Consider the following 112,836-nt stretch of genomic DNA (forward strand, 5'->3'; position numbering starts at 1 on the left):
TTCCTATCTCTAATTCCAAGCCTTTACACAAAAACAAATGGAAAGAAGTACAGAAAGAAGTGCCCTGGAATCTTTTAGTTTTAACTTTATTTTATTTTATTATTTTATTTTATTTTTTCATGGCAAGAAGCTGGAGGTCCCATTGTGTCTTGCACATAGTACATCTTCAATAAATCAGTAGATGCCTATTAATTATACCAGGAACTCAGAATCAGTACAAGTGGGGAGGGTAGTTCCATATGCTTTTCCCCTGGCATCCTCTCCAGATCACTAAGGGGCCATTCAAAGCTTCACATTAATTCATCCACCTACACTTACAAATTGGATGTTTTCAAAATCTATTCTGTTAGATACTTGTTTAGGCTAGAATTTCAGAGGATGAAGATTATCTCATCTTTGCAGAATTTACAGTTCAATTAGGGCAGTGGTCGGCAAACCGTGGCTCATGAGCCACATGCGGCTTGTGAGCCACGGTTTGCCGCTCTGTTGACTAATGAGTTTGCCGACCACTGAATTAGGGTGATAAGATTTGTAACTAAATATCCATAACAGGAGCCCATAGAAGAGGCCCAGAGGAAGTGCTACCACATCATAGGAAAGGGGAAATGCTTTAAGCTGGAAAGGGAAGAAGGCAGGAGAAGAGGGAAATGGGTAGGGGCTGCCTCTTCTGGTCAATTTATTCAACTTTAGCAAACTCAGGTAAGCACTTGCTAGAAGTTTATGTAATGCAAGAAAAATGTTATTTAAAAACCAACTATGGCCACTTCAAGGGCAGGGATGGTTGTGATATCATAATATCATCAGGGAAATAAATCCGGACAAGATTCCCTTCTACTTACAGAGGCTGATGTGGGATAAAGAGCAAGAAAGACCTATTTCTAAGGAAACCAAGATGGCGGCATAGGTAAGCACCTAAACTGCTGTCTCGCACAACAATTTCAAAACTACAACTAAAAGACAGAACGGACACCATCCAGAACCACAGGAAAGCTGGCTGAGTGAAAATTCTATAACTAGAAGGAAAGAGAAAAGCTCACAGAGAATTGGAGGTACGGCAAAGGGTCTTTGTGCGCACAGAGAGGAAGGGCAGCTGAGAGCCTGGCTGACTTTCTCTGGTGGAAGGGGGAAGGAAGCCCCCGACCGCACTGAACCCCAGTTCTGACTGCACTGAACCCCAGTTCTGAGCGAGCCCCTGGGGACCCACGCTCTTACGGGGGGAGCCTGGACTCTCGGGCAGAGACTCGGGAGCCGGGGAAGGCAGAAGTCTGAAGGTGCGCGCGTGCCAGTGTGCACAAAGGCTGCGGAGGTTGCCACAGGCTTTCCCTAGTGTAAGGGAGTTGGAGGCTCCTGACTGCACTGAGCCCCAGTTCTGACTGCACTGGACCCCAGTTCCAGGCAAGCCCCTGGGGACCCACGCTCTTGTGGGGGGAGTCTGGACTCTCGGGCGGAGACTCGGGAGCCGGGGAAGGCAGAGGTCTGAAGGCGCGCATGTGCGTGCAAGGGCAAGGCTGACGGGAAGCCAAGACTGAGACTCCACCCCATCCACGCTGAGCACAGAGGCTATTGCAATTTGGCAAGTCTAATCCTATAAGGCTGTCTCCAGCACCGAACTTCTCCCAGCATAGACACAGCTGATCCTTACAGCCAACTGGCCTGGAGGTCAATTCTTCCCAGTGATACCAACAACAATCAAGACTTAATTACAACAAGGCTGTACACACAGTCCACAAAGGGGTGCACCAAGAGTGTCCACCTCAGGTTAACTGGGGAGGCAGACCCACTGGGCCATATTGGAAACCTAGCACACAAATATACCGTACCAACTCAGGGAAGCAGTGAACATGCGGCATCAAAGAATCAGATCACAAACGAAAGAAATGGAGGAAAAAAAATGACTGGATATAGAATTCAAAACCACGGTTATAAGGCTTTTCAAGAATATCCTAGAAAAGGCTGATAAATATAACGAGACCCTCGAAGATATGAAAAAGGACCAACTAGAAATTAAACATACACTGACTGAAATAAAAAATATTATACAGAAACCCAACAGCAGACTAGAGGAACACAAAAATCAAGTCAAAGAATTGAAATACAAAGAAGCAAAAAACACTCAACTGGAAAAGCAAAAAGCAAAAAAAAAAAAAAAAAATCCAAAAAGTTGAAGATGGTGTAAGAAGACTCTGGGACAACTTCAAGCGTACCAACATCAGAATTATGGGGGTGCCAGAACAAGAGAGAGAGCAAGATACTGAAAACCTATTTGAAGAAATAATGACCAAAAACTTCCCCCACCTGGTGAAAGAAATAGACTTACAAGTCCAGGAAGCACACAGAACCCCAAACAAAAGGAATCCAAAGAGGACCACACCAAGACACATCATAATTAAAATGCCAAGAGCAAAAGACAAAGAGAGAATATTAAAAGCAGCAAGAGAAAAACAGTTAGTTACCTACAAGGGAGCACCCATACGACTGTCAGCTGATTTCTCAACAGAAACTATGCAGGCCAGACGGGAGTGGCAAGAAATATTCAAAGTGATGAATAGCAAGAACCTACAACCAAGATTACTCTACCCAGCAAAGCTATCATTCAGAATTGAAGGGCAGATAAAAAGCTTCACAGATAAGAAAAAGCTAAAGGAGTTCATCACCACCAAACCAGTATTATATGAAATGCTGAAAGGTATTCTTTAAGAAGAGGAAGAAGAAAAAAGTAAAGATAAAAATTATGAACAACAAATACATATCTATCAACAAGTGAACCTAAAAATCAAGTGAATTAAAAACCTGAGGAACAGAATAATCTGGTGAATATAATAGAATCAGGGGCATAGAAAGGGAGTGGACTGATAATTCTCAGGGGGAAAGGGGTATGGGGGGTTCATGAAGAGACTGGACAAAAATCATACACCTATGGATGAGGACAGTGGGGGGGAGGTAAAGGCAGAAGATGGGGTGGGAACTGGGTGGAGGGGAGCTATGGGGGGAAAAAGGAGAAACAATTGTAATAATCTGAATAAAGATTTATTAAAATAAAAATAAAAAAATAAAAAATAAAATGCATGAAAAAAAAAAGAGCAAGAAAGACCAACATTTCCAAACCTTTGCCAAGTCTTCTGCTCTGAAAAGAATATTTCAGGCAGTGGCAAGTGTTTGAAAAGGCATGGAGGTAAGAAGTTGTACAGTGAATGATCCAAGTGAGAGCACAGATGGATACTTTGTTTGAAAAGACCATTAAACATTGTTTAAGAGGCAAAATTGGCCAGCTGTTGGATAGGATTCAGAGAACAAAATTAGTCTATGTAATACAGGGAAGGAAACTGAATGTTTGCAGGGAGACTGAGGGAGAAGAAGTCAAACTGCATGCTAATGTAAAGTCCATATCTTCAGTCAACTGTGCTACCTACACAGACAACTCATATGAGCAATGATGTTTGGGGGAAAATCAAAAAGTGTCTGCAGTGCTATGGTAGAGAATGTGGGCAGCACTTCTGAGATGTCAAAGCAATTCACAAACCCTCATAATTCTATGAAGGTAGGCACTCAGTCCACCAGAAGGATTAAAAATAAAACCTAAACCACCCATAACCCTCAGAGATATTGGAAGAGACAAGTGGGATGAGGTTAAAGGCAATTTCACTGAATCTCAAAATATATCTCAACTGAAATCACTTTACACGACTCCTCTAATTCCTCTTCATCTGCCAGGTTTGGCTCCCTACCTAGTGTCCATTCAGCCCTCCATTTACTCACATTTCTCTGCTGCAAACAATTATGTAACCATGATAAGCCAGGTTTCTATGATGGGTGGGGTCTAAGGGATATAGTGATAAATAGGAGTAATGAGTCCCTTCCCACGTGGAGTTCACCATTTGAAATGACTCCACAGCACTACTTCTGTATGTCTCCTCTGACCCCATGCATTCTAACCAAGGTGTAGGGGCTTGTTCCCTGCTCCCTTGCTTCAGGCCCCATGGGACCTCCAGTGTGGCTTGCTCCTCATCCAGCTTCCAGCATCAGGAGTAGGAGTAGGGGTTAGATGGAGTTCTTGGAGAAGGTGGCACTAATCCTTGATGTACTGGGAAGAATTAGGAAATTGTCAAACTAGAGGGACCAACAAAGGGATATTACAGCAAAGGAAGGAACTTGAGAGTAGATCCAGAGGAAGGAACAAATAGGGTGTGTGGAGTAGCAACAAATGATTCACAATTGTAAGTATAGATTAATCCCATCATTGACCATTTAAATGAAGCCATGCCACCACCAAGCAAATTATTTAAAAAAAACACACACCAGAAAACCATGAGTGTCTATGTCTTATTCATATACCCTTTGCATTGTCTTCCCCTACATAATTTCCACTTCTTATGCAAGCAACCACAGCTGTCTACCTTAGGATAAACTCCCCATACTCCTCACCCTTGTGTGGGCAACCATAAGGCATGTTTTACTCACTCTCCCAGTGGAACTGGGCCTCAATTGCCCACAGTAGAAACCTGCTCATCAATGTGCCCTGTATTGCCCTAGCTGGCTTGGCTCAGTGGATAGAGCATCAGCCTGTGGACTGAAAGGTCCCAGGTTCAATTCCCGGTCAAGGGCACATGCCTGGGTTGCGGGCTTGATCCCCAGTGTGGGGCATGCAGAAGGCAGACAATCAGTGATACTTTCTCATCATTGATGTTTCTATCTATCTCCCTTCCTCTTTGAAATCAATAAAAGCATATTTTTTAAAATGTGCCCTGTATTAGCTGTCTTCCCTTCATAGTGTCACTACCTCACTCCCCTACCAGTGCTTCTTTGGATTATCTTCCCAATAAACCACTTGAACTCAAATCCCTTTATCAATGTCTGCTTCTGTGGGAACTCAATCTTTGCCCAGGTCTACCTTCTCAACATTTTTTTCTATGCTCCCTTGCTTCTCTTCTTGTTCTCTTCTCTTAGGCCCTCTTATCTCTGATTTGGTACCTGGGATTTCAGTGTCAACATCTTTGTCCCCTTATCATAAGGAACCCTCACTGTCAGATTTAGTCCTGGTTACTGTGCAACTGGTGGTGTGCTGATAAATGTTTAATAACCAGCTCTTCAAAAAGGAAAAAGGCTTTGATTTGCAGCATTGACTGATTTGTCTTGCGTAAAAGTTCCTACCATGCCATGGTCAGCTTTAAGCTACCATAGTGACATCACTGAACACAGAGTTGAGAAGAGAGGTATAAGACTGGCTCTTGCAAGCCATTGTGAGCTGGCTCTAGTACATCACTGACTACAACCTCCATCCAGAAAGGAGGATTTTCTCAAAATTCAAAAAGGAATATTGTAGTCAGATTGTTGAGGGCCTTAGAAAACCATATTATGGAGTTACAAATTTAATCTATAGTCAAAGAAATATTAATAAAGTTTTAGGGGCAGACAAGGATATGTCATTATCTGGATCGTGTTTTCAAAACACTAATAGAGCACCATTGTGTAAGAAGTACAGTGTGGAGAAAATGGAGACAAAGAGACGGAAGATACTATGTTATAAGGGCCTGAGCATATATTGGTGCTGTGGAAATAGAAAGCAGGGGATGGATGCAAGAGAGATTTAGGGATTAGAATTCACCTATCGGAACAGTTGATTGGATGTTGAAGGAAGGGAGATGGAAAAGTTAATGAGACTCCAGGATTTTAAGTTTGTGCTATCACATTTGAGTCTAAAATTCCAAATAGCCAAATTGGGTGATAAAAACAATGTAAGTGTCCTGACATATAAAGCTTGTGATCATCATTATGGACTTGCAATATTTCTTTGAAATTGCTACTGTGTCTCCCTAGTGAAATCTAAGCACTGAAGAGGGAATCAATGTGATGTAAAGGAAAGAATTATGAGAAGGATGTTTGAAGATCAAATGTGACCTCTGGCTAGGTCACTAACTGATGGTCAATTTGTCTAAGTCACTTGACTCCTCTAAGATCCTCAGAGTCCTCATCTCTTCAACTAAAGATTTTATAAATGAGCTATTACACTGCTTGGGAAACTTTAACATGCTCACCAAATATGAAGTACAGTGTCTAAGAGCCTCAACATGGCTATTGTCAAAGATCTATTGCCAATCTGAGCTCTGTACCAATAAGACATACTAGTATGGCTGTTATTGAAGTGGGAAGCTCTGTTTAGCTCAGAATGTTGCTAATTACATAAGTACTTTTTATAGCTGCCTGTCTGAAGTCTTTAAGACCCTGCAAAACCAAAGCATTTACACTTTAGTTACAAGCTCTGTGAGATTGTTGCTGGTGATCTATCTTTCACTGGATATGAACAGGGAAGCACATATTGCTGTCTGAGACCAGTAGCCATACTGTAATCATGAAGAGAAACAGCCTTAGAATGAAACTATGGTTTGACAGAGTAGAAGAAGGAAGAAACCTTGGTCATTTATTACATCATTTAGTTGCAAAATCAACCAACCTCATGACTGTTCTAACCACTGGACACTTTGTTATGTAAAATAATAAATGTCCTTTTCCTTTAAGTCACTCTGAATTGTGGTTTTTGTTATTTGCAACCAAATGCATGCTGATACATAATTTAGCTTAGGTTTGGGGAGGTTTATTCTCATGTAACAACAGATAGAGAATAATGTCCTTCAAAGATGTGGTTCTAGTTCAAAACCTATCATTTATTCATTGAATGTCCTTGGGCAAGTCTTATCTGTAAATGGAAACAATATTCTCATGATCTCCTTTTAAAATATATTTTGGTTAAATTAATATACTTAATATGTTTTGTTGTTTTTAATTTTAGGCTGGATTATATGGTAAGTATATGTATACCTTTAGAAGAAACAGCCAGAATATTTTCCCAAGTGGCTATATTATTTTATAGTTCTCCTAGGAATGCATGAGGGCTCTAGTTGCTCTGAATCCTTGTCAGCACTTGGAATTATTAATGTTTTTCATAGTTGCCATTCATATAGGTATGTAGTAGTTTATAGTTGTGGTTTTAGTTTGTATTTTCTTAAAGGCTAACAATTTTAAGCATCTTTCTTTTTTTTTTTTAAATATATTTTATTGATATTTTACAGAGAGGAAGGGAGAGGGATAGAAAGCTAGAAACATCGATGAGAGAGAAACATCGATCAGCTGCCTCCTGCACACCTCCCACTGGGGATGTGCCCGCAACCAAGGTACATGCCCTTGACCGGAATCGAACCCGGGACCCTTCAGTCCGCAGGCCGACGCTCTATCCACTGAGCCAAACCGGTTTCGGCAAGCATCTTTCTTTTTGTTTATATGCCATCCATATATCTTCTTTGGTGAAGTGTCTGTTAAATCATTGGCCAAATTTTTTATTTTTTAGGACTAATCAAATTCTTTTTTATTTTAAATCTTTATTGTTGAGAGTATTACAGATGTCCCTCTTTTTTCTCCACTGCCCCCCTCTACCCAGTTCCTGCCCCGCCCCGAGCCTTCGCCACCCTATTGTCTGTGTCCATGCACAATGCATATATGCATATATGTTCTTTGATAATTTCTTTCCATCCCCCCAACTCCCTCCTTCCTCTGAGATTTGTCGGTCTGTTCCATGTTTCCATGCCTCTGGTTCTATTTTATTCATTGGTTTACTTTTTCATTAGATTTCTTGCTCATTTATTTTCATTTTTTGATTCAATTGTTGATAGATATGTATTTATTGCCACTTTATTGTTCATAATTTTTTTCTATTTCTTCTTCCTCCTCTTCTTAAAGAATACCCTTCAACATTTCATGTAATACTGGTTTGGTGGTGATGAACTCCTTTAGCTTTTTCTTATCTGCGAAGCTCTTTATCTGACCTTCAATTCTAAATGATAGCTTTGCTGGGTAATCAGTAATCTTGATTATAGGTCCTTGCTATTCATCACTTTGAATATTTCTTGCCACTTCCTTCTGGCCTGCAAAGTTTCTCTTGAGAAATCAGCTGTGCTCCATTGTAAGTAACTAACTACTTTTCTCTTGTTGCTTTTAATATTCTCTCTTTGTCCTTAGCCCTTGGCATTTTAATTATGATGTGTCTTGATGTGGTCCACTTTGGGTTCCTCTTAATTGGGACTGTCTGTGATTCCTGGACTTGTAAGTCTATTTCTTTCCCCAGGTTGGGGAAATTTTCTGTCATTATTTCTTCAAATAGGTTTTCAATATCTTGCTCTCTCTCTTCTTCTGCCCCCCACCCCCATAATGCAAATGTTGGTACTCTTGAAGTTGTCCCAGATGCTCGTTACATGATCTTCATATTTTTGGATTCTTTTTTCTTTTTGCTCTTCTGGTTGGTTGTTTTTTTCTTCCTCACATTCCAAATCACTTATCTGATTCTTGGAATCCTCTACTCTACTGTTGAATCCCTGTAAATTATTCTTTATTTCAGTTAGTGTATGCTTAATTTCTGACTGGTCCTTTTTCATGTCTTTGACATTCTCACTAAGATTCTTCAAAGTCTCACTAAGTCCCTTGACGCTCTCATTAATTCTCTTGAAGCTCTCATTAAGTCCCTTGAAGCTCTCATTAAGATCCTTGAGTAACCTTATAACCATTGTTTTGAACTCTGTATCCAGTAGTTTGCTTGCTTCCATATCTTTCATTTGTGACATGTTTCTTTGTCTCCACATTTTGTCTGCTTCCCTGTGTTTATTTCTATGTATTGGGTAGAGCTGCTATGTCTCCTGTAACTGGTAGAGTGGCCTTGTGTAATAGGTGTCCTGTAAGGCCCAGTGGCTGTCTCCCCTGTCACCTGAGCTGGGCACTCTAGGTGTAGCCCTGTGTAGGCTGTGTGCACAGTCTTGTTGTAGTTGAGCCTTGATTGCTATTAGTGTCACTGGGAGGAATTGACCTCCAGGCCAACTGGCTGTGAGGACCAGCTGTGACTACAGTGAGAGAGCTGCTGTGCGGGAGATACCCATACAGAAGAGGACTTGCTTCAATGAGGCTTTGGTGCTCACTGAGTCTGTCCCTTGAGTGTGTCACTTATGGATGTGTAGAGTTGTAATCTGGTGTGGTCTGAAGCTGTCCACTGGGTGCACTGGCTCTGGGGCCTCCTGGGAGGTGCAAAGTCACCCACTGCCTGGGACCACTGGGCAGGAGCTACAGAATGATCTGCAGATGGCTGCTACTTGTACAGGGCTTAGAAGTACCCAGGTGAGGACAAGCTTTGAAGCAAGGCAGGCTGGTGCTAGTGCTGGGTCTTGGGCCTCTTACTGATAGGTATGAGGCACACTGGTGCTGGCTGCTGCTTGTTTGAGAGATTTCATGAAAGTCTGAAGCCTGAGCCAGGACAGGACATACATATGGAAAAACAGCTGCAAACAGCTTGGGCAGGGCTGAAAATTGGATGGGGTGGGGTCTCAGGGAATCATCAGGCTGGAGCAAACAGTGTAGGCCACACTGATGGAAACTCAGATATGGCTGCAAGACAGCTCTGCAAGAACAGCTCTGCATTGTTCCCAGCACAGAAACAATGATCCCTGTGAGTATCCCTGTCTGCGAGAAAGCTGCCCCCAAGTTCCTGCCCTGATACCAGACAGTTCACTTCCTCCCCATATGTCCCTGGATTCCCCCAAAGCCACTGCCTGGTGCTGGAGCTCAGAGGAAGCAATACCATGTAAGTTCATGTGCTGGCCCTTTAAGAGGAACACGTGGGACTCCACCAGCCTCCGTGTCACTCAGCCATAATCCCCACTAGTTTTTACAGCCTGAAGTCACAGGGACTTCTCTTCCCAGCTCTGAAACCCTGGGCTGGGGGTGTGGTGTATTGCTGGGATCCCTTGCTTCTCATGAGAGGCCTTGGAGATATCCCCCCTGATTAAAAAACGCCACATGTGGGTGTCAGACCAGGCTGTTCAGCATCTTCCGTCTCCTACCAGTCTTGGTGTGCTTTCTTCTTCTTTAGTTGTAGGACTTCCATTCAGGTGGTTCTAAATGATGGTTGTTCTGTATTTTAGTTGTAATTTTGATGTGGTTGTGGGAGGTGGCTCATACTGGCATTTACCTATGCTGCCATCTTGGTTCTCCTAAATTTACTTTTTAATTGAGCTTTTTATTTCTTATTGTTTAATTTTGAGAGTTCTTTATATATTCTAGACAAAAGACCATTATTATATGTGTAATTTCCAAATATTTTCTCCCAGTCTGTAGTTTGCCTTTTCATTTACTTGGTAGTGTATTTTGCAGAGCAAAACATTCAATTTACCACTCTTTCTTTTTATGAATTAAAATGCTGATGCTATATCTATGAACTCTTTGCCTAACCAAGATCACAAAGATTTTCTGCTATGTCTTCTGAAAGTTTTATAGCCTTACAGTTCCATCTAGATCTATGATTCATATTGAGTTAAATTTGTTCAAAGTATAGTTTCAGGTTGAGATTTTTTTTTTTATCTGGTGGCATATGATGTCCAATTTCTCTTTGCTTAAGAGCCCTTTATATCCTAGGTCATATACAACTTGTTGAAGAATCCACAAAAATCCTTCTGTGTTAATGTCTCTGGACCTCTTCAGAAACTGTAATCCTGTGTCCAATTGTAAGAATGTATTATTATATGGCATGGCTCTTCATAGAAACTGGCAAAAGGAAATAAACTAGAATTATGAGAGTAAAGTAAATCCCCACTTGTATATATGTTACCCACAGAGCTCCAGCTTTACAGGCAATCTGAAATTTATTTTTTAATTAACAGATGATAATGGGGCTTTGTCGAAATATTGATTTAGGGTGTTTTCTTGCTACACCACTGCTAAGTATTTGTTTAAACATGCCAGCCTTAAGGGATATTGTGAAATCAGTGAAGATTATCTCTGATCCCCTCTGATCCCCTTTTCCTACCATACCCTTTCATATGAGACATGTAAAGAAGGTAAACAAGGTCCTACATGAAGAGCAAAATTATGAATTAGAGCATGAAATGCTGATCATCAAATTCAAGTGCAATTTCTCTTCTCTCTTGTCATATAAACCACATTTTGTTGGAGTAACTCTTCTGTTAATCATTTACTCTGGCAGTTATGTTAAGCAGAGTCTAGAATTTTTCAGAGGGACAAAAATCACGAGTTTTCATACATGGTGCCTTTACTTTGTGATCTGGTAAATTTTGGCATTAGAAGACAAGACTAGGAAAGTGTAAATAAATATGGTTAATGATCTAACCTTTGTGTCAGAGGCAGATGAGGTACAAAAACTGAGGTTATCGTTCATGTGTGCCCTTTTATTTACGCAAGCTCCAGCCTAGAATCCTAGAGACATCTCTTCCCCCATAGGCTGATTCCAATTCCTCCCCTGGGAAGCACAGAGATCAAGCTGTGCATAAAGGTTATCAGGCATTAAGCAAACAGGGAACTCACAGAGGTTCAAAGTTCACTAGTGTCTCAATAATCATCCCTGAAGCTTCTTAGGATTGCCAGATAACTAGAATCTGAATGATGTGGGGAACCTGTGAGACTATTGGCATTGCTTCCTACTGCCCAGGGCTTGTCTAGAAGCACTGTTCCAATGATCATTTTCATGACAATATTATACCCTTGAGCACAGTACACATATCCTAGATGTCCTTAAAATCACTACGTGGTGAATGCTTCCCCTGCCCATTTCTAATTCTTAAAGAAACCTACAATCATCTTTGTGATTGGTGCCTCTATCCAGATAATACAGTATTTGCTAAGTCCTCTTGATCTCATCATGACTGCTTTATTAGGCAACATCTACTAAAGCAAGGATTCTGCCTTCATCTTAAACTACTAGCTAAATACAGCCTTCTTCTCTTAAGGCTTTCCACTGATAGCAAACAATTCTGTGGCCTGTGAGATGGGGCATACCCAGGGCCCAGAAGATAAACTGAGAATTGTGTCCCAAAAACAAGAGAGAAACAAGCTCATTTTCCTAGAGCTTTGTTGACTATTTGGACCCTGTGTCATGGAGATTGGAACTCATAACATAGTGATTTTATCCTCCAGAATTCTTCAACTGAGTTCAGCATCTTTTCTTCCAGAAAAACAAGGAGTTAATGAATTTCCAGATCATCCTCAGTTGTTACCCAGTGTATTACCATTAAGGAATAAGCAAATCACCTAGAAGCCCTATAAGAAAAATTAATACAACGATTTAGGGAGTCAGTTAATTAAGGTTGAAGGCCTATTTATTTTAAGCAAATTCCTCAGCTTCTCTAAGCCTCAGTTTCCTCTTATGGCTTTTCTTATCTCATGGCTTTGTTGTGAACATGAAATGTAATAATGAATACAGTATCTGGATCAGTGTTCAATAAATGTTAGCTTTTCTTAGTTACTAGCATCAGTACATATAGTGAGAGTCCCCATCTCCATTGCAGTTTGTTGTCGGCTTATTATAGTCACTTTCCCAGAAATAAAAGTGTTGAGGTGCCCTGCTTTTTTTTTTTTTTTACCATTGTCCTCTAAGCCAGCAATTTCCAACCTTTTTCATCTGATGGCACACATTAACTAACTACTGGCCCTGTGCACGAAATCCGTGCACATTAAAAGGGGATTAATTAGAGGAAATATTTTAATATTGCTATTTACTCTTTCTCTATAATAGAAGTGTCAGAGATGAAAGAAAATTAGTAAAATGTATATGAAAATCTTCCTCCTGTCAGAGTCTGGGGCACGCCACGGGAACCGGAGTCAAGTCCCCCCCCCACCACCACCCACGCCTTGAAATCGGGCGAGACCCAGACCTGGCCAACCCCACCCCCATTGGGTGAGATCCAGACCTGGCCGGCCCCACCCCTGTCAAGCCCCACCAGGCAGGCGGTGCAGCCTCAGATTCCCCGTCAAGCCCTGCTGGTGGGGGGTGCAGCTTCAGGTCCCCTGGTGCATTCCAGGTTGGGGGCACAGCCTCAGGTCTCCCGGCCTGGGATGAGCGGTGTGGCCTCAGGTCCCCCAGCCCTGCACTTGGGCAGGGGGTGTGGCCTGAGGTCCCCCATCAAGCCCCGCTGGGTGGGGGGCATGGCCTGAGGTCCTCAGTCAAGCCCCGCTGGGCGGGGGGGCACAGCCTCAGGACCCCTGCCCTGGCCTGGTGCCACACAGCCTCAGGTCCCTGCTGATCGCTCGTTACGGGAACCCCACCTCCACTGTGGGCACAGCCATTTTGTGATGGCATGAGGTTAATTTGCATATTACCTCTTTATTATATAGGAGGATTACTAAAATTCTGCAGCACACCAAAAAATATACTTTTTGCCTATCTGACCAAAAAAAATAGGTATTTTGATTCATTCACACTGGATGGCTATTGTTGTGTTGACTGTTGTCATTTTTTGTTTCTTGGGGTTTTTTTGTGTTTTTTCTTTTATAATCTAAGTGAAAAGAGGTCAGTGCCCCTGACTAAATAGTCAGGTATTGCATGTTTTAAAAATTCTTGCGGGGCATCATTGTGCCTCTTGAGGCACACCAATTGGAAATTGCTGCTCTAAACTAATCAAAAATAAGAGATAAAACAAAAAACAATGTTTCTCAGTGAGGACCTATGATGTTTTCTTCTCTCTTTTCTTTCCCCCCTAAATGATGGGAAAACCAGGGACTTTGTTTTCCCACGGTACTTTAACTGCCTAACTATTATTGTCTGCTACTATTTTCCTTCTATAACCCTGCCATGCTAAGCAACCTATCCCATTTGAGATGGTAATGAGATAAAATAATTAATGATTGCTAAGTGCTTTGAAAATACAAAGGACTCTATAAATGCCATGGGTCATTATTGCCTTCCAGTATATGAAACAGTGTAATAAAAATGGATCATAAAATCTCTTTGCTACCATGGCTACTACTCTTTTTACCAGTTAAAATTTATAGTTGCAGCCTGTTGGTTCAAAGCAATGAGGGACATGAAAACAATTCAGTCATTTTCTAAAGTAGGTGTCCCTGATCAATTGAATACAAAATGACTCTGGAGACATCAGCAATACATTTTGCAAAGTACATATGAGAATAATGCATCATGATCACCTTCGTTTCTAATAACATCACTGACTCTTCCCCCACCCATAAGTGCTTTTTCTGCAATGAATGTGCTATTCATATCTCTTCTGCACATATTAGTTAGTTTATATCACTATCAGGTGTTTGTTTTCATGCACCATGCATCATAGCAGCAGGACAATGGATAGAGAGGATAAATAATACAGGTAATTTTGGTTAGATAGGGGGCAAAGTGTAAATGATAATATTATGTAGTTTAGAAAAAAAACCTGATCAACTTAAAGTAAAAGCTTTTGCTATACTTTCTATTATAATTGCAAATGGGACAGTATTTTAAACTTTCCAAGTATAGCTGCCATATCTAGAAGCCCACCTATTTCTTTGTGTTTGGGGAAGCCTGAGGGTGTTGGTAAGATTCTAAAAATGATAAAGATATATGAAGGGATGCAAAGAATTAGTTTTCCATTAGAGGCTCTGAATATATTTACAACCCAGAATTTTTTGTTGCTTTGAAACCAAACTCATATAAAAGTGTTTAAAATTTTTGAAATTGACCACAATTTTCAGAACATTCTGTGATATTTTTTTCATTCTAACACTGCCCTCTGATTTGAGAAACTAATGTTTGCACCTGACAATATTCCTTAACTTTATTGAGTATAATTAAGAGTTATTTGCATTCAATTATTTGCTTATCTGCTTCTTTGATTGTGCTTTCTCTTTTCATCAATGCCAGTTTTAGCTTCATTTAATCAAAGTGGTGAAATAATTAGATAGATAAGAGAGTTAAAGTAAAACTGATGCACCAACTTTGATAAGACCCTAAGGCCGCCTGAAATGTTAACTTCCTTTATCACTGTTCTTCCTAAAGTTCACCTTGCATTTTAAAATTGGGGGGTGATTACTGAGAAAGTTATTAAAATCCACATGTGCTGGGGCTGACTGGCAGACCCTGAATGATGGGTGAATGATTACTCTGACACATGTTTCTGTGAAAGAGAGGTTAAGGGGCTGTTTTGCTTTAGAAGCAAACAGCCCTGTTCGCCTGCCTCCCTAGGTTTTTATTGTCACAACCGCTTGAACTAAAATTAACCTCTAGATACAATTAGCAGGGCAAGTATCCTTGAGAAAGCACATGCTTCTACAAGGTTGGGTCTAAAGACTAAACAGAGAGATTCTAGCAAAACACCTGAGTGTTTGGACTAGTTTGGAAAAGTCAAGGCAGGGGCTGCCGCCTTCGACAAGGTCCCCCTAGAGGCCCCCGACCTTACAGACTTTCCAACCAAGTCCCATACTTCCCCACTAACATGCACTGTCAAAAGGCAAATAAGGTTAAAATGCTTCAATATCTAGTATTATAGGAGGAACTCCACAACTATGACTTACTGACATATGTAGAAGTTTTATATACAATGAGAAACTGGGTCAAAATAATCATTTAAAACTGTTCACTAGATAAAAGGAAAGACCTTACACTATGCATTTATTAAAATTATAATAGATTTTTAAATAGATTTTTGAGAGGTTTTAGATCATATAGTGTTAGACATAGATTGACCCTGAGTATCTTAGTCCAACCCTCTCCTCCAGAGGACCAGGGAAATGCAGTGACTTTCTCAAAATCAGGTGTGGAGGGAGAAAGAGAGAGAAAGCAAGTGAGAGGGTGAGAAATAGAAAAAGCTTTCTGGACTCCTAGTGAAAACTCTTTCCATTACTTATTGACAGAAAATGAGGGATTTTCATTGCCCAGCATCCAAAACCCGCTCCAGTTCTCATTATGTGAGTCTTGGTGTAGCATCTTATTATAACAGTCTTCCCTCCCACTGTTCACCCCCTGCAAAGCCAGGTCATGGCCACATGATCCAGCACATGCTGTCACCTGGGGCTTTGAATCTTGAAGGACTAAAGAAAAAAAGCCATGGACACAGACAACAGGGGGTTGGGCGCATGAATGGGAGGTGGCGGGTAATGGGGGAATACGGACACATATGTAATACCTTAATCAATAAAGAAATTTAGAAAAAAAAGAAAGAAAGCCAGTGAGATGATATTCACAAGGCTGTGATATCCCAGCATTTCTGGCTGGGTTGAGTTGCTAGAACACTCTTGTCAATTTAAGTTCCTTGAGGATTTGCCACTAAATCCATTTTTCCCTGAAGAACTCTGACTGATTCACCACAAAGTGAGCTGCAGGCAACTGACCTTCAAGGAAAAGTGATAAAACCAGGGTTGGTTGACATTAAAACTCCCCCTTAGAAATACAGTGGCAAAATAGCTGATTAAACAATTGCTTGTAGTCACCTGGAATGCTGATTAAGTATATGATTTAAGGAGAATCATGAAAGGCATAAGAGTTCAAGGACAGCCAATGAGGTGGCTGCTTCTTGTAATGAACAGCTTAATGGTGAAAAAAATCATCTACCTCAGCAGATCTGAGATTGTCAAAAATAAACTCAAACTTGAGTTTCATCCTGTGTGCTGATCTATCCTATCTAATAAAGAGGGAATGTGCAAATAACAAGATGGCTGCACCCAGAACAGAGGTGGGGATCCCATAACACAAGATGGCTGTGCCCACAGCAGAGGCTGAGTTCCTGTAAAGAGCCTTAACGAGCCCTGGCCAGTTTAGTTCAGTGTATAGAGCATCAGCCTGTGGACTGGGGGGTCCCAGGTTCGATTCTGGCCAAGGGTACATGCCCGGGTTGTGGGCTCGATCCCCAGTGAAGTGGGTGCAGGAGGCAGCTGATCAATGACTCTCTCTCATCATTGATGTTTCTGTCTCTCTCCACCTCTTCCTTCCTCTCTGAAATCAATAAAGAAATATATATTTTTATAAAAAGAGCCTTAACAAGCAATCAGCAGGGACCTGAGGCTACATCCCCAGCCTGGTGGGGCTTGACAGGGGACCTCAGGCCACACCCCACGCCCCGGCACCAGGCTGTGGGACCTGAGGCTGCACCTCCCGCCCAGCGGGGCTTGACGGGGGACCTCAGGCCTTGCCCCCTGCCCCAGTGCTGGGCCGGGGGAACCTCAGGACGCACCCCCCGCCCCGGTGCCAGGCTGGAGGACCTGAGGCCGCACCCCCCACCCACGGAGCTTGACAGGGGACCTTAAGATGTGCCCCCCACCCCAGCCTGGGCTGGGGGACCTCAGGCCACGCACCCTGCCCCAGAGCTGGGCCGGGGGACCTGAGGCTGTGCCCCCCGCCTGGTAGGGCTTGATGGGGGACCTCAGGCCGTGCCCCCTGCTCTGGTGCCTGGCCAGGGGACCTGAGGCCACACCTGCCACCTGGAAGGGCTTGACAGGGGTGGGGCCAGCTGGGTCTGGATCTAGCCCAATGTGGGTGGGGCTGGCCAGGCAGGGTCTCATGTGATTTTGAGCCACACATGGGTGGGCAGGGACTTGACTCTGGTTCCCATGGCGCGCCCCAGACTCTGACAGGAGGAAGATTTTCATATACATTTTACTAATTTTCTTTCATCTCTGACACTTCTATTATAAAGAAAGAGCAAATAGCAATATTAAAATATTCCCTCTAATTAATTCCCTTTTAATGTGCACGAATTTTGTGCACTGGGCCACTAGTAATAATAATAAAAGCATAATATGCTAGTTAGACCAGATGTCCTTCCAGATGAAGCTGGGACTGTGAGGGAAGCCCGGGTCCTGGGTGCCAGAGGGAAGCCAGTGCCAGCAGCCAGGGGAAGGAAGGCCTACTCTTGCATGAATTTCATGCATTGGGCCTCTAGTGAATTATAGTATCAGTGGTATTCACATCCCTGACAGGTTTCTTATGTGCATATTGTAGCATTATATGAGTTAGACTGAAAGCTGGAAATTTGACTTGGCAATATATGAGAGGATTCAGAGGATCCTAAGAATTCTGAACCCTTAACTTTCATTGAATATCTCTTGACAGCTCAAGAAATCTCTCCTAGCTTGTCTGATGAAAGTATTCTTCCCTTGGTTAAAGATACTCTTTTACCTGAGGGAGTTACCTTGAAAGATGAAGCCAGTTCCCTTCATGATACTCTCTCCCCCACCAATTCCCAAGATTGTCAAATTTCCACATAACCCTATAAGGGGGTAAACAATGACAAAGTCAAAACTCAGAGAAGGCCAAAGTACCCCTGGATTTCTAGTTTATATTGGCAAAAGCTCTGAGATATGTGTATGAGAATAGAGTATAAGGATGCTTGATCAAGGATGAGAAATATAATTTTGGATTGGTCTGTATCCAACAATTCATGATTCACTGCAGATTGAGCAGCTATAATGAATCTGATACGTGAAGAAGGGAAATGCTACAAGTACACTTTACTGGCATTTTACCAGGAGAGAGAGAAGCCTTGAAGTATGGATCTATATCAAGGCATGAGCAATGGTTAGTGGTTTAGCCAGGTGATTAGAGATATAGAATGTACAAGATTAAAGACTGGGGATAAGAAGTTTTCAAAAAAAAATATGAGTGAACCCAGAGAGTGAGAATATGGATCTCCCTTGTGAATGCACATGAAACAACACACCATGTGCAAGAATCTCTTATATCTGTCTCGTTTATTACTCTATTATAAAAATGTTACACTACCTTTTAGGAACATAAATATAGATGCTTCCTATATAAAGAGCAACTTAAAAAAACCAACACTGTACTGATAGAAATACATGTTCAATGATGTTTAGGTATTAGCCTAGTAGGTCGGTATTCTGTCAGGAAAACAAAGTTTAGGTATTAGCCTAGTAGGTAGGTGTTCTGTTGGGCATATACACTGAGTGGCCAGATTATTATGACCACCTGACGTTTGTAGGCAAATTAGCTATAATTTCGCAGTTACTAAGATAAAATGTCTCCAATTCGCACAGGAACACAAGGATTGGACAGTCAAGCATTGGAAAAAAGTCATGTGGTCTGATGATTCACATTTCCAGTTGCATCATGCAGATGGCAGAGTGAGAATTTGGCAGAAACAGCATGAAAGCATGCACACCACATGCCTGAGTACAACCCTTCAAGTTGGTGGGGGCAGTGTTATGGTTTGGGGCATGTTTTCCTGGCATGATTTGGGCCCTTTAGTTCATGTGGAACAACGTCTGAATAGCACAACATACCTAAGTATCGTTGCTGATCAAGTTCATCCTATCATGTTGATGGCGTATCCCAATGGAGATGGCTTCTTCCAACAAGACAATGCGCCATGCCATGGTGCTCGTATTGTGCAGGAGTGGTTTCAAGAACATGAGGGAGACTTGACCTTGCTTAGGTGGCCCCCACAATCACCAGATATCAATCCAATTGAGCATTTGTGGGACGAAGTTAAAAGAGCCATCAGGCAGCTGGTTCCACAACCATCAAATCTCACAGAACTGGACAGTGCTATTCCTCAGGCATGGTGTCAGATTCCTCGCATCACCTCTCAACATCTCGTGGAGTCAATGCCAAGAAGAATCACCGCAGTACTGAAGGCAAAAGGTGGCCCAACGAAGTACTGATGGGTTGGTCATAATAATCTGGCCACTCAATATATATATATACTGCTCAGCATTTGAATTCCCAATTAGATTTGAGGGTCTAAGTCTGATCTTTTGTATGAAAATCTAGAGAGATAAAGGGACCTTCCTAAGATCAGGAAATGGGGGAAGGAAAGAAATGAGTGAGGGAAGATAGAGAACTGGAAATAAAAAATAAATCTCTGTACTCTTGTCTCATTTCAGGTTAATGGAAATTTAATAAGTCATCTGTTAATGAAGATTTGTCTTTTTTAGTAGAGACAGACAACTGCCTTGTTTTTTAAACTGTTTTTGTTGATGTAACAGTGGTTAATAACGTAATAGAATTTTCAGGTATACAACGTTATAATTTGACATCTCTATGCTCTACTATGTGCTCACCACCAAAATATAGTTTCCATTTATTACCATATATTTGACCTACCTTGTTTTTTAGCTCTTTCTTAATATTTACAGATCCTCAAATGTGTAAGTCTTAAAAGCAGACAGCAGCCCAATTCCCACCAGGGAAGCCAAAGGAGACAATACTCTCTGTCTCCACCTCTTGGAAAAGAATGTGAACTAGTAGGTGAACTAGCGTCAGCCAACTGGATATTCCCCCTACCTAAGGACTTTGCTCTCAAGAACGTTACCAAAAGATGATGACACAATGATATTAGAAGCATGGTGAAATTAGTGGCTGCATCCAGCAGTGGTGTCCTAGCTAGAATGTTCCCGCTGGGTAGCCTTCCTTGAACTTGAACTTTTTTATGAGCCAGTATTTCCACTGGTTCTGTACACTGCTGATAGTCTCAAGTGCTAGAAATCTACCTAGGGAAGCTGATTTGTATGGGATACTTCAACAAGCTCTCATGTCTTTGAGCATGAGAATGCTATTAATCTGGCTCCATCTAGATGCACCAAATCTAACTGCAGGGCTGCCTCCAACATTGTTATATGAGTATGTACAAAGTAATACACTTTTTAAAACACAGACCATTAAACAAATAGTGGAAACTAAAATTATAAGGGAAGTAATATGTAAAGAGCTTACTGAAAGCCAGGCATGAGGGATTTTGTACACATCATCTCATTTAAACCACACAATCCTACAAATTAAGAGTTATTATCCTCATTTAACAGATGAGAAATCAGAGGCAAAGAGTAAGCAACTTGCCCAGATTAATCAGGTAATGAGTGGTAAAGCCAGAATTCAAAATGCCAAGCTTATTTTCTAAATTGAGATGTGTGTTCCACAGGGGATGCTCAAGACATCCATCTTGGTGGAGCCAACCAAATATTAGAACTTTTTTGGTATGTTTATTTTTTTATTCATTATTTTTAATCTCTTGGTATATGTTTTAGAATTTAAACATAACATATTAGTATGGCAGTATATGCATACAAATACGTAAATGCGAATGTATTGCTTCTATGGGTAGCTTTCCTTGATCTCTGCCTTTATTTTTTCTGAGCCTCATTCCTCAGTCTTCTCACTGATTCTGTGTACCAGCTAGTAGCCTCAAGTACTAGATATCTACCCAGGAAGGCTGATTTCATGGACTACATCAATGGACTCTCATGTCTTCTTGCTTCTGGTTGGTTATGAATGAGGATGTATAACCTAAAAAGCTTGAAGCTCTGTGCTCTTTCAAGAGGCAGTATAGTGCAGTTCTTAGGAGCTGGGATTCTGGAACTAGATTGTATGTGCTCAAACCTCAGCACTACCACATTTTAGCTGAGAGACCCTGGGTAGCTTAACTTCTCTGTACCTGTTCTTTTCTGTAATATGCAAGTTTAAATAATTAAATAAATAGAGGGTTTAGACCATTTTGTGGTACATAATATGAGTAAAATTATTTTATCCATTTTTATCACATTACATGATCCTTCAAAATAGTCATTCAGGAATTACATGGGCATACAACTATTGCCATAGATCCCTCACAACTCTTCTTTTTTAAATTTATTATTTATTAAAGTATAGTTGACATACAATATTATATTAGTTTCAGGTGTACAACACAGTAATTTGACATTTATATACCTTACAATGTGATCACCACAATAAGTCTAGTAATACTACACAAAGTTGTTATAATACTATTGACTATTTTCTATAAACTATACATTACATCCCCATGGCTTATTTATTTTATAACTTGGAAGTTTGTACCTCTTATTTTCTTCACCTTTGTCATCCCCTCCACCAACCCCTACAACTCTTGATTTGGAATTGTCTTCTGAGTTAGAGTGTGAGCTACCCAAGATCATCAGATCAATTTTTTAAAAATATATTTTATTGATTTTTTACAGAGAAGAAGGGAGAGGGATAGAGAGTTAGAAACATCGATGAGAGAGAAACATCGATCAGCTGCCTACTGCACACCCCCTACTGGGGATATGCCTGCAACCAAGGTACATGCCCTTGACCAGAATCAAACCTGGGACCCTTCAGTCCACAGGCCAACGCTCTATCCACTGAGCCAAACTGGCTAGGACATCAGATCAATTTTTTATAGTCACCCTTTATTTGTCACCTCAAATGATATTTTTCTTCTTGAAAATCTTTTATATGTTTCATCTATTTGTTTCAAATTATTCTTCAAAATAAATATATTTTCTAAAATCTAATACAAATGCAAAGATTAAGGATCTTCACTTCTGTGACTTTTTACAAGAACAAACCCCAAGCTCTGAGCCTCTTTCAAAAAAGAGGCAAAGCACATTATCAGCAATTTCAGCAATGCTAGATCAAGTTACTGCCCAAAGAAGAGAAAATGTCTGTTATGTCTAGCAAAAATATGCTCATATTACTGTAAAAATAACCATTTTATTAGAGCACTGTGTAATGTAAGGCATCATCAGTGTCAAATAAAACTAGGTTTGATTACTGGCTCAATATTTACTAATAGAAACACTTACAGATCATTAATATCTGTAAAGTGATTTAGTAATTCCTTGCTTGCAGGGTTGATGTGGAAGATGAGCTCAGTGAGTTGGGAACCCAGGTGATGTAGGCTATTGTTAGGACTTTGGCTTTTGAGTCATCAGGGAAGTCATGGGAGGGTCTTGACAAAGGGGAAGGCAGACCATGCCTTTAAAAGGATCATTCTGACTCCTAGGTTGTGCTTACTGTTAGGGTGGAAGTAGGAACACCAATTAAGAAGTGGTAGAGCCCTAACCGGTTTGGCTCAGTGGATATAGAGTGTAGGCCTGCAGACTGAAGGGTCCCAGGTTCGATTCCGGTCAAGGTCATGTACCTTGGTTGCGGGCACATCCCCAGTGGGGGGTGTGCAGGAGGCAGCTGATCGATGTTTCTCTCTCATTGATGTTTCTAACTCTCTCTCCCTCTCCCTTCCTCTCTGTAAAAAAATCAATAAAATATATTTTTAAAAAAAGAAGTGGTAGAAGTATCACACGATCTCACTTATATGTGGAATCTAAAGAACAAAATAAGCTGACAAACAAAATAGATCCAGAGACATGGAAGCATGCAACAGACTGAGGATCCTCAGAGGGGAGGGGTGGGAGGGCAGGGGGAAGAGGTCAACCAAAGAACTTATATGCATACTAGAGGCCCGGTACACGAAATTTGTGCATGGGAGGTGGGTGTCCCTCAGTCCAGCCTGTGCCCTCTTGAAATCCAGGATCCCTCAAGAGATGTCCGACTGCCAGTTTAGGCCAATCCCCACAGGGATCTGTCCTAAACTGGCAGTTGGACATCCCTCTTGCAATCCAGAACCACTCACTCCTAACCGCTCACCTGCCTACCTGCCTTCCCATGCCTAACTGTGTGCCTGCCTGCCAGCCCACTCCTAACCGTTCACCTGCCTGCCTGCCTGCTCCTAACTGCTCGCCTGCCTCCCTGCTCAGTGTGCATCAGTGTGCACACTGTTCTCATAGCTGGGCTTTTATAAGTATATATAGATAGACATAACCCATGGACACAGACAATAGTGGGATGAAGGAACAGGAGTGGGGATGGGGGTCAATGGAAAAAATGGGGACATATGTAATATTTTAAACAATAAAGATTAAAAAAAAAAGAAGCCCGGCCAGCATGGCTCAGTGGTTGAGCATCAACCTATGAACCAGGAGTCGTGATTCGATTCCTGGTCAGGGCACATGCCTGGGTTGCGGACTGGATGCCCAGTGTGGGGATCCCCTGTGTGGGGTATGCAGGAGACAGCTGATTGATAATGCTCTCTCATCACTAATGTTTCTATCTCTCCCTTTCCCTTCCTCTCTGAAATCAATAAAAATATATTTTAGAAAAGAAAAAAGGAAAAGAAGTGGTAGAAGTAGTGTAGGTAAAAGGTGATAGTGTTTGTTTTCGAACAGGGAGGTAATAGTGGAAGTGATGAAACATGATGAGTTTGCAGATGTATTTTGAAGCTAGATCTCTCTGAATATATTTAAAAGGATAATGTAGGTAAAAGGCCTCAATCAGATATCTGGTATACAATAAAACCCATAAAGAAATACAGTCATTACAACTCTGTGCTCAAAATTTGTGCAGTAATCAGTGGTTAGCCAGTTTGTTCTGGATTGGTATGAACTAGGATCTTTTGACATATTTTTCCTTAATAGCTAGATGGAATAGTTCTAAGAGCTAGGGTAATGTAGTCAGACAGACATGGGCTCAAATCTTGGCTTCACCTCTCAGTAACTGTTTGACCTTGAGCAAATTGCTTAACCTCTCTGTACCTCAATGTCTTCATCTGTAAAAATGGGATAGTCAATAAAATATACCCTAGAGAATGTTGTGATGATTCAATAAGTTAATATATGTAAAGCACTTAAAACTGTGCCTGCCGTGTAGTAAATGATCATTAAATGTTAGCTGCTATGATTGTCAGCTTCTAATAATTTTTTGGTTTATTATTTTATATTTTGAACTGTTTTTATAGAAAAAGCAAATTGTGTGCATTATAAAAAATTAAAACCATACAGATATGAATTACTTAGAAATTAGAGGCCCATCTAATTCCACACCCCATAAAGAACTTTTATTAAACAGTATACTAGCCGAAACCGGTTTGGCTCAGTGGATAGAGCGTCGGCCTGCGGACTAAAGGGTCCCAGGTTCGATTCCGGTCAAGGGCATGTACCTTGGTTGCGGGCACATCCCCAGTGGGAGGTGTGCAGGAGGCAGCTGATCGATGTTTCTCTCTCATCGATGTTTCTAGCTCTCTATCCCTCTCCCTTCCTCTCTGTAAAAAGTCAATAAAAATATGTTAAAAAAAAAACAAAAAAAAAACAGTATACTAAATATTGGTCCAGATTTTTACCTATGTATATAGCACACCTTTCTTTATGAAATGTAATAATACTCCGCATATTATTTTGCAACTTGTTTTTATCAATTAAAATTTTATTTTAGATATCTTTCCATATAAGTACACATAAAACTATAATACTGATTTTCATGGTTGCATCATATTCCATTATATTTAGGTGTCTTTAAATTTTTTCACTCTAACAAACAAGGGTGCAATAAACATCCTTGCACATGTTTTTGGTGAAAATTTGTATATTTTTGTAAAAAAACATTCTGAAGAATTTATCTATACAAGTGATTATGATGAGTAAGAATTGTATGCCTTTAGAGGGAAAAGTGTGTGGGGATAGGTGGAAGTGGGCAAAACGGGGATAAATGGGGACTGAAAGAGACTTTGCTTTGGGGAGATGGGTACACAATGCAGTGTGCAGATGATGATTTGTTGAGTTGTATTCTTGAAACCTATATGGTTTTGTGAACCAATGTCACCCCAATAAATTCAATTAATATATATATATATATATATATATATATATATATATATATATAATTTATAATGCTAAATTGCATTTTCAAAAGGACTTGTCTTTTTTAATTCCTACAAACTGTGAATAAATGTGCTTATGTCTCCTGCTAACTAGACTGGGAAGTCTTTTTAATCCTTGCCAATCTAATAAGCAAAATAAATAAATTTTATTGTTTTATTTTCACTTTTTAATGTATTTTTTATTTTCACTTTTAATTGTAGAGTTAATTGTCCTTTCAAATGTTTAAAATTTTAATTTTTTTGGATAGACTCCCTATTTTTGTTCATTAATTTCTTTTGGTTGTGTTCTTTTTATTTTTATTTTTTTCCTGTTCTCTTTAAATTTTGAAGAAGGCAAGCCATAGGCTGGGAGAAAATATTATTTTTAAATAAAACTCCCTGGCTTTGGACCTGTGCATTCTTAGTTCAGATATCCTGGAGCTGCACTACAAAAATTCAGAAATCAAAGAAGCCATTAAATCTGATTTGTAAATGTGGATGCTTATGGGATTTCAAACTGAAGTTTTCAAAGTATACAGACACCTGTTTATCTGATTCCAAATAGAGATAAACAGTGATGACAGCTACATTGTAATGCAACTCAAAAATAAATCCTTGGACATTTTGTTGAATGCTGTCAAAAAAGGAACTAGTTCAGCTAAAAAGCATAATCTATCAAATGTCTATTTTTAGTTGACACAAAATGCTCCAGAAATGAATAACAACTAGAATTAACAGGGTAAATTGCCAAGAGTTATACATGTTGTCAGATGGGTGCTGACTTCTGTATATCAACATGATTTTCTGAGAAGTATATTAGTGGTTGACTATGTATGAAGGGGGCATCAAATGAGTCATAAAATTATACCCTTTTTAACTCCCTGCTTTATCCCACATGAGGAAGGTGACTCCACAGGCTGAAACCATCTGGGTACAGGGATTGTGGCAGAGGTATTTACTACTCACTGAATGTCATGGGCACTCCCACTTTTCCCAGCCCCCCACCCCCTACAGTGCACAGGGACACAGAAAACTGGATCTGGCCCTGACCAGTTTGGCTCAGTGGATAGAGCATCGGCCTGCAGACTGAAGGGTCCCAGGTTCGATTCCGGTCAAGGGCATATACCTTGGTTTCAGGCACATCCCCAGTAGGGGGTGTGCAGGAGGCAGCTGACCGTTTCTCTCTCATCGATGTTTCTAGCTCTCTATCACTCTCCGTTCCTCTCTGTAAAAAAATCAATAAAATATATATTAAAAAGAAAAAAAAAAAGAAAGAAAACTGGATCCGGTTGTTGAGAAGGAGATACATGTTACCTCTGCCCTGAAACAGTGAATTTCCTGCTCCATCTCTCTCTTGCCCTGTTACAGCAACCAAAGAGATCAGGATCACATATGGTACAGTGATAAGATAGTTGAAGCTCCTTCAGTAGCCTAGAGGGACCAGGTGGAGCACATCCCCTCACTGGCCCACATTGGACATGTAGCATAAGTGAGAAAGAAACTTTTTGTTTGTGTTAAGCACTGAGACTGGGGTTGTTTGTATTGCAGCATACCCTGGGTTTTGACAAATATGATGAAAGTGGCCAATTTTACCTTATTAGTACCTAGATGCCTGGTGCATGGATTCATGTACCAGTGGGGTCCCTCAGCCTGGCCTGTGGGGATCAGGCCAAAATCAGCAGTCCGACATCCCCTGAGGGGTCCCAGAGTGCAAGAGGGCACTCTGCAAAGTTGCTGTCTCTGGGCAGATCCTGTGTTGAACGTCTGCCCCCCTCGTGGTCAGTGTGCATCATAGCTACTGGCCTATCAGCTGGTCAGCCAGTCAGCCGGTCGCTTAGGCTTTTATATAATAACTAGAGGCCCGATGCATGAAATTCATGCAAGAGTAGGCCTTCCTTCTGCTGGCACCGGCTTCCCTCTGGCACCCAGGACCCAGGCTTCCCTCTGGCTGCCAGCAGGTACCCAGGACCTGGGCTTCCCTCCAGCCCCGGCTTCGTTCAGAAGGTCATCCAGAAGGACATCTGGAAGGATGTCTGGTCTAATTAGCATATTATGCTTTTATTATTATAGACTAGAGGCCCAGTGCATGAAACTCATGCACTGGGGGGGGGGTGTCCCTCACCCCAGCCTGCACCCTCTCCAATCTGGGACCCACCAGGATCGGGCTTAAACGGGCAGTCGGACATCCCTCTCACAATCCAGGACTGCTGGCTCCCAACTGCTCGCCTGCCTGCCTTCCTGATTGCCCCTAACCACTTCTGCCTGCCAGCCTAATCACCCCCTAACCATTCACCTGCCAGTCTGATCAACGCCTAACTCCCCTGCCAGCCTGATTGCCCCCAAGTGCCCTCCCCTGCTGGCCATCTTGTGGAGGCCATCTTGTGACCACATAGGGCAGCCATTTTGTGTGATGGTGTGACGGTCAATTTGCATATTATCTCTTTATCATATAGGACTAGTGGCCCGGTGTACAAAATTCGTGCACATTAAAAGGGGATTAACTAGAGGAAATAATTTAATATTGCTATTTGCCCTTTCTCTATAATAGAAGTGTCAGAGATGAAAGAAAATTAGTAAAATGTATATGAAAACCTTCCTCCTGTCAGAGTCAGGGGCACACCATGGGACCCAGAGTCAAGTCCCCACCCACCCACATGCGCCTCAAAATTGCGTGAGACCCAGACCCGGCCGGCCCCCGCTCCCATTGGGCTAGATCCAGACCTGGCCAGTCCCACCCTTGTCAAGCCCCACCGGGCAGGGGATATAGCCTCAGGTCCCCTGGCCTGGTGCCAGGATGGGAGGCGTGGCCTGAGGTCCCCCAGCCCAGACCAGGGTGGGGGGCATGCCTTGAGGTCCCCCACCAAGCCCCGCCAGGTGGGTGGGCGCAGCCTCAGGTCTCCTGGCCCAGCACTGAGAAGGGGGCACAGCCTCAGGTCCCCCGTCAAGCCCCGCTGGGCAGGGGGCGTGGCCTGAGTTCCCCCGACCCAGCACTGGGGGTGCACCTTGATGTCTGCTGTCAAGCCCCCCTGGGTGGAGAGCACAGCCTGAGATCACCTGTCAAGCTCCACCAGGCAGGGTGGTGCAGCCTCAGGTCCCCTGGCCCAGTGCTGGGGTGGGGGGTGCAGCCTGAGTTCCCCTGGCCTGGTGCCAGGGTGGGGGGCACGGCCTGAGTTCCCCTAGCCCATCACCAGGATGGAAAGCGCACCTTGAGGTCCCCCATCAAGTCCCGCTGGGTGGGGGGCGTGGCCTCAGGTTCCCCGACCTGGCGCCAGGGCAGGGGTTGAGGCCTAAGGTCTCCTGTTAAGCCCCGCAGGGTGGGAGCATGGCCTGAGGTCCCCTGGCCTGGTGCCGGGGCAAGGGGCATAGCCTGAGATCCCCTGCCAAGCCCTGCCGGGTGGAAGATGCAGACTGAGGTCCTCTGTCAAGCCCCACAGGGGCGGGGAGGGCGTAGCCTCAGGTCCCTGCTGATTGCTCATTAAGGCTCCTCATGGGAACTTGGCCTCAGCTGTGGGTGCAGCCATCTTTGTGACGGAGTGATGGTCAATTAGCATATTCCCTCTTTATTAGATAGGATAGATGTTGAGGGCTACTCTATTGCAGGCACGAAGCTTTAAATTCTACATATGTTACCTAGTAGATTTTAACAACCTTTTGAGATAGACAATAACATCATCATATGACATATATGATATACTACTATATATCCATATCATACATAAAAATAGTATGTAGATATCATATATATAGGGTGTCCCCAAAAATTTATAAAAACACTTTGAATAATTATAAAGGCAGTGTTTATTAAAATACATTTCATTTTCAAAATTGAGTTATCAGCTGTTAAAGTGTGTATACATTTTTTTTTCTGTTCAGCAATCTTTATTCAGTTCTTCTGGGGCATGGGGGAGAATGCCTCCCTTTCCATGCTACTGTCCCTCTTACCCCAGGTTCAGTGTCTTCCTCTGTTGGGGAAAGGTCTAGGTGCTCAAAGGCCTGGTCTGGAGGAAAAACAGAGCAGGTGGTCCCTTCATGGGGGTGTTGGTCTCCCCTGTTGTGGGGGATAGGGAGGGTGGGCAGGTGCACTGCATGCCATCACACAAAGCTCCATTATTTCCTCAGCTTCAGGGTAATGGGAGGTAGGGATATTCCCCAGTCGCAACTGCTGAAGGGCCTCAGGGATCAGGTTTCCAAGGTAGTACCAGAGAAGCAGCTCAGAGCAAGGGCTTCTGAGTGTGCCAGAGCTACTGGGAGGAAGAGGGGACTGCAGTAAGGTTGGTCATTATGCAGGCTGAGCTGAGAGTAGTGGGTGGCCATATTCTCCTCAGACAGGAACTGCTCCTGCAGGGGCGCCCTCATGTCCAGGCCTCAAGGAGCCCCTGGGGCAGCCTGCAAGTGATGCTGGGCCAGACACCCGGGAATCGCCTTGGGGGCTGCTGAAGGATCATTGGGGTTTGGGGTCATTTTGGCAAAGGGGTGGGTATCTGGGCTACAGGGGCGGAGCTCTGAAGGCATGGCCACACACGAGGAGTGTGGCTTTAGCTGCATGCCGCAGCAACTGGAAGGCGGATCTGGTCTACTGGGTGGAAGGGAGGAGGGGCTAGGGTTAGTCCTGTCCTGCCTAGGAGTCTATAGTCAGACACGACTTTTTGTTGAATCTACATCCTAAAATATTTTCAAATCTGCCTGCTTCTCTCTAGTGCCAATGCCCCGTATTCCAAGGCAGTGTGACTGCTTATCTGAATTTCTGCAATGGCCTCTGAACCTTCCTCCCTGCTCCAATTTATTCTTCACAAATCAGCCAGGCAGAATGATTCCAGGAATACACATAAGTGATACTATCCATCCACTGCTTGAAAGCCCTCAATGGTTCTCCATTGTCCTTAGGATAAAATATCAGATTCTTAAGAGGTGCAAGACCTTGCCATGAGTCAGTGTCACCTAATTCATATCTTGGAAAGAGCCAAGCTCCTTATGAGCCTTTCCATGAGGTTTAGGTTTATTGGTTTACTTTGTACCCAAATCTGTGTCACACTTCCCAACCTCTTTTTTAATTATTACATTTAAAGTCCTTCCTTCTTGAACTTTTACCATTTGCAACAGTGCGGGAAGCCACCTACTGCCAATACTATCATGAGAGTGCACCAAGGAACACAAGGCTGATGGACCTTGGGCGTTAGCAGGGCTGACAGCTTAACACCTCATCTACTGAGATAGTGGTGACTCAAGGCAATTCCCTAACCTGATAATCCTTTTACTATTTACCAAGCTTTTTCTTTGATATGCCTGTATGCATTGCTAAAGGGCAAATGTGTATTCAACTAAATAAAAAGCGGACCAGCCAGAGGTCAGTGTGCTCTTCACAAAAGAGATACCACCTTAATAATTCATATTTCTTGTCTAGTGTTTTCACTTGTGCATCGGCCCCTCCTTCAGATCCTGAACCCAGCTGTGCAGGTTGCAGCACAACAGCATGGATGGAACTGGCGAGCATTATGCTAAGCAAAATAAGTCAGTCAGAGAAAGAGTAAGAGAAATATCACATGATCTCACTCATAGATGGGATATAATGATCAACATAGTTTGATGAACAAAAATAGATCCAGAGACAAATGGCAGGGGAGGTGGGGGAGGAGGTCAGAGAGCAACCAAAGGACTTGTATGCCTGAATATTAACATAATCAATGGACTCAGACACTGGGGCGGTGGGGGCTTGCCCTTGGGGGTGGGAATGACTGGGCAGGGGAGTCAATTGGGGGAAAAGGAGACATATGTAAAACTTTAGACAATAAATAAATAAATAAATAAATAAATAAATAAATAAATAAAATAAAGTTCTTCCTTCAGATAAACTTCCTTAACCTCTCACACTAGGTCAATGCTCCTTGTTAAACTCTTCCATAGTAACTCCCAGTTTGCTTTGTAAGTAGGTGATTGTTTATGTATTAGTTTAATTTCCCCTCCAAATTTTAATGTAAACACCCTTTAAAAATTCAGTAACACGCCGAAACTGGTTTGGCTCAGTGGATAGAGCGTCGGCCTGCGGACTGAAGGGTCCCGGGTTCGATTCCGGTCAAGGGCACGTACCTTGGTTGTGGGCACATCCCCAGTGGGAGGTGTGCAGGAGGCAGCTGATCAATGTTTCTCTCTCATCGATGTTTCTATCTCTCTATCCCTCTCCTCTCTCTTCCTCTCTGTAAAAAATTAATAAAATATATTATAAAAAAAAAATTCAGTAACACAGTTCCGTACACACAGGAATTCAGGGATCCTTGAATCCAACTTTGTCTAATTCTAGAGCCCATGCCTGCAACTACCACATGTACATAACTCTAATCCTGAAAGATAGCTTTGTGCCTGTTTTATGATAGCCAAGTGTTTATTTTTATTTTATTTTTATTATATTTTTAATCTTTATTGTTGAAAGTATTACATAGGTCCTCCTTTTCCCATTAACCTCTTCCAGCCCGCTCCCAACCCTCACCCCAGTGCCTCACCACCCTATTGTCTGTGTCCATGGGTGATGTATATACTAGTATGCATACAAGTTCTTTGGTTGATCTCTTCCCACCACCTGCCCCTGACTTCCCTCTGAGGTTCGTCAGTCTGTTCGTGCTTTCATGCCTCTGTTTATATTTTGTTCATCAGTTTATGTTGTTACTTAGATTCCACATATGAGTGAGATCATGTGATACTTGTCTTTCTCTGAATTATTTCACTTAGCATAATGCTCTCCAGGTCAGGTGACCAAGTGTTAATGAACAGGAAACTAAGATTTGACTGAAGAAAAATATAACATCTTTGGGCAAATTCTAGAACAATGATGTTCTGCTGATGGTGAAATCTCTTTGAACCTGTTCATGCCACAGATTGTACACCTCAGCCTTCTCCTGTTGGAAAACACAATGGGGCCATTCAGCATACAGCTAGACTGGCTGAACTGGACCCCTTGCATAATCTTCACAGCCATACACAGTGGAATCATTAACTATGATACGGGGCTGTAGTATGGCTGACTTATTTAATACAGATTTCATGAGCATTAAGTATATGCCAGGATTTGGCACAAACGCGATTTAGGATGTTTAGCAGACTGCCTATCTCATTTAGTTAAAAATGGCCGCCATTATTAGTATTACTACAGTTGTGCGTTGATGTTTGCCTGTGTCGCAGAGCTGGTGTGAGAGCAGGTGATATTCATTACATTGTCACTATCCAGGGTCCATGCGGGGCCATAACTTCCTCTACCAGAGTTCAACTTGAGCACTCCCAGGCATCACTGCGCGGCGTGGTCGCTCCTCCCCTCTGGGCCACCAGAGGGCGCGCGGGCACTTCCACACGCCGCCGCTGCATCTGCGCCTGCGCACTAACTGCCGCCCGCCTGCGCTCCCCTCCTAACGGTTCCCGCCCCGCCTTGCCTCGCCCCGCCTCTCCTCGCGCCAGAACGCTCCTCCTCGGTTGCCCTAGGCTGCCGTTTGTTGACTTCCTAGAACGCCGAGGCTTCAGATGCCCAGAGTGTCGCCATGGAAGCCCGAGGGGCTTCCACGGCCCCAGTCGCGGCTGGGGTACTACCTTAGGCCCAACCGAACCGCCCCCGCCATTTTCCCGGCCCAGACGCGGATTCCTCGGAGCGCCCTCAGCATGGGGGAACCTGAGGAGGTAGTGCCCGGTGAGTCGCGCCCGTCGTAGTGGCAGCGGGCCCAGAGGGAGGGTCCACGGGAGGCTGGCGGCTTGGCCCCGCCTCCGGGCCGGCCCCTTCTGGGAACGGTCTCTGGCCGCGGTCGCCTGACTGGAGCCTGAGCTGTAGGCGCCCCCCGCCCTCCCTCCCAACGACTGAGGAGCGCTGAAAGGCCGGGGGGGCGGGCCCGGGCCCTGAGGGGGAAAAACGCATAAAGGGGGGAGCGTTTTATTCTTTTTAAAGAAGCTCTCTGTGAGTTTCTCGAAGTTAAGGACAACTTTTAACCTCCCTGTAAACTGCCCAAAGTACCTCCTCAGAGGTCCCCAGGATCCAGTTATGTATTGAGGACCTCAGAGAGTAGGCATGAGGGGCACAAGGTAAAATAGGCTGAGAAAACGGCTTCGAGAAAGGGGGGGAGGTGAGTAGGGAGTCCTTACTTAGCGAGTGGTGATTTTCTTTTAAGACTTTTCCCCCTGAGCCTTAAAATACATTTGACATTGTGACGGCATACATACGTTAGCACATACGTAGAGTATAGACATTTCATGAGGAAGAGTACTTGAACCACTTTAAAAATGCTCATCGTGACCCATGAAACTGATATTGTAACCCACTAATCATTCAGGACCAACAGTTTCAACAAAAATACTGGATTCGAGCAGAATCATGCATTCACTATAATAAGTATTGTGTTTTCTGCCATGCTCTTGGCTTTAATAGATCCCTGCCCTCTTGGGGTTCACAGTTTAGTGGGGGATACAAGAAAAGAAACAAAATGGCAGTAGATGGCCAGGGCGCTAGAACAGATATCAGGGAGCTTTTCCTGGGAGCCACAGCAGGAAAAAAACAGTTAAAATTATTCATTCTAGGGAAACCCCAGAGCCTATTCTAGAACCTTCTACCACTTCTCAATGATCAGAAATGAGATGCCTCGTAATTGTTCTCATAAGGTTTTCCATGTGTCTAGTCTCTTTTGCATTAATATTGATTATAAATACTTATGTTCACTATGTTTTCCATTCTGGTACCCATTGGTTTATGCGTGATCATCCTTGAGATTTCCTCCACAGCTGGATCTGGCCTCCTGTTTGGGGTGTGCATGTGTATTTAAATGGTTATTAGTAGCCAGTAGGGGTTTTTGTTCTCAGAAATGGTACTGGATCAAACATCCTGCATCCTGGTGATACTAATGAGGAAACTCAATATTGTCTTGTTTCTGTGTGTGGGCAAAAGCCCTCAGTCAAGGGCTACACCATTAGGTGTTAACCAGAGTGAGTAGGTCTACCTGGTGACAGCAGGGGTATTTGTAATTGAGGACTACCCTCCTTGTGATAGTATATGTCTTACTTTATACCACTAAATGTATATACATACTTAATTTAGTAGATTTCATAAATAAAATTAGAATGAAGTCTGACAAAGTAACACTGAATGAAGGTGGAGGAAGGAGGGTGTAAACAGTGCTATCACAGAGGCAAAGTTATCATGAGACAAGGAATCTGAATAAATTACTGAAAAAAACTTTAGTAACATCCAACTAGAAAAAGTTGTAAAATAGAAACTGTCATATATTTGCAGATTCGGGTGCTGTGTTTACATTTGGAAAAACAAAATTTGCTGAAAATACTCCCAGCAAATTCTGGTTCAAAAATGATATACCTACATATCTTGCATGTGGAGATGAACATACTGCGGTTATTACCGGTTAGTATTAAAATCCTAAATATTATAGATGCTCTGTGTTTTAAATATATTGCAAATAATATAGAAAGTGTTGTTTTTCCTTTGCCAGATAATTCTTGACAAGTTGATTCATCAATTGAGTCTTTTAAATTTAAGTTCCCTTAATATGTTGAAATATGATTTTCAATACAACTTTCTTACAGTAAATCTATTTTAATATATCTATATTAAAAAACTGTTACCATATAATCTTAGAAACTCTTTTACACCCAACAGAATCTGCCTATATGTATATGCACAAGGTAACCTGTTTCAACATGGAAAACAATGACACCTTTTAAGTGTAGCATTTTTATTTGTGATGACTTCATCTCACATTTATGTTTAAAATGCTTCAATTTATTATTTCTTCTTTCCTTTCCACCAGGAAATAAAAAACTTTACATGTTTGGCAGTAACAACTGGGGCCAGTTAGGATTAGGATCAAAGTCAACGGTTTGCAAACCAACATGTGTCAAAGGTTTGGGGTCTTTTTTTTCTTTATCACTTTAAAAACTTAACAAACCAAAATACTTTTATATTGATTGTGTAGTTCTTTAATATCCTATTATAAATAATAAAGTCTTTAGTTCTTTATTTTCTGATATTTACTTGAGCATTATAGACATTTAATTTCATTTTTATGATATGTTAGGCTCTAAAAATCATATTGATTTTAAATCCAGATGCCACAAAGAAAGTGATGATTCTACTATATTGCACTTGAATATCCTCCCCCCCCATTTGTAAATGTACTTAAATATTACTATTCTGTATATATAGAGAACAAAAAATATAATGTTAGAATTTGGGGCTCTGTTTCATTTGTTAGATTTGAGGACATCATGGTTTTATGTAGTTTCTGATTTTATACAATACACTTTACCCTTCTGCATTTGGTGAGCAGATGTACTAAACAAAATATCAAGATTAGGCATTGATTAGTACTAATATTCTTCTAAGAACAGGACAAAATATTTTAAATCAGAACTGTCCCAGAAAATAGGGGGCTTATAATATCTTTACAGAGTTTTTCGCTGTTATGTACAAAGCTTCTGTTTAGGTATAACCTGTGAACATCAACTAAACTTGAATGACAATGAAGATTCCTTGGGATGTGACAAGAGTAGCATTCTTTATCTTCCTAGCCAAATTTTTAATTTTAGCCCAAAATTTCAGTGTAATTTATGATATCCATGCCATTTATAGGTGGTGTTATGGGATTTTCAAAGTATACTAAATTGGTCATAAATATTTATTGGGCACAGTCTGCTAAACCCTTGAATGTATTCACAATGCCTATGACTCTTACTCTCAAATGTCTAATAGACAAGCTAACAGGAAATCCTTGACACCAGGGATTCTGTTTTAGTGATCTTTGCAGCCACTATGCTAAGCACTTAAGATATGTTCTATAAAGGTTTTTTGAATGTGCAAATGAACAAATGAAGAACTTTAACAAAGGTTTATGCCTATGAATATTGGACTTAGTGTTTCTTTGAGGAAGGTGGAAGGTGAGATTGATGGTGATGATAGATTACGTAAAAGATCACGTTGATATAAAGGCAGCATAATAGAATGCAGTGGATCTCAGCACATATTACTTACCTGTGGAGTGTTTAAATTATATATAGAAGCCTAGGCCTTACCTCAGACATACTAACTCAGAGTCTCATGGGGTGGAGCTAAGCTATTTGTATTTTTCTCAGAGCTCCTCTGGTTATTTTGATGCATGACTAGTTCTGAAAACTTTTGTTTTAGTAATTAAGAACATTGACCTTGCATTTAGACAGGCCTAGATTTCAGTCTCTGTTCTACTACTTATTTACCATTTGATCTGTATTATTTACCATTTTCATAATCATTACATATTTTAATTGTCATATTTTTAGCTTTAAAACCTGAAAAGGTGAAACATGTTGCCTGTGGACGGAACCACACCCTAGTTTCAACAGGTATGGTATTCAATCTGTATAACTTCCTGCCCAGTTTGAGGACTGAGATCTCGTTCCAGTACATTTGTGAGTTTCTAAAATTAATAGAAGTGATATCTTAGCAACAACAGTAAGATTAAGATTTTTTAAAATGTAAGTAGTTAGTATACTTGTTAGCCTTTTGAAAATATGCAGGTAAGTGGTAAATGACCGAAGAAAAAGATTGTTTCCTTGGACTACGTCAAGAGGCAACAACTCCTTAACCATGTGCACACCTCATGGGCTGGTTGTTCCTGTTCTTGCTCTTCCTTCTTCTTTCCTGAGGGTGAGTGGGAACCATCCCTTACCTCACATCAACCCCTATTGATGCGAGTCAGCACAATTTCAATCAAAATCCAAACAGGCTCTGTGTGTGTGTGTGTGTGTGTGTGTGTGTGTGTGTGTGTGTGTGTGTGTGTGTGTGTAGAAGTTGACAAGGTGATTCTTTTTTTGTTGTTGTTCTTTTTTTTCTTTTTCTTCTTGTTTTTTTCTTTTGTTTTGAGTCTTAAGTTTATATGAAAAAGCAAAGGACCTGGAATAGCCAAAACAATTTTGAAAAGAATAAAACTGGAGGACTAGTACTACCTGATTTCAAGACTTACTGCAAAGCTACAGTAATCAAGAGAGTGTGCTATTGGCCAAAAGACAGACAAAGATTAACAGAATAGAATTCAGAAATAGGTGCACATGTATATGCCTAATTAATGTTTGACAAAGGTGCCAAGGCAGTTCAATGAAGAAAATGTAGTCTTTTCAACAAATGCTGCTGGAACAATTAGACATTCAGACTCTGGCCCTCCAGTCCTTCTTACCTCCTTTCCCCTCCATGCAGCTGTCTTTAGGATATTTTCACTACCTTGGCTTCTCCTCACCTCTCTGCCCTATTGTGACTTTTCCCTTGCTGAAATGTTTTTTCTCTTCCTCAGATTCTTTAAAGATGCAGTATTAGTCTTCTTTCATGCAACTTTTGGTGACTATTCAACTTTTTACTCATGTGGTTCTCTGAACTATGCTAAGCATTTCACGAACTCTGGTTTACTCCATATGTATAAATTGTGTGGTCCAATTCCATGTGGCCTTGTAATATGTTCCATTTGAAAGCTAGTCTTGTTTCATTTTTTAAAAAATATCTTATTTTTAATTTTTACCGATTCAAACTGATTTTGCCCTATTTCCCCTATTTAGCGAGGCTTTAACTTCATGTGCATTTTTATGATGGATATCACTAACTTTTAATATGTTTCAAAAATATTTATTACTTCAGAGCTTACTGGCAATGTTTATTATTTAGGCATGATATACTTCTTGTTTAAATAATAAAGTCATTTACAAATATTTATAGTACTTATAATGAGCCAAATGCTGTTCTAAGAATTTTACAATTGTTAACTGATTTAAACTTTATAACAGCTCTATAAAGTAGGCACTATTATTATTCCTGTTTTACAGATGAGGAAAAGGAGACTCGGATAGGTTAAGTACAGCTTGCCCAAGGTCTCACAGCTGATAAGATGCAAACCAGAATTTGTACCCAGGAAATATGGTTCTGGAGTCCTTTCTTCTAAACATAATGCTATATACTGCCTTTCTAGTTAGCTTAAAAATTAAAAGAATTATACAACATAGATTTTTCATGTTTCTAATTATATTCCTCTTGGGTTTACATCATTTTACTTATTTGTTACCTATTATATCTTAGCTTTAATGGGTATGGAAGTTAAAATTAATGAACCATATATTTCTTACATAGTTTGATTTAGATTATAAACTAATTTGGAAATTACTTTCCTTTTTCCTGCTCTAAATTAATAAAGTGCTGCATGAATAAGAAAATACATTCCACACATTCTATGCATTTTAGATGCTACTGGGACTCTGGAATGATTTCTAAGATCTCACAAAAATGTATATAGCCTTGCTTATTTTGCTTCATTTTTGACAAATGTAGTTGTACACCAAATTATAGGATAAATATCAACTTTAGTTTTCTTCACTGTTAATAGAAGAAATATCTGGTATACACCAGCCTGTCTCATAAAGATGATGACTGTAGTATACAGTGTTTTCTTTTCTGTGTGCAGAAGGAGGCAAAGTATATGCAGTTGGAGGAAATAATGAAGGCCAGCTAGGACTTGGTGACACTGAAGATAGAAACACTTTTCATCTAATTGAATTTTTTACATCCCAGCATCATTTTAAGCAGTTGTCTGCTGGATCTAACACTTCAGCTGCACTAACTGGTAAGACTTTTTTCCATTTCAAGCTGGGGCACATCACTTTCCTTTAGACCAGGATATACCAACCAACTTAGTAAATTGAAGACAGCATTGCCATTTAATTTTCTTTCATTGATGATGTGTTTTCAGAAGGCATTTAAAATAGAACTTTAAACCATGACATATGTTATAATCGTATGCTTATTTAGAGTTAGATGTCAACATACATTTTGAAGGTAATCTGTATGTATAAAAGCCTAAGCAATCATTACAATTGGACAACCAGAATGACTGGAACAACCAGTTGACCAGTCACTGTGATGCACACTGACCACCAGGGGGAAGATGCTCAATGCAGGACCTGTCCCCTGGTGTTCAGTGCACTCTCACAGCCAACTTCCCACTACCAGCCAACTTTCCGCGGTCCCTTCCCTCAGCTGGTCCCTCCCCCAGCCGGCCAGCCCTGATCCGCCCTGATTGGGGCCGGCCAGCCAACCTCCCACAGTCCTTCCCCCTGACCAGCCAGCCAACCTCCCAGTCCCTCTCCTGGAAGGATACTTTAAGTGTTGAGCGTCTGCCCCCTGGTGGTCAGTGTGTGTCATAGTGACCGGTTGTTCTGCTGTTCGGTCGATTTACATATTAGCCTTTTATTATATAGGATAGAAGCATTTTATGCTAGAAATTGAACTGTTAAGTAGCTAACTGGTATAAAATTCTTAGGAGTACTTTTAAGATACATAATTTTTCTAAATTAAAAAATAAATGGGCTGTTGGAAATATAATACAGTAACTTCATAGACCTGCCACTTTTTAAAATCCCTTTTCCTCCTGTGTTTTCTTTATAGAGGATGGAAAACTTTTTATGTGGGGAGAAAATTCTGAAGGGCAGATTGGCTTAAATAATCTATGTAATGTGTATTTTCCTCATGAAGTGACCATTGGGAAACCTATTGCCTGGATCTCTTGTGGATATTACCATTCAGCTTTTGTAACAAGTAAGACAGAACATTTTGGATTCATCATATCATCTCCCATTTTAAGTTATTAGTTAATAATAAAGTGATATAGCATCCTACAGTTCCATAGAAATAATGCCATAGTAGTCCATGTAATGGAATAATTTTGGTCTGTTTTAAAATAGTATTTATTTCAGTAATGAGAGTTTATAATTTTAAACTCTCTCTGACTTATTAACTTTTTAATGAATATTAGGTGTATTAGAAAAACAAAATGTATATGTTAGAAACCCTTCTAAGTTTTGGATCTCAAACTTCTTGGAATCATTTGGCATAAAAAACTTTACCTGTAGGCCACTTTCCTTTGAATCTACTTGCCTCTGTACTTTGATGTATTCTACTCTTGTCCTGATAATTTGCTTTTGTTGTTTCAATAAGTAAGGCATAGACTTTCATTGTGGGAACAGGATAAAGACTAGATGGAAAAAGAAAAGAAGTCAGTATGGGATATTATTTCCTTTGGTGGGACTTTTCTCAGCATCCTCAATTTCTCCCTTTCCTTGGCTCAATGGCAAACTGTTCCTACCTTACTTAAAATATTTGAAATATTGGACTCTATTATAGTCTTCATCTACACTATGATTTTGGTTTTCCATCTTATTGATGGTTTTTCTAATAGTAAAACACCTAGAGGAAATAATTTTGTGGCCCCTCTGAGACATCTCTCTAGATTTTTGCTTTATACATTTACTCCTTGTTCCATGCACCTCAGATTTAGTTTTAGAAAGTGCCAACTGACGCATTTCAGTGCTCCTCAGAATTACCAGTGAATTGGTAGTAGCTTGGTACCAAGAGATGACAAAATCCAACTTGGTTGGTATTGTTCACCACTAGATCAGTTTGTGTCTTGAACAAACTTATAATCAACAAATATTGTCAGATGGGCGAGTAAGTGAATGAATGACCAATTGATTGTGTTTCTTGGGGAAATACTACCTACCAACTTATTATTAACTCTAGGGTCCTAGGTTTGGTATAGTCTGTGCTCACTTTGTTCATAAAACAAAACAAAAAAGGGGAAAAACACAAATAGAAAAACAAGCAAAAGCATTGTCTTATGGGTTTTAATAAAACTGCCAGAATCACTTTTATGACTAAACTCTGCTGTAGCCAGTAGGGGAAGAGGTGGAGTTGTTAATCTTAATCAACATGTGTTAAATTGAACTTTTTGCTTTGTTTAATTGTTTTAATGCCTTTTTAGAAAATGCTTTATTGAGATATAGTTCACATGCCATACATTTCACCCATGTTAAGGTATGAGGAGCAGGAGGAATTTATAGACAGAGGTGGAAAGAGACTCTTCTGGACTTAGTAACTTGTTTCATATGAGAGGCAAAAGGCATGGGAAAAGAGTAAGGTCATGTAGGCACATCCTGCAAGCAACTGGCCACAGAATTTAAAACTCAGGTCCCTCAACAGTGAAACCAGGTGTACTTCATCAATGTTGATGTTAGTGCAAAGCAACCCTAAGAAGCTAAGCTGGCATAAATCATTGCTTCAGGTGTACATAACAAAATTATCAATCACTGACATAAAGAACACTTCATATTCCCAGGGGTTTGGTCAGTGATCCATCATGGTTCTCTTGGAGACATGCAATTAATAAGCAACAAGACCTGCTGTTACCTCTTTCCTCACACCAGTGCTGATATATTCTGTGTCATTCTTTAGATTACATTATATATTTACAAAGATTTAAAATCCTATTTTATAGAACTCAGTTCATAGAAATGAACAAAAGAAATTCCTACTTTCAAGAAATTCATAGTCATATTATAGTGTGGTAAGTGTAATAACAGAAGCAAGTCAACAGTGTTGGTATTGCCAAGGCAGTGGTTAAATGTCAGGGGTTCCTTGATAGTCTTTCTGGAGAAATTACCATCTAACAGTAAAATCTGTTACCTTAAGACTCTATATTTACTCATATATAAATGAGTTTTCTGAAACATTTCATAAAAAGCAATTATTCATTTACTCAACAACTATTCGTTAAATGCTCAGTATACTGGACACTGCTAGGTTTTTGGAATACCTTAATGAGCAAAACAAAATCTATGTCCTTATGGGGGCTTAATGTCTAGTCATTCTGCTTTATTGAAAAGAAGGGGGGAAAGGAGGAAGTAGAAGTCGGCTGGCTGCGGTAGCTTAATGGTTGAGCATCGACCTATGGACCAGAAGGTCACAGTTTGATTTCCGGTCAGGGCCATTCCCATGGTGTGCAGGAGGCAGCCAATCGATGATTCTCTCTCATCATTGATGTTTCTGTCTTTCTCTCCCTCTCCCTTCCTCTCTGAAATAAATAAAAAGAAAGGAAGCTTTGTTGTTAAATAGCTAAAATAATTTTCTAGTTTTTTCTTAGTAGTGATGGTTGTTAATTCTTCCTGAACATATTGGACTAGAATAATCAAAGGGAAAATAAAATCTGGCTTCATTTCCCTACCATACAGTAAAAATATCTTAAGAAAGTTCAAATTTATTAAGTTGCCATTTTCTTTTTCTTTTTTCTTTTTTTACTGCACATGAGAACATGTACTAAAAAGACCAGTATCTTGTCCATATTTATGCTGTCATTGATCACTGTTCTTTTCCTTTAATAGTGGAGGGAGAACTGTATACATTTGGAGAACCTGAGTATGGAAAGTTAGGTCTTCCCAAACAGCTACTGATGAATCACAAAGTGCCCCAGCTGGTGCCTGGAATTCCTGAGAAGGTGATCCAAGTAGCTTGTGGTGGAGGGCACACAGTGGTTCTCACAGGTATGTGTGGACCCTGCTGCTCTGTTTCTTGCTTTCTGTGGTAGCTAATGAAAAAAATTATATTCCTTTTTTTTTTATTGTGGTAAGAACACTTATCATTTGATTTACCCTTTTAAATAATTTTCAATTGTATGATACGTATCATCCATAACTTACCTTGCATAGCTGAAACTTTTGTACATTGATTAGCAGCTCTCTTCTCCCCCCTCCCAGCTCCTGGCAAACCACCAGTCTAGTCTCTTGCTGCTAAGAGTTGGCCTATTTTAGATAGCTCATATAAATTGATCTTGAATCTTTTTTGGTTAAGAGCCTCACCTTTTATTCCTGTAGTTAATATATGTTTCTGGCCAATGGAAGAATTTCTTAAGTAGAAAAAAATTAATCTTGTTGAATTATTTTTGCTAACATAATTGCTATTTTCATGATCTTAACACATTTATTGGAAATAAATGGCATTGTTTTTAGCTCATTTTATGGGCAAACTTTTCCATATATATATGGAAATACATATTTTTTCCATATATATGCATATATATATATTCCATATTTATCTAAAATTGACATTTTTTCTGAAATATTTTCTTTTGGAGAAGCTCCCTTTTCATGCTATTTTCTACAGTCATTGATAATTCTTTTCTTTGTGACATTCACCACATATAACTTGGTGATTTCTTTGTAATTTTTATTTTCCATTATAGTTATTCATTAAAAAGTATTAAGATTTTCAATTCAGGTAATCAAGAAAGTTAGAACCATAATAGTAATGTCACTTTTGGCTTCTGAATTTTGTATTTGGCATGACATGTCATTTCTTATTATTCTAGATAATACATTAAGATATACATACTCCTTAATAATATTCTTGCTAAATTGGTGTTCCTAAATTTGTATAGCATTATCTTTATTTTAGACTAGGGGCCCAGTGCACGAATTTGTGCACTTTGAAAGGAACTCTGGGCTGCGAGGCTGCAGTGGGCACAGGGGCGGCTCTTGGCCCATCCTCCGCGCCCCCGCGTGGCCCCTCCCGTTGCGGCCCCTGGTCCCCTGTAGGCCAGCAGTCCTACTTCCGCCACCACCGCCCCCATGCTCTGACAGTGCTGGCCCTGCTCACACCCATTGACAGTGTGGAGCGATTGGGGCTGGTGCTGGGTGCCGGCAGCTGGTGCGAGCAGTGGCTCCAGTGCTGGCTGCGGGTGTGAGAGACAGCTTCCAGCCCCAATTGCCCGTCAGGAGCAGGGGGAGGTGGAAAAGCCCTGAGGGGCTATCAGGGCCGGCGGCTCCAGTGCCAGCAGCAGGTGCGAGTGAGGCCAGCACCAGCAGCAGGTGTGAGTGCCCTGCGGGACTGCGGTGCACGGGAGCAAAGAATTTTTAGTAATCACCAGAGGCTCACCCTATTGATAGCAACCAGTGCCTGCCTTGGTCTGACGCCCCCACTCACCTGCTCCACCATCCTGCTGCGGCCAATGCCCTCCATGTTCTGCGCTCTGCCACCTGCTGCCAACACCCACCATGTTACACGCACGCCCCCTGGTGGTTAGTGCACATTATAGCGACCAGTTCGGTTGTTCCACTGTTCAGTCTATTTGCATATTAGGGTTATATATATATATATAGATGAGTAGTATAGAGGTAATATAGTTATATAGTAAATTATGATTTTTTTGATTAGAAAAAATAAAGTTTCAGAAATCACCATTAATCTTCAGTAACCCAAAGTTAGAAGTATTCTAGGCAAATTTTGATTATTATCCAATTCTCAGATGTTATGCAAGTTGATTAACCAATATTTTATCTTTAGATTTTACTCTTACATAACTTTTCCTTAACTTGTTCTAGTCCTTGTCATGCTTATTAAGCTATGGTTTACCAGAATTATAATTTCCCTATGGGATCTTTTTCCAAGTTAGAAATAATTTTTTTCAAGGCTTCCACTCTAAATTTGGAAATAATTTTGAAGTTTAAGATTGTTTTGAATTTTTGCCAACAATATGAATTTTCAAAAATATTTATTTTAGGATTTAAACTTTGAAATTAATCTTTATACATTATCTGAAAATTCATTCTGTAGGCAGAAATGCAATTTATTCTTTATGTTATGTATTTTATGTAGTTTATACAAAAATTACAGAAAGAATTTAATAGGTGATTGAAAGTTCTAACGGACACTATCCTATATAATAAAGGCCTAATATGCTAAGTGTCCAGTCGTCCAGTCATCTGTTCAATCTATCAAAGAGTAATATGCTAATGATATGCTAAGGATGCTCAACCGCTCTCTATGACATGCACTGACCACCAGGGGGCAGACAGTCGACTGGTAGGTTAGCTTGCTGCTGGGGTCTGGCTGATTGGAACTGAGAGATGGTCCGGACATGTCCTGGAGCCCTCCCGTGGTCCCTCCCTGGCTGGCCAACCTCCCGCATCCCTCCCCGGCCCCAGTCGTGCACTGGTGGGGTTCCTTGGCCTGGCCTGCACCCTCTCGCAATTTGAGACCCCTCAGGGAATGTCAGAGAGCTGGTTTCAGCCCAATCCCGCAGGGCAGGCCAAGGGTCCCCACTGGTGCACGAATTCGTGCACTGGGCTTCTAATATAATAATAATATCATTCAACCATGCATTATAAAATATTTTCATGTAAAATGAGCACCAAGATCATCTGTGGTACTTTTCATTATACTTAAAATTAAAAATGCACGTAAGTGTGACATTATAATATTACTAGAGGCCCGATGTATGAAATTTGTGCAAGCGTAGGCCTTCCTTCCCCTGACTGCCAGCACTGGCTTCCCTCTGGCACCTGGGACCCGGGCTTCCCTCCAGCCACTGGCAGGCACCCAGAACCCAGGCTTCCCTCGCAGCCCCGGCTTTGTCCGGAAGGTCATCTGGAATGATGTTCGGTCTAATTAGCATATTATGCTTTTATTATTATAGATAGACATTTAGCTTCCTGTGGACTTTGTTTTGTAGTTAAAAGCTATCTTGCTAGAATTGATTGTTTTCTGCAGACTTTTGCATACTTTGCAATCTCACAGACCAATAAAGCTTTTGTATTTTATGTTTTTTGTTTTATAAAAATGAAGATGAATATAGGGTGCCAGCTTTTGATTTTCATTAACTAAATATGGACATTGCAAAAAAATACAATGTTTTCACAATTATAAAATAAGGGGGATTTTCAGAAAAAAATTAAAAGCTCTTAATTTTATAATAAAAAACACACCCTTAAATTGTATAAATTTATCTGTATGGTAAATTCACTACTTTGCCTATTTTTCACATTTCTCCATGGACCTGTGAGAGGTTTATTATGAGCTAGCCCTAATGATAAACCTGTATTCTGGAGCACAGTGTGGACAGAAAGATTAAATATTTAGTCCTAATGAAGAAATGGACTTGGAAGAGAGAATAGAATTGACCATTAGTTTTACTAAGTATTAGATCAATACCTAGGAGTTACAGAATACTTTGCAAGACCTTTAAGGAAAGAATAACTAACCTTCTGTTCTAAACTATTCCCTTCACTAAAGGAAAGGGCCTGGATTAGATGATTCTATAAGGGCCTTCCCCAGCTTTCTTTTTCTTTATGTCTATATCTCTGCTCTTAAAATCTAGTTAGATATCATTCATTAAAATACTTCAAGGATAATTTAAATTAGTTTATTGTTTATGGATTTATTTAAACATAATATTTAAATGTGACTATGACAGATTAGAAAATACCACTACTGGTTGTAGTGATGGTATGATTAGTTTCTCCTTAAAATCAGGGAAACAATGGACTGCTATTGAGAAAGTGTCAGATTGGAACTTGGACACACTAAGTGAGGCAGAGTGTTAGATGTGATCTTGTATGTCAGTTACCAAAAGACAAGAAAGGCCTGGTTATAAGATGGGGTCCTCAATGAAATATAGATCCCAAGAAAAATAAGAACTTCTCCAGATTATGTTTGGACAAACTTAAGATCTCTACAGGGCAACAAGTTACTAGTCATGAAATCAAAATGAATTCTGTGAAATTAGAGTAGTATTGATCTGAAGCTAACTAATGACATCTGTTTTTCTAATATTGCATTATTTATTAACATTCAATTACATTGTTAGATTTTACAAAGGTGATATCACCAAAAATTATATTAGTTGTTATATGTAATGTTCTTAGATGAAAGAGTTTGGTTTTTTTTTACAGTTGTGTACCTTGACATTTTTCTTTTTCCTTCATCATTGAGAAATGTATACTTAGGTATTCTTATATGGGCATTCTTTCAGAGGTACTTAACCTTCTTTGTGAAAGGTTGAATATCACAGTTTTACTAGATATAATGGTGACAGTGTCTGCTTCCCTGAAATCCTTTTCTTGTATTTGCCCCTTCCCTTTCAGAGAAAGCTGTGTACACCTTTGGTCTGGGACAATTTGGTCAACTGGGTCTTGGCACTTTTGTCTTTGAAACTGCGGAACCCAAAATCATTAAATCTGTTAAGGACCACAAAATAACTTATATTGCCTGTGGAGAAAATCACACAGCTTTGATAACAGGTACAGATCAGATTTCTGGTATATATTTATAGAACTGGGTATATTTTATTATAAAATAAATACTATATGGAGTTAATGTATAATTTAAACAAAGGATAACTGAGAAAATTGAATTCCTTGTTTAATATGCCAGAATATAAAGTTGTAAACTTTTTAAATTTTAATTCAATTTAATGTCTATATAAATGATTCAAAGATTAAGAACCTCAGAATATGTCAGCAGTGTCAGAGATAAGACCATAGTATTATACTTTGGCAGAAATCTGGAATCATTTTGAAATTGTATGAATTTGAAGGTTCTTAATTCAACTTGGACCAGAGGGAAAAGTCTTACGAGAAAAAACTTATTTTGTGTGTATCCACATGTCCATTATTGTTGTTGTTATTATTATTATTATCATCATCTTAATTTTTATTAAATTTATTGGGGTGAAATTGGTTAATAAAATAATATGGGTTTCAAGTGTACAATTCTATATTTCCCAGCTCTGTTCACCAGGAAAGAAAAAGAACTTATTTTAAAATATTCTCCCTATTCAATCTGACAGAGCTATATTTAGACTGAGTAAATTCCTTATTTTTAATCTTTATTGTTGAGCATATTACAGATGCCCCACCCTTTTTCCCTCATTGTAACCCTCCACCAGGTTCCTGTCCCCTCCCCAGTCCTTCACCACACTATTGTTTGTGACCTTAGGCAATGCATATCTATATATATAAAGGCCTAAGCAACAGTTATGACCTAACAACCGGAACGACCGGTTGACCAGTCACTATGATGCACACTTACCACCAGGGGGCAGATGCTCAATGCAGGAGCTGCTCCCCGGTAGTCAGTGTGCTTTCACAGCCAACCTCCCACGGCCTCTCCCCTTCCCGCCCAGCTGGCCTCCCACGGCCCCTCTCCCTACCCAGTTGGCCCCCCGCCATGGGCCCTGATCGGGGAGGGGGGGGGCTGGCCAGACAACCTCCCATGGCCCCTCCCCCTGCCCAGCTGCTTCCCCCACATCAGCCTCGATCAGGGGTCCGGCCAGCCAACCTCCCGGGGTCCCTCTCCCTGGCCAGCTGCCCCCCCAATAGGCTTCAATCGCTGGCCAGGCCAAGGGACCCCACCCATGCACGATTTCGTACACCAGGCCTCTAGTCTATACAAATAAAGGGTAATATGCTAATTAGACCAGATAGACAAGACGTCCTTCTGGACAAAGCCACGGTGGCGGGGGCCAAGGCAAAGGCAGTTAAGAGCGATCAGGCAGTCAGGGGAGAGTGGTTAGGGGCGATCAGGCTGGCAGGGGAGAGCAGTTAGGGATGATCAGGCCAGCAGGGGAGACCAGTTAGGGGCGATCAGGCAGGAGGCAGAGTGGTTAGGAGTGATCAGGCAGACAGGCAGAGTGGTTAGGGGCAATCAGGCAGGCAGGCAGAGGCAGTTAGGGGCAATCAGGCAGGCAGGCAGGTGAGCGGTTAGGAGCTGGCGGTCCCAGATTGGAGAGAGTGCAGGGCGGGCTGAGCCTCCCTCTCCCGTGTATGAATTTCATGCACGGGGCCTCTAGCATGTATATAAGTTCTTTGGTTAATCTCTTCCCGCTCCCCTCCCCACTTCTCTCCAAGATTCATCAGTCTGTTCCATGCTTCCATGCCTCTGGATCTATTTAGTTTGTCCATTTATTTTGTTCATTAAATTCCACATAGAAATGAGATCATTTGGCATTTCTCTTTCTCTGCCTGGCTTATTTTGCTTAACATAATGCTCTCTAGGTCCCTCCATGTTCTTTCAAAGGATAAAAGTTTCTTCTTTTTTTACTGCTGCATAGTATTCCATGATGTAAATGTACCACAGCTTTTTTATCCACTCATCTACTGATGGGCACTTGGGCTGTTTCCAGATCTTAGCTATTGTACATTGTGCTTCTATGACCATGGGGGTGCATATATTCTTTCTGATTGGTGTTTTAGGATTCTTCGGATATATTCTTAGAAGTGGGATCACTGGGTCAAATGACAGTTACTTTTTTATTGAGGAAACTCCACAGTTTTCTATGGTGACTGCACCAGTCTGCATTCCCACCAGCTGTGTACTAGGGTTCCTTTTACTCCACATCCTCGGCACTAAATTATTATGATTCTTTTGCCATTCTGAGACGTTTTCAGGAGTGACCCTTTCCTACTTGCTCCACAGTGATAGAGAGAAAGGTACCTTCAAGATCACTAAGTGAATATCTGGGTCCTTTAGATCTTCCACTCTGTACTTTCTCTATCCAGGGAGATGCTGCATTGGGCCTTCATCAGTTTAAGAAACTAGGTGCTGCTAATGTAGGACTCAATATAAGATCCTCCCCTAAAATGACTAACTCAGTTACTTGTAGGTAATTGATATACTCCACAGTGTTAATTGCGTTAGAATAAAAGGCTCTATAATTTCACTATTTCCAGCTCACATTTTTATCTAAAAATAAAGCATTAAAAAGTTAGAAATCATATAGTATTTTAGAATAATCCAGATATCAGTATTTCTACATTTTTTCTTCTTTTGAAAATAGTATCACATGAAATGTTGAAGGGTATTCTTTAAGAAGAGGAAGAATAGAGAGGAGGAGGAGGAGGAGGAGGAGAAATATTAACAATAAAATGGCAATAAATATCAATTTAATCTAAAAATAAACAAGGAATCTAATGAACAAAATAAACTGATGAATAAAATAGAGGCATGAAAACAGGCTGATGAGTCTCAGAGGAAAGAGGGAAAGGGGGGTGAGAAGAGATTAACCAAAGATCTTATATGCATATATGCATTACCTATGGGCACAGACAATAGGGTGGTGAAGGCCTGGGGCAGGGCAGGAACGGGTGAAGGGAGACATTGGGGGGAAAAGGAGGACATCTATAATACTCTCAACAATAAAGATTTTTTTAAAAAAAACAGCTACTGCTATAGTGGAGCTCATCTAATGGTGTCTGGTTAGGGGAAATGGGATCAGTACTTGAAAATGGTCAGGTAGGTCTCTTTGAAAGGTTCTTTGGGGAAGAAGAGACCTACCTACCATTTTTAAGTACTGATCTTTGTAAATATAGCATGAAATAGAACATGTATATACAATGTAAAGAATTATTATTCGTTCATAGTCCTAGGATTGTTGTTGAAATGTATGTCTCACTTGCAGGATCCTAATCTCAGTTTCTCTGCCCTTCCTATCATTTTCATCAATTCTAATTGCCATTGATGGTAAATACACACTTTTTATGGGTCATCTAAACATACAATGAGATTACTTGGTTAAACTTTCATAATACCTTTCCTCCTGATGAAAGAAGTTATAGCACAAATAATGTACCCAGGGGACATGTGTTGTGAATATTTTTTTTTCTCCAGGATTAATGAGAGGTATGCAGTAAGTTATCTGTAAGTTCTCTGTTCCACATTATAGCCAGTAGCTCACGTTTTATAAAGCTTTTGGAAGTGGAAGTGGAGTCAGGAGGCTTGGATCAGAGTTTATTTTTTCCTGGCTAAAGATAATCAAATTAAAAGGGCAAACCTTCAAAAACATTTTGGATAAGTAAATCAGGGTCAAAGGAGGGTGGGGAACGCAAAAAGATAATAAGGAATATATATAAAGAAAGGAAATAAAAACCTAATAGTGAGAATTATAAGAGTGTAAATTTAGTGTCTAAATACTGGTTATTGCTGATTTGTATGGAATCTATTTATTTTTGTATATTAATTTTTGAACTTCTTCACTAAATTATATTTTTCCTAATCATTTTCAGTCAGTTCTCTTGGGTTTTCTTAGTATGCAATTACTTTGCTATCTTAAACTAGAAGTTCCCAATGTACTCTTATCCTCCTGCTTAAAACTACTCATCTAGAGTTCTGAAATTCTTAAGATGAACCAACAAAATCTTTTATGTTGTAGTTCCTTCTTACCTTTTCAGACTCATCTCATACCACTCCCCTTGTGCTACAGGCATGTTGGTTGCCTTTCAGCTTCTTGACTATGCTGTTTTTTCTTGATTCAGAGCTTTTGTATGTACTGCTGATTCTGCTTAGAAGATTCATTGCTCCCTTCTTCTTGTAGCTAAACTGTAATCATCCTACATGCTCCAATTTGAAAGCCTTCAATAATCCCCAGACTAGTACGAGATCCCTCTCCTCTGTACCCATCCTGGCACCTTTCCCTTTACTTTTGCTTCCATGGTACTTACCCCACTTAAGATGAAGGTTATGAAGGAAGGGCTTGAGGAGTGAAGGTTCAGAATAGCTGCTATGGCAGTGGGAGAAGTGACAAGATTACTCATCATCATTGTGGGTCCACCTATATAGAGGACACCCAGTATTGGTATAGGGCAGTGGTCAGTGAGCCGCAGTTTGCCGCTCTGTTGACTAATGAGTTTGCCGACTACTGGTATAGGGGTTAGTTGGCATGGTTGGTTTATGGCATTTCCATCAGCAGTGTTTCACATCCCAGGAGCAGAACTAGTAAAAAATACAGCTGGAATGATTTTTGCCTGTAGTTTTTTATCAGTGGTGATTTTGTCCCCCCAAGGCACATGGCAGTGTCTGAAGACATTTTTGATTGTCACAACTGCAGAGGTGGGGTATTCTGTGGGCATTTAGTAGATAGAGGCCAGAGATGTTGCTAAACATCTTACATAGGACAAACCCACACAATCAAGAATTATCCAGTCCCAATGTCAGTAGTGCCCAGGTTGAGAACCCCTGATTTAATCAATGAATTGAGATAAAAAGGAAATAGTTTGTATTGGGATGTAGGGGATCAGAATACAAAACTCTTTCCCCTTGAGAAGATGGTATATATCATGAGATCTCATGATAGATTGCTGCTGCTCCACACGAGGCCTCACACAACTGGGTTTCAACTTTTAAACCACCAAGGGTTTAGTGATATAGTCTCAGAGTATCTATTACCTAATGTTATGTGCAGGACCACAGAGACCATAGAGAGTATGGAAACATTAATGCATCAGGGAAAAGTCAATGCAGAATGTGGGGGGGGGGATTAGAATTGCAATGCAATTTAATATATTAGTTTATTTACAAATAAAGTCATATAAGTAACACTTAAATAATTCTCTCTTCTTTGCATTTTAGATATAGGCCGTATGTATACTTTTGGAGATGGTCGATATGGGAAATTAGGACTTGGAATGGAGAATTTTACCAATCAGTTTGTTCCTACTTTGTGCCCTAATTTTTTGAGATTTAAAGTTTATTTGGTAAGGGTATTGCATTTCCCTGTTTATATTTTCATTTTCCTTCATTTGAATCTTTCAGTATTTTATAGAAAATGAGTACTTTATATGAAAGAATATCATGGCTATAACTAATATATATACTCGTTTCCTAAAAGCCAAATGTCAGACATCATGTCACTCTGAAACTTTGTCCCTTTCCTAATTTTCCTCCTTTAACACCTTCCTTTTTGCCTTAATCTTGACTCTTCTATTTTAATTTCATACATTTCTTTAAAACCAGTATCGTGCCATGCCTGACAGCTTTATGACTGCTATAGCACCCAGCAGAGTACCTTACAATAGTCATCTATAAATATTTATTGAATTAGATATTACTAAGACTTTCAAATTCTCCATAAGAGAAAAATCTGATAATTAATGAAGTTTTGAAAGTATGTTTTGTTGACCAAATGTTATTTGGATAAGAAGGTACTGTTTCATTGTTATCCCCAGCAGTCATTTTGTATCTGTTGTTTCTAATACGTTTGCCAATTAAGAATTACAGACTTGAAAATTCTGTTTCTTTGGTGATGATTATATAACTTGAAATTTGTTCTCCAAAAACTCAGTACCTCATACTATGGAACATTTCCATTCTTTGATTTGACCCGTTTAATGAACCCCTGCTCTAAATAAGATACTGAGTATAAGGAATAAAAAACATAGTGATAAAGAAAATAATCAAATCCTCATTTACTGAGCTTATAATCTTATAAGGAAGATCATTTTTTAAAATGCTATGTAAAATATGTAAATTTTAACTTTGAAAATAAAGGAAAGGTTTGGAATATGCTATTCTTATGCCACCATGTACACTATAAAGTTGCTAAAAATCTGTATGTTACAAATACTACACATGGTTTTTTAAACACTTCGTTGAAAATTATTTATTTCTAAAAATACTTTGTTGATTTTATTTTTCATTGTTCCATCATTTTAAATGCTTGCATTTTGCTCTAAGGACTTAAAAAAATGTTCATGCAAAGAAAAAGGCTTGGTCCTGGCCGGTGGTGCTAAGTGGTTAGTGCACCTGCCTGAGCACCTAAGGGCCTTGGGTACAATTCACAATCAAGGGCACGTACCTAGGTTGCAGGTTCAATCCCCAGCCCTAGTCCAAGCACGTGCAGGAGGCATCTGACCAACCAATTGGTCTCTCTCACATCAATGTTTATCTATCTATCTATCATCTATCTCTATCTCCACCTGCCCCCCATGCCTTCCTCCCTGCCTCCCTTCCACTCTCTCTAAAAATAAATGAAAAAAAATATCCTCAGGTGAGTATTAGCAATAATAACAAAAGGCTTGGAGACATAATTAGTCCAAGAGACTGATTTATTCTTGGATCATCTTTTTCCAAGTTGAATTTTTCTGAGTAAGTTTTTCAAGTAATTAACATGTTGCTCTCAGATTAAAATAACATTTTCTTTTTTTTTTTTTTAAATATATTTTTATTAATTTTTTTACAGAGAGGAAGGGAGAGGGATAGAGAGCCAGAAACATCGATGGGAGAGAAACATCGATCAGCTGCCTCCTGCACACCTCCCACTGGGGATGTGCCCGCAACCAAGGTACATGCCCTTGACCGGAATCGAACCCGGGACCCCCCAGTCCGCAGGCCGACGCTCCATCCACTGAGCCAAACCGGTTTCGGCAAAAAAAAATAACATTTTCTAACTTGTAAGAATTGTAACATTACATTTAGTTTTTTCTCTGTGCTATCAAATACAGTTTTTTCTCTATACTATATCAAATTGAAAGTATGTAAAATAGTGTGTTAAACTTATTCTAATTTTCAATCATAGTGTTTAAAGAATATGCATTTGATGGCTTGAACAACTCAGGGATTAGGGGTACTGACCCTGCAAAATTGAAAATCCAGCCCTAGCTGGTTTGGCTCAGTGGATAGAGCGTTGGCCTGCAGACTGAAGGGTCACGGGTTCGATTCCAGTCAAGGGCACATGCCTGGGTTGTCGGCTCGATCCCCAGTAGGGGGCGTGCAGGAGGCAGCCAATCCATGATTATTTCTAATCATTGATGTTTCTCTCTCTCCCTTTTCCGTCCTCTCTGAAGTCAACAAAATATATTAAAAAAGAAAATCCATGTATAACTTTTGACTTCCCAAAAACTTAACTACAATCATCCCTTTATATCTGCAGGAGATTGGTTCCAGAACCTGCCACAGATACCAAAATCCACAAAAGCTTGAGTCCTTTATATAAAACTAGAGGCCTGGTGCATGAATTCTAGTTTTATCTCCAGCAGTCATTTTGTATCTGTTGTTTCTAATACTTTTGCCAATTAAGAACTTGTTCTAATTGCACGGGTGGGGTCCCTCGGCCTGGCCAGCAATCGAGACCTATCAGGGGGCTGGCCAGCCAGGAGGAGGGACCCCAGAGGTTGGCTGGCCAGCCCTCCACCCCCCCCCCCAATTGGGGCCTGGGGGGAGGGACCATGGGAGGTTGGCCTGCAGAGGGGATGGGCTGTGGGAGTGCACTGACCACCAGGAGGCAGCTTTTGCATTGAGCATCTGCCCCCTGGTGGTCAGTTCACATCATAGTGACTGGTCGTTCCGGTCGCTTGATCGTAACAGTCACTTAGGCTTTTATATATATAGATGGCTAGAACAATGCATACAGTCGGCCCTCTGCATCTGCAGATTCCCAGCTGTGGATCGGAAATACTGTTTTAAATCCACAGTTGGTTGAATCCACAGATGTGAAACCCAGGGATATGGAGAGCCAACTGTCTATTTATTTAAAAAAAATAAACATATAAGTGGACCTGTGTAGTTCAAACCTGTGTTGTTCAAGGATCAACTGTATATTACAATTCGTGTGTGTGTGTGTGTGTGTGTGTGTGTGTGTGTGTATGTATGTCCAGAGAGAGAGTCATTCAGCATAGAAAATCTACCACTAAGTAAATGTTTTGTAGCTAAAAACTGTTAAAAACCTACTTGTGTTTGAAGCCAGTGTCAATTAAGTTATCTGTCAATTTATACTGCAGGTTGCCTGTGGTGGATGTCACATGGTAGTGTTTGCCACTCCACGACCTGTTATAGAAAAAATTGCACTTAGGGAAATTTGTGATTCTCGCAGACCTGCAGCAGCTTCTCGGTCCATCAGCGACCTGACCTCAGGAAACATACTGCATAGAAGTTTATCAGCCCGTGTGCGTCGAAGAGAGAGGGTACGATTGTGGCCTAATCTATATAATAGTATTGTCTATTACTACAAATAACCTGGAAGAAAAAGATCCATTTTCTTTTTAAATCTATGAAGGGACTTTCCAGAAACATTTACTAAATAAAATTATTGGAATTGAGGGCTTATAAGCTTTTAAAGGGAACTCATTTAAACTGTTAAACATACAAATTAGAAAATTCAAATTATTCTGAATAACCTTGCTAATATCACCTCGGATTGAGTGCTGAGAGTTGTTTTCTCAACTGCATGTGAATTGACTTTTACTTTGCTTTTATCTTTTAGTTATACCTCATGAGCAGTGGAAGGTTATATGCTATAATCAATGAAATATGGAAAACAAAGAAATAAGGACTTCAGTTTGAGAAAGGGGATATTTTTTCAGTTAAATTTAGAGAGCCTTATTCTGGGCTTTAAAATTATTTCAATGATACTAAAAAAATTTTAATATCTTTTTATTGATTTCATAGAGAGGGAGAGAGAGATAGAAACATCAATGGTGAGTGAGAATCATTGATCGGCTGCCTCCTGCATGCCCCCTACTTGGGATCGAATTCAAAACCCTAGCATGTACCCTGACTGGGAATTGAACAATGACCTCCTGGTTCATAGGTCTATGCTCAATCACTGACCCACACTGGCCAGGTGAGACATTCCTTTTTTAAAATATTGGTTTAAGTTGCAAAATGCATTTCTTTTGAGGTAAAAGGTTTAGTTTGACTTTTTATTATGGAAAAGTATGGAAAGATTGAGATATATCCCATAAGCATTTTTTAGTTGTTATTTATGTATTATGAGTAATTTTTTGTTTCTCAAGGAAAGCAGAGAAAACAAACATATCTTTCCTCATCATGTGAAAAAGAGGATTGCAAATTGACAATTTAGAGCAACTTTGATACAGAGACAACAAAACAAAACATTTTGAGCCCTTGGGGATTATATCAAATGAATGGTGTGGGATGTTAGCCAACTTTGAATTCTCTTTCTTAAGTATTTTTAGCAACCACAGGGTATTTGATGTCTGTTTTAAATGTATAAAACATCTAAGTTTATTTAACCTTTTTTTTTTAAAGGAGAAACTCCCAGATTCTCTTCAAATGACGCAAATACTACCTCCAATTAAAGGGACTCTTGGGTCACCTGTTTGTTTTTCCCCAAGTTTAGTTCCTTTCTGCATATTTACAAATAATCTACCAGGGAAAATGACTGAAAAGGAGGACTCCATGAAGCCCATGGAACCAGGTAATATTTGGTACACTGTCTGCTCTGAGAAAAAAAATGTAGCTTTTATTCCTGTTGTTTTCATGTTTACCTTAAGATGTTTTCTTCAATTAAAGTTTTTTCTTCCTAAAGACTGACATCACTCATTTGAACTCAAATCCTAGAATGCTCTTACAAATAGTAAGCAGTGTTTGGCATGCATAGTACTTCAGCTTACATTGTCTCCTTTAAACCCTGAAGCAAGTCTGTGAATTAGATAGGAGTTATATTCTTCATTTTTATAGATGAAAAAAGAAAGGCTTGAAGAGATTGAGTGACTTGTCCAAGATCAGCTTATAAATGAAGTGAATGGCTTTGAATGCAGGTCTTCTGGACCTGTGTGAAGTTCTGCATTTAGGTAGTATAGCATAGTGGTTAAGGGCCTGGTGTATGGAGTTAAATTGATCTGGGGCCTGATGATAGCTATGATATTTATTAACTATGTGACTCATTTATAAGCCTCAATTTCCCTATCTTTGAAATGAGTTTAATAATACCTATTTTAGAGGGTGATTGTGACAGTTAAGTAAGGCGTATAAAATACTTATCATTTAGCCTAGCACCTCTATAAACCCCTTAGTAAATATATTCGTGGTTGTTATTAATACCTCCACCTCACTACCTTTTATGTTTTAAATTGTAATCCCAGCTCTTTAGCTATTACATACATCTTCTAAATAATTTTTTTACAGATATTTGTGTATCTTACAAGTATGTATATGTTACTTCAGGGCATGTGCTTGGATGATAGAGGCAGGACAAGAAGCCAAGACCAGGAGATCAGAGTAATTAGTAGGATTCTAATGAAGAAGATAATCTGGGCATTTGGGAGTAAGGACTATGGCAGAGATAATTTTTAGTATTTTAGGGATCAGGAACCTAGAAAAAAAGTTGAGGTAATAAAAGATCAGGAATTCAGGTAAGAATTGTGGGCCATGATAATGAGATACTATCTATAACTAGGACCTTGATAATGATCTGGTTTCCTGCATTTCACCCAGAATTTTTGGATGTTTTCTTTTGAAATAAAAAAAAAAATCACTGGCACTCTTCAGTCCTGTACATAGGAAAAGTAGATTCTGACAACAGTATGTACAAGGAAAAGAGAAGTTTATGGTTTTGAGAAATTGTTTCCCATTTCAAGATTTGAATGTGAAGATATAGAGAATTTGTAGCTAGATCAAAAGAAAAAAAAATCCTTATCTTTTTGTGACTGTTTGCTAAAGCTATCTTAGTGAAAAGTATTTTGAAAGTTGTATCCAACATATTATGTGACTTTTTCTTAGTTTATTTGCAGACTTCAGTGTTTATCATAGAGGAAAGGTGATCATGGAAGACCTTGTTGAGAAGATGACAATTAAGCTAAAACATAGAGGATGAAAGATAGTCACAAAAAGAGAGAGTTATATGTATTCCAGGCAAAGAAAATAACATACATAAATATCTGGAGGCCGTTTTAAGAAAAGGAAAGACAACCATTGGGGCTAGAGAGTGAGGTTAAAAGGCAGGACAAGATGATTTTGGAAACAGACACAGTGACAAATTATTCATGGTTTTATAGGCCATGACAAGCCAATTTTACTTGACTGGGTTTTTTTATTTGTTTATTTTTGGGGGGGATCCAAAGGGAAAAAGTTTATTAAATGCCTTCCTTGTGTCCATGTTGTTAAATTTATCTTATTGTTGAAAGTATTATAGATATCCTGCCCTTTTATCCCCATTGACCTGCATCCACCCCATTCCTGCCCCCCTCCCCAAGCCTTCACCACACTATTATCTGTCCCTGGGCTATGCATATCTGTATATATAAACGGTTAAGCGACTGTCCAACCAGTAGCTATGACACGCAATGACCAACATGGGGCAGACGCTTTGACCGGTAGCTATGGGACACACTGACCACCAGGGGGCAGATGCTCAATGCAGGAGCTGCCAAGCTGTGGTGACTTGGCAGTGGTGGTTCTCGGGTGACACACCCCAGAACCAGAGAGAAGGGAGACCAATTCTCACGTGCGTCACCTGAGAACCACCATCTCGCAATCCAGGACCCCTTGCGGGATGTCAGAGAGCCAGTTTTGGCCCAATCCCCACAGGCCATGCCAGGCCGAGGGACCCCACTGGCCGGAGGGACCCCACTCACTCTGCATATGCCCTTCAAGCCCCGGTGCCGCCCCAGGTGTGGGCAGTCAGGGAGGGACCACAGGAGGTTGGCTCCAGGGTGTGTCTGGCCTATCTCACTCAGTCCTGTCTCGCTGGCCACCTTCTAATTAATTTCCTTTCAATGTGCACCAGGGGCACTAGCAGTCCTATATAATAAAAGCTTAATATGCTAAGTGTCCAACCGTTCAACCGGTCGCCATGACATGCACTGACCACCAGGGGGCAGACACTCCGACTGGTAGGTTAGCTTGCTGCTGCGGTCTGGCCAGTTGGGACTGGGCAAGACAGGCCAGACACGCCCTAGAACCCTCCCACAGCTCCTCCCTGGCTAGCCAAACTCTGGCAGTCCTTCCCCGGCCGGCCGGCCGCAATCGGCCCTGATCAGGACTGGACAAGACAGGCCGGATACACCCTAGAGCCCCCTCACGGTCCCTCCCTGGCCCCGATCATGCACCAGCGGGGTCCCTTGGCCTAGCCTGTGCCCTCTCGCAATCCAGGACCCCTCGGGGGATGTTGGAGAGCCAGTTTTGGCCCAATCCCCACAGGCCAGGCTGAAGGACCCCACCGGTGCATGAATCCATGCACTGGGCCTCTAGTTTAAAAATGAACATTGACTTGTGCATGCACAATACGTATAAAAACTCTCTGGTGCCAATCGCACACATGTGTTTCAATCTGTCATTGTCGATCATGAATTTGGTTGACACTTCTATTATAAAGGGCGAAAAATATTTCTTCTAATTATTTTCCTTTCAATGTACATGAATCCATGCACCAGACCACTAGTATGCATATAAGTTCTTTGGTTTCTCTCTTCCTGTCCTTCCTCCCCACTTCCCTCCAAGATTCATCAGTCTGTTCCATGTTTCAATACCTCTGAATCTATTTAGTTCATCATTTATTTTGTTCACTAGATTCCACATATAAATGAGATCATTTGGCATTTCTCTTTCTCTGCCTGGCTTATTTTGCTTAACATATTAATATCCATGTCCCTCCATGGTGTCTCAAAGGGTAAGAGATCCTTCTTTTTTACAGCTGCATAGTATTCATGGTATAAATGTACCACAGCTTTTTATCCACTCATCTACCGATGGGCATTTGGGCTGTTTCCAGATCTTAGCTATTATAAATTGTGCTGCTATGACCATGGGGGTATGTATATTCTTTCTGATTGGTGTTTTGGGATTCTTAGGATATATTCCCAGAATTGGGATCACTGGGTCAAATGGCAGTTACATTTTTAATTTTTGAAATTGTTTTCTATAGTGGCTGTACCAGTCTGTATCCCCACCAGCAGTGTACTAGGGTTCCCTTTTCTCCACATCCTCGCCTGCACTTGTCGTTTGTTGATTTATTGATGGTAGCCATTTTTTAAGTTCAATTTAAAGTCATTATTAGGATTTTAAACAGTAGAGTCAGGTGCTCCAATCCAACTTAATTTTAAGATGATGACTTGCCTCTGTGTGTGTTGTAGGGAGGCCCAGATTGGAGGTAAGAAGAATACGTAGGAGCTTTTTGTAAGAGATAATGATGTGTGGACCAAGGTGTTTGCAGTGGAGATGAAGAGAAGGGGGCAGATTAGAAGTACGTTTTTGATGTACACCAACTGAAATTGCTAAACTTGTTAATGGATTACATATAGATGTGAAGGAAAGGGAAGAATCAAGGATGATTCCTAGACAACCCTGAACTTGGTTGACAAATTTGAGGGGGGAAAAATAAAATTGAGCTTGAAATATTTCTGAGATATCCCAGCAAAAATATCAAGCAGGCAGTTGAAAAAGCCTAAAATTCAGAAGAAAGGTCTGGACTAGAGACATAAATTTGGAAACCATCAACATAGAGATGGTATTTACAACCCATGAAAGTTGGTGAAATCACTTATTAGAGAGTAGAATAGGAAGAGAAGAGAGTCCAGAATTTAGCCCTGAGGATATCTAACATTTAGAAGAAGGGTTGAGGAGGAATAGCTGGCAAAGAAGCCTTCCTCAGCCTGCTCAGCCAGTTGGGTAGGAGGAGGGAAATTAGGATAGAGTGGGGTCATGAATTCAAAGTACTGTGCAAGGGCCAAGAAAAAAGAGCTCAAGGGAATAGCCCATGGATTTAACATCATGAAGATTAGATGATCTCATGGATTTAACATCAAGAGATTAAACTAGAATATCAGAGCAAAATCCAAAGTGTTAAGAGTTGAGGTGTGAATGGGAAATGAAGAAGTGAAGTATAGATAGGGGGTGTGGATAAATTCTTTTGAATATTTTGGTCATGAAGAGGAGCAGAGGAATCAGTTGGCAGCTAGAGGGAAATGTGAGGTCAGTGGGAAATATTAGAGCATCTTTATATGCTAACTAGAGTTCATGCACGGGTGGGGTCTGGCCAGCCCCCGCAATGGGGATTGATCAGCTGGGCCAGCTGGGGGTAGGGGCCAAAGGCTGTGGGCCAGCTGGCCCCACCCCCAATCAGGGTGGGGGCGCCAATCGGGGGCAGGGCTGGCTGGGGGGAGGGGCCGTGGGTAATTGGCCAGCTGGCCCTGCCCCTGATTGAGGTGGGGGGCTGATCTGGGGTAGGGCCAATTGGGGGCAGGGCTGGCCTGAGGGAGGGGCCGCAGGAGGTTGGCCATCTGACCTGACCACTGATGGGGGTTGGGGGAAAATTGGGGGTGGGGCTGGCTAGGGGGAGGGGCCACGGGAGGTTGGTCATCTGGCCCCAGGGCTGATGGGAGTCAGGGGGTTGATCAGGAGAGGGGCCGCAGGAGGCTGGCCAGCTGGCCCCATCTCCAATTAGGCCAGGGCCAGTAAAGGCAAGGGGCCACCCCCCAATCAGGCCCATTGGCTGGCCACAGTGCACATCATAGCAACTGGTCCTTCCGGTTGTTCCTGTGTTCCGGTCAATTGGCTTTTATTTATATAGATGTGCATAAGCCAGTAATGCCAGAGAGATTGGGAGCACGCGAGAGAGAGGGTATAACCAAAGGTGCAGAGCTCTTGAAAAGGCAGGAGGTGCTGACATTCAGAGCAGTCTTTGGTTTGGTAAGAAGAAAGACATCCTACATTTTAACAGTAAAATATAGGTAAATGTGTACATTTGTTGATGAGAAGATAAAGCTGATCAGGTCTGATGAGTTCTAATTTCTCAGTCAAGTATAAGGCAAGGCCATGAGCTTAAATGACCTATTGTCTATTTTTCAAACCTCCATTATCTGCCTTCCAATCTGTCTTCTTAGCACTTTATACATTAATCTTCCTCAGGTGCAGTTTAGTTCCTATCTGCTCCAGTGCCTTGAGTGGGTCCTTTAATATTTTTTTTAACTAACTGTAAATTTTCCCATAGACTCCCACCTGCTTTTCTAGTTTCATCTCTCAGTTATCTTTTTCTTATAACCATAATTGAGGTCACAAGTCTACAAACTATAGCACATGAGCCAAATCTAGCCAGCCACCTGTTTTTTTTGTAGTTTTATTGGAGCTCAGTCATGTCCATTACTTTAATTTGTTGTTTATGTCTGCTTTCACACTGTGGTGGCAGAGTTTGATTAGTTAGGACAGAGACTGTATGGCCACAAAGCCTAAAACATTTACTTTATGGACTTTTACAGATAAAGTATGTCAACCCCTAATTTTGATCAAACTGAGCTCTTCACAGTCAAACTCAGTGGAAAGGCAGACCTGAGATTGACACTTGGCTTCAAAAGGGTCACTGCACTTGAATTTATTCATTTATGAAATGGAGATATAATACTTACCTCTCTTGTTGTCATGAGATTAACTTGATGTGTATAAAAGCATATGTTCCCAGCACATGATAACCCTTGAATACAAGCAACCCTGCTTCTGTTAGCACTGGGCTTAATTTATTCCTTGTCCACCTTCATCTCTGCCTCAGAATTCTACTCATTCTTCCTGGTACCTCCTTAGTGAAACATTTCCTGATTCCCAACACTCAGATGTGATTTCTCATTCCACTATATCATATATTTTATATTCCCTTCTAGACTACAGGTTCATTAAGTATGAGAGTACTTGAAATATGGGGGGGGGCACTTTGCAAAGTATACGATTGTCTAATAACTATGTTATATACCAGAAACTAATGCAGAATAATCCTATATAATAAAAGCCTAATATTCTAAGTTTGACTGTTCAACCAGTTGTTATGACATGCACTGACCACCAGGGGGCAGATACTCTGACTGGTAGGTTAGTTTGCTGCTGGGGTCCAACCGATCGGGACTGGGTGAGACAGGCTGGAAATGCCCTGGAGCCCTCCCACAGTCTCTCCCCAGCCCCAATCAGCCCCAATTGGGACTGGTCGAGATGGCCCTGATCAGCCCTGATCACGATTGAGTGAGACGGGCCAGACATGCCCTGGATGAATCCATGCACCGAGCTGGTTTCCGCCCAATCCCCACAGGCCAGGTCGAGGGACCCCACCAGTGCATGAATGCACCACTCCTCTAGTCTATACTAGTAAAAGAGTAATATGCTAATTAGACTGGGAGACCTTCCGGACATCCTCTGGACAAAGCCAGGAGTTTGGCCGGCCTGCAAACCACCCCCAAATAGCCCTCAGCCCCTTGCCCAGGCTGGCCACACCTCCCAGCAGGGACCCCCACCCTGAAGAGGGTGTGGCCAGCCTGAAAACAGCCCTCAACCCCTCACCCAGGCCAGCCACACCCCCCAGCGGGGACCCCCACCCTGAAGGGGGTGTGGCCAGCCTGCATACCTCCCCAGCCCCTCACCTAGGCCGGCACTGCCCCCAGTGAGACACCCTGATAGGGGTGTGGCTGGCCTGCAAACCATCCCAGGCCCCTTGCCCAGGCTGACCCCACCCCCCAGGAGAACCCCCACCCTGATCTGGGACCCCCTTCAGGACAGACCAGCCAGCCCCCACCCATGAACCAGGCATCTATACTAATAAAAGGGCAATATGCTAATTAGACCAGGAGACCTTCCAGATGTTCTTCCAGAAAGCCATGGTGGAAGGGCCGAGGCAGAGGCAGTTAGGGGTGATCAGGTCAGCAGGGGGGCAGTTGGGGGCGAGCAGGCTGGCAGGGGGGCCAGTTGGGGGTGAGCAGGCTGGCAGGGGGGGCAGTTGGAGATGATCAGGCTGGTGGGGGGGCAGTTGGGGATGAGCAGGCCGGTGGGGGGGCAGTTGAGGGCAATCAGGCCAGCAGGGGGAAGGCAGTTGGGGGCGAGTGGGCCGGCAGGGTAGAAGCAGTTGGGGATGAGCAGGCTGGCAGGGGGGCCAGTTGGGGGCGAGCAGGCCGGCTGGGGGGGCAGTTGGGGGCGAGCAGGCTGGCAGGGGGGCAGTTGGGGCAAGCAGGCTGGCAGGGGGGACAGTTGGAGATGATCAGGCTGGTGGGGGGGCAGTTGGGGGCAAGCAGGCCAGCAGGTTGGGGGCAGTTGGGGATGAGCAGGCCGGTGGGGGGGCAGTTGAGGGCAATCAGGCCAGCAGGGGGAAGGCAGTTGGGGGCGAGTGGGCCGGCAGGGTGGAGGCAGTTGGGGATGAGCAGGCTGGCAGGGGGGCCAGTTGGGGGCGAGCAGGCCGGCAGGGGGGGCAGTTGGGGGCAATCAGGCCAGCGGGGGGGGAGTTGGGGGCGAGCAGGCCAGCACGGGGGGCAGTTGGGGGCGAGCAGGCTGGCGGGGGGGGGGGGTAGTTGGGGGCGAGCAGGCTGGCAAGGGGGGCAGTTGGGGGCGAGCAGGCCAGCGGGGGGGGGGAGCAGTTGGGAGCAATCAGGCCAGCGGGGGGGGGGGAGTTGGGGGCGAGCAGGCTGGCGGGGGTTCCAATTGGGTGTGAGCAGGCCAGCAGGGGGGGCAGTTGGGGACAAGCAGGCCAGTAGCCAGAGTGGTTAGGGGCGATCAGGCAGGTAGGCAGGCGAGTGGTTAGGAGCCAGGATGTCTGACTGCAGGGATTGGGCCTAAACTGGCAGTCAGACATCCCCCGAGGGGTCCCAGATTGGAGAGGGTGCAGGCTGGACTGAGGGACATCTTCCATGCACGAATTTCGTGCACCAGGCCACTAGTCTATATATATAAAAGCCTAAGTGACTGACCAACCAGCCAGTAGCTATGATACACACTGACCACCAGGGGGCAGACGCTCAATACAGGAGCGGAAACCATAGGCATGGAAACATGGAACAGACTGATGAATCTCAGAGGGAAGTGGGGAGAGAGAAGGGTGGGAAGAGATTAACCAAAGATCTTATATGCATACTAGAGGCCCGGTGCATAGGGTCCCTTGGCCTGCCAGTGGGGATCGGGCCAAAACCGGATCTCCGACATCCCCCGGGGGGTCCTGGATTGCAAGAGGGCACAGGCCAGGCTGAGGGACCCCACCGGTGCATGAATCCATGCACCAGGCCTCTAGTATTGAATATAAACTAATTGAAAAACTGAAAAGTATAGCATCCAAAAAAAGAATTAATAGTTGATATCTTGTGCATATAACCACACATGGAACCAACACAAACTGATTATTTAATCATTGGAAATGGATGAATTTATGAGGGGGATATCAGTGTGGACTGGCATTTTTAGTGAAGACTTCATTAAGGAGTTCCTCTCAAATAAATATACAAGTGCTAAATGTGGGTATAACAACTGAGAAAAATGTAAGGCAAATAGAGCTTATAACTTTTAATTATCTTTATGATATAACTAGTGGCCCAGTGTACAAATTAGTGCACAGGTGGGGTCCCTCAGCCTGGCCGGTGATCGGGGCTGATCAGGGCTTGTCTCGCCCAGATCCGATCAGGCCGATCAGGGGCCGGGAGGTTGGCCGGCCAGGGGGAGGGACCGCGGGAGTTTGGCCGGCCACGGGAGGTTGGCTATGGGAATGCACTGACCACCAGGGGGAAGATCCTGTGTTGAGCATCTGCCCCCTGGTAGTCAGTGCACATCATAGCTACCGGTCAACCGGTTATTTGGTTGACTGGTCGTAAAGGTTGCTTAGGCTTTTATATATATAGATAACCTTGCAGTTTTCCATGAAAGTTTCTAGGTGCTTGTACTAGTTATCTGTTGCTACATAACAAATGACTCTGAAACTTATAGGGTTAAAACAACAAACATTTATTATCCCACACAGTTTCTGAGGATTAGGAAGCTAGGAGCAGTCTAGCTGAGTAGTTCTGGCTCAGGGCATTTCATGCAGTTGTAGACATGCTGTCAGTCATCTGAAAGCTGGATTGGGCCTGGCGAATCCTTTTCCGTGCTCACTCATATGGCCATAGTCAGGGGGCTTCACTTCCTCAGCACATGGGCTTCTCCCTAGGGATGTTCACAACATGGCTTCTCCCAGAACAAGTGATCCAAGAAAGAAAAAATATGTGGGACCAAGGCACAACATCACAATTATGTCAGCTTTATTTTACTGGCCATACAGATAAATCTCATAAAATGTGTAAAGATACTACACTGAGTTATACATACCAGGAGGATGTGGGTCATTGAGTCCCTTTTTGCGGACTCGCTTCCACAGTACTTGATACCTGGGTAGTATTGATCCCAAAAGAATAGTGTTTTCTTGTTCATATGGATGCAGTATTTGTTATCTCATCAGTGTCAAAATCTTCAAATTTTCAAAAAGATATTTTAAAACCAATTATCACTGGAATGAATTCTGTTCAGTTCCCTTAATACGTAGTTAAAGGACCTTCCATAAAATGACATCTGCACTTTATATTATAGAATAATTTCTGTTTATTATCCAGCTGTCTTTCACTTTTCCTTTGAAGTCTGTTTTTCTCTTTTATCTTTTAATCATTCAGATTATTTTCAAGATAAAATGACCAAAGTGAAGGATCTAGACAGCTCATCATTGGATTCAAAAAGCCTTGGAGAAACTACTGATGTATTAAATATGGTAATGGTTTTCTTATGTATCTAGATATAAGTTTGAATTTCTGTTCATCAGGTATTTGTATGTATGTATGTATTTCCTATACTGTTCTGTTACATGCAAAGAATGCTTTTTGTTTTGGTTTCCTTTTATTATTTTTAAATCAGGTTTATTGAGGTATAGGTTACATGCAATAAAATTCATTTCAATCCTCACATAAGTATGCAATTGTGAGTTTATTATAATACTATCTGAACTGTATTGTATTATGTATATTAGAATGTATAAATATATAATTATATATATAGTCTTCATTGTTTTTAGAACATTTATTTTTTATTTATTTCAGACACATATGATGAGCCTAAATTCCAATGAAAAGTCTTTAAAATTATCACCAATTCAAAAACAAAAGGTATAATACACAGTTATTTTTATTATGGTGGGTAAGAACAGTTTAAATTGTTTTGTCTTTGAAAGGTTTCTGGAAAGAATACAAGAAAGGTAAGCATTCACTTACTTTAAAATTGAAAAGAGAGGAATATAATGTAGATCACCTTAATTTGGGCTTGTTCTGTTGGTGTGTATTTTCTGTGATGCAACAAAAATGACAGAATTCCAATGCTGAAATTTGCTCTTTGCAGTCACTTAACAAGTGAGAATAGCCATAGTTTCTTGTCATAAAGGTAAAAGATTATTGTTGTAGTTCTTAAGCATTGGAAGAGCCTACTGTTTATCAGCGTGGCTCTGAGTATTGCTTTGCTATTGCTTTGGATGAGTAACTGTGCTGACCTTACAGAATTATATTGACATCTTTTGTGTGGTTTTAGTGAAAATATTTAATTGCTTTTCCAATGTTTTGAATGGGCTTTAATTTATCAAGGAATTGGTAGCATAAAAACAAGATTAAAAATTTGAAAATTTGTCAGAAACTGTGCATGATTGATAAAAACAGACCTTTAATGAATAACAAGTGAATAGCAAGAGGAAGGAATAGTCTGGTTATCACAGCTGTGGAGAGATAAAGGCCTCCCCTAAAATCTCTTGCTTTTCCTACTTTTATGGACCAGTGGTGTGAAAGTATGAGGAGTTTGGGGATTAGAAGAATAAAATAGAGAAATATAAATTGAAGGAAGAAGGCTATAGAAAACGTTTCATTTATATTTTTAGTGCCATTTACACATTGTTAAGCTAAAAATCATTAAAAATAACTGAAATACAAGAGCATCGTGCTAAACTATAAACATTTAGTGTTAATCTTCATTAGGTTTATCGTTATTTTACCGACAGAGACAAGATGAATAACAGCATTTTTTTTTTCTATATGGGAGAGCTGTTCTAACACAGTGGTGGAAGCTCAGTGAATGTTGACTGATTTTGACTTCCAAGCAGACAGCTTTTCTGTGTTTTCCCTTCCTCTTATCTTAGACTTTGGGCTCTGCCTCTTCTGTGCTGCTTTTTTACTCTGGGGAATTTAGGAATCATTTCTGGCACATGGACCTCTGTCTCTCTCAGGGCTCATGAAAGAATCATGACTTTCTAAAGAATAGGACCTAGAACAGATAAAGATTTCCTTTTTGATACTATATTTTATACTTCACATACTCTTTTTTTTTCTTTATTGATTAAGGTTCACATACTGTTTTTAATTAGAAGCCCTACCAGGCTTACTTTGGTAAATAAAAAGAAATTTATTATAGTATTTCTATATATTAATTTTTAACTTGTGCTTTTTAAGTAATTTCTTTAGCAAAAAAAAAAAAAGTATGACCTCTTTCTGGGTCTAACAATCATCACAATTTATAAAACTTGATTTAGTGAGGTTTTACTACCCAGAGATTCAAATTAATGAAATATTCAACCTATTAGCTTGCAAATTTAGGTCAACAATTTGATTTTTGCCTTGTTTTGTCCAGCAGGAAATTAATTTCAATTCTTTTTTTAAAATATTTTTTTTCTTATTGCTTTCAAAGAGGGAGAGGAGGAAAGAGGTAGAAACATCAATGATACGAGAGAATCATTGATTGGCTGCCTTCTGCACGCCCCACACGAAGGATGGAGCCCGCAACCTGGGCATGTGCCTGACCAGGAATTGAACCGTGACCTCCTGGTTCATAGGTCAATGCTCAACTACTGAGCCATGTGGGCCGGGCTTCAATTCTTAATGTATCATTCAAATATCAATGTTTAATTTCATACTTTTAATTAAAATCTTATATTTTAACCTTAAGTATTTTTCTTGTAGTGGTTTTTTAGGTATGCAAATTATTATAATTAAAGAATACAATAAGAGGGTCAAAATTTTGAAAACCCAAGATTTTGTTTTGAAAAGAAAAATATAGTTATTATTATTTAGTATACTTATAAAGATTTCATTTTCAGTTTTTATCCCAGCTATTTTCTTCTTTTTCCTTTTTTTCAATTTTTAGAAATTTCACATTTTCATTTATTTTCTTTAATTTTGTGATATTTATGGAATTGAAAGCCAATCAAAATTTGATAATTAAAACAATAAGAAAGGTAGGAAAAATTAAACTGAACTGCACTGCATGCAAGAGAAGTATACATTTTATACAATATTTTGCAAAATCAGTCTGAAAATGTATTATATTTAAGAATTTATTCAGATTTAGAAAAGGGTCAGAGAATAAATATTGTTGGTACTACAAGTAATGGCAAAATTAAAGCAAGCAGTAAGAATTTGAAAGTTAAATACAGAAAAATGTTACTAAATCAAAATTAGATGTACCATAGACTTAGAGAGCAGCATAAATTATCCCCAAAGAAAACAAAATCTGGGCGAAATGTTTGGTAAAACTGGACATTTTTGTTCTCTTAGTGAAACTGATAATGCAAAATTTTGGCAGTTTTGTAGTATATAAGTTACCTTTGTTAATTAATAGTAGTATGACAATTACTTCAAAAAATTTACAGAAACAAGGATCAATTGAGAAATTGAAGCATCATACTGAAAATGATGATAGCAATGAATATGAAAGTGAAGAGATGTCTCAAAATATGAAAGAAGGAAAAGGATATAAACAAATTTTGGCTAAAGGAACATTCATGGTACCAACAACTGGGAAGCTGGAAGCATGTTCAGAGGAGGATGTAGGTCATGACTCAGGACAACCTGGGCCTCAGGCTGATACCAATAAGAAGGGCTTGCAAAAAAAGACATTTAGATTTAAAAATAAACATAGCATTTATCCACTTGATGATAAGGAAATAGAAAATAAAAATGATGGAGAAGGCAGTCAGAAAAATTCAGAAGAAGGAGAAATGGTCTATGAGAAGGAAACTAAGCTGGTAGAAATGGCAGGTCTGAAGGATATAAGAAAAAGTGAAGAGAATATAAAAGATATTAACAGATTCTTTGATGAATTACCAAATAAAGTCGTGAATATTGATGAGGATTTTGAAGAAAATTATTTTGTTAAAGAAAGGAAAAGGAACAAGCAAGATGGGATCTTTGACAATGAAAGAGAATCTATAGAGAAGCCATATAGTTACTTGGAAGGTGAATGTGAAAGTCAGCACAGTACAACTGATGACTTTGAGCTGCCTGAGTCAGTAGAATGTAGTAGTGGAGAAAAAGATGATGATGAAATGGAAACTGACCAAAACTTATGGTATAGCAGAAAACGTATTGAACAAGAGGAAGATACTGAACTCAAAATATCCGAATTCACGGCAAAATATGATTTTAAGTCTGACCACTTGCCAGAAATTCCAGAGGAAGAGGAAGGAGCAGAGGATTTAGAAGGAAGTGGAATAGAGGAGCAAGAGGTAGAGGAAAATGTGGAGATGCCTGGAGGAAAGAAGGAGGAGGAAGCAGAGATCCTATCAGATGACCTTACAGACAGAGCAGAGGTGAGTGAAGGCAATGGAAAGTCAGGGGGAAAAGCAGATGTGTATGAAGGTGTATGTGAGGGAATCTGTAAGGAGAGTAATTCTCAAGTGGAACAAGGGCAAAGTGAAGAGGGAGAAGAGGAAAAAGACAAAGGAGGAGGAGAAATGGAGAGCCAGGGTAAGGGAGAAAACAATTTAGAAGAGAAGAAAAAACAGGAGCAAAAAGAGAGGAAACAAGGCCATCAGGAGGAAACAAACAAAGGGATGGAGATTAGGGAAGGGGGGGGACAAGGAGAGGGGGAAGGAGAGGAGGAGGAGGAAGGGGATAAGGAAGGGGGACAAGGGGAAGAAGACAGAGAAGAGGGAGAAGGGAAAGAAGAAGAGGAAGGGGGGGAAGAGGAGGAAATAGAGATGAAAGAAGGAGAAGGGGAAGAGGAGGGAGGGTGGGAAGGAAAAGGAGAGAGGGAAGGGGAAAAAGGAAAGGGGGAAGGAGAAAGGGAGGAAGGAGAGAGGGAAGAGGAAGGGGAAGGAGAGGGAAGAGGGGAGGGAGGAGAGGGGGAAGGGGAGGATGAAGAGGAGGGAGAAGAGGGGGGAGGGGAGGATAGAGAGGAGGAAGGAGAGGGGAAAGGAGAGGAAGGCGAGTGGGAAGGGGAGGAAGGAGAGGGGGAAGGGGAGGAAGGAGAGGGGGGAGGGGAAGATGGAAAGGAGGGAGGAGAGGAAGGAGAAGATGAAGAGGGGGGATGGGAGGAAGGAGAAGGGGAAGGAGGGGAAGGAAAGTGGGAAGGGGAGGAAGGAGAGGCGGGAGGGGAGGGAGAAGAGGAAGGAGAAGGTGAAGAGGAGGAAGAAGAGGGGGGAGGGGAGGAAGGAGAAGGGGAAGGAGAGGGGAAAGGAGAGGAAGGAAAGTGGGAAGGAGAGGAAGGAGAGTGGGAAGGGGAAGAAGGAGAGGGGGAAGGGGAGGAAGGAGAGGGGAAAGGAGAGGAAGGCGAGTGGGAAGGTGAGGAAGGAGAGGGGGAAGGGGAAGAAGGAGAGGGGGAAGGAGAGGGGGAAGACAAGGAAGGAGAGGAGGAAGGAGAGGGGGAAGGGGAGGAAAGAGAGGGGAAAGGAGAGGAAGGAAAGTGGGAAGGGGAGGAAGGAGAGGGGGGAGGGGAGGGAGAAGAGGAAGGAGAAGGTGAAGAGGAGGAAGAAGAGGGGGGAGGGGAGGAAGGAGAAGGGAAAGGAGAGGAAGGAAAGTGGGAAGGAGAGGAAGGAGAGTGGGAAGGGGAAGGAGAGGGGGAAGGGGAGGAAGGAGAGGGTAAAGGAGAGGAAGGCGAGTGGGAAGGGGAGGAAAGAGAGGGGGAAGGGGAGGAAGGAGAGGGGAAAGGAGAGGAAGGAGAGGGGGAAGACAAGGAAGGAGAGGAGGAAGGAGAGGGGGAAGAGGAGGAAGGAGAGTGGGAAGAGGAGGAAGGAGAGTGGGAAGGGGAAGAAGGAGAGGGGGAAGGGGAGGAAGGAGAGGGGAAAGGAGAGGAAGGAGAGGGGGAAGACAAGGAAGGAGAGGAGGAAGGAGAGTGGGAAGAGGAGGAAGAAGAGTGGGAAGGGGAAGAAGGAGAGGGGGAAGGGAAGGAAGGAGAGGGGAAAGGAGAGGAAGGCGAGTGGGAAGGGGAGGAAGGAGAGGGGAAAGGAGAGGAAGGAGAGGGGAAAGGAGAGGAAGGAGAGGGGGAAGACGAGGAAGGAGAGGGGGAAGAAGGGAAGGAGGAAGGCCAGGAAAGGGAAAGGAAGGAGGGGAAAGTGGAGAAGAGGGAAGTGGAAGAAAACAGGAAGAGAAAAGGGAAGGAGGGAAAAGAGGACATTGAGAAAGAGGAGGGAAAATACCAGGAGACAGGCAATGAAGGTAGTGAAAGGCTGGGAAAACAGGGTGAAGGAAAAGAGTCCAGAAAAGTGAGCAAACTCAAAGGATCTGTGAAATATGAGAGACACAAAACATATCAAAAAAAGTTTATTACTAACACAGAGGGAAAGGGGAAAGAACATGAAGTACAGAGATTCAGAATGGCAGTGCCTTCAAAGCAAGTTTTAGAAAATGGTTCTAAAATTTTTCTGAAACCACCAGGTTCCAAAAAATTCTGGAATAATGTATTACCACATTATTTGGAACTGAAATAACAAACTAAATTTGACCTGATAATGTCTAGACAAAATATTTGATTGCTTTACATGTAATAGTTACTCAATACATTTTATTAAATTGATTTTATGTCATGGTTACATTACATGTGGTACAATAACAACTGATAAAGACAACACAAGGCACTGGTAAATTTTGCCTCCTCTAAACTATTATCTTGGTAAATGTTTCCCCCAAATTATTACTCTATAACTAGAAAACATCAAAAGGTCAAAGCTGATAATTAACATTACATATTCCTCATTAAAGATAGTTTTAGAAAATAGGAGTACACTATAAGAACATTTTGTTTGTGTATACAAAAATAGCAGATCATTAGGGCTATAAATACATCTGATTTCTTATAAATATTTAGCACACTTATTTTCAGTCTGATTATAGTTGACCTACCACATAGAATAATTTTATAAAAATGGACGGTATTCAAAAGCCAACATGAGGAATTCACATTTTAAAGAAATACTAGTAGTGCTGTCTTTTCTACCTTTTATGTGTCCTTTTTGCAACAATCTACCAAGTGACAGTTGGATTCAGAGCTCAGATCTTAATAGTGTAGTCTCTTTTAGTTACTGTCTAGGCAAATGGCAGTATATATCATGAAATGGAGATTAACTTAAACCTATAATTAGGAAGTATGCAAAATTTTAAGTATTTCTTGGCCAGGCAAAGCTATTCATTAGGCCTCAGTCTTCTCATCTGTAAAATGGAGTGGGTTAGATAATATTATAACCATACTTCTAACCCTTAAATTATTTTATTCTTAGGCTGATTTACTCTATCATATTCACTGTTTGTATAAGACAGTTTTAAGAAAGAATTACATTTTAAAATTAATCTAGTTTTCTATAAACTATTGTTCTTTTATCTTAAAAAGTTATGACAGGTTTAATGTCTCTTGTCTTCTGTAATTCTGTATTTCTAAACTATAATTTCCACGCTTTAACTGTACTGTGAGAAACTTCATTCTCAGTAAATATTTTTATGTACTCTCAATGTATTCTTCATTGACTATTCTTCATTTTATAATTCTGTTTGTTGCTTGTCGAATGTTCCAAGTAAAATAAAAATTAAATGTGCACAGACACTAATTATTTGTGAAAAGAGAAACTAATCTTAGATATTGAATTTTAGAGAGGCTAGATTTCTACTAGTGTAATTTCAATCTTCCCTTAACATTTTCAGTGTATATAATGCAGCTATTCATAGCTCCCTTTTCAACTGATTTCCTTCCCCAATCTCTCCTATATCTTGGACATGAGGATTTCTTTTACATTCTTTTCCCAAGAAGGATTTTGGAGTAGACTTCCTTTGAATTTTGTGTAGTTGTGTTCTTTGCATATTTGATTCTCCTTGAATGAGAAAGATTGTGAAGAGAAAGACCAGAATATGAAGTGAAGAAATTATAAACTGTGTCTACCTCAGTATTTGAACTGATCGAGATAACAATTTTTTAATTATCACTTCTTACCCATTTCTTCACATTTCCCAGTCCAAAATCTTTTTGTGCTTTTTTAGAATCAGTGATTTGTGTGGCATAGTATTCTTGTCAAAATACTGGCCTGGTCATTTATTTTCAGACCTGAATTAATACTTGGTTAAATAAATTGGAATAACTAGTTCCTTCATTATGCTCTCCATCTGCTGGCCAATCAAGCTTTTAACTGTATTTTATCAGTGATCATTTCTGAGGCAAGTGTGAGTAGTGTGTATAGAATCCATTGAGTTACAGTTTAAAATGATGACTCTGGAAGAAAACTAATTTAAGGTAAGCTACAAAGGCGTATGACCGAAGGATCTGCTGCTGAACATCAGCACTTGAGGTGAGTGCAATTGAAATGTCTGTTGTTATTTCACTTAGAGATAAACTTGCTGTGCACATATAAAAAAGAAAATGCTACCATGGAGGAAGGTGCTATAATTCCTTCATTCTTTCCATTGTGGAAATTAAATGTGATATTATATGCCTAGTACCTGACACGTAACTTAGTATTTGTTACATATTATTCATTCAACAAATATTTATATACCAAGCACCAAAAATAGAACAGTAGCTTCCCCAAATCAGGTGTATCTCAAGAAGTGAGGGCTGCTTATAGTCAACCTTCTGTGGCCTTCTTCCCTGTCAGGAATGTTAGGTAAGTATAGATTTCTTGAAAGAATACCAGATAAAAGGAGTTCCTTGACTCTGCCTTAACTGCTGTTTTAACAATGTCTGTTTGTTTACCTTTGCTCCCATGTTCTTAGCCAGGACTGCCCAAAGATAAAAATGGGATCTTAAAACCCATCTATGGCTTTCCCACATTAAACACCTTAATAAGAAGAAAATGCTTTTGTACCTTGCTTATGCAGAAAGTAAGGTGTGGCTCCTGATCTCAAGGAACTCTTGGTTGTTTCTACAGGCTAACCAGAAAATTTACAAGTACAACAGAGTGCTTTAGGAGTGGCACTTCAGCTGCCATAGAGAAAGGCTAGGAAAGGGCTTCCAAGGAGCCGTGATGAAATGGGAACTGAGTCATGAAAAGTAAAGCCTAACCAGGAAAAAGAGGAGTTTGGCGAGCAGGGTTTTCCAGGCTGATGGGAGCCATAAGAGTGTTTTGGTATCAGTGCAACCTGGAGTGTCCTTTGGTTGTAGATAGAGAGGTGAAGGGCCTTATATGTTTGTAAAAGATGTTAAACAAGAACAAGATGCGAACACTTGGGCTTTTGTAATATCATTCTACAGCAATACAGAGGGTAGATTGAAAGGGAGGAGGACCAGAGGCAGGGGTGCCAGATAGGAGGCCGTTAACAGTAGACCAGGTAGAGACTGAAGTGCAGCTGGACTAGGGCAGTGGGGATGGAGAGTTTGGGACATATATTGTGAGAGATGTAGAGATAGAATTGGAGGGCTTAGTAAAGTGATGTAGTTTTGAGGGTAGGAAAAGGCCAAACTTTTCTTGTTTCTGGCCCGGAGAACTGGGTGGAAAGAGTGCCGTTCACCAAGGCTAAGAACAGAGGGGTAGGTTTGGGAGACTGCTTGGGGTTTGTTGATTCAGGAGATGTTCTGCAGATCTGGGTCTGGAGCTCAGGGGAGATTGCTGAGTATCACCAGCACATACTGTATATGTAGTTAAAACTGGAGTTGAATGAGAGGCAGCATTCATAGTGTGAAAAGAACTGAAGACAAAATTCAGGGAAACTTCAGCAGGTAAGGGGAGGGTGAGAAAGGAAAATCTGAGAAGGAGGTGGGGTGGGAACACTTTCTAGGAAAGAGGTGCTGCCCAAACCATGGAAGAAGGAAGGTAAGGGCTGCAGAGAGGGCCTGTGAGGACCCCCAGCAGAGGGTTGGACAGAACCCATATTGCCAGCAAAGAGTGTGCTCCAGGAAGTCTATATGTAGAGAAATATCAGAATTAGACTTTGAAAAATAAATCAGGCAGAGTGCTACTGGCATATTTCTCAATTGAGGAAGGGAGATATATATATATTCCAGAGACTTTGGTACTCTGGGGAAAGAAAGTCCTTAATGTTCAGTTGCTATTACTATTATATAATGGCATAGAAGAGTATGAGGTTATCGAAGTGAACTATCAACATAAGATTCTGCAATGCTTTAAATATCAGTGTGTGTGTATGTGTGTGAGGGGGGTGGACCCTGAGGGCAGGCATTATGGTCCTCAATTTATTTGAGCAGAGTTGGGAAAAGAGCATGGGCTCTGCAGTCCATTAAGTCTAAGTTCAAATCTCAGCCTTTCATACTGATTAGCTCTGTGGACACTTGGAAAAGTTATATATACATATATTTGATTTCCTAGAGGAAAGGAGAGGGAGAGACAAACATCAATGATGAGTGAAAATCATAGATCAGCTGCCTCCTGCATGCCCCACACTGGGGATCAAACCCGCAACCCTGGCATGTGCCCTGACTGGCAATTGAACCCTGACCTCCTGGTTCATAGGTCAACACTCAACCACTGAACTGCACTGGCTGGGCTGGACAAGTTTTTTTCTTAACCTTTCTGAGTCTTATTCCCTTCTTTTAGAAAAGGAAAGAGGGGGTCTTTTGATAATTAGTTAACACATGAAACATGTTTGGGGGTAAGCAACAAAACCACTTGAATCTCCAAGTCATTGATGTGCATGAGTTTGTCCCTATGAAACCTCACTTTTGTTTTGATATAACACTAGAGGCCCGGTGCATGAATTCATGTATGGGTGGGGTCCCTCAGGTTGGCTTGCAGAGATCGGGCCCAGCTCGCGCCTCCAGCCTCGCAGCCCTGCAGCCCCACCTGGCACCCTGCACTGGCCTGGTGCCACCCCCTCACCAGCTCCACCACCCCTCCTGTGGGGCAATGGGTTGGGGCTGGGCCCCCCCCCAGCTCCCTCAGTGCCTGGGAGCCAGGCAGCAGCCCTCCCCCCAATCCCCACCACCACCGCTGGTCACCGTCTGCAATCAAGCCCCCACTTGCACCCTCTTTGGCCTGGCGCCACCCACTCACCTCCACCATCCCACCATGGTCTGGCTCTCATCAGGGCCAGCAGCACCTCCACTAACGCCCACAGTGCCAGTCACCGATGCCCGCCATGTTCTGCGCGGCCCCCTGGTGGTCAGCGCACATCATAGCGAGCGGTCAAATGACGGCCCAAGGGGACAATTTTCATATTAGGCTTTTATTATATAGGATAGCAACTCCCAAAAAATTGGCTTATGGAAATAGATCTGGGGGAATGAAGTGGATTATAATAATTGTAACCCTTAACACGTTAAGCACCCAGCCTGTTTTGTCTTCTGGATGGAAAGTATAGTGTCAGTCAGCGGTGACTGGGCACTTAACGTGTTAAATTTGGGGTAGAATGGAATTCTACCATTACACACCATACATACATGGGTCAAATATTGCCCCTCAACATTTGAAGAATGATGAAAGGCTGACTGCACTCACATGGTTAACCTAAAATTTAGATGTTAGTGCTATTATGGGGACCATGGATTTTTCTGTGTCCTAATGTTTTTATCAAAATAGTTAAAAAATAATTCACACATGAAATGTAATCATATCATACATTTGTTTAAGGTGAAGAAAGTAAGTTTTCTAAGGAAAAAGGGGGGGGCAGAATAATAAAGAGTAAAAGTGAAAATGAGAATAAAGCTATGTACCAGCAAGATGTTCTATACCCTGAGCATTATATTTATTTTTTCAAGCCTGCTAATGAAAGCCAAATTGTAATGTATTTGGTGGTCAAAATACGGATTAGGAATGAAATAAGGTAGTGGTATATACGAAGAAGGAAACGTTTGGAATTTATATATAAAGTAGTGTCATTGGAAGCCAACAATTGGGAAGTCATACTTGGCAGCCCATGGATGCAGTCTGGCCTGCAGATTTATTGTTTGGTATACTTAAGCATGTGGCTCTGTTGCTAACCTTTAAATATCAGGAGACTTTACATTTAAAAATGTTTTGTGGAGTTCTGTGGGAAACCTGTCTGTGAACATTGTGCTCTGTGGCAACATTGATCTGCAGCCCGTGAGGCCTTTCCTCCACTTCCCTGCCATTCTGGGTTGCTCCTGACAGGCGTGCCGCCCTCTTCCCTTGCTTGCTCTGTCTGCTGGGCTCCTGGCAGAGAATAAAGGGATGTGTGCAATAGGGTAGAACAAATGATTGAACTTTTAAATGAACTGTTTTCTAGTGATAAGATCTGGGAAATTATGGCAAACAAGTGTCAACACTAAGGATTCTTTTTATGAAAGGGCCTTTACAAAAGCACTTATATTTACATACAAATACTGTTTGCTCATGTTTTTTGCTTCATTGCTAATGTCATTTTCTCATTTTATAGATAGAGACTGTAAAGTACATTAATTAGGTGCCTTGCTCAGACTGTGACTAATGGAGAAAGGCTTGGAAAGCAGTGCTTAGGTCTTTGTATTTAATGCCCTTCCCCATCTCTACTGCTTCAGTGATTTCTAGTATAATTAAAACATGAACTTACATGTTAACTCTTCTTGTCTTAAAGAAACCTTGAAATTAAGATGAAAAAAATATGCACTTCTCTACCTGATATGACTTAGATATAAAGTTGTATGCTCTATTAGCCTATTTGGAAAAAAATTTCTATATGACATTAGCATAAAAGTTTATGCTTTACAGTATTTTTAAAGTTGAAAACAACTCTTGTGAAGTTATACATCAGAAAGAATATATCTCATATAGTTCAATGTATATTCCACAAACTGAACACACCCATATAGTTAACATCCAGATCAAGGGAAAGCACAGTGTTGGCTCCCCAGAAGTTTCCCTTCAACCCCTTCCATAACTTTCTATCCCTCCTCCCAGGGTGACCACTAGGCTAACTTCTGATAGCAATCTCTAGGTTTTAGAGCACGCAATGTGATCATATTCTTAAGGAAACTGAAACCTTAAGAAGAATGTTTGGGTTTTATATTTCCCACAAGAAATATAAAAAGCAATGCCCTGGGACAGACCAAAAGCTTCAGCTACCCATGCTGTCTGACCAATGAAACAAGGACCCTTTTTGTGGGAGCCAGGCCCATTCACTTCTTTACTGTGGTCTCAACACAGATGCATTTCCACTGACCATTCAAGACTATCTCTTTACTTCTTATGTGGTTCTGGTGATAAGAATGTATTTAGCCCAGCCCATGTGGCTCAGCGGTTGAGTGCTGACCTATGAAGCAGGGGGTCACGATTTGATTCCTGGGTTGCAGGCTCGATCCCCAGTGTGGGGCTTGCAGGAGGCAGCCGATCTCATCATTGATGTTTCTATCTCTCTCACCCTCTCCCTTCCTCTCTGAAATAATATATACATACACACACACACACACACACACACACACACACACACACACACATTAAAGAATGTATTTAAACTTTATCTTTTCTTTTATAAAATGACAGTATTCTGCCAATCTCTCCTAAATTGTTTCAGTTTCAGGGTAAGTGCTGTATGTGATTTAAAGTAGTTGTCCAGATGTGTATTGAATAATTTTAAATGTGCTTAATAAGTGCAAAGTTTTACAATTGATGTTGTGATTTCTAGTACAAATGTCATTTTCTAAAAGCTTTCTCAAATTTAGAAAATGATGTAGTTCTAACAGTTCTTCATTATCATAGATTTTCATAAAGTTAATGAGTAAAATTGTAGTTTATTAAAGAAATTAGTGTTTTGTTTATTTATGAAATAATGTAGGGTTCTATGTTTTCTTTTATAATAGTATGATATCCTGTAGTTACATTAATGCCTTAACTAACACAATTGGAATTGACCCAGATGCTAGATTAGCCAAACTCTGCAAGCAATGAGGACTTTGCTTGAGCATAGCTCACTGAAGCTCCCTCTGGGTATAGTAGGACTAAGTCTGAAATTCTGTCAGGAGCACTGTTATTCCTGGTTGACCTTCATTTATATACACTTATGAATAAATCTGTTTATGAGCAAAAGTCTTAAATCTAGTAATCTTGCTTCGAATTCCCTTTCAAAGTCAAGCTGTCTCTGATCATTTTAGCTATCCATAATGTGCACTTGACTAGGCCTAATATATGTCATTCAGAGGGGAAATCATATAGGAAAAAAGAAAGCCTTAGAAGTTCTTGGTAAATAGTAGCTACCTTGTAGTTAACCCTACCCAACCTAAACATTTCTACCCTGGTACCCTGTTCCCCTCTTGCATGCACTGCCTCATGACTTTTGTTTAACCCAAGTCAAGCCTTCCCAGAGTAACGTCTGAAACTCTTTTAAATATCAAGGCTTCACTTCTGGATTGCTTGTCCTTGGTGGGAATGCTTTTAGGCCACAACCTTAGTGCTGCTGGCCTGCAGATTCCACTTAAATCTGTTACTAAGGCATCAAATATAAACATATCCTCTTCCTAGCCTTAACTCTCTAACACTTTTATTTTTGTCAGAAGAAAGATGATTAATTATTAGAAGCATTGTTTTTAAAACACCCACTAAAGATTATATCAGGCTTATCCTTAGCCAAATAGCCACTAGGAAATTGACCATGAGAAGGTAGTTAGTGTTGAAGGGATATAAAGGACGTATATGGTCTGAGACAAATAGGGCCAAGATGAACTTTGTAAAAACATTCTTTGAAGAAGTGAATGGCATTAATCGCTTACTGCTTCTTGTATTTTAGAGGTAATTTTACCTTTAATGAAGTGCATAAATGAAAAGCATAGGAAAAAATCCAATAAGGAGCTTAATCTCCTAATTCAAAAAAATAAGCAATATTCCACCCCAAATATGAAACTGCAAAATAAAAAAATCTCAATATAGAAATAAAGATAAAACTAATATTTTCTGCCTGTCCTTAATAAACATTACATGATTTATTCTCAGTCTATCAAATTCATAGGCTGTTTTATAATTTGGATTAGTTGGACAGGAATCAGAATAAGTCCTGCCCCAGTTTGGTTTTCCCTTTGCTGTAATAACTATGAGCAAATCACTTAAACTGCTCATGTCTCTTTATCTTTTTCCTAAAATGTAATTACAATTACCTCTTATGAATAAGTGAATTGTACTTCTGAAATGATTGTAAATCCCTGTTTTGGAAAATGAACATCATAGATATGATTATGTTATAATGTGCCACTAGATAGAAAGCGTGCACCCCCCCCCCCAGATACAAAGCTTTTTAACTTATTTAGAAGCATTCTTTAGAGACAGCCCTGGTAGCAAATTTAACTATTATTAAATATTAACTATTTCATAGATAGGTGCTAATAGAATTTTGGGAATTCTAGTCATTAAAAATGAAATAGAACAACAGGCACAAAATCCTTGCTAATATAGTAACTGGATATGCAGCATGGGTTATGCAGCATTTATTTCTTTGACTTCAGTATTTGAACTCATATCCATGTGTTCTTTGAGATAATATGAGTTATGACAGCAAAATAAATCTCTGGTTTTTTAAAAAAGAAAATCTAACTCTTCCTTAATTATCAATTTTGCCATAGAATCGCACACTTCCAGAAGACAAGGCAGAGGAAATTAATAAACATCTGGAAGACAAGAAGAAAGCTGTGGAAGACAATAAAAATGTTCTTGTAGATGACCTCAGTGAAATCAGCGACAATTCAAATGTTCCTGCAGATGACCTCAGTGACACCAGCGACAATTCAAATGTTCCTACAGGTTACCCGAGTGAAACCAGCGACAACTCAATTGAAAAGGTATTGACAACCATTGAAAAGATATGATGATATGTGTTTAAATCCTGAGATCCTGCCTAAGAGAAAACATATGGGTTCCTTGGTCTCTGCAGAAGGCAGATTCCAACTTCCTTTGGGAGTAAAACTATTTCTATGAATAACTTTTTTCCTGCAAATTTATTAATGAGGCACACTTTGTTTCTAGCTCTCTTTCTATACTTCTTGCTAGCACTCTGTTCTCTGCATGAATGGAAATCAACTGATGTGGGCCAGTATAGTACAGTATACTGGTGAGAAATAAACAATGAAGTTCAGCATTGGGTCTTTGAAATGATGAAAATACAAAGTTAGAAGCACTGTATTGGTGGCAGAAATTGGAAGTGTGGGTGCCTGCATACATGTGTTAATTTACATGTATAGGGACAAACTAAAGTTGTTCACAAGAGTGTTTAAGGTTGTGATCAGTTCTGCAGAGATACAGTCTAGAAGGAATTATTTATGGGAGGAGAAGGAGGAGGTATCACTGAGGAAGAAAAAGTCATCTTAAAGATGGAGCTAGAGACATCAAAAACATCTCTTCCATTTGGCAGTTTTGCCTGATAATGACACTGCTAGGAGACAAATGGTAGTTTTGAATCATTAATTTGCTAACACCTGGAATAATTTCATAGATATCTAATTCAGAAACCCAAATTGAATGACACTGTATTGATTAATTTTTGTTTTCATTTTTTGGACCTCTTGTATAAAACACTGCATTAGTCATGCCTTCTCACTTATGAAACACTGTTATCATTGGTCTGGGCAAGGCTCCTCTCTTTATTGAAATTGATCCCTTTTTAGCCCCATTTCCCTTCACCCTAACATAGACAACCATTGAAACATGCTTGTCCTTTTATTTGAATCTGTACATGTAAAACATGTATTGTTTGTTGTTTTGTGTGCATGTATTTTTTATTTACAAGATGGTATTTTGTATAGAGGTCATTGTCTTTCTTTTTTTTTTAAATATATATTTATTTATTTCACAGAGGAAGGGAGAGGGAGAGAGAGATAGAAACATCAGTGATGGGAGAGAATCATGGACCAGCTGCCTCCTGCACGCCCCCCACTGGGGATGGAGCCCACAACCCAGGCATGTGCCCTCACCAGGAATCAAACCATGACCTCCTGGTTCATAGGTTGACACTCAACCACTGAGCCACGCTGGCTGGGCATAATTATCTTTCTTGATTCCTTCTTTTTCCAAAACTCCTTCCTCTCATAGAGGAAAAACAAATGTTAGTTGTTGCGGTTTTTTTTGTTTTTTTTCCCAGAGGGAAGGAAGGATTCTGTTTATAAGGAGCATTTATGAGTTACAGTTAGGGTGGTCCCTATAATTCTTTAACATAGAACACATTAAACTCCAATTTGACATTGTAAGATGCTAAGCTAAATCATATACCGATTAATATTCCTGAATATTCTTTTAGTAGAGTTCTTGAATCATACAATATTTTTTGAATCATAGAACTTTAAGCTAAGAGTGACCTTAGCAATCACTCAGCATTGAGGCAACAGCCCAGCAAAGTGAAGTTATTGTCACATATTTGTGTTAATAGCAGGGGCCGACTCTGGAACCCTACTTAAAAAGCAAGACTAGGTTTTCTAGCACAGAACAAATATGTTTTTTATTATATTGTTTCTTTATTGTTTATAGGACAAAAAAAACAACCAAGAGGAACCGGCCATTTCTGAATACAATGAAAATCCAAAAGGTGTGAGCACATTTGACTTCAAAAGTATGCTTTTAGAAAAGCTAGATATATAACATACATACATATAGATGCATATATGTACCTTTATGGAGTAATTAGTTTACACACATATACTCTATTTTATACTTTTTACTGTCACATGACATACATGACATGAGCTTATTTGTTCTCATTGATAGCCACCACAGCTTTTTCACATAAAAATAATCATGCTACTCCTAGATGCTCATATGTCATTTTCAAGTGGTTTAGGACAGCCTTTCACTACCTTTTTCTTTTCTTTTCAATCAGTAGTTTTAAGTTAAGCTTTTGCCCCACATTTCAATTTGTATCTCTGGTGAGCACTGCCAGACTCTATTGCCTATGACCAGGCTGGACTAGAGCCACAGTAAGCCTTCTAGCTTTCCCCCAGATCTCAGACCTAAGTTTTTTTTATCTTACCACAGATATTTAAGAGGAATCCTTTCCCAGGTCTAGTTGTTGGTGTCAGAGAACAAGTGCCACAGAATAGAGGAGACCTACATTTTCTACACCCAAATCATCTGTGTTTTTGCTGTACAACCCCTATGTTACATTTCCATACCATCACATCACAGTGTGCTTTTTACTGTGTTCTCATTAAAAATACATGTCATAATAGTAGATATTTGATCTGAACTTTAGCAGAGAAGAAATAGTTCCCTTGTTACTTTTTCCCTTCTAACTTCCGTGGATAGACTAGAAAGTTTTAGAATATTTTAAGTAAAATGTTAAAATATTTATCATCTCTAAGTATTTTTAGCATATAGCCTAAAATGTTAAAAAGAAGTTAAATATAATATTTAAGTAGTTGGTAATATAAATTAAAATAATGCATTGCTTCATGAGTATACTTTAAAGATCATTATTTAACTATATAACATAGTTTAATTAATGTGGATTAATTTGGAACACAAAAATAATGTCCATTTGAGTAAAAGGGATTTAATTATAATTTTTTGAAAACGTAATTTATATTTTACAGAAGTATTTCCTAGCATTCACTGTTACCTTTGTAGCCTTCTAAACTTTTACAGCATTGGTCTGGTCATTCTTGGCTTTTTGCCTTAACTCAACTTTTTTTTTTAGTATATTTTTATTGATTTCAGAGAGAAAGGGAGAGGGAGATAGAAACATCAATGATGAGAGAGAATCACTGATTGGCTGCCTCTTACATGCCCCCTACTAGGGATCGAGCCCACAACCCAGGCATGTGCCTTTGACTGGAATTGAACCCGGGACTCTTCAGTCCCCAGGCCAACGCTCTATCCAGTGAGCCCGACCAGCCAGGGCTTAACTCAACTTTTCAGGAAATGTGCAGTTTGGACCTTTTGCATTACTCCAGTGGTACGGTCTTTTATTATTACCCTGTAATTCAGGGTTGATAGAGTTTCACTGAAAGCATCAGGACTTTTCTTTTTATGATTAGTTAGGAAAAACATTTCTAAATATATTCTATTGTAGGAAACATATGTGAGCTTACAAAGAGCAGTTCTTCAGAAATCCTGGAGGATAGTAAATCCACACCAGGTAAAGACAGGAAAGTATCGAAGAAGGTAAGTGAAATGAACTTCTCATTTTAATATTTAGACCAAAGTATTGAATTGCTCCTTCTACTTTTTATATGGTGATCCACATAATTTAACTTCTTTAATATGAGTTTTTATGCCCAGAAACGAAGAATTTCAGGTGGTGTTTTACATTTTTGACGTGCAAATTTGTTTATTTATTGGACTTTAGATTATGAGTCAGGTAGTTCTTCCAAAATTTAATAGCATATTTTTTCAATCATTCCATCCATGCTGATTCATCATACAAAAAAAGATTCGTAAAAGAACATTATTGCTTAAATTATAAGTGCATAATAATCAAGAGAGTAAAGCAAAGCCATGAAATAGAAAGGATGAATGAAAAAATAAAGATGGTTGTGTTTAGGAAACATTACAACATGCTACTTCAGTCTCTCAGGACAGTGGTCAGCAAACTTCAGTCAACAGAGCGGCAAACCGTGGCTCGTGAGCCGCATGTGGCTCGCGAGCCGCAGTTTGCCGACCACTGTCTCAGGAGATGACTAATACATGTTTTGGAGTTGTTGAAAGTCTAAGGAATATGTTTCTTCTCCTTGAAAGTAAGTTTTCACTTTCAGAACTTTCTTTAATTATGAGACCATATTTCAGGGTAGAAGAGAAAACATGGAAGACAAGAAAAATAAAAGGCCTTGTTAGTTCCCATTCAAACTTCAGGTCTCAGCTTAAATGTAATTTCCATATACAGGCCTTTTATGACCAGCAGCACTTATGTAAATTATTATACCCCATTATTATTATTTTGTCACATAACACTTTTCTTATCCTTCTTAATATTCATCACAATTTGCAGTTATATAGTCATTTGTATATCTATTAGCTTTATGTCTCTATCTCCCCACTGGCCTTCAGCTCCATAGGGACAGAAATGATAATCTGTCTTGTTTTCCAGTGTATCCTCATCACTTATCACAGTTTCTGGTATGTGGTAAATACTCAGTAAATATTTTTGGTTGACAATGAGTTGTAAAATATAAGGAAGTAAGAAAGAAGAAAGGATGAAGGTATAAAAACCAGGAACCACACTTAGAGTAGTTAAACAGCCTGTCTTTTGCCAGCTTTGGAGGTATATGCCACTCTGAAATTCCTTTTCAATCATTCCTTTCAGAGTTACTTTAGAAATTTCAAATTCTATTTGGCCATGATGCCCATATTGTTATCTTTTGCTAAAAACTAATTTATGACCATTTTTTATTTATAAAAATTATTTGATAAATTTGGATTATTATATTGTGACCTGGCTCACAGGACACTTTGAATTAGCTTTAGAATTATAACGGATGCATCATCAGAACATTTGATCAAGGTTTAGAAACTTTTTAAATTCTCTGTCTAGTAGACCAGGACATTTAACAGATAATATACTATGCTTCAATAGCATTCCTGTGAATACTTTTTCCAATTATAAGAGTTCAGAGAAAGTATCTGAAAAAGAAAATCAAATACGAGGGAGGAAGGTGAAAAGTGAAAGAATCAGGAGACATAAAAACATGAGAGGAAAAGTGAAGTATAGCCGAAAAAAAAAAAAAAAAGATTATTGGAAAACATACCTCTGACCAAATGAAAACGCATATTCTAGAATCCATGGTCAGATTTCAGGGGCTGTTCAGGCTCTCCAGTCTTTAGAATTCCCTGTAGGTTGTAGGATTTAGATATACAGTACAGGAGAGAGGGCCAAGCCAGGGAAGGAATGCTGTGCGGGAGGCAGAATAGCACACACTTGTAGAAGCAGACCAAGCAAGGTGCCCGAGTGCCAGCACTAGTGGATGGGACAAAGGTAAAGTTAGGCCAGGACAAGTGCCAGACTGAAGAATTCAGTGTTCAACTTTGATTCTGCTTAAATTCTCATTTATACCTAGTAGAAAAATATATTTCAGTAGATACACATTTCCTTGGCTAAAAGAAAGAAATAAAAGATAATGAAAATTATATTAAAAAATCAAGAAGTAATAAGTATATTCCCTACTTAAGGAATATGCTGTTATTCTACATATTTTAAAAAAGGAAATAATTTGAATGAGATTTTTTTTCAATCATTCTCACATGACATTTTTATCTACAGTGTCTCTCACCTATTTACATTATCCAAGCCAAACAAACCAAACTGTTTTTAAAACTTGGGAAAAGTAGCTCATTAACACATCCTATATAATAAAAGGCTAAAATTCAGATTGTCCCCTCCACCAGGATTCGACCGGGAGTTTAACCAGGAATTCAACCAGGAGTTCGACCAGGGGGCGGGGCCAGCTGGCCAACTGCCCTCAGCCCCTCCCCCTGGCCGGCCCCGCCCCTGATCACCCCCCCACCCCGATCAGGGGCAGGGCCAGCCCACCAACTGCCTGTGGCCCCATCCCCCAACCGGCCAGTCTCTATCAGCCCCGATTGGGGCGGGCCAGCCAGACCCCACCCGTGCACGAATTCATGCACCGGGCCTCTAGTATCAAAATAAACATGTGTTTGGGATTTTGTATTCCTTCCCCTTAATTAAACAAATACTTTAATGGTAATCTAAAAAAGAAAAAGAAAGAATTGCACTCTTCTACAAGACAGAATTTACTACTGAAGTTTGTTTTCATAATTTTAAATGATTCCGATAGCCAGGTTGGGACCTATGGTTTTCATTGACAGCAGAGATCTTTTGGTAGGTGATTGTTATATCTAGAAATTACCAAATATTGCTTTTCTACACTATAGTCAATGCTGATTATTTGGATCCACAGTTAGCCACTCAGAAAACTGTATCATTGGCTTGATTTCCTTCAACCCTAATAAACTAATTAAAAAAGCAGTAAGTTTTCCAACTATTAAAAATTTATTTTCGTTGTGGAATTAGTTCATTCTTGTATTTACTTAGCATATATTAATTGGGTATCTATTATGTCCCAGACACAAGGCTAGAGGCTGCAGATACAGAGGTTAAAGATCCAGTGCCACTTTGAAGTCAATAGATTTCTTATTCATTGTCATTCCCATAAATAAAAGTCTGAGATGAGAATTTCTCATCAAAAATATGCCTGTGTATTTTTGCCTTCCTGGCACCTACCTTTTCTCTGCCATGTTCCTGCTAGTTTCTCAAGGAGGAATCATGATTGTGATTGGTAAAAGAAAAAAGGCTTATGAATGCTAAGAATATACATATGGTGTCCCATAAGGATGTGATGAAATAATGTTAAGACTTGTTGAAAATTGTGCACCCCCCCAAATACTATTAAGTGAATATTTCACTTACTGAAATGAATCTTTTGTGTTTTTTTCTAGACTTACCTTTTTAAAAGACTGTCATTGATGAGTATGAAAAGTATGCCGAATAATAATGAGCCACTTCCAGAAATAAAATCACTAGGAGGCCAAATAGCTTTTAAAAGCAATAAGAAGGATTTCAAACAGAACCACATTGGGCAAAATAATCAGGATACATCACCCCCAAATACTGAGAAAACATCAAAATCCTGTGTAATACTTTAAATATATATTTGTGTGGTCACCATGCACATTGTAATTTATACTTGAAAAACATGACTTCTTAAGGAATGTTTCTGATAACAAACTTGAAGATATAATTTAATATGTTTTATTTGGTTTGAATAATATGACCAGTTTTGATATTTATTTATGATAATATTTTTGACAAGCAATTTCACAGTATGTGTATCTCAAACTCTCTAAGTGTTGTAGCCTTAACTGTTCAGTGTTCCATAAAAATATATTTTTATATGTGAAGGTTGAATTAAGAAATTTCACAGTTTAACTAAACAGTTTTACATCTTATAATTTCAAAAGGCAATATTTACAAACTCAAAACACTATAACAGTTTTTAATGTATTTGCAATTTTTAAAAACTGTCAAAATTGTTTTTAATGAGAATATTTTAATAAACTATATCTGGTTGATTGCACTGTTTAAATAGGTGACTATGAATAAAATTTGGGGGTACTTGGACTTTTCAGTTGACAAAATGGAGGCAAAAAACATTTTAAAATATTGAAAGCTATAAAATGCTTTTACTTCTAAGGAAATTTCTGAATAACTGTAAACAGTACATTTTTATAGAGAAACTGTGTTGAAATTTCTTTGCCTCCTGCTCCTTTCTTCAGGGAAGTGATTTGGCATGAAGACATTGCAGATTATATATGGATCTGGAGTCTTTGACCACAGATCACCACCACAGGAGAACCAAACATACCCAGTCTTGCTATTTCAGCTGTTTCTAGCATTGACAGTTGGCTCTAACATGCAGTGCTCTGCCACAGGTATAGAAAGGGTAAAGCTAAGTCTACACCAATAGAGACATTGCTTTCTTATGCTCACAAATGATGCTTATTTAATGGAGCAAACTACATTCATTGTCCCCATTCTAGCTTCTGAATATTTTCTTCTTCAATCACAGTGGTCACTGTCCCAGTTAAACAAAAAGAAACATCATCTTTGTGCCTTATGCACAAGGCTTGTGAGGATGCTAATTTAGCGTAGATGTGATTTTGAAATCTTATAATCTTCTATGTAAATATTAACTTAGTTAAATTCTAATTTTATTAAAGATAAATTTAATAAAATGTTTTGCTATTTCCACTTATAGTAATAGTACAGTATTGCAAAAATACTTTGCCAAAATCTAAACTATAGGAGTCAAGTGGCAATAAAGCTCACAAATAGGACTAAGACAGGCCAGTTGTGGTAGGCAGAATTCTAAGATAGCCCCCAAGGTTCCTGCCTGTTGGTATACTTGCCCTGAATAATCCCTTCCCCTTGAGTGTGGGTGAGGGATTATGGAGAGATATCACTTAGGTTACATTATATGAAAGGTTTTACAGGTGTAATTAAATTTCCTAATGTTAACTTTAAGCAAAAGGGAAATAACCCTAGGTAGGCCTGACCTAATCAGGTGAGCCCTTTCAAAGAGACTCTAGAATTCAGAGATGGAAGAAGTCAGAGAAGTAGAGATGCTTTTCTGTTGGCCTTGAAGAAACAAACTGCCACAATATGGAGAGGGTCATGTGCCAGGGGAAATTGAGAAGCCTCTAGTATCTGAGGGCTTCCATCCTACAACTGGAAGGCACTGAATTCTGCCAACAACCAATGAGCCTGGAAGAGGAACCCAATCCTCAGATGAGACCAAAGCACTGGCTGAAGTCTTAAGAGGCCTTGAGCAGAGGATCCAGTTAATCAGTTCCCAGGCTCCTGACCCATGAACACTGTAGTTTTAATCCACCAAGTTTATTAATATAAATGTAATTTAATATAAATTAATACCAGTCTTATTCTGTGGAAGGGCTTCTCCATATGGCAGCTTCCTTTATCAAAGAGAGTCAATAGAGTCTAATAGCAAGACAAGTGTCAGAAAGATAATCATGGAAGTGACATCCCATCACTTTGACATTGTTTTAGAAGCAAGTCACAGGCCCCTCTCACACTCAAGATGAGGGCATGGCACAAGGACATGAAGGCCAGGAGGCAAGGATCATAGGGGCCATCTTAGAGCCTACTTGCCATACCACTCGTTTGGCTGCTCATTATAAAGGAGAAAAAGAAGGATTAAGTCAAAGCACTTGGAAGAGGTGAACATGAGACAAGCATTAACAAACTGACAAAGTATCCCTGTTTTGTCAGAGATGTCAGAACAATTCAGACTTTTTAATAAGGTGGTTCATTGAGGATCAACACTGAGTCATTTTTCATGGTACTTTTATAAATACTTCTATAAAAACCATTATAAAAACATACCAGCCATCTTCCCTTGGACTGTGAATGATTGTATTATATTTATTTTCCAATTTTGGTTTCATATTTGGCTTTTACATTGAAATACTGAACACTTCCTACATGCCAGATACTATACCAGAAACTAAGAAAATAGAAGTCATAGTATGGTGAAGTAAAATGAAGAAAACACATCATCATTTAGAGATATTAGGGTAATTTAAAAACCTAAGTTTCCTAATTGGATAAAAAGGAGATCAGTGAACACTAAACTTCACACAAACAAAAAAATTAAGCTAACATATTTAAGAACTCAAAGAGAAAAGATTGTTGATAGAATTAAATGATCAATCTATACTAGTTTCAAAAATAAAAGCTACATTAATAACCTTATAGTTTTAATAAAAAGTGAAATGGTTACTTTAATCCCTAAACTATTCCCCTTCTTTGCCATTAATTTCTCTTCCTATAGTACTATTTCTTTGGATGTTTTTTGGGAGCTGAAAACAGAATCTCTTGAACATTAGAGGGTTGTTGATATTGTTCAGATTATGATGGATCAAATGTTATAGATATTAATTTACAGAATTCCAGTAGTGATAGGATTTTACTCTTATGAAAGAGCATTCAATACCATATCAAAACATTAAAAGTAAAGGAAATATTGGTACTCATTAAGACCTTCCTTTGTATGAAGAAGAAACTGTACAATTCTGAAAAGGTTCTTACATTTCCTAAGGCTTCTGTGACAGAGGACCATACACTGGGAGACTTAAAAACAATAAAAATGTATTGTCTCACAATACATTCTGGAGGCCAGCACTCCAAAATAAATGTATTGGCAGGGCCTTACTCCCTCTGAAGGTACTGGGATGTGCCATGCCTCTCTCCTAACTTCCGGTAGCCTCAAGCATTCCTTGGCTTATAGATACAGGATATCACTCCAACCTGTGTCCTCATATGGCACTCTCCTTATGTTTCTTCACATTGTCTTCCTTCTGTGCATGTCTGTCGCCATTTCTAAATTTTCTTTTTTTTTATAAGGACACTAATCATATTGGATTAGAACCCACCCTGATGATCTTTTAATTTAACTACCTCCTTAATGACCCTATTTGCAAACAATATGACATTCTGAAGTACTGAGGGAGATTAAAAATGGCGGCAGAGTAAGTGGATGCTGCACGGACATGCTCCCCCAGGAACAAACTGGAATTACAACTAAAATACAGAAAAACTTCCTGAATAATCAATGGAAAACTCACAGGAGAGAGCCCTGATCACCAAAGACTAAAAGGGAGGTCGCATAGAGACTGGTAAGAGGCGTGGAAGGGTGAAAGGGCTGGCCGGGCGCTCACAGACAGCAACTGAAGTCCCAGAGAGGTATCTCAGCTGTGGAAGGTTGCCACTGAGAACTTTGAGGTCTAATCCCCAAGCTGGGCCCCCAGCAGAGAACACCAAAACTGAGAAGGGTACCCACATAACATCTGGCTGTGAAAAGCAGCAGGGGTGCTGTCTGCTAGGGAGAGAGAGCTGGAAATTAAGGCACCTTCTTTAAGGGCCAATGCACAAAATTCCCTGTGCAGCCACCCACCTTGTGCTTTGGCAGAGGGAGGGCAGAGTGGACTGGAGCTGTGTGAGCACAAGCCAGGACTGAGGACTTGGGGGTTAGAGCTCAGAAGGCAGACACCCCAAGTTTCCTGGGCTGAGTCATTCCCTCATGCAGCAGAGGACATCTTTCCCACACAGACATTTGCTATACAGGTGACCTAGCCTGGAGGGAAGACAGTTGACACACCCTATTGGAAAACATCTTGCCCTGAGGCCACTTAAGAGACTAAAAATAGCCTCCAGGCAGAAGCAACTGCCACATCCTGTTGAAAACAACTTTCACTACACCTGTGGATGATTGCCTGGGGGCAATTCAAGTTGGAATCCTATCAATCTGTAGGCAGAGGCAGTCTCTGGAAGCTTTGAGTCTTTGCTTGATCTAATTAGTTAGAAACAGCGTTTAACACTGTCCTTCACTAGAGATTGAGAGACATAGAGGATCTGCCTAATACATAGTCACAAACCCAGACAGCCAAAATGAGGAGACAAACAACTCCCAAATGGAAGAACTAGAGAATTCTGCAGAAGAAGAGATAAATGAAGCAGAAATAAGCAATTTATCTGAAATAGAGTTCAGAGTAATGATGGTAAAGATGCTCAACAGCCTAAAGTACTGGGGGTTAGGACTTTTAACATATTTTAGAGAAAACACAATTTGACCCATAATAGTGTTTTAGTAAGAATGTAAGAGACTAGACTCTAAAAGTTGAGATTATTTTGTGTGATCTGTAGCTCTCAAACTGAAGCACTGTTATGGGGAGAATCATTTTCTAGCAGTTAAGTTGAGAGTGAAGAATGGGATAAGTGATATTCAATGTGTGTGTTTTCTGAGTACCTTGCAATGCCCATTCTACTGACCACATCCAATTTATCATATGTGCTAATACATTTGGTACACATTTTATGGCTATGGGTAATTTATATACTGTAAAATATATTTTATGAGATGCAACTCCATGATTTTTATATGTTATTGAAGACTTCTCTTTAGTTTGATAACAAAAATTAGAAAAGCTCAGCCATATCTAGGTTACAAAAGGAGATGGTTCTATTATAAACTTCCTTAACCAGTTTCATCTTACACAATCATGGCTCCCCAGGCCTACCACCAAAAAGGTACTGAATGTTTTTAAGTTAACAAAATACCATCAGCCAAATTAGCTGTGAAAATCTACTAAATACAAACTCTGACTTGGTAATAGCCTCTAAAACACACACACACACACACATACTTATATACATTTGCAGACACATATACACATGTGCACACATTATAGTGAAAATCATCCCAGATCTAGAATTAAGTCTGATAAACCACTGTGGCACTTACTTGAACACCTTGGCTTTATATACCTGAGAAGTCTTCACTGAACACACAGAGTTGAATTTAAAAGAGTTTTTTTTTAAAGACAGTTTTTGCTTTCTCTGTGGTTATTCATGGATATGAATATATCATTTTCCTAGGTCATATGGCCTATGTTGATGAGATATATAAATATACAGAAGTGGCAATAATTCATGATAATGAGGTGTATATTGATTCAGACACTTTCTCAAATTGAAGCAGTCAACAATAGACTTGAATTTCCCCATTCTGCACACCAGAATCTTGCCTACAACCAACAGGCAGAAACACATAACACATGGAGGAAGCATTTCACTCAGGACTTTATGAAGACAACCTAGACATTTACTGAGAATCATAAATGTACATATTTTATTATATGGTTAAAGCATGATTATATATAATAATTATAACATTAGTATTTAATAATAATTTATGCGCCATGCACTGTTCAAAATGCTTTCTTTTTATTAACACATTTAATCTTCACAATAAGCCTATAATAAAAGATTTAGTATCCCCATTTTCAGGTATAGTAATGAGTCACAGAGAAAATAAACTTGCATAAGAACACAGCTTATAAGTGTGATTTCTGACTTTATAAAACCTGTGTTCTTAACTACTACACTTTAAATTGTGTAGAGCACTGTAATTAATTTCCTACATTCATTTTCTTCTTTTTCTGTCTGAAGAATTGATGCATATCCATAGCCAGGTGTGGCTAAGAAAATGATCTCTTTTTTATCTTGTTTTGATCTACTTTACTCCAATTCTATATAATAAAGAGGTAATATGCAAACTGACCATCACTCCAACACACAAGATGGCCACCCCCATGTGGACACAAGATGACCGCCACAAGATGGCTGGCAGGGGAGGGCAGTTGTGGGCGATCAGGCCAGCAGGGGAGGGCAGTTGAGAGGGACCAAGCCTACAGGGGAGGGCAGTTGGGGGTGACCAGGCCGGCAGGGAAGGGCAGTAAGGGGTGACTGGGTCAGCAGGGGAGGGCAGTTGGGGGTGACCAGGCCTGCAGAGGAGAACAGTTAGGGGTGACCAGGCCAGCAGGGGAGGGCAGTTAGGGGTGACCAGGCTGGCAAGGGAGGGCAGTTATGGGTGACCAGGCCAGCAGGGGAGAGCAGTTGGGGGGGACCAGGCCGGCAGGGAAGGGCAGTAAGGGGCAATCAGGCCACCAGGGGAGGGCAGTTAGGAGCGACCAGGCTGGCGAGGGAGGGCAGTTAGGGGTGACTGGGTCAGCAGGGGAGGGCAGTTGGGGGTGACCAGGCCTGCAGAGGAGAACAGTTAGGGGTGACCAGGCCAGCAGGGGAGGGCAGTTAGGGGTGACCAGGCTGGCAAGGGAGGGCAGTTATGGGTGACCAGGCCAGCAGGGGAGAGCAGTTGGGGGGGACCAGGCCTGCAGGGGAGGGCAGTTGGGGGGGGACCAGGCCTGCAGGGGAGGGCAGTTGGAGGTGACCAGGCCAGCAGGGGAGGGCAGTTAGGGGGAACCAGCCCAGCAGGGGAGGGCAGTTAGGGGCATTCAGGCTGGCAGGGGAGCAGTTAGGCATCGATCAGGCTGACAGGAGAGTGGTTAGGGGGTGATCAGGCTGGCAGGCAGAAGCAGTTAGGGGCAATCAGGCAGGCAGGCGAGCAGTTGGGAGCCAGCAGTCCTGGATTGTGAGAGGGATGTCCCAGATTGGAGAGGGTGCAGACTGGGCTGAGGGACACACACACCCCCTGCATGAATTTTGTGCACTGGGCCTCTAGTTCTTTTATAAGTCTTATTCTGGTCACATTATTTCCTTTGAGATTTGTATTAAATTAGGCTACATGTATTAACTTTGTACTGTGTCAACTTAGCTATCTTGTAAATATGTTTCCCATAATTTCCTTCCTTTTGTGGTTCTAGTATCTGGTTGGCAACAAGAGATTTTAAAAGGTGAAAATAATCTGAAGGTAAGTGTTAAGTGCTAGGCAATACTGCAGAATGTGCACATTGCTGATGACATGTTTGCTTATCTTATTAGCACGGGACAGCAGCTGGGCCCACAGATTGTTATCTTTGGAGGTTTCTGTTTGTCCTTGTTCTCTTTCACGTCATGTTCAGCTTTTCTGACTGCTAGCCCTGCTACCTATGGTGACTTAAGGCTTACCACCATATGCAGTAACAACAGCTCTCATAAACTCATAGAAAACTGAAGAGGAAGGAATACATCCCAACTCATTCTATAAGGCCAACAATCTTACTCTGATAGAAAAAGCTATTACACAACCTCCCCACAAACATATCTTTTAGAGAAAACACAATTCAACCCATAATAGTTTCAGTAAGAATGTAAGAGATTAGACTAAAAGTTGAGATTTACTTGTTAATTTCCTTCATGAACATAGATATAAAATTTTTGTACATTTTAGATAGAATCAAACAATATATTGCATATCTATAATACTAAAAGCATGATATGCTAATTAGACCAGACCTCCTTCTGGATGACCTTCCAGATGAAGCCAGGGCTGCCAGGGAAGCACGTGTTCCAGGTGCCAGAGGGAAGCCAGTGCTGGCAGCTGGGGAAAGGAAGGCCTCTTGCATGAATTTCATGCATCGGTCCTCTAGTCCTAATATGTAAAGAGCCAGGGTCCATCACGACCTAAACGACCAAATGGACAACTAAACAGGAGGCTGCATGAGGCAACCAGGCCACCAGGGGTGGCAGTGAGGGATGACCAAATGACTGAGCCTTGGGCCCTGGCCAGGGCGCGGCAGCAGAAGGGATCTCTAGGCCCCAGATGGAGCACGACAGAACTCTGGGTCTTCTGTGATTGGGGGCATGGCTGGCCTTCAAACTTGAGCTCCCTGTGGCCACCGCCACCAACTGGGGCTCAGAACTCCCTCCAGAGCCCCCTGTTACTGCCTGAGTAGGCGTGTGCGGTAGAGGCAGGAGACGGGAGGAGGGAGGTGGAGCATCAGTCTGTGTCCCGCCTCCCACTGGCGAGGTGGGAGTCAGTCTGGGGAAACTTTCTCAGACTTTCTTGGTGCTGGGACTGGATGCATCTGAGCTCATGGCAGGCTCCACGGAGGTTCCTGGTGGCAGAAGGTGCAGAGCCAGAGTGCGGGCATGTGGGTGTGTGCATGAGTGTGGACCCGAGTGATACACACGCACTCACATGCCCACATCCACACAGGGCCCTTGGCCACGCCACTGGCGCCTCCCTAGACTTCACCCTCCAGCCCAGATCCTCCTGGTCCTATGCCCGGTGGCCTGTCCCCATCTAAGGTTTCTCAGTAACACAGCATTCGGGATTCGGGAGTCAGAACTGGGAGCAACTGTGTGGTCTCCCCACCACAGGCTGTCCCCACCTGCCCGCCTGAGGGAGGGGACAGGGAAGGGTGCTGGGGGCTCTTACCGCTCAGGGTTGGCAGGGAAGCAGCCAGAGGGGACACAGCTGAGCTGCCCCACCCCATGGCCTGCCCAGGGCTTGCCCCACCCCTTGTGCCCTGCCCCATCCCCGGAGCACAGGGGGCATCAGGGCATACCCCTCCACCAGCTGGGAGGGTCCCTGCTGCACTTCCACCTCCTTGGGAAATGTTGCTTTCCCAGCTCTGTCCCCAAGGGAGAGCCATAAGGGTGCCAGATCCCTTTTCTTCCTTCAGAAGTGCCCTGAAAAGCGCACAGACAGCTATGCCAGGAAGGGGTCGCTCAAGTTCAGCAAGAGTTTGCGATTTGCTGAAGGCACATTGAACAGTTTTCTCTTACCCCGTTTGTGGGAGTGTAATCTGATTTAAAACCAATGGATAAACAAACAGAAGCACTTCCTAAAAAGTCAATTTGGAAATGTGGATCACAATTCACGTGAATTCGCTTTGGGCCAGGAGTCCCATGTCTGTGAATGTGACCTAAGTAAACAGTCAAATTAGCAATTATGTTTACTGTAGTTGTTGATGCCAGGGGAAACCGGAAACAGCCTGCCCCACAATAAAGGGTTAGTGAAGTGAACCACAGTAACGTCAAACAGTCGGGGATGACACTGTAGCCATTAAAAATTATGTCTGTACATCCAATTCACTGACGTGAAAAGAAGGCCATAACCAAATATTAAGTGGAGGGCAGGGGAAGCTCAGAAGAGGGCATGCATATTTATATGTATGTATATTGTATATGTCAGGGAAATAATAGTTTTAAGAACAGTGATTCTTCCTGAGCTCTGCAATTTGAGTGTTAGCAAATTGTGTTTCAGGTGTGACAGGTGTCCTTCAGCGTCCCATACACACAGACATCCTTGCCTGTGGGACAGCCTGAACCTTTGCCACACCTGCCCCTCTCTGCTGTGGTAACGGCCCAATCAGACATTCCCTTTTATAGGGCTGGTTTCCTTTTCTCCTTTGCCCAAACCACGCCTTTCCAGCAAGAGAATATTAACCAAGAAATCCTAACAAGTTTTGTTGCCGACTGCAACTTATGCCCTTTTACGCAAATGTTGTTGCTTCCAAGCCTACCAGGTTGTATTTCAAAACTTTTATTTTTCTGCAACTTGACCATTTTTGAATTAGCTTAAAATATTCTGGAGTATTTTAAATACATATAGAAAAGTAGAGAATAATATGACAAATACTTATCTATACTAATAAAAGGGTAACATGCTAATTAATCTGGACATCTTCCGGACATCCTTCTGGACAAAGCCACGGTGGCGGGGGCCAAGACAGAGGGGGTTAGGGGCAACCAGGCCAGCAGAGGAGGGCAGTTAGGGGTGACCAGGCAGGCAAATAGGTGAGTGGTTAGGAGCCATCGGTTCCAGATTACAAGAGGTATGACATCCCCTGAGGGGTCCCAGAATGGAGAAGGTGCAGGTTGGGCTGAAGGACCTCCCACTACCATGCATGAATTCCTTGCACTGGGCCACTAGTCTTACCTAATAATAGACAAACATGTAAATTGAACGTACCTCTGCTACGCCCACAGCCAATCAGAGTGAGTATGCAAATTAACCCAACAAAGATGGGGGGTTAATTTGCATATGCAGGCGTGGAGTGGCCAGGAGGGGCAGGTCGCCTGCTATGAGGGAGCAGTGGGGCGGTGGAGGGAGCTATAGGAGTGGTGCTCTGGACAGAAGTGAGGACTTGCCAGCTCCCGGGCGGCTGGGAGTGAAGCTAGGGGAAGGAAGGCCTATTCTTGCACAAATATCATGCAATGGGCCTCTAGTATATATATAAAAGCCTAAGCAACCATTACAGTGGAACAACTGGTCACTATGATGTGCACTGACCACCAGAGGACAAACGCTCAATGCAGGAGGTGCCCCTGGTGGTCAGTGCACTCCCAAAGGGGGAGCTCTGCTCAGCCAGAAGCTGGGCTCACAGCTGGCAAGCGCAGCTGCCACGGTGGGAGCCTCTCCTGACTCCAGGGCAGCACTACAGAGCGGCAGCAGCAGGAGCAGTGGGCCAGGATGAGCATGAGCAGTGTGGCGCCTGGCCCAATTTGGGATCCTTCCTGGCTGCCTTCCGCTTGGCACACTGCTACATCCCCCGAGGGGTCCCAGACTGCGAGAGGGATGTCCGACTGCTGGCTTAGGCCCGATCCCAGTGCCGTTCTCTGTAGAAGGCAGTCAGTCTGAACAACTCAGTGACTCAGGGAAGCGCAGGGAACTCAGGGTGAGCCTGCCTCCGCGCTTGACTCACCCACTCGATGGTGTTCACAGGACAGACGGTGGTGGCCCAGCCCGTGCACATGCAGCAGCTGCTGAAGTTCAAGCACCAGGCTGTGCAGCAGAAGGCCATCCATCCACAAGCCAGCAGTCGGACATCCCCCGAGGATCCTGGACTGCGAGAGGACGCAGGCTGGGCTGAGGGACACATACCCCCCACTGTGCAAAATTTTTTGTGCATCAGGCCTCTAATAAAGTATAATATTAACTTTATCATAGGAATAAATGACTAAATGGAGCCCTAGCTGGTTTGGCTCAGTGTATAGAGTGTCAGCCTGTGGACTGAAGAGTCCCGGGTTAGATTGCAGTCAAGGGCACATGCCCAGGTTGTGGGCTCAATCCCCAGTGGAGGGCATGCAGAGGCAGCCAATCAATGATTCTCCTTCGTCATTGATGTTTCTATCTCTCCCTCTCCCTTTCTCCCTAAAATCAATTTTTAAAATATATATATATATATATTTTAAATATATTTTATTGATATTTTACAGAGAGGAAAGGAGAGGGATAGAAAGCTAGAAACATTGATGAGAGAGAAACATCGATCAGCTGCCTCCTGCACACCTCCCACTGCGGATGTGCCCGCAACCAAGGTACATGCCCTTGACCGAAATCGAACCTGGGACCCTTCAGTCCACAGGCCGACGCTCTATCCACTGAGCCAAACCGGTTTCGGCAAATTTTTAAAATATATTTTAAAAAATCACCAAATGGAGTTTATCATAGGAATAAAAACTAGTTTTAACATTCAAAATTAAATCAATGTATTTCACCACATTAACAGACTTAAGAAAAATTATATAATAATATCAAAAGAAAAGGTATTTGACAAAATTCAACATCCACGCCTGGTAAAATTTTTCAGCAAACTGAGACTATGAAGAAACTTTTTCAACTCAATAAAGAACATTTATTTACAAAAGAATTGCAGCTGATATCATACTTAATGGTGAATGAATTTTTTCCTCTAAGATTATGGTGTCCACTGTTGCCACTCCTATTTGATATTGTGCTAAAGCTCTATCAGTGCAATCAGGCAAGTAAAGGAAATAAAATGTATTTAGATTGGAAAGAAAAAAAATAATAGTGTCTATTTAGAGATGAAATGATTGTCTATATAGAAAATTCAATGGATTCTATAAAAAAGTAATTAAACTACTGAGTTCTCTATCCTATATATTATACAAACAATTGAAAATGGAAATTGAAATATAGTACCATTTGTAATAGCATTGAAAATATGGAATATTTAGAGATAAATACAACAAAAGTTCTTCAAGATCTGAATATCAAAAACAATAAAATGTTGTTGAGAGAAATTAAAGTTCATGGATCAGACTCCATACTATCAAAATACTGATTCTTCCCAAACTAATTTATATATTAAACTCAATCCAAATCAAAATCTCAGTAGGCTTTTTAAATAGAAGTTAACAGACTGATTCTAAAATGAATATGAAAATACAAAGGACCCAGAAGAGCAAAAATAACTTTGAAAAAGAATAACATATATTGGGGAATAACACTCCTTGACCTCAAGATTTATTAAAAACTTAGATTAATGAAGACACTGCAGTATTGGCATAAAGGTAGGCAAACAGATAAATGAAACAGAATAGAAAGTCCAGAAAGAGGCTCAGACGTATAAGGTCAATTGGTTTCTGACAAAGGTGCAAAAGCAATGCGGTGGAGAAAAAACAGTCATTTCAACAAATGGCGTTGTAACAATTATGCATTCATATGCCAATAGAGAAAAAAACTTTGATCCAAACTTCACATGAAAGATAAACAATAATTTAAAACTAATTTCTTTTGATAATAAATAACAAATTTTGAATTCACTAATGTAGGGGAGGACATAGATATTTGATGATTAGTAAATGTCTGTGCCATAGGGTCTTTTGGAAAATTTATTAAAAATTATGTTTACATGAGTGATTGCTCAAAGTTTACTTAGAATCCTGGCATGTAGCAACTATATTACTAGTCAGGTTTGCCCTCTCTAACACTCTGCAAAAAGCCCATTGCTTTTATCGTGCAACTCTGGAAATAGGATCACATTTTCTGTGCTATGGCTCTGTTTCTCTGTCCAGTGAAAATTCAGTTTTCTCCTCCTATGGTTTCTGTTCCACATTGGTGAAGGAGGAGATTTTATCCAAGTTATGCTTTGGCAGGAAAAATAATTTCTAGATTGGATCTAAGATGAAAATGGTTCCTTAGCCTTATGGAAACACAAATACTATGACATTTCCTGTCTTACACTATAAATATTCCAGTGTGTGCAGTGGCTTCTCTTGGCTGCAGAATTCTGTTTAAATATTTCATGTCCACTAATATTTGGACTATGAAAACATACAAAGTTTGAATTTTATTCATATTTTCATATTATTAACATTAATTTCTTAGGCATGTCAGATCAGTTTTATCATAACATATTGAAAATTATATCATTCAGGTTCATGCCAAGATGCCGCAACATAGACCCACTATTAATTGGCTGATTCAAGGTATATGTTTCTCTCTCAGATCACAATCAAAACTATGCTGTCCAAGATTAATGAAGCTGCTGTGCAATCCTCAATACGGGCCTTCCATTTATTTCACGGCTCATCATGGCTTGAGTCCCGGTCTCATAATCACCCAGCCAAGGGAAAGGCTCAGGAGAGCACATCAACCTTTCATTGTAGGGAGACAAATTGAAAATAACATGCATTACTTCTGTTTACATCCAATGACCAGAACTTAGTCTTATGACTACACCAAATTGCAAGAAAGGCTGAAATATTATCCTGATCTGGGACTCTAAGTGCCTAGCTAAAGTCTGGGAGCTCTATTGTTAAAGAGAGAGACGAATATTTGTGGAAAGTGTGTTGGGTTTTAGGAGTGCACAATATTGGCAGGAAAGTAGAAGAAAAATATTTGTAAACAAGCAAAAGAAGGGCAGCTTTGGTTGGGGGTGGAGTGCACAGGGAAATGGGCACTACTGGAACAGTCAAGGCACTGCTGTCAAGTTTAAAAAAATAAAAACTTCAACCATTTTGTCATTTTTCTGTCTCTTGTTCTAGATTAAAGTCCAAATGACCAAGAAAAGGTGTCTGCCTTACACTGTTTTGGAGAAGTAGAAAGAATTAGATGGATGTTACTTCCTGAAACCCATTGGGTAGCCAGAGTTGCAGAGCAAGCAATTTGAATCTCTCATACCAGCAGATTTTTCACAATAGCGACAGGTAGTTCCCTAGAAAGAAATTGGGGTACCATTTGGAAGGGGTGTTGGACTATCACAAAACACATATCTACCATATTAGTAACTTCAAGTATTTGCCAGAATATTGGTCCCAACTAATTGATTTGGCCATGCCAAAAAGCAGATTGTGGCTACTATAAAAATAAAAAAAATAAAAAAAGAAGTCACCATTGTATCCATATGTTTCCAGGATCTGGGTTTTATTGATACTTATTTTGTATTTTCTTGTGCCTATGCCTCCTTTCACATTCTTTATATGTCTTCCAAGCCTTGTTATTGGTTGTGTGAACTACTCCTCCTTGGCTAGGATGCAAGTAAGAAAAAAGCCCTATGGAGCCTGGGAGAGCTTTCCTGAAATGTCATTCAAGGTAACATCTGAAAATAAGGAGATGTTACCTAGAATAAGAAGTTGGAAAAGCAAGCAGAAGGAAGAGTATGTGCAAAGACCCTGAGTGCAAACAAAAATAATATTGGTGCGACTGACGGGAAGGGTGGTGAGAGTTGAAGATGGATAGGTAGACAGAGTGCAGATCAACAAAACCTTTATGCTATGCTCAAAATCTTACTGTTTTATCTTCCTAGACCAGTAATCAATCAAAGGGTTTTAAGCTACTGAGTGACAGTTTGCTTGGCTTTCGTAAGTTGAGTATACTGAGGTTGCAGGAGAGAGAGGAGTGGATGCAGGATACCACTTAGAAAATTATTGATAGGAATCCAGTGGGTGGTAATGAAGGTGGAGCAACATAACAGAATTCAAGAAGGATAAGGAGGAAAATCAACTGGACATAGGGATGGGTTGGATGGAGTGGAAGGAAGGAGTCAAGGATGAATAATGGTACCAATCACAGAAACAGAATAGTAGAGGTTTGCAGGTTATAGGTCCTGGATCTATTAACTATATGTGGAGTTGGAAATGCATTTGAACAATCAAGAGAAGTTATATAGTAGAGTTAAGAACACACAGAAGAGCCTAAAGATACAGATTTATGAGTTCTCATTGTTTAGCTGGTAATTAAATGTCTCTGTGTGAATGAGATCATCTAAAGAGAGTATGGAGATTCTCATGGAATTCAACATTCAGTGGTTGCCCAGATACTGATTGGTGGCCAAAGAGACTGGACAGCATTCAGAGAGATCAGACGCATGATAGTGTGCTCTCCTGGAATGTAAAGATTGTTTGTGTCACTAGAAATAACAGGTAGTCATTAGTGTTGAGTGCTTCTGAGAAGTGTGTAAAGATGATAACTAACGTGTCTGTTGGTGCGAATGACATGCAGGTCATGAGAGCAAGAATTATCTCAGAGGAACAATGTGGGCAGACCCAGATTGGAGTGGATTGATGGAGGCAGAGAGTTTAGACAACTTTTTTGAAAGGAAAAAAAGAGTTGGAGGAAAACTATATAACATGACTATCATGCAATAGCATCCATTTGAGGGTAAGATATAACAAATACTGGATTTCATTGTACCAGATCATACACTCAAGAGACACATCACTGTGTATTCTTCATTTAAAGAGAAGTGAGCATGAGGCAAATGGGGAAAGTGCCTATATTTTGTATGTCCAGACAAATAGAAATTTAACCCACTCAGGCAGAGAGAAGGACCAGAGCAATACAGGAAAGCTTTAAGCAGCCTACTGAAAATATTACTGTAGAATCCCAATTCGGCTTGGATGTGTTCAACTCTGTGGGCCTTTGTATAAAACATAACTTTTCCATGCATCAACTTTTCTTTGGCTACTTGCCAGGGTCAGAGAAAGGCTGATGCTTGAAAAGTTCTTGGAACAAAAATAATCCAAGGTTTGATTAAATGAAGCATTTGGTTAGTTATCACTAACAGCAAGATGCAACCCAATAAGGACTATTAACTAATTGTTTCTAAACTTGGCTTGTTTCTGTACTTGGCTGGATTCCTCAGAGCTCTGCGCAAACAGCAGGGTTTCTGCATGTGCTCTGACCTCCCTGAAGACATCACAATGAGCCAGAAACACTCAGGGTTCAAGAGAGGTCTTTAGGAAAAGGATAAAAAGGGGACTGGGTATAACCACAGGGAGAGGCTTCCTATTCGGTGCACACACATTCAGGGGATATGTATTAACTGTACTTCTTACAACTGGAAGCCCTATTTAGCCTCCAGGACTAATTTTCCAGTCTAAGTCCTCACAATGATGCTGACCTTTGGGTTGCTTACAAGAGAGTAAATGAAAGCTTTCTTTCCTCCAACACATCCTTCCTTGACTTGAAACATGTAACAAGGCTGTTACCTCCAGGACATGCTTTCTGGATGAATCAGCATTCTAAAAGACAGAGGCCCTAGGATGTGCCAATATCAACGGAATCAGCAAGGATTAAGAAGAGTGGGGAGACAGTTCAATGAATGCAGCCTTATCTAGGGTGTCAGTTGCACCATCTTCAAAGTTGGCAGCCTAGAAATCTTGTTGGAAATAAAGGGAGAAAGGGCCAGAACTACCTCTGCAGGGCCCTGAGGGGACCTCACTGGATGGAGGACTGGGGTCTTCTTTGGGAAATCAACATCATTATAGTTCGACAGAGGCATGTGTCTGAGGATAGTTTATTTTTTGGTTAGTCCTCACCCAAGGATATTTTTTTCCATTGCTTTTCAGAGAGAATTGAAGAAATGGGGGAGAGATAGAGACAGAGAGGAACATCTATGTGAGAGAGACACACTGATCAGTTGCCTCCTGCACTCACCCTGACTGGTAAGTGGGGAGCCAACCCACTATCCAGGTACGTGCCCTAGACCAAGAATCAAACCCGTGACACTTTAGTGGGTGAACCAATGCTCTAACCACTGAGAAACACTGAACAGGGCTGTGAGGATAGTTTTTATGCACAAAGTCCCAGTCCAATGCTAGTTACACTCCTTTTCAAATGTACAGCCTGTGGGACACAAATTGTTCCTTCATTACCACCGTAAGGTATTCCTGCCCCAGAAGTGTCCTGGATTCCTGCTTCTCTGTTCTTCTGTTAGGTTATGAGCTTAGTGCCACAAACCACATTACAAGCCAAGGTTAGGGCTTTGAAGTTTTGGGCTCAATCCTATAGAAAATAGATTTTGTCACAGGATCTAACCGATGTGTTCTCACTTGGTCCTGGGTCAAGGTCCCTTGTATATATTTACACGGGTTTTATCTGGCAAAACAAACAAAAACAAAAAACGCCCTTCAGACTCTAATATCCCCTTGTCAAGATCCAGAATCTGATGTTTGTTATGGCTTCCTTCACTTTTCCCTGTTTGAGTTGTATATCCTTTTTTTCCTCCCCTTTTCTTCAGTGTCCTCAATGATCTCATCCACTGCAATGGCTTCAGCTTTTACCTCCATGCAAGCATTTCAAATCTATACCCCTCTCTTCATCTTATCTAGTGAATTTCAAAAATTTTTTAACACTAGGCATCTTCTACATTGTTGTTTCACCTGCATCACAATCTTTACATGTTCAAAACTAAACTCATGGTAGCCCCATACTGGCTCCTTGCCTGTATCAGTCCAAGTTCTACCAGAGCAGCAAAATCAGTAGAAGATATATACTGCATAAGGCCAATATGCATTTGTTATTGGTAATTGCTCTTATGCAACTGTGGGAGATTGCTAAGTAGTTTGTATGGCTGTTGTCTCTGAGTCTAATACTGGAGCTTGAAGTTCATGGGTTAGGCAGTAGGGAAGGAAAGATGTAAATTGGAGGGGGGAGACCAAGAGCAGGCTGGAACCAACAAGCATGAGCTGGAGCCCCATGGGTAAGACTGGAACTCATATTAGTGCTTGTTGCCACAGACGTTGGTGATGAGCATATTCAGCACAAGTGGGTCTCTTTGTCACAACTGCTAAACACACACACCTGGCCTACAAGTTGAAGTAACCAAAGGAAGATCAGGGGAAGATAGAGCACTTGCAGGCCCAATTACTGCTTCATACCAATGAGATAAGTCAGCAAATCTGCACCATATGTGAGCTACAAAATGGCCACTGCTTCCCTTCCAGCCTCCAAATCTCCCAAGAATCACTGTGACTGATTTTAACTGAAAACAAACAAGAGAATGAATTCTGGGAAATATACCTTAGTCTAGCCAAGTTGACACATTATAAAGCCATTAAAATCCACCCCTAGCCGATTTGGCATCCATACTCATCTCCTTAAAGTATACTTAATCTCTGAATAAAGACAACATCAAAGTTCTGCCTAACATGATACAACTATCCTGCATACAAGTCAAAAAATGCTAACCTTTTCCCCAGAAGAGAATGCAAATTCCTTTTTTATCCTTGCATAATGTTCATTCTTTTCCAAGATGATTCACACAGTTCCTTTGCTATCTTCTAACTGAGATATACACTGAGTGGCCAAATTATTATGTGTTCAGAGATCATAATAATCTGGCCACTCAGTGTAAAGTTAAGTATTATTAAGATATCTCAGATCTATATATATAAAAGCCTAAGTGATTGTTATGACCGGTTGACCAAATGACCAGTTGAATGGTCACTATGATGCTCACTGACCACCAGATGATGCGCACAGACCACCAGATGCTCAAAGCAGTATCTGCTCCCTGGTGGTCAGTGCACTCCCACAGCTAACCTCCCACTGTCGGCCAACCTCCTGCGGTCCCTCCCCCCAGTCGGTGGGCCCCGATTGGCCCGATAGGGACTGGGTGAGATGATCCCAATCGGCTCCGATCACCAGGAAGGCTGAGGGAACCCCACCCATGCACAAATTCATGTACTGGGCCTCTAGTAGATGACAAAGGTAGGAGAAAAGAAAAAAATTTCTGATATATATGCCCAGTGACTGCTACAGCAGAATGACCAGAACTATCAGAACTACTGGTTGACCAGTCACTATGATGCACACTAACCTCCAGGGGGCAGACGCTCAATGCAGGAGCTTCCCCCTGGTGGTCAGTGTGCTCCCACATGGGGAGCTCCACTCAACCAGAAGCCGGGCATATGGCTGGTGAGCCACGGCAGCACTACCAAGTGGCGGCAGCAGGTGCAGGGGCCAGGATGAGCATGAACTGCGTGGCACCTGGCCCCGGTTCGGGTTCCTACCTGGCCACCTGCTGCTTGGTGGACTGCTACATCCTCCGAGGGGTGCCAAATTGTGAGAGGGTGTAGGCAAGGCTAATGCTCAACTCAGGAGAAGAGGGAGGGGTTGCAGCAAGGCCTGGAGGTGCACGCTATGGCCCAGGGATCCCAGGAACAGCAAGCCCAGAGCTTGCTTTCCAATAAAAAAAATGAAAAAAAAAAGTGGCTGGATGCCGCCACCCTGGGAAGAGTGGCTCCAGGAGGGAAAAGCCTCCCCAGGCCCCGCCTGGCCCAGCTGGTTCATTGCAAAGGACCACACACCGACCTTGGCATGGCCTACATTCTGCTGCCCCTTGGTCCTGCGGCTAGCAGCGACTCACCGGTGACATGCAGGAAGCACAGCCCCTCCAACTCCAAAGCTGGTTGGGCCAACAGCTGCTCCCCATCTTGCTCCATGGTGGACACAGCGCTGCTGGGCCGTTTTGCATCAGCTCCAGCTTCCAGCTTCCAGCTTCCTGCCCACCCCTTTGTATACTACATGTGCTCAAGGGCGTGGCTTCAGCCTCCCTGGCCAATAGCACTGCAACACAGCCAAAGAGTGGCAGGACACAGCTACCAGGGCTGGCTGGCCATTGATTTGGCCATGTGACTGATATCCATGTCCAGTTACATTGTTTACATTTGTAGGGAAGTAGGACAGTCTGATCCTGCTGCCCATGTCACCTTCTAGGCTAAGAAAGGCCCGCGAATCTTCCTGTTTCTCCTCCCGTCTGGAATCAAAACCTCTTGGGGATGAATTATCCCAGCGATGGTTCCAACACACATTCAGTGTCACTGTCACAGACATTCCCAGTCATTAAAGCCCGTTCCTCAGCCCGCAGTGCCCTGCTCCACCCACTGCCACTCCTCACCTGTCACCCCCTGAGGACCACCTTATGTTATCCTATTTGAAATGTGAGAAAGATCTCAAATGCCCCCCTGTCAATAGCTCCCTTGCCCTACCTTTCTTCCTCTAAAAACCTTGCATTTTAAAATTATATATTTGATTGATTTCAGAGAGGGAAATAGAGACAGAATCATCACTGATGATAGAGAATCATTGATTGGCTGCCTCCTGCACATTCCAAAACTGGGTATCAAAACCTCCCACAGACCCTCCCCCTGGCCAGCAGGCCCCGATTGGTGGCAAGGGAAGGAGGGGTGGGGAGGCAGAGAACCCTATCGGCCCTGATCGCTAGCCAGGCCTAGGAACCCAACCCTTGCATAAATTTTGTGCACCAGGCCTCTAGTATAAATATATTTGTACTAGAGGGTGGTGCACGAAATTCGTGCATGGGGGGGGGGGTGTCCCTCAGCCCAATCTGCACCCTCTCCAATCTGGGACCCCTTGAGGGATGTTCATTCGCCCATTTAGGCTGTCAGACTGCCTAACGGACAGACAGACATCCCTCTCACAATCCAGGACTGCTGGCTCCCAACTGCTCACTTGCCTGCCTTCCTGATTGCCCCTAACAGCTTCTGCCTGCCAACCTGATCACCCCCTAACCACTCCCCTGCCAGCCTGATCAACGCCTAACTGCTCCCAGCAGGCCCGATTGCCCCTAACTGCCCTCCCCTGCTGGCCTGGTCACCCCTAACTGCCTTCCCCTGCCAGTCTGGTCATCCTAACTGTCCTCCCCTGCAGGCCTGGTCACCCCCAACTGCCCTCCTCTGCTGGCCTGGTCACCCCTAACTGCCCACAACTGCCCTCCCCTGCAGGCCATCTTGTGGCGGCCAACTTGTGTCCACATGGGGGTAGCCATCTTTGACTACATGGTGGTGGCCATCTTGTATCTTGGAGTGACAGTCAATTTGCATATAACTCTTTTATTAGATTGGATTAAAACTAGAAAAAATGTTCATAACTATTACAGGCTTTGTCTCTGCAATGGTCACATGATCATAGCTGATATTTATAATACCTTCTCATAGTCTACCATTACATATACTTTTTTAATTTTTTAATTTTTTCAATTACACTTTATATTAAATATCTTTTGTATTAGTTTCAGGTGTGCAGCATAGTGGTTAGACAATCATATTCTTTACAAAGTGGTCCTTCCTGATATATCTAGTACCCACCTGGCACCATACAGAGTTATTATAATATTATTAACTAAATTTCTGTGATGTACCTTACTATTGTACATCATAACTATTTTGTAACTACCAATCTATACTTATCAATCTCTTCACCAACCCCCCCTCCCCTCTGGCAACCATCAGTATGTTCTTGGTTTCTGTTTTGTTTTTTCATTTATATTGTTTTTTAGATTCCATATATAAGTAAAATCATATGGTATTTGCCTTTTTCTGACTGACTTATTTCACTTAGCATAATACCCTCTAGGTCAATCCATGCTTTTGCAAATGGTAAGATTTTGTTCTTTTTTTCTGGCCAAGTAATATCCCATTCCATATTCTTTTTTCTGTCAGCAGGTTCCTCAGCTAATGGTCATGGTTCTTTGCTTGGTGGAGAATTTTCATTCTTTTTTAAAAACATTTTCTTTATTGATGTCAGAGAGGAAGGGAGAAGGAGAGAGAGATAGAAACACCAATGATGAGAGAGAATCATTGATCGGCTGCCTCCTGCACGTCCCTTACTGGGGATCGAGCCTGCAACCCAGGCATGTGCCCCTGGCTGGAATCAAATCTGGGACCCTTCAGTCCTCAGGCTGACACTCTATCCACTGAGCAAAGCCAGCTAGGGCACTAATTTTCATTGTTGAAGGTTCTGGGATATTAGCAGCCCTGCCTGAGTTTGGTTCTTATAATTTTCTGTTGACTTTAACTCTAGGACATGGGACTGTTAAGAGGCACCCTTGAAGATTTCCTGCTTTCCAGATGTTATCATTCTTACCCCCATTGTGTGATAGTAGCGGCATTATTCCTCTTCATAGTCAGAATTAATCACCCTAGCCAAACAGTAGCCCCTTCTCCACCTGTTCATTCAGTGGCACAGATGTCCATGCAGCAGTGTTTCAACTTCCATTTCAGTGGAATCATGATTGGGTCCCTCATGAAAGCATCCCTACCTTTGGAACAAAGACCTCTACACCAGCAGAGCCTATGTATCACAGGAATATGAAGGAACATTTTGCTAATAGATCACTTGATGTTATAGTGAACCATTATACTCACAGATTTATGAATATTGTCTATGAGAGAAGCAGCACTATATATCTAATGCTGATTCAGCATATATAGCATCCAGGAAGACTTTGCCCAGTCCCATTAGGTGTTGCCCTTTAGCTGGTGTCATAACTATGTCTTCAAAAGGCCATTCCACTTCTATTAACTTGTGTCAGGATGATGGGGAATGTGGATTCCATGACCATGGGCCCTTTGCTTCACTTTATTTGCTGTGAAGAGAGTTCATTGATTGGAAGCAATGTTGTGTGGAATACCATGATGGTGGATAAGGGATTCTGTAAGACTATGAATAGTAATTTTGGTAGAAGCATATGGACAGAGAAGGAAAACCTATATCCAATGTGTCTGTTCAAGTAACCAGGTAGAGCACTCAAAGTCTTGCCTACTGGGAGGGTTTCCCCTCACTGCTGTCCTTCAGAGCTCTCATAGGATAGAGCTCTACTTTCAGGTGGTATCTACATGCCATGCAGAGCTATCTATAAACTAGGCCTAGGTTCTTCTTCCTCAGTCAATTGATCATAGGGAATGCTCCATCAGGACAGAGTTCTAGGCTGGAAGAGAGAAGGCAATGTGGCAGAAATAGAGGCCACGGGCATTTGGGCCGTTTCCTAATACAACTTACTTGTGTCTTCAAGACTTGCTCAATCCTGATTACATGTCTATACCTTCCATTTGGTGATGGAGTGCCACTAGGCACACCCAACTTTATGGCTCAGCCTGTTAGAAAATACTCAGTTTATGATGGACAGCCCAGGTTACATGGCAACGTGGTGGCCAATGATTAAGTGTTTCTTCTATTAAGGTCCAGTGGCAAGCCAAAAGTGTTTCTTTAAAGGAGAGTCATTACTCACAAAGGATGGAAGAGATTGGCTACAAAATTCTAAGGGTCAGGTTTTCCTTCACCTATAGGATTTTGCCAAAGACTTCAAAAATCAGGAGAAACCAAGATGGCGGCATAGGTAATCACTTATACTTGCTGCCTCTCACAACCACATCAAAACCACAACTAACTGGCAGAACAGCTACCACCCAGAACTGCGGGAAAGCTGGCTGAGTGGAAGTTCCACAACTAGAGAGGTGAAGAAAGGGCATTGAGACGGGTAAGAGGTGCGGAGGCCCGGAAAGTGCTGGCACCTGGGTATGCTGCTCTTTAAACCGGGAGATACAAGCTTCCACTTGCTCTGAACTCCAGTTCCAGGCTAGACTCTGGGGGACCCAGAGTCATACAAGGTGACACTGGACTGTCTGGCATTGGGACAAGAATGTGAGGGCGGCTTACTCTTAGAGATGCTCGCAGCAATCATTGTTCCTGCATGGGGGCGCAGGACTCTGAGAACCTGGGACTTCTCTGGTTCAGGGCAGCCATTGTTGTTTGCTTTGCCCTGGTGATTCCCAGAGACCCCACCCTACCCAATTTACAACCCCACCCAAGCTGTGAGCAGAGGCTTTTGAATATGAATGGCCTGTCCTTTTGCCTAAAACAAACTGCTGCTGAGTCAGAGAGCCTCAGAGATTCCAAAAGAGGGCCCACTGCCTGGCAGCAGCAGCCGGCCTTGCTTCACAGCTGGGCCTCATCTGGGCACCTCCAAACCCCAAACAAAGAGGAGGAATCTGCAGATTTCTCTGTAGC

The 112,836-nt window shown here is 41.2% G+C and overlaps 1 protein-coding gene across 2 annotated transcripts; it reads left to right on the plus strand.

The window, feature by feature from the left end:
• Window positions 1–32,658: 32,658 nt before the first annotated feature.
• On the plus strand, window positions 32,659–89,439 carry RPGR (retinitis pigmentosa GTPase regulator). 2 transcript variants are annotated; one of them, XM_080652681.1, is made up of 17 exons: window positions 32,659–32,901; window positions 34,489–34,614; window positions 35,021–35,113; window positions 36,525–36,587; window positions 38,687–38,845; window positions 39,667–39,816; window positions 42,435–42,593; window positions 46,971–47,126; window positions 52,231–52,355; window positions 55,377–55,559; window positions 56,647–56,815; window positions 66,768–66,862; window positions 67,188–67,253; window positions 81,820–82,035; window positions 83,714–83,771; window positions 85,254–85,345; window positions 88,634–89,439. In XM_080652681.1, exons 1-17 carry the CDS (start codon window positions 32,739–32,741, stop codon window positions 88,838–88,840), a joined length of 2,280 nt encoding a protein of 759 aa, XP_080508807.1. In that variant the 5' UTR covers window positions 32,659–32,738; the 3' UTR covers window positions 88,841–89,439. The 2 variants fall into 2 exon arrangements, with proteins under 2 accessions (XP_080508807.1, XP_080508808.1); XM_080652682.1 differs by lacking the exons at window positions 32,659–32,901; window positions 67,188–67,253 and having other exon boundaries at window positions 34,493–34,614.
• The last annotated feature ends 23,397 nt before the right edge of the window (window positions 89,440–112,836 follow it).

The sequence above is a fragment of the Plecotus auritus genome (assembly GCF_963455305.1).
Source record: "Plecotus auritus genome assembly, chromosome: X".
NCBI classification, from domain to species: domain Eukaryota; kingdom Metazoa; phylum Chordata; class Mammalia; order Chiroptera; family Vespertilionidae; genus Plecotus; species Plecotus auritus.

Bases quoted from the DNA above. Each gene is read 5' to 3' on its own strand.
- RPGR (XM_080652681.1), top strand. From the start codon at position 32,739: ATGCCCAGAGTGTCGCCATGGAAGCCCGAGGGGCTTCCACGGCCCCAG. The intron at 36,588-38,686 runs GTATGGTATTCA...TTCTGTGTGCAG, and splicing joins CCACACCCTAGTTTCAACAG to AAGGAGGCAAAGTATATGCA. The intron at 66,863-67,187 runs GTAATGGTTTTC...TATTTATTTCAG, and splicing joins CTACTGATGTATTAAATATG to ACACATATGATGAGCCTAAA.